Source organism: Tinamus guttatus, unplaced genomic scaffold (assembly GCF_059628265.1).
Source record: "Tinamus guttatus ecotype Peru unplaced genomic scaffold, ASM5962826v1 Tinamus_guttatus_pri_ptg001602l, whole genome shotgun sequence".
Taxonomy (NCBI): domain Eukaryota; kingdom Metazoa; phylum Chordata; class Aves; order Tinamiformes; family Tinamidae; genus Tinamus; species Tinamus guttatus.
Genome location: NW_028290136.1, coordinates 5,482,493 through 5,602,908, shown reverse-complemented (window position 1 = coordinate 5,602,908; position 120,416 = coordinate 5,482,493). Strand labels below are relative to the sequence as shown.

Here is a 120,416-nt window from a genome sequence, read left to right as displayed (position 1 = left end):
TTTTACTTTTTCCTAGTCATTTCTCCTGTTAATTTAATTAGGCTTTTCTTGTCCATTATAAATCATTATCATCATGATTATTCTTCATCATATAATTGTGGCTCTAGCCTCTGTATAAATCATCAACTAAAAATTAAACTGATTAAACTGATTAAACTGATTTCTTTTAGTAATATTTTGAAGAAAAAATGTTAAGTGTTCTTATGTCTCTTTTTGCTTGCATAGCCTTACTTAGACTGCTAGGCCTCAATCTTATTCAGTTCAGCTCCGCCAGGGGCTCAAATTACCCTCCTCTGGCAGGAGTTTATTTGTTTAAATCAAAATTACAGGGGTTTTACCTTTGATGAGGCAATACAGTTCGTGTGCCTTCTGTGCATGAAGGCTAAGCTATCTAAAAGTGTGAGGTGGTAGAAAATAGCAACAGGTAAAGGACGGGTTATCCCCCTACTTCAGAAGTCTGAGTTTGTCGTTTCTTTATTGTAAAATTTGTCTTGGACAGCCTGAAGACCAGACTGAGATCATGTACAGCAAAGCCCTCTGAAAAAGAGGGTAGGACTGTGGATTCAGTACAAGCAGGATCAAACTGATGATGGGAGATGAGGGTAGCTCATGCTAAGAATCGTACGTTCCCCAACCTGAGAATGCTACTGATAAAGCCTCAGCCTGCTACTGTGATTACTGTGCTAACTGGAATTTTGCGATCAAAATAAAGTTTTTCCTCCAGCCGATGTGTTTTTCGAGGTGTATTTTTGCTCAATCTAATACGTTATTGACGACAAACCTACTCTATGCTGGAGCGTGAGCTCAGGCACGGGGCTGCCTAAAGCCCAGGCAGGGCGCAGCTCCGCAGGGCTGCACTCTCCTCCTTTCACACTCTCCATTTCCTCAAGGGGAAAAGAAAACCACAGATCTTGCCCCAGGCAGCCCTTCTCAGCAGCAGGCCAGGGCCCCTCGCCCTGCTGGGCAGGCACAAAGCTCCCCACGCCCCAGGGCAGAACTCGCCCGAGGTGGCTGTGAGCAGGCAGCAGCAGCAGCCAGGAACTGCTGTCCCCAAAGATGGGTTGGGGACCAGCTGGGCCAATTTCTCCTCTGCCCACAGCCCAGCTAAGGCAAGGGAAAACCCAACGACTTGTTCAGGAACCTGGTCCTTTCTCCTCCCTAATCCCCCACGCGTGGAAGGATTTTAGTGATATTAACAGGTAATTCTTTTTACCTCTTTAGAGAAAAAGGCTTAGAATAGACAAAAAGCACAAGACAGTTGTCTTGAGTAACATGGCCAGATTTCTCAGGCTCTTTTTAACCCCACACGGAGGTGGCCACGGCGGGTTTATTACCCTCATTACCAGTTCTGGGCACCTTAACGAGGAGCCGTCACGTCCAAGGGCAGCTCGCGGGCCCTGGTGCGGCGGCAGGGCCGGCCTCGCTCCGCGGGCAGGCGGCAGAGCCCCGCGCTGAGGAGGCGGCGGCTCCGCGCTGCGCCGAGGGGGAGGCCCCGCGCTCGCTCTGAGCAGCAGGGGGCGCCCTGCGGCGGCTGGACCCACACGGCGGGATTGGCGCCCCCCGCAGGAGCCGTGGCCGCCCCGCTCTCCCTGGAGCTGCGGGAGCTCGGGCAGCCTGTTCGGGGTTGTACGGCCTCCAAGCAGGTGTGCGGGCACTTATTCCTCATACAGAACTTAACATGGGCTGGACCCTTCCACTACATAAAACTTCAAGAAAACTTCTTTTAGGAGTCCTTTGTCACCTTTTTACTCATATTTCATGTTATACTTCATATTCCACGAAGATGATTAAGGAACTGGGGCATCTATCTTATGAGAAAAGACTAAGGGAGCTGGGCCTGTTTAGTCTGGAGAAAAAAAGGCTGAGAGAGGATCTGATCAACATGTACAAGTACTCGAGGGGTGAGTGTAGCGGGGAGGGGGCCAGGCTTTTCTCTGTGGTGGTGACAGGATGGGGCAGGTAACAGCTTGTAAGCTGAAACACAGGAGTTCCACCTCCATGTGAGGAAGAACTTCTTTACCATGAGGGTGACAGAGCCCTGGAACAGGCTGCCCAGAGAGGTTGTGGAGTCTCCTTCTCTGGAGATCTTCAAAACCCGCCTGGATGCCACCCTGTGCCACGTGCTTTAGGTGTCCCTGCTGGAGCAGGGGGGTTGGACTAGATGACCCCTAGAGGTCCCTTCCAACCTCAACCATTCCATGATTCTTGGCCTGCCATCTTACCTACACAAAATTTTACTGAAAACTAGTATGTGGAAAGCTTGAGCTGTTACATTAACTTTATAAAAATCCAGACCCTGTTCCTTTTCAGGGAAATTATTTCTTGGGCAGCCTCTCTAGTTCTCAGCTTGCCTGCTCACATGAAGGTCTAAGCCCTACCCTTGCAAACATCTTCATGCGTTTCTAAAAGGGTTAAGTAGTGCGATTTCCTTCCCTAACTCCCTTTCTAGCATAGACATTATACTCAGAGCAGCATAGATGACACTATTAACCCATTTCATTAAGAAGAGCAGAGGACTAGTTGCCCTTGGACTGCCCAGTCATGCCCACAGTCAAACAGGGCCATAGCAAAGAGATCTTTCCTGCAGTTTTTCCTACCACGGAGCAGAGTCAGGGAGAAGAAACTGGTGGATGACACTGTGGTTAGTTTGTGCCGCTTGCCACCCCCAAGACAACAGTTTACAAAGCACCTTTTCACATCAAAACTGGGCCGTGGAAGTTTAAGAGGGAGATGTTTAGTGCAGAGAATACCTGAAATAGCATAGACTTTTACCTGATCCTGTTGCTGTTTGCTCAAAATAGTCCTAAAGAAACGTTAAAAGAGTGTAACGTCTCAGGCTAGGAAGGGCCAATGCAATGAAGGAGGAAATAACAAAACAGACACACACAAAACAAAGAACTTCAGCTGCAAGATCATTTGTTCCATAGATTTTATTCCCTATCTGACCAAAACAATCTTGGTTCCTTCATATTTCACATTCGCCTTGCCATACCCATGCAACTCCATCTCATATTTTCATAGCATCATTTATTATACCTTAGACCATTCTATTCAGCATTTTATCACACATCCAGTATCTCCCCATACATAATATACACAGTATATAACAGGACTTAAAGGCTTAAGAAGTCTAAAGAACATTGCGTATTTCAGAACATAGCACTTGTTCCAGAGAAACTTACTACATTGTGCAAGTTGTAGAAATGTCAGAAAACACAAACCCTTTGGGATTTGTCTGAGGAAGAGCCGGCAGACCCGGCTGTTGAATTCGGAAAGACGCCTGGCAAGGGCGGCCAGCGGGACGCATCGGCCTCGCGCACCGAGAGAAGAGGGGCAGCGTTCAGGAGGATTTACAGAGCGCTGAACACACAAACACTACCCGCGGAAAGGAAGAAGGAATGTGACTTTAGTTCAACTAACCCATGGACAGAATTCCACCCTGTCTCGGAAGCGTTCCCTCCTTTTGGGGTAACTCCTTAGGTAGTTCTCCTGTGGCTGTTCACATTCTGCAGAGCTTCAGGGGGAAATTCTCTGTGATGAGATGATCGTCATGCAGAAGGACAACAACGTTAACTTCGAACTCTGCAGGAAGAGGGAAAAAACAACAGGTTCCACACGCACGTGAATTCTGTCAGCAGGACCAGCAGCAGATCCCTCCTGCTCGAGGGCATCACTCGGCAGGACTCTTCCACGCTGTTGTAAGATTCATAATACAGTATTCTCAGGCCATTTACAGAAAATGAAACTCAACAGTAAATTAAAAAATAGGACCTGCGTTCCATGAAGAAGCTTTCAAAAGAAAATTTACCTAATTTTATTCTGTATTGTTCCAAAAAGAACAAGGATCAGATCTATGTCTCTAAATGGAGACAGAATACAAAAAATGCAAAGTTAACTGGAAGGAACTAGAAAGCAAGATATATATTTATATATATATATATATATATGAATAAATAACATATATATATATAAATATATATATAAAATTTTATATATATATAATAAGTAGTTATCCTTTTTTCAGCATCTTCATAACAAGATATAAAGGCTGTTCTTACATATTAAAGTCGCAATTTGTCACTACAAATTACTATGTAATAGCTAGAAGTGCTAAATGTAGAATAGAAACCTATTGATTATTTCAGTGAAAAAAAAAATCAGGTGCAAAGATGTTTTTGAGGAAACGGGCACTCAAAGCTGCAAAGTTTGCCTGCAATTGCCCAGAGATACGCAGCACAAAATGGGAGGCGCTCCAGCTGCGCACGGTCCTGGCAGGACAGGCTCAGAGCTCGAGCCCAGCCCAGTTGGAAACATCCAAAAAATCCATAAGAAGGAAGGGCAGAACAACAGGCTATCATGGGGGATCATAGAGAATTTCTGCACAAATGAGAACATCTGACTTGCAAAGTAGAAGAATAGAAGTCTGTATTTGGGACAGGAAAACAGGGACCTAGATTTTAAGTGCCTGTTAATGAAAATGCTGGATTTGGGCAAAAATAAGCAGGAAAACATGGCCTGTGAAGATCAAGAATTAAAGCTTTGTTAACAGTTGTACTTCCAAGTCTGTGCAGCAGGAGAATAGGAAACAGGAAGGAGGAGGAATAGAAAAAGGAGATCTCAGTGATAAAAAGGAGGAAGTGATCAGCTTGGCATTTTCTTCTTGGGCTACTAGGCAAATGCTTTCAGCTTGTAATTGCACTCTTCTTCCTTCCTTCCCCCCCCCCCCCAAAAAAAAAATATATATATATATATACACACACACACACACACACATATATAAATATATAAAACTTGCCCCTACACCACTAGTCTAGTCTACCTATCATATAATTCTATTATTCCTAACTAAACAGTTTCATAACTGTTTTAGTTAAGAGTATTAAATGCCATTTTCTCTATCTATCAGAAACACAGCACCACTATGATACCGTTCAAGGAAGCTCTACAGGAAAACCCATTTCCTCAGTTTTTCTTGCTCAGTTGACAGAGATTTTCTGCATTACCTATTCAGCCAGAAGCTCAAGGGACACTTGAGGCTTGTGTGGAGAGCAGGTGCCAGCCCAGCCCAGCCCCCTGCCACTCACCGACTTTGAAGTTGGTCGTTTCCAGCGTAGGGCAGGTGAAGAGCCTGGGAAACACCATGTATATGGGAATGGGAAGCCCCCTGCACACGTCCCCATCCGCAATCTGGATATTCTGAATCTCTGTGGCGTCCCTGGCATAACCCTCTGCACAGCCTGGGGAAAGACAGAGATTCAGAGGAAAAGCAGAGGGAAGCAAAGAGAAAAGGCAAAGCAGTAGCCAAAACTCAAACACACAAGCATTTACCTGGGAATAACCCCAAAACATTCTGCCCTTTGATGTACCTTTGCAGGTGAGTTTAGGCGTGTGGAGATTGTTTACATTAATGTGTGCTTTGCCTGTTCTCTGTGAGGTGCAAAGCTTTTATTTTCCCCCCAAAACAAGTCTTTGGAGTCGTGCGGACAGGCCAGCATGCTTCGGTGAGAGGGAGCCCGTGAAGCCCTGCAGCCTGTGCCGCTGCCCGGGCAGCAGAGCTCACCGCAGGTTTCCACGCGCACTAACTGCAGCTCCACGCTTTTGACGGCAGCTTCTGCGCTCTCCACCACCAGCTCTCCCGTCAGCGGCTGCGTGATGACACAGTTGGTAGAACTGAGGTGGCCCCTGATGAGGAATTTCGGGAGGGAGGCTCTCTGAAAGGACAGGGCGGCGGGGAGGGAGGGGGAACAAAGCCAAAACATAACTGTAACAGCAAGAAGTGCTAAAGGGAAATAACAGCCTGACAGAGAAGAAGATGAAAAGTTATCAAAATGTGCAGAGAAGTTATAAAATCAAGAATTTGATTTCTGATTGAAAAATCACAAATGCCTCAAGTGACTTTCCTAATTTTTAAACAGGCCTCCTTATGCAGATGCATTAGGATATTGTCTCTTACTGCCCTTCTGAAACACCCCCATGGCCCAGGGGTGACCTGTCCTGGGAGGGTCTAACAGCACTTGGATCCTACCGTGCATCCAGGAGCTGGAAGTGCCTGGTGAAGGATGCAGGCTGACAGGAATGGAAGGGATGGCCAGGTTGAGCAGTGCTCTCAGGCACTGCACTGTGTCTTGTTTTGTCAGTAAGGACCATCAGTTCAGTGATCTCCCCAGCATTTTAAACTTTAACTTATTGGGAAGGAAGAAAAGGACATTTAACGTGCTCATTTAATTCAAAATGCTGCATGCTGGCTAGACACCAGTTAAAGAGCTGGACAAAAGTGCTGATGGGAATGCAGGATTACACTTTTAACAGCAATCGCATTGCCTACATGATAAAAAAAAAAAAAAAAAAAAAGCAAACTGCAATGGTGCTGACACCCACTCAGAACAGCTGGATGCTACAGTCCTACCAACCAGCTACAGCCAGAGACAACCAAACAGCAGGACCCACTGCTTGAGGAGGGCAGTCCATGTTCTGCAAGTCTCTGATCAGCTCCTGAAAGAGGCTGCAGGGGGTTCCTGGGTCGGCCCCTGCTTTTAGGCCACCAGGCAGCCCAGATACACAGGAGTTTCTCTGTGTCAGGAGGCGAGGAGAGCACCGAAACAAGCAAGTTTTCTACCCACATCTTTAGCTCTTTTCTTCACCATGCAACTTTACATGAGTCACACAACCAGAAGACAACAGATAACTTTAATACTAAGAAAAAAAAAAAAATGGAAGGAAAAAGAACCAATTACCCACAGGGGTGCATTTAATCATTATTTTCTTTCTCTCATTTGGAATTACTTGAGCATTATATATAGATTAGAAACTTACCTCTTTAACATTCTGCAAGGTTTCAGGGGTAATTTTGAAGTCTACTGGGCTTGGCATCAGCTTCCCTTTCTGTGACTAGAGAGCAACGAAAAATTTAGACTCCAAACTACATCATTTACAAAACACACGTTGGCTACTAAAAAAAAAAAAAGCCAATGAAGTCAAGCAGTGTAGGCTGATTTTTAGGGCTCTTAATGCTGAAAGGATGCATCTATGTAATAAAGGATCTGACATTTCCTGCCTTCATTATTGATACTGTCTCAATTCAAGGCACAATTTTGAATGTGCAGATGGACTGCATCAAGTTTTGGATGTGTTTGCCATTGCACTAAACCACAGTTACATCTTCCTTTGTAAACCACTGGCGTAAACCCGTCCTACACTGCAGGTCAAAAAAAAAAAAAAAAAAAGTTGACGCCTGCAAACTCCCTGAAAACTCCTGGAAAATACACTGCTATCTTCTGAAGCATATCCTGGAAGACTGGGGAACAAAGTGCAATTTTGCATTTCAGTATTCACAAACAACTACAATTCATTTGCCACTTGTAATGTTTCCTTTCACTATTAGTATTTTGAAAATGTATTCGAGGTTTTGGGGGAGGGGTGGAGAGGGAGCCTGGTCCGTAACTCTGAATATGTTCTGTAAACTCTCCCTCTGCCTTTTGTTACCTGTGAGCGCTCTGAACATCCTCCTCGTCCCTATTACCTGCTGCCCTTTCAAAAAAAGGGTTTGTGTTTCTCAAGCCATCTTCAGATTATTAGGAGATCCTCGGTTGATGAAATCTAATATAGTGCTGATTTTAGTGTCACAGCTTAGCTTCTTAACTATATAAAGCAAAACTAGGCCTGGAAAATACTCCAGTTAGGATTTACTTTCACTACTTAAGAATTCAAAATAGCTCCATCTGCCCAGCTGCAAGATGGGAGATATTAGCAGAAAGATTGACTGTATTTTCCCGTAACTGACAAATTCTGGTCAAGAAGAAGGCTAAAGGAAATGGTACAGTGAGCACTGCCAGTGCTTAGTACGTGTTCAGCAAAACCTCGTTAATTCACCCTGCCTGGGAGATTTGGCATGATTTACTGACTCATGATCTAACAAGAGCTACACTGGGAACAAGAAATAAAACCAGGAACTGCATAGTACATAATTTGTTCACTCTATTTTGACAACTGTGGCTTACTTATTATAATGGACCTATATAAGCAGCATAATATATTTTAGAAAATAATGAAATCTTATCAGCAGGAGACCTCTACATAGCACCTAGACAAAACTTTGAAAGAGGTATCATAGAAGTAAAATTTTCATCATGGTGCATTTTCACCATTAGAAATTTTCACGTGGTGCAAGATAAAAATAACCTAATGCTTTAGGGTCCTGCTACAGAGTTCAAAGGAGCGATGCAAACAGTATGTTCTAGCAAGTTCTGGATAAAAGAAAAGTATTTAATTAGGCCTGCACAGTCTGTACTGATATCAGATGCTCTGAGCATGTGTTTAAGCCAATAAAAAACTCAAAATAACAAGCTGGGATAGGAACCTCCAGATAACAAATGACAAAGCATTTCTTGTGAGACAGACAAATTGCAGTCCCGCAATGATACGGCCACAGGAGGAAATTGTCCCTATGTTGCTATCTGCAGGATCTGAACATTAGTTACCCTGGATATATACGCTCAGTATATAGCCAACTATGGGCTTGCTTTAAGGTGCCAAACCTACTTCCAACTTGATGCACTTGGATATTCTGAGATAATGCTCTAAATCAGAGTCAATCACCTCAAGAACAGAAAATGGGTGTTTTTCTTCTTCACTGCTGCACTCCCCTTTCTACAATTGGCATTGAGGCTGCCTGGCATCTTTGGCTAAGAAATGCTCAGATTAGCTGAAGCAGTTTAGGAGAACACTGTAATATTTACCTTTTAAAGCTACCACTGTCTCAGAAGTGAAGAGAATGAGTAAGAAAATAAAATGAATACAAGCATCTTATTATCTAAATCACGTTTGTACCAGATCAGACCTCTCTAAATGAAGAAAGAAAAACAACAGAGGTGTAATTCTATGTAGAGAAAAACCCTAGTGGAGAAGACACCTCTGTTCTTCTGAACATTTTTGTTTCAAGGGTAGCTGCTTTGATTCATGCAAGTCAGATGTGCTCTTACTGTAAGTTACAGCACTGATACTTGTTTCTACAAACACCACTGCAGAAGTTCACTTCAAACGAGGACAGGAAAAAAAAAACAAAACAATCACTTCGTATATTTAACATGAATCATTCTTACCAGCGAGTGGACAATGAATTCACAAGTTTTAGTCAGGTCTTTTGCCAGCAGAGAACGTCGCATATCACACCGTAGAGTGTACTGGTAAGAACAAGATAGGGGAGGAAAGGAAGAGACTTTGTTAAGATCTCCTTAAGTCTATTTTTCTTGTTTTTGCTGCTTATGTGCATAAGTCTACTGGTTATTTATACCTAACATTTCATTTACAACAGATTAACAGGCAACATAGGTACCAGTGATGGGTAGAAGGGGGTGTAAGGGGAGATGAGATATACGCTGATTTTAGATGCTCCCAAATGAAAGTGTTTGTATTTTACAGTCCCATCATTGCTTGCAAATACTTTTAACTTTGGGTATTACAGTAACACACAACAACAGCCTATGAAATTGAGGGACTGATCCACTGACAGGGCAGAACTTTTGTGGGGCCGGGGCCCCCAAGGTGCATCCAGCCAAGACCAACCAGGGCACTGCTCATCACACGCTGCGCAAGTATCAGCAGGCAGGATATATTTGCAGCCCTTCTGCCTTTGGCTTTACAGTAAACGGTGGTGTCAGTTAAAAGCCTCTTTCATAGGAACCTGTCTTGAATCAGAGAAGCTGAACTTAACAGCAACAGTGTGCAAGGAAGTCACGGAACAAGTTAACTTCACTGGTAACTGCTCAGTACATGGGAGCGAAAAGCCCGTGGCTGAGAAACGGGGTGATGTTTGTTGGCACACGAACCATCCACCTCACCGTCTAGGTCTCCAAGGCTGCTCTTAAACTGCACCTTTAGTTACGCAAACATCACAAGCTAAGTAGGTGGTGCACTCTTGTACTGGTTTTGGTCTGTTTTTCCATTTCTTGGTTTGAGTAAATATAAACAAGCTGGAAGGAAAATGATCTATTTAAAACTTGAGAAAGTTTTTAAGCAATTCTAGCCTAACTTCAAAAACAAAACAAAATTTAAAAAAAGTCCGATGAATTCCACCAATTCATCTATGCATCTGTTTTATCAACCTTATCAAATAAATAGCCTTGAGAGAGACTATATTTTCATCTTTTGGGTATATGACAAAAAATATATATATTGGCTAAGACTAAATCATTGACCTTTTAATTACAGTTTATTCTCAGGCTGTAAAAAGAAGCTGAGTAAATGAGGAGAAAAAAAAATCAAAAACATTTACCGCTAAAGCATACCTTAAAGCAACAGGTATTTATCATAAGTTATCTGGATTATGGAAAGCAACTCAACCTGCTTGGCACCATTTTTGACATACCTACTCCAAACAACAAATGCTGCATTAGGCAGAAAGCCAAACGGTGGGAAGGGAAGAGCGCAAACGGTGGGAACGCAGGATAAACAAACGGCTTGGAGGGCCAGCTTTTAGAAATGTGTTTGCCTTGCTTGTGAACTAACCAAAACCCTGCACTGGAAATTGGGAAATTCTAATGGATGCTGAAGACTGGCAGACATAATAATGTGGAGTGCCAGAGAGCTGAAGGCAAAACTGGGTAGAGAGCAGTAAATTAGATTTTTGAAAGCTGAGTGCCAGATCTTCAGACAAGGTTTTCTTGCCATGGCTGAGAAAGTATCATCTACTTGACTATGCTGAAAAGCATGAAAAACAGGATCATTATTTTCTCTGCAACAATGAAAACAACAATAACAAAAGTCACAATGAAAGCACTACAACAGGCGACATGCATTCAGACAAGACTGGGAGTTCTATTATGTGGTAATGCCTATTGGTTCACCATGCAGAGTTCCCAGATGGGGAAATAACACAGCTCTTCCTCTGGCACATAAAAGCCTTCCCACTGCTGCAAAGTACTATCTAGATGCAGCTAATAATGCTGGACTGGAAGCCAACTGTACAAGTCTGTAATAATACTCAAAGTGTACATAAAATCCAAAATTTCAGTAACATCTTCAAACTAAGTAACTAAAAAGATGCCTGGTAAGCAGGTAAACCAAAAACATCACTTCACTAAAACACTGTTTTCAAAAACACATGGAAATCTGTGTCTAGACAGATTGAATATCTAAGAACAGAATAAAAGGGTTTCATCTGAGACTTTTCTACCACTGCCACCTCTTTGCACCCCATGAAAACAAGGTCATGTCTGAGCAGTTTAACAAGAAATGAATGCCTAGTTCTACAGGTCTACTGCCCTGCTGAATTTAACACTTTTATTCTTTTGGTTAATTCCAATAAGATAGTAGATTGTTTTTTTTTCTGTTAATCCAAGACTGTTCGCTATAAAACTGCAGTTCAGCTAAGCAACTAACATTTTTATATAATGTCAAAGCCAATTCTCTCAGTAAGCTCATACAAGGTTTCTGTTTGTTTTTTTAATAACCAGTGACTTTTTACTAGTATTGGTCTGAAAGTTTTTCATTTAGCGGCTGCCTCTCAACTTCTTGAGCGCGCAGAACATGTCTCAGTAAGACAGCTCAGCTAACGTAACGGGCACGTACAAGAGTTGGGAAGACTCTGTCCTCCATCCCCTCTGCCCAAAGCACACAAACAAGAAAAGCCAAACAAAAAAACCCCAAACAAATCATCCTTTGGTAAACTGATCTTTAACCAAGAAAAGTAAAATTTCAAAACTATTTCCACACACTGTGTTACAACCATGCTGTATACAGAGGTTCAGGCAGAAAATTCTACTCATTATCTCTACAAGGAGGAAATGATTCACGTTTCTGAAGACGTGATGAGCTCTCATCACTTTGATTTGAGTCCTCATTACCAAGTTACACAGCCATGTATTGTTTCTGTTCATGAGGGACAGATTTAGCTCAATAACGGATGCAATGCGACTACTGCATAGAAGTGGTTAGATATTAAAACAGTTGGGACTTGAGGTATTTCAGGCAAGACATCTTGTTACTGTTCTGTTTTTGCCATCTTTCCTAGGTTACTTGCTCAATAGGGACGGCCTGAAACAAAAAGCAATGGAAAGATTTCCTCTAGTGGGAAGATCCTTCTGACAATGGAACACATGAAGACAGACTCTGAACATGGGCAGCTTTGTTCCAGTAAGATTTGTGCCTGTGTCTAAAACCAGCCCACTTCATTTTTTAGTATTTTGAAATATTATTAGCAGAACCAAGTAATTTTTTATGCTGAAACTAGATTGCAGTACATTTCTTTTTGGCTATGCACTACATAGTGTTGACAACATGGGAAATGCAACTTCTTTCACCATAAAATCAGAACTAGATGAAACTATCATACTAAGCATGTTAAATTTTCAGTTTCATACCGTATCTGTAAAAAAAAAAAACAAAAAAAAAAACAAAAAAAAAACAAAAAAAAAAAAACAAAAGGTTGTAGGAGAGTACTTAACTACCTATAGACTGCTATCTGGAGGTAATGTTTACCATTGTTTATCAATGTTATTTCAGTTTTATATTGTTATACCTAGAAAATACAGTACATAGCAGAAGAATACTACATTACTAAAGAGCTGCTTAAAAGCTACTTTCTTCAAAGAATCTCCAGCTTTCTGGTCATTCTTCAAACTGACATAAGCAAAAAATATTTTAAGTCACACACTATGAAAAGAGAACTTCATCCACTGTAATTTCCTCTACTTCCACAGAGTAAGAGATGCTTTAGAATACATTCAGAATATAAGAAAAGTTCAGATTTTATGTACAGATCTGGCTGCCTTACCTGAATATTAACAAAGACGCCATGATATGTCTCATATAAAACTTTGTTGCCCTTCACTTGCAAGGGAAACTCAAAAGGAATTTCTGTTTTGCCACTGGGCAGTTTTCCTGGTTTGATCATTTCAATAGTGCTGTTAATAATTTGAATAGGCTGCAAAGATAAATATTAAGATCATTAAGTTGAAGCAGAGCGATAGTTCCATGATTTCAAAAAGAACCAAAAACATCCACTAAACTAACAGATTTCCCAAATTCCCCAAAATGCAACATTTCTCTGAAACACACTTCTCCAACCTTACAACGAAAAGAAATATTCAGAATGCTTTTCCTCTGGGGAAGTATTTGTGATCTGCTTTACAGTTGTGTCAAATTAACGGCTAAACATATTGGAGAGCTAAAGAGCAGAGTCGTGAGCACCCTGGGAAGCAGGGCTCCACTTTCCAAGCTACGGCTGTCAGCAGCAGCAGCAGGGACTGACAGGAGAGCAGGTCGGTGTCGCCTGGGCAGGTAGCTCTTTTGCTTCCTCTCCCTCTCCTGTCCTGAAGACCTGTATTTACCACTAGTCTCTCCCTGTAACAAGGGGTAACTATGATTTGGCTTTAGACTGGGGAAGTCTGTTAATCCTCATGACAGCTGCCTCCTAAACACAAAGGAATAGAGCAATCCCTGCTGTCAAATGGATCAACCAGAATAAGCAAAGTCAAAGCTGTAGAAGCAATGCTGATTGAGGGCAGTGGGTTAAATGATTTTAGCCCATTATAAAGCAAGTTTTCCTTCGCTCATAAGAATTTCTATTTCTTTCTTAACAGAAAGCTAAATCAACAAATCTAGACCTCATACTCGGAAGAAAAGGATGTGATGTTGTTACAAAGAGTATGCTCAGTGCAGCTTCACCTTAAGGGTCCAATTTGCCTGATCCCCAAGTCTTTTCCCTCTGCTAGACTAGAATAAATAAAACACCCACAGTTTTGCTTCTACTGTTTTTCAGTCACTCACGGGCTGATTATTCAGACTGCGAACAAAGTAACAAGGATACAAATGAAGACTGCTTCACAGAGCTCTGCACGGAGGTTGGGCCACCCGAGGCCAGCTCCTTTGCAAAGCCAGCTCTCCTGCCTCTAAACGTAGCCGGCCTTGCCTTTCACCAGCGCAGCCAGGAACACGGGGAGCCCGGCATCACTGGCGCTGCAGATTCCAAAATCCAAGCGCAGAGACAGGCCAAGAGGCTAGACCACACTTCCAAACCCAGAGAAGTAGCACAGAGGCCTTCGAGGACTCTGCATGCCAACTGTCACACCGCAAGGAGAACCAGTTCAGGTCCTGTACTATTCCCAGCAACACTTTCAAGGGCTCTGCAGAAACTAGAGGGATGAGAGAAGTTCCACTAAATTTGATTGCTTTAAATTCATGCCTCTCTCCCCTCCACACACACTTTTCTTTTTAAAGAAAATATCCTGCTCCTTAAGTATATCCTCCAGTAACACTATTTATGCTATTACATTTCAGCCCTGAAGAAGACTCTGCATCTAGCGTGTGCTCGTCCCTCTAAATCTCACAGTGTAGCCATAGATAATGCTGAGTTTCCTCTGCTTCCTATCAGGTGTTCTAACTACCTGAAAACTAGTAAGGAAAGATTTAAGAACCCAGACAAAAAAAACCTGCTAAAGACAGTAATCTGCACAGGTTCTTACCTTGACAGAATTATAGAAGGCTTCAAACACACCCACACTTTTGGCGCTAAGCTGCAGATTCACTGATCCTTCCATCGTTAATGAGATACCTTGGTGCTGGACTGTGTCTTTACTTGTTATGACCACAACTCCAGAAAGAATTTCCTAATAGGAGAGGAAAAAAAAAAGAAAAAAAAAAAAAGCACACACAAGAAAACATACATTTAAATCTATTTCTTCTACTGCTGTTACTCAAGCTGCAGTGGCATACGTAGCGTGCTGATTTTCAGAGAACTTGAGGAAACTGTTCCCAGAAAACACTCTAACCTTGTCAGAAAAGCCCAGTCTAGTTGTGTGCATCTCTGGCCAAGGCTCTTTGAGCTTTGCCAGCCTATTGCCTGCGCAAGAGGCACAGCAGGATGACAGAAAGTGGGCCTGGCTGAAGGAAGCCCTGCAAGGCAGCGGCAGAACAGGCAGCATTGGAGAAAGGGACACATCGTGAATTCGAGAAGAGGACCTGCAGCAACCCCAAGAGCAGCAGGCACCAACACAAAAGGACGGTGAAGAAGAGCTGACCTAAATTCTGTATTGCTTTGTTAACTGGCTTTAATTAGTAAAAGCAATTAGGTTATTGCATCAAAAAATGGGCACAGCTGAACTATAAGCAGCAAGGACAATCCTGAACATATGAACTCCTTTATTTAGGAAGGCCAATCTCTCAGCACTGAGCAACAACCCATTCCCAAGCTATTACCTACAGAGGGTCACACAGAAAAGATCCATGTATTTGGGCCACATGGGAGAAGAACAACTTGAAATTAACTATCCTTTGTTTCTACTAACATTTAACATTTCTTAAGAACTAAAGGGCAACTCGGAAACTCTTCCTAACACAAGCTCTTTAAAAATCATTATCTTTGAATAGAGAGAAGTCAAAAATATTTTGTACTTAAGCTGTTTATATTACATACTGCGAGATCAGGTTATAGTTCAAGTTAGTGTGTGCAGGGAAGCCTGCTATCTCTCCTGAAGAGGAGGAGCTCCCTTGTCCCTTCCTATATGAAAATTGAGTCCTCTCTAAATACAAAGTTGTCAGCATATCTGTACTTCCAAGAAGTACAAATCAAAGAACTAAAATAAGCTCACTAAGATGTTCAAATACTTATGAACATCACATCCAGCATGCAACCCATGACAAAGTTTTGTCTCGTTATTTGCAAACATTACATGACATCACTTGAATTACTTCACAACTTGAAGTAATTTGTTTAAACCGTGCTTTTTCAAATTAGGCCTGGACGAAATAAAGTTCTTCTGTTTGCCAAGTTGGCCTTTAGTTTCTTAATTTTGTAAACATTACAAATAATCAATACAGAAATTCTCTATTGATTACTAGCATTATTTTAATCTTTCTTTAAAAAGCATGATGTAATAACCACAGACTTGGGTAATGCCTAACTATTTTATAAAATGTATGCCCAACTCTTTCCATTAAAAATACAGAAGCAAATAGAAACTACTAAGAGTAAAGTTGTTACTCAATACAGAGTAGTTAAAAAAAAAAAAAAAAAACAGGAAGTGGAGAAACTTCAGCTTAGCAAAAGGAATGTTTCAAACAACAAACACACTTGAGTTTAGCTGGATTTAACATAACAGGTGGTTAACTGAAAACAACCGTTTTTGTAGGCACAAACAGCAGCTAATCATAAAATGCACTCTCTAAAGATACCTGTGTAACTCATTTCACTCCCTTCCGCCTTTTTATGAAGAAGCTTAATTGACTGTATCTTGTTTCTGCTCTTGCAACTTATATATATTTTTACTAAATGCTTGCCAACCACAAAAAATGTATGACAGTGGTAAAACTTTTACAATTATCATGCAATCTTTGCCAGAAATTATCTTCTGCAGAAAACTATTACTGCTCTAAAATAAAAATAAGTGCGGTAGAACTAATTCAGGACAATAACCAAACTTTTTTGCACAGAATATTTTTTGGAAAAAAAAAATCAAGCAAAAACACTTCTTATCTTACAAGTCAAATTTAGAGGGATGCAGTGAAGTGTGTGATGAAGCATCAAGCTCAAAATTAGGAACATTGGTTTCCAGTTGGTAATATAAAAAAGAATCTGCCTACTTAAGTTGTACCAACTCACTTCAAATTCTTTATATTTTTTACAGAATGTGATCAAACAGAAATATCCTTAAACTACTGATTAAACTTTTGCATAGGTTATGAAACATTATAGATGTTTAATCTTGTTTCACGCCAAACCAGTCCATGCAGCCAAATACTGTCCATCTCCCTGACCTGCCTTACTGCATAGCCACCAGTGTCAGCAAAAAGAGCCAGCTGAATGATGAGGAAACAGAGGGGCATTATGGTGCTATGCTGGATTAATCAGGGTTTCAGCGACATTAATCAAGGCATTCAATGTTTAAGTTATGACAGAGAAAGCTCATCATGTCTTAGCATTTTTTTGTGCTATTATACTAAGCTGTTATAGGCATAATGGAGACACTACTATATCAAGGCATAAATTTAGACATCACCTTCCTTCATCTCCAAATGCAACTTTAGATAAACTAGAAAAGCAAAAATAGCTCATGATAAGCAGACTTACTGCCTTCAGATGAATAGGCAGACAGACGCATTGGGGTGAACTATGATTTTTTTTAAGGAATCTCTTCATTTTCAAGCACTACTAATGAAAGTGATGTGAGCTGTCCTAATAATAGCTTCAGTACTGAAGTGTACAGCAATCACACAATTTCTACAGAAAGAAAAGCTGAATACTTTCCATGCTTAATTAAAAAGAAATTGGTAACTCCGTGTCTGTGCCTAGGGAATTTCTATCAATAATTCATGTTGCACTTCTTTCATCATTGTGTCTTCACATCACTCATACCTCCGAATTTCAGCCAATGAACTAAAAATGGAAGCCTTTTTCCCTTGGAGTTAAAATAGAAGCAAACAAACAATACTGACAGATATAGTTACTATAAAAGCCCATTTAATTTTGACTTGAAGACAGAAGACATATCCCTTCCTTGTATAAAAACAGATCTAGTTCACAGAGATTTAAAGCAAGTGGGAAAAAAATGAAGACAGACATAGACACAAACGAAGACAGAGCATGGTGTGTGACTGAAATAACCAAGTCCTTTAAAAACATGTCTTAATAAAGCAATGCCAGAGAAACACGGAAAACGACCTTTACCACTTTGACGTCACACCTAAGGGGATACGCTATTCAAAAAATGATAATTTAGCTTGAGAACCACTTGCAGATGAGCAGATGCTCAGTAAGTCCCGCTCAGATTCGCTTAAAGCAGTTTTACACCCTCAGAGGCGTTTAAGGAACCGAAACGCGCTTTACACCCTGCAACAGCCGAGCTGCAAGAGGTTCAGACGCGCCACAGCAGCAGCCCCCCTGCCGCCCAGCCCGGGACCGGGAGCCGCCGCCCCCCCGCGGCGGCGGTTGCGGCGGTTGCGGCCGTTGGCGGCCGCACTCACCCCGCACCGGTAGACCTTGTTGGCGCGCTTGATCTTGATGTCCAGCGCGGTGCCCATCGCGGCGGCAGCCCCGCGCGGCCCCGCCCCCGTCATGTGATAACGCCCCACCCGGGCCGGGGCGAAAGGGCGGGAATTGCGTCCCGCCGACATCCGGGTCCCCCCCGCGGCGCCATTTCCCCGTAGCCCTGCCGCTGGGGGTGGGGTTGGCGGCCGCTGATGGAGCCGCCCCGGCAGCAATGTCGGGGTTGAGGAGCCACTGACGACTGCCGAGCGGGCCCTGGGGACTACAGCTCCCAGCGTGCCTTGCGCGGTCGGCTGTGCCCGCCGCACAGGGAGCAGCCGCTGCGCCTGCTGGAATGTGTAGGAGGCGGCGGCGGGAAGGCAGTGGCCGCGAGCGCTGGGGAGCATGCGCGGGCCCGCTCCGTCGTAACGGCCGCGCTGGCTGCGCGGGGCTCGGCGCATGCGCAGTGGTTGGGGCGTGCGGCGGCCGTTGGCGGAGGGGGGCGAGGCCGCTCCCGGGCGGGCGGAGGGAAGGACAGGACAGGACAGGGCGGTCGCCGTGCGTTGCATCGGTGGGGGCACCCGCGCGAGCAGGCGGCGCTGAGCTTAAAAAGGCAATGCCTGTTAGAATATGCTTTGTAAAATGCGTTTTCCTAAAAGCTGGAGTGAAGAAATAGCTGCCTGGAAAACGTAACAGGTGAACAGCTAATGTGTGTGGTCACGTTTGGCACCGAGGAAGGTAGCTCAGTCTTACAGATATGGACTGTAAAGAAAAAAACTAAATTCCATGACTTGAGGATTGAATTTGTCCATCACTGGTACCTCAAGTCCCAGAGGAAATCTGCACAGAATAAATCTTGTTCCGAAGTTGAATACTGTGTGTAAACTGTAAAGCTGCTATTCTAACCATCTTTAAAAAGCAGGGACAGTCATTTAACTGCAAGGTTAAGAGCTCAAGATCTTACCAGTTTGAGTCCAACAGCAGCCTGCTCCCCCCATTTAGATGGTGGGAGTTGCTCCATTCGCTCCTGAAGTAACTGTAGTTTCCGGAGTGGGTTGTGGTGGCTTTCTGTCTTTCCAGTACTATCAGCCTAAATTACAGCCAAAGCCTGGACAAAAAGAATTAAGAGTCTGCAACTGAGGCTCCTGTCAGCTCACTCTGCTCTAACAAACGTGTGTAAAGACAACTGAGGGGTAAAGTCAAATTTGTCCCTGAAATTCTGCCTTCCAGTAGATCTTTAGGTGGTCCAAGACAGAGCTGTCAACTGATCCTTAAAGCAGTGACAGGTCCTTAAAGCCTCAATGCTAGAGCTGGTTTTCTTGACCTGGGCTTGTCATAGCATTTTTTTATTATGCTTCTCAGTGAAAACTGATTACACATATGAATCTCGAAGACTTAGAGAATGAATAAACTTTTTGAGAACTGTGAGGTTCATGTGTTCTAATTTAATTGCCTAGCATAAACAAATGCCCTTTTTTAGAGATTGGTATTTAGAAATAATAATTTGAAGTTACTTTTTTTTTTAAGCTTCACATAGTTAAAAAAAGACTATAAACACAGAGCCCCCAGCAATGCTGGGTTAACATGACCCGGGAACATCTTGTGGAGAGATCATTCTTAAGCAAGAACAAACTCCAGCAATGATAGGGAAGCACCTGCAAGTTATATGAAGTTCCATGCAACGCTCCACATCTGTGTCCTGTCCTCTCAACAAGATGAAGCCGAGAATATGGTGCTATCCTATTCCTCCTCCCCTATGGGCATGTTTTAATACTAAAGCTGATGCTGTAGGGAAAAAGACCACCTCATCGCTGTGCCCCCTTGCAGCTCAAGTGCTTGTAGAAAGCTTAGCGGAATAACACTTAGCGGCACACTTGGAATTAGCAGCATTTATTGTTCTGGGAAAAGAAGCTAGATAGCTAAGTCATTCCATATCCTGTAGAGAGTATTTGTTAAAGGTAGAACCAAAGTGCTAAGTGCAAAGCAAAAAGGGAATTTAACTTGGGTCACTAAATGCTCGTCTTTTTTTTTTTTTCTGCATTTTAGCTCAACAAAGAAGAATTAAAACAGGAAAAAAAAATGCTAGCCCATTTCGTTGTCTTCTGAGCATGCAGATTTTCTGCCCCCACTTTCACAATCAGGTGTTTATCACTGTTAGGAAACTTTTCTAAAGGTACTTCAGTTACTTATTTCTAGGAACTGGAGTCTCATGTCCAGAAAAAGCTCCTCGCTGGTACAAGCGGCAGCCGCCCGTCTGCCTAGCAACACGGATCACCACAAACAAACCCTCGTGGAGCACCCTGGCTCCCAGCGAATGCCGAGTCCAAATACGGGCTCCGCGTTGACAGCTCAGCCCCTCCGCGCAGTCCTTTTTGCCAGCGTTAGGTACCTCTTTCGCGACCGTGACCTCTGATCCAGCGTAGCCGCTGCCGGAATGACGAGGCTGTTGGCTCAAGCAGCGCGCCCTGCGCACGTGGTCGTCAGCGTTGCTAAATGTCTGCGCAGAGCTGGCACAAGTTGCAACCATGTGAGGTGCTTCAGGCGATTCGGAGCTAAGTGCCAGCCTCACCTCTGGAGCTCAGCTTTCCAAAATCTGGCGCTGTGATTCTGACCATGATTTTAGTGTGATTTTCCCATCTGCTTTTAACCACTTTTATCCCAAGATTAAAGAAGGGTTTTATCACAGTTAAGTACTCCTTGAGGGAAAGATTATGAACCAACAGGTGATCATCACATTTTTTTTGTTTGTTTTGGACACATTACTAGTTACAGGCATAACTATAACCCTTCATAGGACCTAATTTAACCCAACTGATGAAAGTCATACATTTTCCAGGCTGAATATCCGCCTCACACGGAATTTTTGAAGGATTTCAGCAAAACCATTCCACAGTTGAAGCTTTAGAGCAAAGGCTTGCAATTTGGCAGTGAGTCCTCTCATTGTCAGGGGCCTGCGGCTTCTGTCCACTTGAAAAATCCACCCCAAATTTGGACAAGTGGTGAGAGTAAAAAATTTTAGGCAGCATTTGTGCAATGGTAGGTCCTTCCTTTGCACCCGCTTAGGGCCCAGCCTGCCTCTGACCATTCCTCAGAAGTTGAAACTGTTGCAGATGGGAGAATTCAAGAATTGTTTCTGTTTGTTTGATTTTTCATTTTGAGCTTTCTTCAACTTCTGGGATTTTGTAGGTGTCATTAATATTACAGAGTTAAAAGTCACATAGGAAATTATGACATTAAGGTTTCTCTATAATCCTTAGATGCTCTCTCTGCATGTGCATTGTAATGAGAAAATCATACTGAGTATTTGTTTCCTTTAAAGGAGTTTTCTTCTTCCTCCTCTTTTTTTTTTCTGTTTTTTTGAACATAATTTTATTTAGAAGATACAAATTGATTTAGAAATATAGATGCTATTTGATGTGACAGCTCTTTGTTACTTAGTTATTTTATACAATTATTGTTGCTGGTTCATTCAGTGCTGCATTCAGCTACAAGAATAAAATTGAATAGATCCATTCTGCTTGTTCTTGACTTCATCACAAAGATGAAGACTGGAAGTGCACGTATGTTCTGAGCGAATGGGAGGCTTCAGTTCATCCTGGATGAAACTCTGTGTGTGGAACTGAAGCAAACCCAAACTTGACTGTGGACTTCAATCATTATTTTCAGGTTTTGCTAAGCCTGAATCAGCACTGAACTAGAACAACTGTTATCAACACAGCCGAACCTAAACCAAATGGAAAAATTCTGTTAACTTCAGTAGAATGTGACACGCATTTGTACTCTGGATTTAACTGATCTCCTTCAAGATACTGTTTTAACAAACTTGTTTATTGTTTAGAATGATCAGACTTTTATATTTACCTCAGTAGAAATTGTATGTATGTATTAATTGGAATATAATTATAGCATTTATTACTTGCAAGGTCTAGACTGTGCAAAATGGATAAATGTCCATAGGGGTGCCGAAACATATATCGTTTCCTGCTTTTTTAATAGGTTTGAAATATCTGCAATCTACGGAGCAGCAGTAACTTAAGAAATTCAGTGGGAAAACTTGTGCAGGTAGCACTTGTAGCCATAGGAATAGAAGGGTACTTGAAAGTACCGGCTTGTCTCATGGTGCGTATCCTACTGAGGGAAAGCAGAGAGATGATACAGTCAAAACAGTAATCTGAAGTATAACTCACGTATTGGACATTTTTTGAATAAAACGTGGTTTGTGTAAGCATATGCTTGATAAACTGAAATGACTGCTTTTTAAAATGATATTTTGAAAACTCATGATTGGAAAGGCTCTTCTTTACTCCTAAGTAACATGAAGGATTTAGCTGAAGAACTAACTGTAACAGATCCACTAAACAACAGGACCCATATTTAAATTCAGGGTCTTTGATGGAGACATCATACTAAATCCCACCATTGTAACACTTCAGTGTTCAGTAGTGTTTCTGAAGGCCTCAGTAATTCAGAAATTATAATTTCTGAATGTCTCAGAAAGGACGAATTTAATCAAAAGGTCAAAGATAAATTAAAATCTTTATACTGCATATAGGAGCTACAAACACATTAAAGCCTACAAATTAAAAAAAAATGTTTCCATTAGCATAGAAATTTCTTATTAAAGCTTTCTCTTTATGCATATATACAAACAAGAAAAGACTACAGAAAACTACAAACAGATACAAAAATGCATACACATTTGTTTTTCTAAATTTTAAGTTTGAAAAAAGCTAGTCAGGATGAAGCTCGGCTGAAGAAAAGCCCATATAGAAGGTTCTGACCAAAACCAGAAAGTATGTAAAGTTATAATTATTAGAACAAGAGAAAAGTAAATGCTCAAGGACTTGAAAACAAGAGATACAAACAAAATAAAAAGAATGTGCACGTACATTAATTGTATAGATTAGAGGACCAGATCCAATTACCAGGAGGCAAAAAGAATGAGGAGGAGATTCTGTGCTAAGATTTCTGTGCAAAATCTATAGAGTTTTCCAGTGTTCACTCACTGGGATGGTGGCTCTGAAACCCCTGCGAGCCCCAGGAGCCGGCGCGGAGGCCGTGGGAAACTTTTGCTCGGGAGACAGAGCTGCTCTGTGCGAGATCCTGCGGCACCGGGAGAGGAGGCACCGGCAACAGAAAGGCACACGCTGCGCGCGGTGAGTCCCACACATTAGATAACGTTTGCCTAGGAATTCTGAAGGCATTTAACAAGGGAGAGACTAATTTTCTAGCAGAAGTGCACACTTTTAAACCAAATTGCCTACGTCAGAAGAAAATAAATTTCATTAAGTATATTTCATATATCTTATTTAGACAGTCAAAAATTCTTGGAAGAATTTGGTAGGAGAAGAAATTAGTGACAGGCAAGGTCTTATCCTATAAGGAAGAACTTTAGAATCAGAATATAAACTGTAAAAATAAATATTATTTTTTCATAGTGACCAAAGGTTGATACTGGACGCTGTATGATTCTATTTGATGACATGGAAATTAATATCCTTAAAAATCATCTGGAAAAATAAATTCTTAACAAAACAGTTCACATTTGCAGACTGTTATGTGAGAATCGATCGAAACAGAGGAACTCTTTGGTAAGCTGCCAGATAGCATATGGCAAGATATGAGTATGTAGAATAAAAAAAAGAGTAGAAGGCAAATTGCATTCTCCTATTGAAAGTTTCATATTCCGTCAGCAAAAATAAATTTAAATAGACAAAGTTTTTTTTTTTAAATTTGTTTAATATCACTCCAAATTAATGTGTAAAACTGACTAATTGCGTGAGTGCTAATAGCACTTGAAAAAATATTTGGTGTTCTATGGATATTGAAAACATTCGTAGCCAGGTTAAGCAGAGGGAAAAAAAAGGACAGGGAAAAAAAAAAAAGGACAAAAATTTCTTCTATTTAGAATGAATTTCTCCAAGTATCATGTGGGCGCTTTTCAAAGACAGCAAAATCCTGGATCAGACAGCTCACTAGTTGGATCTAATTTGATCTTTGTTTTTTATTCCTTGGGTCATTAAACCCAGGTTAAAGCAGCAGAAATTAGCATGTTATCCAAGGATGCAAGGAAGCATGTGTACTTGCTAATAATACAATATAAACCTCATATTTTATATCAGCTGCTATAAGTAAAAGGTTTGCATAACTAAATTTGATAGCGGCCTCAAAAGAGACTTATAAGTAACATTTTTTTTATATTGATTTGGAACTAGAAAAAGAAAAAAAATGATATCAGTACACTCAGCTGTTCACATATTTAATGCGATATAAATAGGTTTTTGAACACCAAGTCTAAAATTAAATTTATGGATTACTTCTTATCCACTGATGTTTCTCTCCGCTAGTTGTAGGAAGTATGGAAATGGGCATGCAATTTAAGGTATGTGAATGACTGGATATTTACAGCCATACTCTTCTGATTGGTGGGCTGGAGAGCTAGCTGAGATAGATAGCGCATATATCTTTTTTAGTTTTCTGCTGGTACCATAAAAATAACTGCAACATGGTCCCTAAAATAGTTTTTTCCTTTCGCATACTGGAGTTACATTTGCAAGCTGGCAACGAGGTATCACCACAAAAGTCTGCGTGGCGCCACCCCTTCTTACTGACCTACTTTTGTTTGTGTTGGGATGGCAATACCTCGAAAGGGGATGAGGAACAATATGGAAATTATTCCTGGGGTTCATACAGACACGTACATGCACCCACAGAATCAAGTTACCTTCTCTTCTTCACAGAGAATTAGGCACGTACGTATGAAAGACCCGTATGAGAAGTTATGCTCGTGTTCAGCGTCGTAGAGACGGATCCTCAGCCGCTAACTGAGCAGGACTCGGCACGACTGAGAGTGTCAGTGGAGGAAGGATCCTTTAATGGCCAAGAAAACTTCTGTATTGCCAGAAAGATGCAAAGTAACTTCTCCTCAAAGGTAAATTCCTCCATTTCTTTAGGCCTGCTATTCTCTAGTAGTTAAGAGCAGCCTAGTTTTCATCCTTCCAGAACAGCGGGTATGGGTGGATAACGGGCCACTCAAGCCCGTTAGGAGATTAAGAAGGGCACAGAAGAACAGGAAGCCAGTATGACTAAACAGCAAGGTAAAGCAGGTTATTAGAAACAGGAAGGTATCATTTGGAAACTGTGCTGGAAATGAAGAAAACAGATGGGTTTACAAATTCCAGTACATTAATATAAAATACAACAAGGCAAATCAAAAATGGGTTTGAGGAACGATGTGCAAGTGCGTGAGAATACAGCATACAGCAATGAGCTGCAAGCTGGCCTTCCACTTACAAGTGAGATCCTTGGGTTCTGATGAACAGTTCTCTGAAAATATCAGCTCTCTATCCCCATTTATTCAGAAAAGCAAGCCAGGTATTTGGAATTATTGCGAGTGGAACAGGGAACAAAACACAGAACATTGTAATGCCTCCAGCCCAGCATCAACCCGTAGCTCCCTATACACCACGCATTTTGCGCAGTCCTTCTCTCCACACCTCAGAAAGCAGAGAAAGGAACTGGAAGTCGTTCAGAGAAGCCTGATGAGGATAGCTGAAGAAACAGGATGGCTCTGAGGTCTCAGGAATACCTAGTGACTCTCCAGTCTGAATAAACCCGAGGACTGGGGTGGAGTAAGATGCAGGTCTATCAAATTACAGGAGGCAGAGAGCACTTATGCACCAGCAGTGTTACTGACACTAACAGTAATTTACAGTCTTGTTCAAATACAAGTACTAAGGGGATGAGTGAGCCTGGCAAGAGGCATGTTAAAACAAAAAGAAGAGTTCTTAAATGATGGAGCTCTTTGCTGCAAGATACTTCTAAGATGCTAAAGCTTTAGAAGTTAAAGCTGGACAAATGAACAGAGGAAAAGCCTATGAAAACATCACACCCCTTCACACTGCAGCAGCCTCCAAACCAGAGATTGCTAAGCCTGGGAATGCTTGGGACAACGTGCTGGTTTTGTTCTCCTCCTCTTTGCAGGGCATCCTCTACTGGCTGCTGCTGGAAAGCAGACACCAAACGAGCTGGTTTTTGAATTCTCAGTATGATGATTCTTCATACACAGAGAGAAGATTCAGAGGCTGTGGAAGCAAAGTTCACGAATACTTGTAAGTTAATAAAATGTGGAAGGTTATGAAATGATTCGGAGCCATGAAAGGCTAGGAGAGATACCGATGTCTTCAGGAAGAAAATTCTTAATCCGTATAGCTGGAAAATAGCGTCAAAAGCAGTTAAGCAGTGAAGTAGGTCACCCGTGCGTACGCAGCTCGCGGTGGCCTCTGCAAGGAGGCAACGCCGCGAGCTGCAGGTTCTGCCGGGATCGCTGGGTCAGCTGCTACCTGCAGCGCCGGCGTGCGAGCGAGCGGAGCCAGAGCCTTGCGAGGCAGCACTGGGAAAGAAAGGGCCCAGGGAAGAGGAAAGACTATTGCAGGGACCGCCTCAAAACTCTTCTCCGAGGAGAGAGGGGAAATTTCCGTTAATTGTCCAAAACATTCTGGGTTTAGGTGGGTATTGTAATACACTGCCATTGTGAGAGGCAGGAGAATGCAGCCAGGGGCACTAAAAATGCAAGAGGGAGCATGACCGTCAGGAGACAAAAAGAAAGTGTAATTTCCTCCCTTTGTATGCTCAGAACTTCTCTCTCTCCTGGTCTTCAGGTATATGGGAAAACGTGGCATAATGCTACGATGCAGCCTGAATTCAACTTTTCCATTCAGTTGCATCAAGATAGCCTGAGAGCAGACTGTACGTAAGAAAATCTTACCTCAGGTGTTTGCACATTCACCCTATCACAAGGCTTGTTGCACTGAACTCTATTAGCGAGGGTTGTAGCTGGGTGTCTTTTCTAAACTCCCTTTTCGTTATTTTAAAAGAAATCCTTTTGCATAGGAACTTTTCCTGCTGTCTTCAGCTCAAGAATTATTGAGAACTTAAGCAAAATCAGTTATTTTTTACATATCTATCATGAAGGAAACTACATTTACCATTAATCTCAAATAGAAAAGTCACACAATCATAACACAAAAGATGAAGAGTGGATTGTGGGCCATTATGGAAGAGAAAACAAGTCTGAAAAAAATCAAATCAATGGTACAAGCATTTAAAGCTGAAATATCTACACTGATGCAGTACAGAACAAAAGAAACTTCCCTATTCCTAACTCAGAAGTAACTTTTAAGCTTAAGAAGTAACTTTTTTTTTCCTTTTATGGAACACATACAGAGACACTTGTCTGTCCACTTAAGGTCATCTGGGGTTTCAGTAAAAATTAATAACATATGTAGAATTGGGATATTTACAATAACTTGCTATATACTCTTCCCACTCCCCTGAAAAACAACATGAACAAGACAATTAAAAAAAAAATGTTTCCTGAGAAAATCACAGATTTTTGCTGTTGTTTTCAGTCTTTTGAATTTGCTTTTTTTCGCAGTTGCAATTTTAAATTCCCCAAACTAAAATGTTACTCTTTCCAAACTAACCCCAACCTCCCCATTCTCCTTCCCTCTCAGAAAAATAAATAAATAAATAAATAAAAAGCCAGCCTGAGGCAACAGCCAGGATAGGGAGCTTCTTCCAAGTAGTTAAAGTTTGGCAAACCCATAAACAATGGAAAAGAAGCAAACAAGGCTTCAGCCTGAATATTCCGGTCAGAAAACAAAACAAAACACACGCACACAAACAAGACCAGAAATGTTTCAGCTTTTTCTCAGAACGAAGTTAGGGGGAATTACAGTATTTAAAATTTCTATAAAACCCTTAGTTTTTTAACTGAAAACCCAGCCCCCTGGAACCGGGTGTTCATAGTCAGTACAGGAGGTGCCTGGGTGTGAGGGAGCGTTTCTTCTAGAAGTTCCTTTGAGATCTATCCCAAATCTCACGCTGAGAGTGCTCGAGACGCTGAACCTGGTGCATGAGGGTGCAGCAGGTCTACGACATGTGACATATTCCGCATGTGTAGTGTAGAGTATGGCTCTGCTCCCCTGTACGCTGAGTCTGCTCTCAGTGACCACGTAACATGAACCTCACTGCCTTTCATATTATCTTCCCCAGAGAAAATTACAAACCTTTGAAGAATCAAAGCTTGCCCGTGCTTAGGGAAAACCTGTAAACTCTGTTAAATTCCCCCAACAGTCCTGTTTCTGACATGAACACAGGCGAAATGGCTGGGATAGGAATGGCTCATTCTGGCATGGGGTGGTATCAGAGCTCTGGGCACCGGCACAGAGAACAGCAGGATTTCAGCTACTGAGGCCTGAGAGGGAGAAGTATCTCACTGAATGTGAAAGGACAAGGAACAGGGCTCCTGAGGGTGGGGGATAGAGAGGAATAGAGGAAATAAGCTCTCTGGGTGGAGGAGATGATGGAATTGGATGGTGCAGGCAGCAGCTTCAACCTCCGCAAAGGGCGTAACCGCATGATCAGTCCTGGACCATGGGCTTCTTTAGGTAAGTTCTGCTCTTGCTGTTCTTTCTTGGATTGCCCCTTTCAAACCTTGCTTTACATCATAGTTACAGTTTCTAAGCCACTGCAATATTGGGACTCTTGTTATAAAATCTAGCCTGCCTTGGCATCTGCACGGGAACTCCCATGAGAGAAGGCAGTGGAGCCTTGGGACATTTCCCACTGTCAGTCTCCCATTTTATACAAGCCTATCTTGTCGGTTTGGGCAAAGCATATTTCTGGGTCTGGCTCACTGAATTTCACATAGGAAAGGAACTGAGTCTCTCTATTCCAGGTATAAGACACCTGTCTAAAATTGTTTTTATTTGTCTGACATGTATGTAATTGGCACCATGTAATTAGCATTTTACAAAATGAATACGAATATCAATTGGTTATTTGGAATATGAGGTAATCCGTACTTCTAGGTGTCAAACACGGGATTTATATTTGATACCAATACACTTAGAATAAGCTTAAAAATCAGAGTAGGGATGTTACATCAATTTTTTTTATACAGTTGCAGAACTGCAGATGCATCTTGGCTACATCCAGGATGAGATAGTTTTAAAGAAAACAGCTTCAAAAAGGGATATATCTGTGTTTTCCCTGAAGTTTGTGAGATCTTGATATGAATGTCATTTTTCAGGCAGTTTGAGTTTTCTGAGTGCTCTTCATTTAGCTTTGTTATAACTTTATAATTTTAAGTCTTTAGAAATTTGTTCTGCCTATAATTCGGTTATAGTAGTACAATCTTACGTAACTGAGGTGACGTCTTTAGAAGAAACTATGTCAATACACACAAAAGTTGGTTGAGACTTAACTGTGGAAAGACCCACTATGTTACGTAGGTTGGAAAGGTGAAAAAGTTGGATTTGAAGTATTTTTTTCTGCTTTTTTTTCGTAACTGCATTTTATACACCCAGAGATAAACTTTATGTGCTGTGAACATAACTGTTATGTGCTAAGCTTTAAACTTGATGATGTGTGTATTCTTAAGCATCATATATGGTCTGTGCATTCGTAAACATGATGGGCCTGCACATAAAAATATTAGCTATCAGGAGTTATGTTAATTTTATTCTTCAGAAGGGAAAAGATTTATGGGCAACGCGCTTAGGAGAGAACAGAGAAGCAGCTTTGTGCAACCACTGGCATGGCAAGTTTCATGTGCAGCTGCTGATAGATAAAATCTTTTGTGGATACACTTTCACATCTCTACAGGCTTTTTACGCACTCTGCACTACAATTTAAAAATGGAATTTTTCTATGAAAAGAAGAGTTGTGAAGCAGTTTAAAATGCTACTCATAAAACGCAACCAATGCAAACGCATGAAAGGCAACAGCAAATTGCCCAGAATGAGCAGAATCGCGTCTTACCCTGCACTCGCAATCAGCTACCACAGCAGTTAGGCAAAACCAAACCTCAGCTTTATGTTACCAACATTTGCTAGTCTTCTGTCATCCCCCATATAAAAATACTTTTTCTCATGCATCGCATAGCAATATACGTCTTCCACAGCTAGTACTGGTGAATGGTGTATCAGTAGATAGAGGTGAGTTCAAGAAGATGGTAGTGTGCGAGCTGCAGTGCTTGGCCAGTAATATAAGGTAACTGTGCCTAATACCAAAAGATACACCAGCAGGAAAAAAAAAAAAAAAAGAAGAAGGTTGCTTTTATAATGCGCATATTTTGCATTTGCAGGGATTCAAAATGCTCTATTTTATCTCATTGGCAAAAAAACCCACTTTTATTAAATTAACATATATGTAATCCTTGCATACTGTTTACTTTACACATCCTTAAGGGAAAACAATATTTTTAATGGAAAAGTTGGTTCTTCTGGGTTTTTATATGTATTCATTGTACTGTACAGAGTTTTCATCTGTAAGAAAAAAAAAAGAAACTTTGGTGGTAGGGAATTTCAGAGGAACATTACTTTTTCAGAAGAACGTTACTATTGTGAGTTTAAAGCATTTGACTTCATTTGCCACAGAGGCAATCTTTACCTCAGTGATTTGAAAAAAAATGTTTTTAGACTACAAAATGCACCTGTAGTGCAGTATTTTCTTCCCTCTGGGATAGAATCTGTCTTAAAATCCAGCTCAACACTTGCTTACGGAAAAAGTCATGAACACTGATGTGTTTACAAAACAGTGACAAAATACAGGAATTAATGACTTTGCCAAATTGATCCTTATGATCCTTAAAACCTTTTTTTTTTTTTTTTTTTTTCTTTTAAGAGAGGGGCAAGGGCTGCTGCCAGGACCCCAAGGGCACCGATGTGCCCAGCTGCCCAGGGGCCTGGGCGCGCGGGCCTTGCGTGGGCTGTGCTGCAAGCAGGGCTGCGCCTAGCGTAGTACCCCGCGTCCTGGCGCATTCCCAGCATTTCCCACGCTGACCTTGTGCCTGGCTTGTCACCTTGCTTCTCTCCGATGGTCACTAGGCTGTTGCCGATGCCTCATTCTGTCACCGGCACCCAACTCTTTGAGTTGGGCAGAGAGGAACCTCATGAGGTTCAACAAGGACAAGTGCGGGGTCCTGCACATGGGGAGGAATAACCCCAGGCACCAGTACAGATTGGGGGTTGACCTGCTGGAAAGCAGCTCTGTGGAGAGGGGTCTGGGAGTCCTGGTTGACAAAAGGTTAACCATGAGTCAGCAATGTGCCCTTGTGGCCAAGAAGGCCAATGGGATCCTGGCCTGCATCAGGAGGAGCGTTGCCAGCAGGTCGAGGGAGGGGATCCTGCCCCTCTGCTCAGCTCTGGTGAGGCCGCACCTGGAGTACTGGGTGCAGTTCTGGGCTCCCCAGTATGAGGGGGATGTGGAGCTTCTAGACCGGGCCCAGAGTAGAGCCGTGAAGATGATTAAGGGACTGGAGCATCTATCTTATAAGGAAAGACTAAGCGAGCTGGGCCTGTTTAGTCTGGAGAAGACTGAGAGGGGATCTGATCAACATGTACAAGTACCTTAGGGGTAAATGTAGGGAGGATGGGGCCAAACTCTTCTCTGTGGTGGCCGGTGACAGCACGAGGAGTAATGGGTGTAAGTTGAAACACAGTAAGTTCCACCTCCATGTCAGGAAGCACTTCTTTACTGTGAGGGTGACAGAGCCCTGGAACAGGCTGCCCAGAGAGGCTGTGGAGTCTCCTTCTCTGGAGATCTTCCAAAACTGCCTGGATGCCACCCTGTGCCACGTGCTCTAGGTGTCCCTGCTGGAGCAGGGGGGTTGGACTAGATGATCTCTAGAGGTCCCTTCCAACCTCAACCTTTCTGTGATTCTGTCCCCAGCCCTGTTCACACTGCTTACAGACTGTGTCCTCATGGGGGAGGTCGCTATCCCTGCTGTGTCATGGTCATCTTTGGCTCCCAGCTTGTCTTCCCTCCTGGAGTAGCCCTGACAACTGCATGAAGCGACACAGCCGTGCTGGTCTGGAGCAGCCAGGAGCGATGCCAGGTCTGAGTCAGTTCGCTGATGGGCTCCTGGAAAGTCAGAGTCCAGCCACGACTGCGAGCCCTGCGGTAACTGGCAGGCGTTCAGTCAATATGTGAGGCTTTGAGGCCATCGCCTCTTCACTGTGCCTGTGCCTTCCACAACACACACACACAAGGTCTTTTTTTCCATCTATCCCAATAGTCTAGGGACAAATATAACTTGATATTCTTCCCATTTGGTAAGTGTGGAGGTTGGCTAGCACAGTTAAGATGAGTACATACAGGCTACCATTTACCAATGTCACTTTGTAGCCAGGGCAGCCATGAAAGCCAGTCCCAGAACAGTGCAGAACCTGCGGTGCTTCAGCTGGGAGGTGCAATGAATGAGAAGTCTCCATCCTTGGAGGTTTTGAAAAACAGATGGGATAAATCCATGAACAATTTAGTGCAACCTCAGATCTGACCCTGCTTTGAGCAGGAGTTGGACAAGAGACCTCCTTAGGCCCCTTCCAACTTGAATTATTCTATGATCCTATTCCATACAACTGAATCACTTTATACAAAAAGTATTTCATTATTATTCTAATTTATAGAAATATATTCAATTACAATATAAATTCTATTTATATTCTATTTACAGCAATAAACTAAGCATAAGCTAGCTCTCTGAACTCTGCCCATGAAATACCTTAGCTCATTTCTGACTTGTAAATTTTGCAGCTCCAGTGAATTCTGACCTAGATTCTGACCATCTTATCTTCTTCTTGCCTAAGTAAAACTAAGTTTCTCATTTGCTGCTTAGCATTATTACTTAAAGCATCACCATATTCTACCACTTCAGTCTAACAGTACATTATTTCTTCCATTCTCTTATACAGGGTAATATTCTTTACCGTATTAAAAGAGTTAAGAGTAAATTACAGGTCTATACCTATTTACATAGGCACAAGAGAGGTAATGTGAATGTCAGTGGTGGTGGATAAGGTCAAAGGTAGTTCAAAATGCTTGGCATCGTGAAAGCCAGGCCACCATGATTTTAAGTGTCTAAATATAGGTTTAGACATTTATATTTAATCTGAATCTATGGCTTTATTCACAAATGTGCTCCAAACATACTGATACTCGTAACACTTGACTGCATATTTAGGCAACCTGCAGCCATGAACGTCAGTGTTTAAATACTCAAGATTATTTGAAATAGATCAAGGTCACCACACTAGTTTCAGGCAGCTCTAGTCCTAGCCATGCTTGTTGTGTTAGAGGTCTAATGATGAGCAAAGGCAGGAGCTGACCTTAGTGAAAGGACACAGGGCAACACGCTATCCTGCAGAGGATAACCACTGAAAAACAACAGCCCAACTATCTATTCACTAAAGCCTCTGGGCCAGTTCTTGCCTTCATCCTTGCCCAGAAAGTGTTGCCAAAATGCGGGCACCTGGTCCAGCTCAGTATTTCCTGAGCTGGTTTGGAGAGGGTTCCAGGGTTCCAGTCATTTTTGCTAAGTTTCTTTCTTTTTTTTTAAATAGTAAGCATATCTGTAGCGATTAAATGAGCAATCAGACTTTCAGACCTCAGTGGAGGAAGAAGGATGCATTACCTCAGATTCGTTTTGCAGGGAACACAAACAACTTGCAAGGTGTTCAGGCTTTATCATTTTCTAATGCCTGAAAGCCTTGATTTGTTTAACCTTTTATTTTTTTTCCCCTCTCATCCTGGCAGCTCAACTAGTAGCTAGTTTAATGGGTTCCAGCACAAGGGAATTTGAGGTGACAGCAGTGACACTGGGAGACAGAAAATCCTATAGCCTACTTTGAGAGCTGGCACGGAAAACCATAAGGTCTGACAAAGCGCCAGGTCAGCTGGGCTCCCTGCAGACCACTCGGTGGATTCCTGCTCTGCACATGCCTCTCTCGGGAGCGGGCACTGAGCACGTGAGGAGCAGACTGGCCGACACGCCAGCGCCGAACCATCCGCGTGACGTGATCCTTCCCCAAGCGGTGCCGGAGCTGCAGCCGCACGTGGGATTCCGCCACCGGTGCTCGCCTGGAGCGGAGCGGAGCGGGCGGCCTGGCGAGGCCGCAGCGCGGGTGCCTGCGGGACGGCCTCACTCGCTGGCATGGCAGCCTGCCCGGCAGGGCACGCGCTGTTTCCGTAGCTCCGCTGCGGCACGGCTGTCCCCACTGCGGCGGGGCTGGCACCACTGGCACGCGGTGGCGATCGTGCAGTGCCAGCGCCGGGTCAGCGCCGGCCTTGCCTCTCCCTGCCCCTGTCCCCAGGGCTGCGCGGCGGGGAGGCCGCTCTCATTAGCCGGTCCTGGCCTCTGCTCAGCCTGCCAAGCGGCACACGCGTGACCCCGGGTGAACCCCGAGTGACACAGTCCCCTTTGCTCAGGGAGCGTGGGGTCACGTGCCGGACCCCTGTGCACTTTGGTGTCTGGGGAATAGAGGGAATCTGGAAATGTGAAATTAAATACTGGGCCGGGAGGGGACCGGAGAAGGGGGCAGAGAGCCAGGCACGACTGTGTCTACTGCTTGAAGAACAATTTCTTAGTGCGGTAAGTTCAGCTCTGTGGCCACTTTCAGAGAAACGTAACTTTAAACCTGTCACGATTATTTTTTGTCCTAAGTAGCAGGAGGTTTTAAGGCCATGTAGGTACACTGGCAGAACATACTTCTAAGAACTTTCTTGAACGGGTTTGTGAAGTTGGGACACTGCAAATATCATGTGTCAGAGTTTCAGCCCTCCAGAGGGAACACGAGAAGCTTCCCCTTGACATCAAGAACAAAGTTTGTGTTTTAGCCAGCGAAGACACACATTCTGCTGCACAACTGCAGGGCGAGGAAATGACGTTTTGTATCACTGGATAAGCCTCAAAAGGAGCTGCCAAGGAAGAACCTAATTTTAACAGGATTGAAGACATTTTTTGACTCTTCCAGGAATTTCCCACAGAGAAGCAAAAGGTTTACATTGAATAACTGTAGGTAGATGCAACCTAACTATGTTAAAATCAGCAGAACCAAATACATCTTTTTTTTAAAAAAAAGAAAGAAATGCACTATGTTGTACCCTCCTTCTGGATGTGAGTGAAACTTCAGGATTACATTACTTTATGCCTTTTTCATCTTTCCGAATAAAGGGAAAACAGATCTTCCTATAAGTTGGAAATTTAGAACCTAAAGAGGTTCCCAGAAGGGAAAGAGACAAGACATTCTTTATTCAAAACATCCGTAAAGAATGTTTCTCCAGGATGGCTGATCTTAAGAGAAGACTGTTCTGCACTCCTACAACCACGTATTTATTTATCGTAGACATAGGTTTCAAAAGGACTTGCATGACAGAACCTTAAAGGAGACCTCTCACCTCAAATAAATGCCGCAGCCTCTTTCCCAGAGGTTTTCCCCAAGGACTCCCTTGTCCTGGGGAAGGACTTCAATGCAACTTGTCATACTTGGACCTAGAATTTTCAACCTGCCCCTCTCTAAGGTGAATAAATCGCAACCATTCAAGAGAATGCGAGGGAAAAGCCAGGGAGCAGCTCATTTCCTCTCGCAGCCCCAGCGATCCCAGGCCCTTCTGCTCCAGAGCGGGCCAACCCACGCAGCGCGCGGGGCCGGCTGCCAGCCGTGTGGGGAAGCCGGGCTATGGGGGTGACTCAAAGGCATCTCCAGCTACGTGCAAACCGGTTACCATGGCAACCCCACCGGCCTACAGAGAGACGGACCCCACGAGTTACTTAGCAGCACCTTTCTGACAGGCGAAACACAAGCTGCTCCCTCCAGACGATGGGTTGGTTTAGAGTCAAGTCTGCCTGAGCTCTGCCGCGGCTCGCGCTGAAGCGCTGATGACGTAACCCAGAGAGAAGAAGAACTCCTGGGGCTTCACTTTCCAGTACCAAAGGGATGGAGCTGTGTGGTGGCTTTGCCTGAGAGCCACGACTTCAGACAGCAGCTGACATGGCCTTTCGCTACAGTATGAAGAGGCCTTCTCCAAAGGTCTTCTGAGCTGGGTCTACTGGCATAAGGTGGTCTCTGAACAGCAGATGTGCAAGATACCGAAGACTATTTGTAGTATTGATACTTGCACAATGCATCTTCTAGACTGAAGCATCCACTCAAGGTGCAAATATTGACCCCTGGAAAGGTCAAAGAGTCCCATGACTGGTGTGAAAGAAGTTCGGAGAGGAACACACAGGCTCCAAAGGAAAAACTGCATAGCTACCAGTGCTTCTTAGGATTTGGATCACAGAAAAGTCACATGTGGTTTCAGCACGTATGGCTAAGAGGCAAGTGGACACCTCCTATTCAATATGGCAAGGAAAAACTGCCAAATATTACCCATAATCATACTCTACTGTAACGCAATAATGTGGTTGAAACAACACAATGATTATCTATGGTTTGAAGCAGGAGGAGATGGAAGCTGGTAAGACACTTAACTTTGGTAGACTTGGGAAGTACTGAACCCCTTGATTAGGAAAATGTCTTCACCACAGAAAGTGTAAATAGAGACTTACTGATGCAATTTGTGTTCATAAGACATTCCTAACTCAAAATTAATGACATGCTGGTAATCTTTGCCAGGGAATGAGAAGCTTCTGAAATTGTCTGTTGTTTCCAACATCTGGAAGCCAAGATAGATAGAACAGGCATCACATGCCAACTTGTACACTGTGCCCCAGTCAGAGGCAAGCAAATTAGCTGAGAAATAAATGAGAACTGGCCACTGCAGATGCAGAAGGGCCATGTTTATCACACCAGGAGTCCATCCACTCCAGCACTGTCTCTTGTACAGTAGCTTCCACTACCAAAAAATTTAAAGAAAACAAGCATACATCACAAGTAATTCCACTCTAATTATTATCAACTGAAGCTTCAAAGCATGAAAATTCATGTAATTTTCTCCTTTCCCCTACGATTTATTGATTTCTTTATTCTCTTTCTTTCATAAAAGAGCAACTAAATAGGAATACAAATATTTATTTTATTCATCACCAGATTCATCTGTCATGCCTTATCCTTTTCTTCTTTTAGATGACAAAATCTGTGTTTTCCCAATACCAATAATAATAACCACCAATTTTGCAAACCCTTTGTTTCGGCTATATGCTTTTTGTGCTAGTCCTGGACTTTTGGAAGCTCTTGGATTCTCCAAGTTCAGCGAATCACAAATATTTACATACTGGTCTCAAGTCTACTTTGTTGACAACATAGGTACAAATGTAAACCAAAAGCAGAGAAAAACAGGAAGGATTATATTTTTCACTATAATCTTACTGAAAGACAGACAGATGGAAAGACAGAGCAGTCAACAAAGGTTGACTGCAAATTTCTGATGAGGTACTTCGAATGTTACAGATTGCTTTACTTTGCCCTTACTGAACCAAGAGGAACATACAGTTTGGTTGTTTCTTTTCCATTTCCTCTATTTTTCTAATATATTGTGTGTTTTTCTTCTATATTTAATTGCTCTCAAGTCTAATTTTCCATGCTGTACTTTCCTCTTCATTTTTCTTTCTATGTTTTTTTTTCTTATTTTTCCCTCAATTTTCTGGTTATCGTTACTTTTTTTGTTCCCAAATACACTGAGTTTTCTATGGGGTTTGTCTGTTAGGCAGAGAAAGCCAAGTATTTCTTAGGAGCCAGTCTACTTATTTAAAAAGAAAATATGCAAAATCCCATTTTAAAATGTGTCACTGAAATTCCATCTAAATCATCCCTAAGGTTTTGCCTGAGTGTAAAAAATATTGTGAATTTAGGAGGAAAAGGATTCTCAGCCTTTCCTCTCTCACAGAGTCTCCTCAACAGTTTTTCTCTAAAGAAAAAGTTGTGGGATGTGGAAACTCCTCATTATGTAGAAGTAGAAGCTGGCAAGCGTTTGGTTCCTCTTCCTCTGGATCAGTCTCTCTCATTCACACATACCGCGTTTCAGCTGCATATTTCCAAAGCTGATCTCTTAAGAGCTCTAGGTCTCTTGCTGCCTATGTTTATTTTTGGCTTATTGCATGGAGTTCATGAGAAAAACCAGTAATATACACCCTTGTCCTCTACCTCTTATTCCCCCTCACGTCTGCCTGTGGAGAACCAATGTCTTCGTTATTCCAGTAAAACCGTTTGTGGGATCTATTACACAACAGAGCAGGGAGCTGATGATCTGGTTTAAAAAAAAAAAAAAATGAAAATGAAAATAAAACAAAGCACTTATCTGCATGGAAGCTGAGCATCCCTGACTGGAAGACCTTCACTTTCCCTACCTGCAGGACGTAGGACTTCCAGCTCCTAGAGATAAGCTAAAGCTTTGTTCAGCTACCAGCCTATGTGTCAGTTTTCCAGGCGGGCAAGATTTTGGCAGGGTGCAAGCCTGGAAGACCCTCAGATCCCTAGGCCCAGCCCTCAAACTGCCTGCAGTAGAAGACACAAGACCTCCCCTCAATGCAAACAGATAGACAAGCTCATCCTGATACCAGCTCTCATCCTAGACCTGTGGCCAGAGCAGGATTCTGCTGGAATTCTAGTTCACAAGGTTCTTGTTCCTTAGTTTTAACTGTTAGCAGCTTCAGTACTTTTTAGATGTTGACTTACTGAACAAAAACAAAAATGTGGACGGTGTGTGTGTTCACACGTATGTGCTTCTAATGTAATGGACATGTAAGGAAAGACTTGTACAAGAAAAGAACAAGTTATTCATTATCAAGAATATATGAGCAAGACAACACTACATGAACAAGACGCTACAAGAACGCTACATGAACAATGGTGTTATATGCAGGAGGATAATAATAATTAAAAAAAAACCCACCACTTTAGGACATTTTAACTTTCTCCTTCCTACAGGCTCTATGTGTTCTCAACCCCAGTTGTCACATATCCATCTCTGCAAGCTTGGCTATAACCAGCAAAATAAAAGCAGAGGATTATTGAGCAAGTGTGTAAACACATAAGAAGTCTGTAATCGGTACAAGTGCTAGACCCCCAAAATTGTAACTTGTTGCATACACTATAACATACCATAATACAATAAATACCACGATACATTTGTAAGAGTTTTGCATTGAACAACAGAGCTAATCTTCCCGTACTCCACTCCACTGCTGCACATCACCAACCAAGCAGAGCAGCAAGGAGTTTTTAGCAAGGTGTACAAAATCCTGATGAGGACAAATCCCACTGTCACCACGGTATGAGCTGCCATTCCTTACAGGTCAGCGGGACTGAGCATATGCATGACCTTTGATGCTTACTATATACTTTTCATTTCTTGTGCAAGAGATACTATTCATACAGATATCTTACAGAAAAGTATGACTTTTCTTTTTGGTCAGGGTCAGTGTGTCCATTACTCAAGGTTAGCACTCCTCTTGCTGTAGGAAACAGACAGATGGATTAAATGGTGAAAGTGGAAAAGATGTGGACTGCTATTCTCAACTGCAACAAAATCTCAGCTTAGTTGAACTCATAAAATCGCTTTTGTACAGCCATGGTTAGGTAATTGGGGAACATACTACTTGGACTGTTAATGCACCTACCTTTAGTTGCTTATTTCTAGCTCTGAAATCCAAAAAGAAGGGAATAGAGAAAGAAGAAATAATAGCACAAGTGCTTGTAACATGTCCTAATTTCTTCAAGGATCAAAGCTGACTGTGAGCTAAAACAACTAGGTTAAGGAAAATCAGGTATCAGAATTAAAATATTAGATGAAGGCCACATTCTACTTTGTGGATCTCTATGGCTATTCCTGGATTAAAAAAAAAAAAAAAAAAAAAAAAAAAAACTAAATCATGTACGTCCATAATATAAGGTGGAATCAAGTCTTCCCCTAGGAACCCAAGATCCCTTCCCCACTCCCCACCTACCCACAGTGTGAATGCCACACGAGGAAACACATCGGCGTTTTTATTTAACATTTTTATTAAGACAGCACATACATTTTTAAATACATCTTTCAGTGTGGAAGCGGGAGAAACCCCACGCGCACCAAGCACCTCAGGACACCCCACTCCTCTCCCAGCTCCGGGTGAGGACATCAACTGCAGCGCTCCCCTCCCCTCCCGCGCACCTCGGCGGCCCCCGCCTTACCTTGGGCTCGGGGCTGCCGCAGCGGCGCCCTTCCCTAGAGAGCCCTGCTTCCCCCAGGGCCGCCCGCTCTGCCACTGCCGCTGCATGAGGGCGTGACCCCTCCGCACCGGCGCGAGGACCAGGGAAGGCAGCGAAGGAGCGCGGAGCAGCGTGAGGAGGCGGCAGCAGCGACTCGCCCTCCCCACAGCCCGTTAAACCGTTAAACCGCCACCGGCCTCGCGCCGCGGCGCGAAAGCGGCCGCCCCTCCCCCACGCGCCGCGGCGCGGGCGGTGTCACACGCCGGCGGGGGCGGGGCACCCGCGGTTGCCGCGGCGACCGAGGCCCCGCCCTCCGCTCTCGCCCTCCCCACGTCAGCGCCCGCCCGGGGTGTGGCGTCTGGGGGACGTGATTGACAGTTGCCATAGCAACGGGCTCGCCCCGTCGCCATTTTGTCAGTTGGCTTTTTTTTTTTTTTTTTCAAATAAAAACCTCCTTCCCGCCCGAATTGGGAAAGGTCTTTTTTTTTCTTTCTTTTTTTTTTCTTTTTTCCCCCACGTCCCACTCCCCCCACTCCTTAAAAAAATCCGTCAAGAAAACGGCACAAAAAGAAATAATCATTAAAAAGAACCTCCAAAAGAAGGAAGAGAAAAAAAAAAAGAAAACCACCTCCAAAACCGGCCTCGGGGGGCTCGGCCCGCGAGACGTTGTCGCCGCACGGGCGGGCGAGGAGCGGCTCGGGGCGGCGGCGGCAGCCGCGCTGCGGTGAGCGGGGCCGGCGCAGAGCGAAGCCGGTTCTGGAGAGCGGCAGAGGGAGGAGCGCGGCCAGGGAGGAGGCGGCGGCAGCTGCCGGGCGGGGGAGGGAGGGAGCGAGGAGTTCCCGGGGGCTCGGAGCGGCGCTGCGCTTCCCCCCATCCCCTCCTCCTCCTCCTCCTACCACCACCCCCCCGCTCGCGCCCGCCCGCCCGCCCGCCGCTGTCCCCGCGCTGCCGGGCCGGGGCTCAGGCCGCCGCCGCCGCCGAGCCGAGAGCGGGCCCTGCCGCTGCCGCCGCCGCTGCCGGGCGCTGCGCAGGTTTGGAACGCGCGCCATTTTGTGAGCGATAGAAAATCCAGCCCGGCCAGGAAGCGCCGCGGATCCGCCCGCCGGGCCGGGCCAGGCCGGGCCGCCGCTTCCCTTCGCCGGCGCCCGGAGAGCGAGCAAGCGAGCGGAAGGTGCGACGCGGGCAGCCCCCGCCGCCGCTGCCCTCCGAGCGGCACCGGCAGCGCGGGCCCGAGCGCGGCGGGGCGGCCGGACTGCGGAGCGGCGCAAGAGGGAGGCGCCGTCGCGCCGGGGCCGCCGGCCGAGGCCGGGGGGAGCGCTCGCCGCCCGCGAGAGGAGGCCGCAGCCGGGCCGGAGCGCGGGGCCCGCCGCCCCCGACGCGGGTAAGTGAGAGCCGCCGCAGCCGGCGGCGGGGAAGCCGCGCAGCGGGACGAGCTGGTGCCACCTCCCGGCCCGGCGCGGCCGAGGGGGGCGCAGCGCAGGGGGCAGCTCCGCTGCCATCTTAGAGAGAGGAGGAGGAGGTGGGGAAAGCGCCGGGGCCCGCCGAGCCCCCGGCCCGGGCCCGGAGCGGCCGTTGGGGCGGCCGTTGGAGCCGGCCGCCCTCCATGGCGCTGCCCCCTCCTGGGGCCGGCCGCGCATGGCCGGGGGCAGCGGCGGCCGCTGCGCAGCGCGGAGGCGGCGGCCTCTGCGGCCCGGGAGCCGCTGCGGGAGCGGCGCGGAGGGCGGCGGGCCCGCGCAGGGAGCTCCCCTGGCTCCGCTCGCTCCTGTGCGCAACGCCCTGCGGCGGGCGGGCGGCAGCCGCGGGCCGGGCAGAGCCGGCGGCGGCCGCGGGATGGAGGAGTCAGCTGGGCCGAGGCACCTGTTGTGCGGCTGGTGCCCCCCGTGCGGGCCCGCGGCGGAGGCACCTGTGTAGGCGCTGTCAGCTGGGCCGGGCCGCCTGCGGGGCCGCGCGGGCACGGGGGCGGCCGGCCGTGGCCTGCGACCTTCCAGGCATCCCGCTTTGTGTGGCGGGGGGGATTGGGAGGGCATCTGACGCGTATGCGGCTCCCCCTGCGGAGTGGCCTTTTCCCCCTTGCCCACCCCCGAAATCTCGAAACACCGCTAGAAGTGCCGCGATTTGAAATGCCGAGGTGGGTGAATCTCGGTCAGCTTTGAAGTTTTCAGTTTAGCCTGTCCAAGGAGTAGGTAGGGGCTCTTTGGTCCTGTGTCTGGATTGCTGCTGTTACTCAGCTCCTGTTACTCCCCAGTCATTGGTGGAAATAAACATTCATTGGTCTTTAAAATTAACAAAGAGGGAATATCTGCCTACAAAATAAACCAATGAGCATGTTTTTGACAATATACCATCTTCATCCCGATGGGAGTGTGCTGGTAACTTTTGCCAGTAGTCACTTTTACATGGATATTATATCCCAGGGATCTAGATAAGTAGGAGTTAACTTTATATGATTGTAGATCAGTTTCCTTAAGAAAAGAAGGGTAAAGCTGAAGAATACATTGAGAATACCTGGTGATAAATTATAAACTTCTTGTTTGTAGTAGTATTTAATTATCTGCCTGTAACTGGGCATAGTTTGATTTATGTCAATGGAATAGTCTGTAGCCTTAAGAAGTTTTGGAAAAACGTGTTTTTCCTTTTCTTCTTCTTCCTTCCTGGCGTCTTTAGTTTGGATATTTTTGGAAAATTACACTTAATAAATTTGGAATAATAATAATCCTGAGATTAGTTTTTGAGTATGAGCTGGTATTTGTCTGTTAACTATTAACCGGATATATTTAGCGAAACTTGGGGGGAGGTGTATAGATATATAGAGACTACTTATATAGAATATGCTGAATATTTTGGATCATTTGAAGTATTTAGAATTAGAACTTACTTTTTATTTGCAGTGTGAAGTAGGCTGTGTTGTGTTGAATTTACATTTTCTTCTGTGAGTTACAGATTCTCCCGAAGTCTCTGAAACTTAGCAAGTTTAATTCATGGATTTTAAATATTGTTTGAATAAAGTAAATCTATCTTGTTCAAAATTGATCATAGTCTTAAATCAAGAGGACCATTCACCTTCTTAAATTATAGTGCATGTATTATAATTGTTTTGAGGCTAATAAATATGAAAGACAATTTGTTACATCAGTAACAATGTTATAGTTACTGAATCAATACTTAGGAGGATTTTGAACTTGTCATTGGGATCTCCCTTCTCCCATGTTGGACAGTTACAGAGAAACAGAAGAAAGGATAATTTTACCAAATAGTAGCCAAGAATTTCAATGCCACTTTATGAATAGAATTCTATTAGTTGTGCAAAATAATGATGTAGTAATCAGAAACTTATCAATTTATCAATATGTAGGTTTTGCCCAGGCTAGCAGTTTGCACATGATGGTCATAAATGACTTCTAACACAACGTTAATAGGTTACATAGAATAGCATGACCACTGTCAGGTGAAAACTGTGTGCCTTGTCTAAGTTTTTAAAGCTAAATTTAACTTAGGCATGGTTGCTGGCATATATATATCACATTTTGGGATTTTAATTTTGATAGGGCCTTGCAAAGAAACTTCTCTGGGTTAACTGTATTATTATACTGTGCCTTAAGGGACTCATGGTGAGATTCCCCCTGCCCCTCCCAATCTTATCTCAAAAGAGTTAAGGGACAGTTTAACACGGAACGTGAAAAACCCCCTTTTCGGTTATGCTGTCAAGTGTGGAAACTATACCAGCTGGTCACGTGGTGGTATGCAAGATAACCAATTAAAAGACCTCATAAAAAGTCTGGACTGAAATACATGGCAACTTAGAAGACTGAAACGCACTCTGACCAGAGAAGCAGTGGGGTTATAATTACATACCGTCTTCAGTGTTTCTCTGAAAAAGCTTTCAGGTGTTTTTAACTCTGACTACAGGATTGTAGGTTGAAACTTTTTGTTTTAATTTACATTCTCAAGTAAGAATTGAAAACTGGTATATGCTTTGTTTTCTGTATCATTTTTAATAGTATTTGAAAAGGTATTCTCTGAAAGATACTAAAATATTTCTCATAACTTTGTTTTGTTGAATCATGGGAGATTAGTATAACTTCTGAAATACTTTTGCATATGGATAATGTTGTAGAATAGGATTGAGAGAACTATCATTTTTGTGTTTATAACTGACTACAATGGATTATTTGTTAAGTTTTTTTTTTATAATTTCCTTTTCGGTAAGTTCTTTTTCTTATATGTCAGAATTTTACTGTTAACCAGACTTTTAAAAGTCAAAGGACTTGATATGTGTATGTAGTGAGACTTCTTCTTTTTCCTACAAAACTATTTGAAATAATACAAAAACTTTTCCAAGGTAACATACCTTTCTTGTAAACTTATGAGTGTGTGTGTGTGTGTGTGTGTGTATGGGAGGAAAAGCAAAAAAAGCCACCGTGAGAGGGGGAATTCTCTTTTCCTTCCCCGTGCTCTGTGAGTTCTTCCAGAGGAGAATTCAGAGAACTGTAGAAGTCTACTGATGATTTAGAAATCCCAAAAAAAAACTTCTGATAATTAGAAACAACCGTTCCTTCCAGGAAGGCATGTTTGACATGTGCAGTTATGTTATACTCTCTTTTGAAGGTGACACAAGTACCCATAGACTAATCAGCTGCATGTAACAATTAAGGTAGCAGTTTGTAATTGATGGCCACAGGTTATCTCCTCCCCTTGTTGGGAGGAAGATAAAACTCTGTTTTGATTGTTTTCTCCAAGCATGACTGAGGAAAAGTTAACTGCTAGTTCAGACCTATTTCATTGCTTTAGGATAGATCTTTGGTACATATTTAGCTCTGGCCTTACTGAGGTTTTAGCTCCATATTCAAAATACAAACTTGGTCCTGCATCTGTGGGTGCATAAACATGGCTTTCTTGGGTGAGATGCCAGATGAGAGAAGGAGCTTGGCTTTAACTTTGTCTGTAAGGCAGGTAGTCTGAGTCATTCACCAGAGCGTCCCGTTACTTCCATACGGTTTCTTTTCCCCTCTCTCCTTTCCTTCTTTCCCCTTCCCTCTCAATTGCCAAGAAAAAGGTATTTTTTTTTCACTGTTGGTAAGGAAAGTGACAATTCACTGCAAAAGATAACTGACATTATCATATCCTCAGGAATTGCTGACTGGTGTGTCCATATGATTTATGGGGAGAATAGCCACTGAAAGGCTAGGCAGGTGAAGGAGACAGGCCCCAATAACCCTGCTAAAGTCGGTGTAGTGTGAATACTTTGGAACCTTTATTAGAAGTCTAGAAGGCAGCTGTTTCACTTACATTGTATGACAGACTTAATTAGTTTAATTTCAGCTTAAAATCATTTCTGAAAATCAAGAACACTAAGTTTTTCTGCAGTTCAGGTAACCTAAGCAAGCTGTTTTTGTAAACAGTCCTTTGCAAGTTTTCAGGCTCCCAATATTGTAGTAGCCTTAAATATCTGAAAGTGAAAGTGAATAAATGGCAGTGAAACTCCTTAAGTGACACTGTTTTGTTGGAGCTGTGAGAAACCAAGCTTTCAGTTTCCATAATACATAAAGTTCCAAAGCTTTTTGTTTTCTTTCTTTTCCTCAAAATGCAAATTGAGAGTAGGCTGAGTTTTGGGTCAGTTAAGGGAAAGGTTAATAATGTATTAATGTATGTTGAAAAGTTTCCTCTTGCTTTTTAATAGCAGTGTGAATGTTGAAATAAGAAAGGAATGGAAATGCATAAGTTGATATCCAGTGATAGGATTACTGTTGCAAATGCAATTGAAAAGATTAAGGGTGAATTTTGGTGAGGTGCTGAAAAAGATCAAACTAGTAGAATACTACCTGCCACAACTATGATTAACCAAGTACATTTTAGCGATTAAAAGCAACTAGCCAGTGAAACTTCCAAGTCCTATTGACCTAACCTATTGCTTATCCCATTCTTGACTTCTTGGCTGCAAACACAGGTAGCTATCAACTTGTTCAAGAGAAACTGCGTTTACTTATAAATGCAGAAATCTTCACTTGTGTTTACACAGTTAACAGTAACTTCTCATTTACTTTGCTAGTGGATATGTTGCTGAGGAGTCAATCAGAGTGCAGCACATTCACTGCCTCTGAAGGGGAAATAGTTTTGTAAGGAAGGAGTAAAAAGAAAAAATATATATATTATCAGGTAGGGAAGTGCAATGCCCAGTCCTTTATTTTTCAGAACACAATAAATTTCCTTACATTGACCTCTATTTGGTCTCTCCACTAGTCACTACAGCTTTTGTTTCTATGAATAAATACATAACCATATGTATTCTTGTTATTCTCTCTCTCTCTCTTTTTTTTTTTTTTTTTTTTAAATGCAGGTTTTACTGAAATTAAAAACAAAATACACAGGTACGTGTTTGATTCCAGCCAAATCAGTTTTTAATACACTTTCTTTGAAAATCCAATTGACAGTAGAAGCTCAGTGACTGTTCTGGATCATTTCTAATTCTAGCTGTTTTGTTGCTCTTCCTTAAAATGGGTAAGCAAGAATTAATATAAGGGTATGCAAAAATTGTGAGTTTGTGTTTGAAATAAATTGTTTTCTGCCTTAATGCCACAAGAAATGCATATAAATCTTGGGGGTTTCCGGTTTTTCTAAAAGTTACTTGTTAGAACTATGAGAGTCTAGTTTCAGAATAGCATAGGCATGGCACGATGTTCACGAGCTGAGAAGCCTGTGTTTCTGTTGTTAGGGTGACTTTGCTGTCAAAGTCTTTGTGCATCTTCAGAAGTTCAGATTTTTATGGTAGGCCCTATGCAATGAAGTAAGTATTGCTGCAAATGATAGATATGTACATTATTGCTCATAGCTGTGTTCTTTTTTCCACTGAAATCAGTGGCATTTTTGCCAAGTAAAGTTTTTGTATGTACAAACAAGAACCTTTAGGCTACAACCTTGTGTTACACCTTCTTTTCCCCCGAAATATCAGAATCACTAATAGATGCAATCTGGGGAAGAGGTCCGTTGACTATGGACACACATTCTTATACCCCCTCGAACTTGCCCTGAAGGTTTATTGTTTTTAATATACAGTGTGATTTGCAGACTTAAATTCTAAATGAATTAATGTCCTGTGTGAAATATGTCTGCTAGAGAAAGCATCATAAATGATTCAGCTATGTTGAGGGCTGAGTGGAAAATATATATGGTTCTGTATCAGAATTATGGTTGAAAGCTGTATCATAAGGGCATATTTAGAACTGTTTGGTTTTGTATTGTTGGTCTGCTTAGAGACCCTAGCTGGAATCTGATTTCCAATTTGTTTTGTGCTGAACAACATGAAGTAAATAATTTTTTTATCCATTTAATCAGAATTTCATGACTTCGACATGCTTTTCCATTCATTTGTAATGTTCTTCTGGATAGAATTTCTGTTACGGCATTATGTAAATGCATACATGTTTGTGGATTGCTTGGCTTCTGGTCAGGTAAATAGAAAGAGTTTTGGGTTATTGTAAGTTGATAGCCTCCTGTAGTGCCACAATTTAATGATACAAGGTCTAAAATTTAATAATTTAGAGGTGTAAGTAGAGTCATTAATGGTATCTCATGTGGTCCTTAGAAGAGGATGTCTCTCTTGTCTTCACAGGATTTATACAGGGTTATTCCCACCTGTGTATTTTACACATTGTGCAGTCAAGATTTGCAGTTCACGATGTCTGCAAGACTCGGTGTTCAGTCTTTTTACCCATCAGAACGCTGGTTTATGCATCTCTGTGGAGTTACATTAGCCACAGACGTGCTTACAGCGTGGACGTTTCTGAAGTTTATGAGCTTAGTTTTAAAAGCTTTAGAAACACAGTTGCACACGCAGAAGCAGACTGTTGGAGTAGGAGTACTTAGCTGCCTTAGTTTAGTGGTTGGTGATAATGTTAACCGCTTTTGTTGTCAGTTTAAAATTGATGCTGATTTTGCTGTGGTGGAGATTTATAAACTTCCCTAATGCTTTTATTAGATATAAGGAACCACTAGAATTGGAAACAATTCCTAAATGTGAATGTAAAGCTAATACTTGTTACTTCATTGCTTAATTTGCATGCTGCCAGGCAATTGCAGCAAACTAAAGCACTATTTTTGAGAGAATATTTCTGTTAAAAAAAAAGTTAAGAAAACAAGAGGAACATACTGTCCCCTGAATATAGACCCATGTTATATGCATTACCCCTAGTCTTCTGCTCCTGACCAAGAAGCATTATATATATATATATATTAAAAAAAAAAAAAAAAAAAAAAAAAAAAAAAGGGCTAAATAGTTTAGATGCCTCTGGTATGATAAAAGAACTGCTAAATGGAGAACTGGAGTATTCCCCATATCATGAAACTTCTTAGCACTGAGAAGTTAATAGTAAACTTACATGCTTCAGTGCAGGAGATTTTTTTTTCTAATTTTGCCCAGTTTTCTGATTGAATTCAGAATTTTTTGTATGTGTGTGGAAATTATTTCATTGGTTTTAGCTTATATTTGTTGCCTTTCAGTATATGTTTCCAAGCTCTGTTATGGAACAGGGGGACTAGATGTTTTTAATTGGCATTCTTTTTGTCATTAATCATTTTATATAGCTTTACCATATCTCCCTCTTACTTTTTTGTCTTTTTCTTCAAAAGTATCATCTTAGGCTTGTATGTCTAAATCAGTATTTTGCTGCATTATTGGTCTTCACTCTTTTCCTTTAAGATTTTGGAAGTCTTGTGGTTCCTACTTTATTGAGATGTGAAAATATGCAGTTACTTTAATCACATTGTACAAAAAGTTCAAATTTAAGACTTGAATATTTGAAAATTTTACCTTTAATATTTCCTGATAGAGGATTCTCTCTATTATTTGGGCTGTTACTTTTCTTGCTTTGCCCTGCCCCATCCACCCCTTTTTTTATTCTTTATATGTTATCGCAAAGTGTTTTTTGCATAAAATAAAACTTGATATCTGTGGATTGAGGTAAGATGGAAGTTTAAGATACATTTTTATCAAGCATACAGTGGGCCCAGAATAAAATTGTTATCTGTTAGTCATTTACACACATAAGATATATATTGAAACCTTTAAGCTTCCAGATGCAAATTTATTTAGTTATTTGAGGAAACCTTGTATACTGTACGTTATAAGCATGGGCTTTCTTATTGTGTTCTAGTCATGTGTATATCTGTGGAATTGCCTTTGACTCAGTTGTTTCTATAAAAATTTCCAAATTAAGCTAAGCACTCGGAAGTATGACAGAAATGGGGAAATTATCTCTTGCTTTTGCTGCCTGTGCTGCCTGTGGCCCAATGCAGGTCTGAAATTTCTTTAACTGGCTTAAAAAGTAGTTTTATTTTCTAATGGATCTTTGCTTCACTCATTGTATGGAATGGATAGTACTTGAGAAAGATGCAGCTCTTCAGTTATAAACAATTTATATATATTTGTGTGTGTGTGTGTATATATATATATATATGTAAGGTACAAATTGTTAGCAACTGCACACTATTCAGACTTTGTGCTTTGTGACTTTTCACTAGATTTGCCCATGGATATGATGTTTTAATATATGAATCTAGTAAATGCCAACAGAGTATTTCAGCATCTTGTGGAAGAGAAATATTTTTCTGTGATTAGATTCTAATGCCCAATAAGACCAAAAAAAAAAAAAATTTAATGTTATGTATCTTGCTTGTTGATAGATAACCTGAAGGACAGAGTAATCACCTCCTCCTGCCCTCCTTCCCCCCAACAACTTAGGTATTTCATATAACGCTTAATTTCTTCATGTTGCTTTCCATATGCAAGAGCAATTTTGGGCTTGCTAACAGGAGATGAACGCATATTAGTAGCTGGGTTTTTAGTAGGGGAGATGAAAACAAAAAAGGGTAAAGTGACTTGCCCATAGCTACACAGTGAAGCAGAGGGCAGAGCTGAAGGTAGAGGCTTAGGTCCTTTTTGTATTAACAGCAGCATGCTGAGCATTTACAGTTACATTTGAATTGAGTTTATATTCCGAGCGCTTTGTAATTTAGAGCAGTAGTCTGTCTGTCTTAAGGTTGGAGAGTGACTCAGCATCTGCAGATAGCAGTTTGCTCACAGAATTTAGGATTTGTTTAGAATTTTGGAGGAATTAGAGTTACAACTCACCTTTCCCAAAAGGAATTCACTTGCCTTAGGTATGTATTTGCTTGCAGTCTTTTGCCCTGTTTGATACACATCCCTCAATTTCTGGAAGAATTAATGGAGTAATTCAGGAAATAGTGTAATTCACTGCGTAACTCTGGGTTTGTTTCTACGTGTCATCCTAATATACTTGATGTGCACCTGTTCAGTGAATAAACAGTGTTGGACTCTGTCGGTAAAAGTTGTGTTGTAAAATATGTAGAAGAGGTAGAACTGATTGTTAGGCCCACCTTAATTTAAACATTTCTTAACTTAGTCTTTGTTTTGATAGCAGTTACGAAACTTTCTTCATGGAAGGAGAGAGAGGCATACATTCTGTTCTCCCAGTTTGTATGATGGAAACATCTCCATCTTGCTAGTATAAAAGATCACACCGCTCCTACCTGACCTAGTAGGTTAACTACAGCATCTAACACTGATTTCTCAATTTTGAGTCAGTCATGTGACAGTGACCAATCTGGAGAACGATAAGCTCCATACTCAAGAGTAGAGCAGTTGTATTAAACACACTTTAATATACCTTGGCTTGGCTGGCTTTTGTGAGGCAACAGTGGTGAAGGGTCTTAAATTTGACTTTTCTACAGTAATAATGTTTTCTGTGTTTTAATTTCAGACGATGAAACCTGTCATTGAGTTATGAGTTGCTGCTCAGTAGCATGGCCAGTGAAGGGAAGCAAGTTGACAAAACTGATGCATAGAGACACAAGCTATCGGTCTTTTGCAGCTCAGTCTTTGCAGTGGTCAAAATGTTTTGAATGTGGGGAAATTTGGAAAGACTTTGTAATCTATTCTTTCATCCAAGGCAACTTTATCTTGCAGCATGAGATAAAGATGGTAAGATGATAATGTATATTCAGTGTGAGAGAACACTGAGGGGTTTTGGCAGCGCAGCAAGGAACAGCGATGTGGAAGAAAACACAAGCAACATTGACTCTCTCCTCTCTTCCCTCCTACGCCAGCCCATTCTCTCCTTCCACCCACCCAAGTCTGTGCAGGCTTTCCTGAGGCTAGAGAAAGTTGCTCTGTTCTCCCCCAAACTATATCTATGCCAGACGTGAAATAGTAGATAACAAAGAAGCAAAACATTGAAACGCACAACTTTGTTTTCATGCATCATTTGCAAAAGGACGTGAGACATTAACAGTGATTAATTTGGTGACGTTATGTGTGTTTGTTTTACAATGTTAGTTATCTAAATTGAAGTTCTTGCTGCAAGATGTAGAGACACTGGAGTGCTTTGAGGGGAATAGCTGAAAAAGCAGTTAACAAGGCAAAGCGTACAACAGGCAGGCCTCTGAAGGCAGCTACAGCTTAACCAGTTCCCCTTCCCTCTGGATTCTGGCTGCTCGTTGCCACCTGCTTTGTGTTGGCACAGCTGTTTGTAAGGCCAGCCAGTGAATCAGACTCTGAAACTGAGTTGGCTGAAATATATAATTTTATATATATAACATTTGGGTGTGTGGGGGCGGAGAATCAGGTTACTTTTCAGGCAGATCAGTTCCCAGACCCGGTACACTGTGCTGCTGCTCAGACATCTGACAAGATAATGGAGCGGGTTGTGTGGGTGGACAGGCACAGGGTGCTTAGAAGAGGCAGGGCTTGGGTAACTGGCTCTGGTAGCACTGTTACTTGATGGAGAACATCCCTCTGAGGGGATTTTTGCCACCTTTCGTGTAGTAAGAGAAGTACACAGAGTCCCTCTCCTCTCCTTCACTCTCCAGCTGCCTCAGACTCTTGTTCACTATCTCTAACTTCTGTGCCTACTCTCTAACGCTCCCTCCCTAAAGCTGTCTGCTTCTGTGCACCCTGACACGTGCTAAGTCTCTCCTGACAGCCTCTCTCACTTGATGCAGCACATTCTTTCTCTCCAGCTCCTAAATCTTGCTTGCGCACAGTCTCTTAACACTCCTGCTTACTCTCTTCATCCGTCTCTCATTTGGCTTTGAGCTCTTTTGCTGGTGTTCTCTCTCTTGTCTTTCTTCACTCTCACTTGTGCATTTTTTTCTCTTGTTCTGAGGTGTGCCTGTGCCTTAAACGTCTCTTTTACTTTCTCTTTTGGCTCAGTCCATTGCTCAGTCTTTTGCTCCCTTTTTTTTTTTTGTCTCACTGGTTCTTGTGCTCTCTCCCCTCTTCTAAGAACTACACTCCTAGTAGGAAAAATACTTCAGGTTTCAAATAGAAAAATCCAAACTTTGAAACTCAAAAGTTTTAATTTTCTGTTTTTGTGAATGCTGTCACAAAGCAGTATGATATATAGATTTCTTCTAAAATCTATATCTCGTGCTTCTGTCATTTTTACGTGAGCTCTGTCCTACTGTAAGAAACATACATGCATGCAAAATATGGATTGTTTCTGTTTGAAAAAACTGAAAGGTTATTTGAAGTATAGGATGTGAACACAACTGATGGATAGCAGAAGCTAAATCACAGAGCAAAAAAGTATATTTCCCCTGTACAGAAAGGCACAAAAAAAAAAATCTTTCTTTTCATGGTATCAACCTGATTACTTAAAGAACAAACTATCTCCCTTATCCTGCTCCCAATTCCAATACCCTTTTGGAAATGCCATGTTTGCCTGTCCTCTTAAGTAAGGGATCAGAGCTGCTGCAATTACTTTTGTTTCACTTCCATGTATTCGGATTCAAAATATTCTTCTTACTTTCTTACATTTTACTGATAACTGTTCACCTGTTTGGGAAAGTAGCTCTGTTTAGTTGAGAAGATGGGAATCCTGATTCCTTAATATCTCAGTTGTGACTTGATCCACATTTTAATGATCTAAAGTTACCCCAAACAAAAACATGGAAGACAGGACAATATACTTAGGCTTTGCAACAGGAGGAAGCAGGAGGCTTGCTTTACGCACAAATGACACCTTAAATTTTGTATTCCTGCGTGAGAAAGCGCATGTACGCAGCACTCTCCAGACTTGCAGATTTTTGTTGCATTAGGTCAGGAAGTGAAGCAGCGGTATCAGAATGTGCATGGTGATCGGCAGATGCTCTGCTGAACTACAAGAATCGCTTTTGGAAATGTTTGCTGGTCTCTTTCTGCTTAGCAAGTAAAAGCATTACTTAAAAATGCTGCATCTTTAGTGACTTTAACTACTATTTATTTATTTATTTATTTCGTTCATGGCTTTTGGCGTGTGCTAAGCAACGTGGCATTGCTCAGTTAGTGAGGGTAGTTGAGGCTCCTTGGTCAAACAAGATTTTAGGTACTTTGATGTTTAGTGCTTGTCCTCTCCCCTGTTTTTCAGCAATCCATTGCACTTTTCCTAAAGCCTTGTTTCTCCTTTTTTTTTTTTTTTTCTCCTCCGACTTCCTGTGGGTTCACTATTCTTTATTTCAAAACTTCCCACTTTGTCTATCTCTGCCTTTCAGGATGTCATCCGTTTCCTTGACCTTTTCAGGAAAGGGAGGAAAGCTGCCCAGTGTTTTCAGGCAGTGGCTGTGGGACAGACATGCTGTACAGGTTAGCGTGTCTCTTGCTTCTTCCTGAACACAGAGGCGCCATGAAGAAGGTCTCCAGGCTAGTAATTCCTGTAAATCCAGTATGAAGCTAACCTAAAATATTTTTGAATAAAAATCTCTGAGCAAAACAGGGAGAGTAGGCCTTGACTACTCTGCAGTGACTGCCACATGATGAGGGTCTATCTTCCCTCAGCCAGATTCAGTGTAGCTTCACCAAAATCCACCAAGGTGTCTTTTTCTTAAGCTATGACGTTTAGGACATTTAGGTCCTTTAAAGGACCTTAAGATCCTTTAAGGTCAATTCAGACTGTCTCAAATTAGCTGTACTGAATTCTGACTAATTTCCAGAGGTGGCACTATTTTAGTTTAAAAAAAAAAAAAAAGTTGGGAAGAGGAAGTTCTGGTTCTGTGGCTGTCACAGGTGTCTTTCTGTCTCCTCAGGTTGGAAAGGAAGATGTTGGTGGTGTGCATCTTGTTAGAAATTGGGCAAGAGCTCTGTTATGACCAGCTTGACAGCTGGATTGTCATGTTTAGTGTTTGCTTTTTGTCTATGCTGGAGGCAGGGAGTATTGAAGGGATATAGCGATAGTTTCCTTTAAGCTGCAATCAGTCCAGTTCATGTATGTCATATGAACTCTGTAATTGCTGTTTTCCTCATCTCTTTTGTTGTGTCCCTACAATTTTGCTCTGCTGTTTCAAATGTGACTAGGAAATTTGTGTCCGTGTATTGCCATGTGCCAAAGAGGTGGATGCTCAGTGTCAAGGATCAGTCCATTTCAGCTTGCTAAACATCCAGATCTTCCCTTCCCAGTGCATGTTCAAAACCTAGTAAGCAAACCTGAAGTGTGTGTGGTGTGTGTGTGTGTGGGTTTTTTTTTTTTTTTTTCCTTCTTTCCCCTAGCAGTGAATGCTAGAGCCAAAGTAAGGCAGGCAGCAGACTCATCCTTCAGGAGTGAGGAATGGGAAAGGGAGGCATTGCTGGCAGGAGAGGCACTCCCAGTTTTCTTTCTGGTAGCAGCAGACTATGGGGATTGACTTGACCATCATGTGCAACTTTGTCCTTAGCTTTAGCCTCCCTTTACAGCTGTTGGGGTGAAAGTGAAGTGCTTCACGTTTACTGTGGTCTGAAGGTGTGTGCAGTTCATTACTGAGGATCATCTGACAAAGGGCAACTTCTTACAAACTTGATTTTTGAATTTTGAAGCAATAGCTGTCCTGTTCAGATGGAGTTACCTTATAGATTGGTTGCTGCGACCTTTTGTTGGATTCTTGAAACTTCTTCTGCATTAAAAAAATTCTTGTTTTGGATATTGATAAGCAGGAAATAGAATACACATAATTTAATGGTGATGGCAATTGGGGATTTATCTTGAAGGTTTTTAAATGGTTAGCTCTTTTATGGGATAATCTGTACCTTGCTTGGAAGATGAAGGCTTTGTCAGGAATTGCTCAGTGAAATTGTGTGCTACTTTTGTGGAAGGTCATATTAGATCATGCTAAGCAGCCTCTGGGCGCAGTGGTGCGCTTTTGTCCGGTTTCATTTCTATTTGTAACGCAAGTGGCACTAATTCCAACTGGCAGAAGAAGTGTTCTGGAGTCGGTGATGAGTTACCTGTAACCGTGTTTTTTAGGGTTACTGGGCTACCATGTGTGTCAAGTGAAATTCCTGTTCAGTGTGATAATAAATATACCAGGGAAGCTTTTCCTGGCTGCTCTGTATCTATACTGTATCACTGTTTAGTACTGGTGCTTCTTGTGTGTGCCTGTTCCTGTAGGAGTTGAATAGGGTGTTTGAGTTGTTCTTAATAGATTGCAATATTGTTAAATATTCACCGAAACTTTGCAACCTGTGCAGTTTGGGATGCAGTATCTTGCGATGTTTACTTTAGGATTGTGCTTCATGTCATAGATGGAAGCTAACAAAATAATGAAGAAAACAAGATCTAAACATTTTAAATCTGCAAATGAAGGCATTTTGACTTCATCACTATCTTATATAAAAAAGACTGAGCTGGTTAATTCGTCTGCTGCTTCCTTTATGAGAGTTTTCTGGGTCAGTGGTTCCCAAACTGGTGAATGGGACTATCAGCATAAACCAGCTGCAGATGCAACTTAAAACCATTTCATATTAAGTTAAAAATTATGATAAATTGCTTGGTACTTTGTTCAGAATTTTCAGAGATGAGAGTGGTCTATTCTCAAAAGTATTAGGACTGAAGTTCCGGAGTGAATGATATAGTTATTTACAATGTAGAATTGAAGAAAGAGAAAAACCTTAAGGCATGTTTTCTGTGGATCTACTTGGGAGGTTACTCATTACCCTAGTTTGCGTTGTGGAGTTCTGTGCATTAGAGGTTGCCTCGTCAACATGATATGAGTGTTATAGTAACTTTCTGCTTCAGAGGTGACTTAGGAGTTGTCTTGGTTGATACTTCCTTGTCTTTCCCCACTGAGCCAGCTTAAAAAGCTAAACGTAAAAAACTATCAATGTAAGTAAGCATAAAACTTCCCTGCCAGTGTAGCTGCACGGAGAAATCCTAGGAAGAAGAGTGTAGCCTGTGTTTAGGGTGTTTCTTCTAACTGCTAGTGCTGAGTTGGATCAGCTTGTGTAACCATCCAGAATAAAGTTACATAATGTGGTATAGACTGAGCTGGCAACCGTTGGCACTGAAAGGCCCTGTTCCTCTAACCTTGTGCTGAGCCAGGTCAGTTTGCCAAGCCAGGAGGAGATGAACCTGGCAAAGAGGTGGAAGGTTTTGGGTAGAGTTAATGAGTTGGTGTGTTTTGCTGTTTGCTCTACATTGGAGCCCTCACAAGAAGGGGCAGGAGTTGGTGTCTGGAGGCTTGGGATGGAGGGAGAGGGCAGCGGCAACCTGACCAATTGTGCCTTACAACCAGGACTGTTTCCCTCTGAGAAACAAAATTGCACTCAGTGCTCTGAACACTTTGCAGAATGGGTTTCTAACAGGTTTTGCACTCAACAGGGGAAGCACCCAGCTTATTCCCAGGTGATTTCTGATTTACAAGTTATTTTGTAAATTCCATTCCTACTTTTCTGTAAGGTGCTGGTGACAGATTTAGAGTTCTGGCTCATAACCTTATTCTGTAAGTAGGCATCTGAACTATTTTTAGAAATCTGTGGAAATTATTTAAAACGTAGGTAGAGAAGGAGTTGGTAGTTTCATCATTTATGATTTACAAGTCATTAGAGCACCTGCATTGTCTAGAAATGGATCTTGGTTTAATGTGTTTCTCGGCCTGAGAGTATCTGAAGTCACATTTTTCACTTCCAGGGAGAACATCTGGCTTTTCGGATGTTTTTGGTGATCATCCTTGATTCCCATTTAATCTGTGGCATTGTATAAAAAAGGAAAGAGTCATGGAACAGAAGGGGAGAAGAGGAAGCCTGAATCTCCAATCCAGTGCTCAGTGTGCTTGCCTTAAGGGAAGAAGAACAGGAAATTTCTGGGATTTAGTCAGTGTTTATGCCTCTTGGAGGAAGTGGCTCCAAGCAAATGCTTTATTTTCTCAGTGCAAGGATATTAAGTGAATTGGGTAAATGCAGCACAACTACCCACTTAGGATTGGTGCATGATGTGAGAAATATATGTAGAGAGTGTGGGACCATACAGATGGAACACAGAATACTTTATGCCAGTAGAATTATTTTCAACTCATTCTTCAGTTATTTGTAAAGGGCCTTTAACACAAAACAATTTATATGGTGCAATTAAGTTAATTATTTGAAGGATATAATCTGGTAAATTGTGTGTCCTTGCATTTTCAAATCTGTGTAATGAAATACAAGTACTCTGCAATAATTTTGGAAAAGTTTGTGAGTGTATGTATGAAGTGCAACATGATAAATCTGTTGTATTGTGCTTTTGTTAGGCGGTGTCTTGAATTTTGAGAACTGTGTTTTTCCTTAGCTCCTCGTAAAAAGATATAAACGTTCCCTATGTGACCAGTGCAGGGCACTGGAGTAGATAGTCTTCTGCTTTAGACTTCATGTTCTCTCTTATAGTTGCATTGGTCAAACTGAGCCTGAGTTAGGACATCCGGCGTATCCTGAAAGCTGAGATGTGCCTAGATGGGGAGAAGGAGAGGTGAACGGTAAGGATGCTACTGGCTTTTGCTCTGGGGAAAAGTCTCTTTGTGTTTGATGTGAAGTTTGGTTGTCAGAGCAACTTGTAAAAACTTGCTAGTGTTCTTGAAGAAGAGGTGGTGTCTATTAGGAGTGCTGCTGGGCCCGCTGTTTCAGCATGGTTTTGTGAGGAGCTTTGTGGCAGTTTGGTAAGAACTATCAAAGTGTTCTGCATAGGTGGCTCTTTGCTTCTCTTGTGTATGTAGCCTACGCAGCGAGCCTTAGTGTGTGTGTATACGTAGGGAGAGGTAAAGCTTGTGCACTCTCTCCGCTTGTTTTTCCATGGGCAAATTTGCTCTGTTTAGCCACTGAGCTTCTTAGGCAAGGGTGGTCGCTGTGTTGTGCATCATGCAGCAGCTCATGCAGTGAGGTCCTCTTGGCACTAGTAAAGTGCACTGTTTGCTCTTCCACTTGTGAAGTGTGACGGCCTCCCTTCCAGCATTACTGACTGCGGGCTTCTGACCCTGGGCACTGTCGGTTTCAAAAGTCCAGAACATCAAGAGGCTGCATGGAAATGCAAATAGAGGTCGTGGTGATTGAGTGGTCTGGTGCTGAATGCGAATGTGCTGGCTGCTTTTGCGTGCTGGAGAGCAGTTGGCTCCTTATTTACTGCATAGTTTGTCAAGCTTAAAGCCACACTCAGGCTGTGGTGCTCTGCAAGATCAGCAGAAAACCCATCAAAAAATGTGGCTATTTCACATTGCACTGGACTGCAGAACTGACTCACGGAAAGCTGGGGCAGGTGCCAGGAGTGCTGCTGGGGAGAGGGGACCATGGGGGAGAGCTGAGGGCGAGGAGGGCTCTGCGTGGGCCCTGAGCAGCGTGAGGACACTGCTTTTAGTGAAGTAGCCTCAGTGTTTTTAAATTCAGCTGCTGTCCACAGAGCCGAAGCTTGACCACGCTCTGTTAATTTATTTTCAAAGCCGCTAAACTTTGTAGGGACTGCTGCTTGAAAGCATGTTGAACAAGACTTAAACACAGTGTTTCTGTACGGACAAGCCTGGGGAAAGCCAAAGCCTGGTTTCTCATTTCCAAGTGGGAAGCAGCTGGAAGAGGCTTGTGGTATTTGAAGTTTTGAAAGTAAAAGGCTCTTCCTCTTCTTTTTTCAACACTTCAACTTTTCCATCTGTGAATTTAGCATCCCAGTTACTTTGTTAGTACCATTAAATCCTAAGAGTAATTCTAAAATGCCATTCAAGGAACTTTTACCATCAGTAGATCTAATTAAAGGGCAAGTGCGAGTTCTGTAAGCAAATCTAAGTTGTGGTTGTGTTCAAGTTCAGTACCCTACATGAGTTCAAGAGAGGGAGCAGCAAAACGCCCATTCCATTAGTTGTACATTGGGCTATGTAAAAAGGACTAGAACATTCAGGTATCTTTATATTGGAAATAAACATACTGTGTCAGAAGATTTGGGGATTTGGGGGGTAAAATCTTGTGTAACTTGCAGGCATACGGTTACCATATGGCCAGAGACTATGTAGCTGCATGTGAACCTCCCAGACGGTAAAAGGCTGAGGTAAGTTGTGCTGCTGCAGCCACCCATGGAGCTTAGCTTGTGTAGCTCAGTTAAGCAGCAATTATCCCATGATGTCTTTGAAAAGATCAAAAGAAGTATTAAAAAATGCTTTATCCAAGTCCTTGTAAGTGGTCACTGTATATTATAGATTAAAGAGCAGTTTGTGATACTTCATACAAAAGGCTCCATAGGTGGGTGTATCTCCATCAGGTGAAGTACTTTGGAATCATAGAATGGGTAAGGTTGGAAGGGACCTCCAGAGGTCATCTAGTCCAACCCCCCTGCACACGCAGGGTCACCTAGAGCACCTGGCACAGGACTGCGTCCAAGTGGGTTTGGAAGATCTGCAGAGAAGGAGACTCCACAATCCCTCTTGGCAACCTGTTCCAGTGCTACTGGAAGCCTTCAAAGTGATAGGTGCTACTCTTTCAGGGCTGCTACCATCTAGGTTGTCAATGTTCTTGAAATAACTGACGGTACATTGTCTTTTGAAACTAAGGTCACAAGGTATCTGCTGCCAAAGCTGAAGTAAAGAAATAGTTTTACTTTCTTTTAGATATATAATAGCAACTCTGTAGATTACTTTCTAGGGTTCTATGCAAATATCTAAAATATTTTTGTAATAGCTGAGTATGGTCTCAGTAGGATTTTATGTGAGTTGTTGCAAAGGTTATTTTGTCTGTCTCTGTTTTGACCAGCTCTTTTAGGATAATGGTTATTAAAACATAAGAATAAACTATGACTTCATTAATTTCCAGTTCCTGATACATGTTCATTGCATCATGATCTGGAATCTGTCACGTTCTAGGACAGATTTAAAAAAAAAATAAAAGCAGGGGTAAAAGGGGAGTAAAATTGAACAGTTTTAAAAAAAAAGAAAAAGAGAACAGTGATTGTGTGAAGGTCCAGTAACACCTGATTTTTGATAGTGGTGGTTTTTTTGGAAAACTGGGCCCTCTTGATTGTATCATAATTATTTGTTTTAAACCTTGTCAGCTGTCAAAATACTATACCATTCAGATAGCTGTTTTGTTTTCTTCCATGTGTTGATACCCACATTTGCTTTTTTTTATAGTTGTTTGTGCAAACATTTGGATAGAAACTGTTGTTTCTACATGTTGGAAAAATACAAATTTATCTTTAATATAATGGTGTTTCACTTTAAAATATGCAGTCTGTGTTTGCAGGGAGGAACACCTGCTGTTCCCTTACACATATTCATAGCACATGTGCATGTACATGTGTATGTGTGTGCCTGTGTTTTTATATATAAAAGGGTCCTATCTCTTGCAGTTTTTGAGAGGCAGAAGAATGTCAGTAGGCATTACTTGTCTGCAAAGCATCACAAATGCTCTCCCAACTCTGGTCTCAGATAAGCAAGTTGAAGTAGCTGCATCTGAGTACTTTAGCCAAGTCTCTGAAGGGTGAGTAGTCATTCCTAGCTGTAGGGATACAACAAAGAATGGAAATAGTAGCTAATGATCACTACATAGGAAGGCTAGTAAGATTTACATGATTACACAAATTTAGTAAAGACCCGTAGCTTAAGTGATAATTGGCCACTTTCTGTTGGAATTTAAGTGTTCTTTAAATTGGTTACTGCTTTATGGCTGAGAAGGATAAAGGAAAAATAAGAAGTTTAAACTGCAGATTTTTTAGGTTTGAAATATGGACAGATGCAAATATATATAGATGTGTGTTTTGTTTTGAATTTTTAAAGTTTTTTTTCCCAACCAGAAGGAAAAGAAACAGTTTCTGGAAAATAAATAAATAATAATAATTATTATTATTTAGAACATCTATAGAAAAACCTCTGCTCTGAAAAGCATTTCACAGCAGTGGGACTGAACTACATTGGATAAATTAGTTCATGACCCTCCTAGTTACTGTGCTTTTTAACATAACTTTACTTTTATGCTACTGTGCTTTTTACTTAGTGTTTAACATAGGCTAAAATGGCTCTATTTCATAAAAAATAATGAAATCCTTGCATATGAGATGTCACCTGTTAAATCATAGCTGTGAAGCGCATGTTAAACATGGAAAGGAATGAGATTGTTACCTATGCCTGTTTTTGTCAGCTGACAGAGAAACCACTCCTGCAGCAAGTTATCTGGAATTCATAAATACCTTCCCTTTTCCTGGGATTGCGTCCAGTGTTGTCATATCTTGATGTTTAGGCAAATAGGAGTTGGGATTATTGTCAAGGATTGTGTAAATGTGACTCCCTAGAAACACACTTAAATTCAAGGTGACAAATGAGACCTTAAAAAAGGACGAGTTCCGTTCTGTAGCCGTGTGCCACCAAGAGTTGTAAATGTTCTGGCTGATCCTGCAGGGCAGGGGCAGCTCCTGCCCTAGCATCTCTTTGCTCCTCCTGAGTGAAGGAGGGGAATGTAAACAGAGTAGCATGACTTTGCTCTTCTAAAACAGTGCAAGGCCACGCTTAAAGCGGAACCACATCCGTTTTGCTGGGCAGTATTAAATGGGTGGAAAAAATAACACGTAATCCCTCCCATTTATGGTTCATTATAGGGTCAGTGGACTGAAAAAATACTGTAAGCTTGTGTTTCTGAAAGTAACATATATTTAGTCAGTGAGTAAGTATAGAAGCATATTATCCACATAAATTATCCAGAAATTTATAAATATTTGACCTTTCATAAGCACATGAGCTTTAGCGTAAGTGTTTTTAGATTATGTTTTAGTTGTATCAATTTAATGTTCCTGAAAACCGTAAACTTTATTCCATGTTTCACATGAACAAGTATTTAAAAAGTAAGTCCAGAGTTTCTGGCTGTGTGAATCGAGGATAAGTTTTACTCTGTTCTTTCTACTGAACTACAAGGAAGATAATTATCTCTTAAAAAGCAAGTATTACATGTTCCTTATCGTTGGTAATCAAGTAGAGGAATACATATAAACATTTTTTTCTATAATCAGGCATTTTGGAGATCTATATTGCACTCTCTTGAAGACTTACATGAATTAATACTGGTATGACACCATTCTACAATAAAATAACATGCACTTTGATGTTTAGTATTTTGGTAACAATATTGACTTAAGAAACACCTTTTCTCTCAACTGCTTAGTCCAGCCAGACTTCTCCTTCAGCTGTGCTGTGCATCTGTAGTGAAGCATCAGAAAACTGATACGGGTTAAAAAATGATGGTCTCTCCAGTTCTCTGTTTTTCCACCTGGCTCAGTTTGCCAGGTGACCCTGTAATAAAGTAGCGTTGTCTCAGCCAAGCAGGCATGGCAAAAAGGATACGGGCAGTTTGAGCAGTGCTGCTTGAGAGGAAATTCTTACTGAACTGCAGCTGTAGTTCTGCCTTTGCCAGGTTTGAACTCCGTCGAGAAAGTTGCTTTGTGATTTCAGTAAAGCTGCTTCCAACCGAGCTTTTGGGCTTAAAATTGATCCTCGCATCATACACATTTACAGCTCTTCAGGAGGAGTGTGATACAAGCTCGTAGGGTATTTTCTGGATGAGGGGTATGTCAGTGAAGTTTAGTATAAACTTGGGGAATGCTGATTGTTGTCTCCTCACCCTAACTTGAAAGCTAGCTAGGTACAGGAATTCTCTCTTCTCGTAATTTTAAGATTCCCTTTCTTAAGTATGGAGTAAAATACATATGAAGGTCATTGTGTTCACAGTTCTGTTGAAAACACAAGAGTAAACTGAGGAGAGGTATATTATTTTATCTTCATGGATTATTAACTTGGAAGCCTAAAGATAGCCTTCTGATAGTTGCTGATTATTTCAGTGGAAATATTCAGCTAACAGCTTTCCCATAGTACTAAAGCACTTAAGCCCAAAGACAGGCATCTTTTGACTGACTCGAGAGCATGTTAAGTGTGCGCCAGATCATCCTGTCTTCTCTCTTTTTTGCCACTCATTGCACTAGCATCTGGTATAGGTGCATCAGGTATAGATCAGGTAGAGGTTACTATGAAAGTGGAGGGGGATATTAGGTTTTCATGCTAAAACTACACATATACTCTTATGTATGTGACTTTTCTGTGAACCTGAGATAGTGTACTGAGTTATGCTTTGTTCATGAGATAAAGGAAATAGTTTGATTTTTTTTTCTTCAATTATTTATTTTCTCTAATACTTGGGTCTTTTGGTCCCAAGTGGAACAGAAACAATAAACACTATTTTTGTTGTTTGTTTTTTAAGCATTTTAAAGGTAACAGTTTAGCCTCTTAACAGAGGACCTTTCTTATCCATTTCTTCATTTTATATATATTAAAAACTTAGGCTTATATTGCTGTTTGGAGTCACTAGTGAAAATTCAGACTGCACTATACTTTAAAAAGGTACAACTGAAATCTACTATCATAGCTTTCCTTCTGCTACTATAATTTCACAGATTTCATTTTTTGGCCTGATGCATGTTAACTTGAATATCTAAAGACATAGGATTTTACATGGTAACAAAATATAATGTACGTGCTAAGTGCCATGACAGTGATCCTGGAATTCCTCGGTTGTGTCTCTGGAAATCAGTGCTAGAAGTTGACAACACAGCTACTACCCTGTTGAACTCATTTTTATTTTACGTTAGAAATTCCTGGAATATTGTCTGTACTTCAAATTTACTTATGCCTTCTTTGCCTTCTTTTTTTTAAAAAAAAACAAACAAAAAACAATACACTTGTTTCTTCTGTCAAGCAATGTCATTTGTTGTCCACATGTAGTTTCGAGAGTAGACTGTTGAGATGCGGAATAGCAAAAGCATAAGAAATGGTTATTGTAAAGTTGTATATATGTCTTGTTCCATTATAATCCAGTATGTGAAGCATCCTAATTTAATAGAGAACAGGATAATTTTCCTAATAAATATTTTTGCTTCCAAGTAAGCATTTCTGTATTCTGTTGTTAGCAACAGGCCTACATTTACCAAAGGCCAGTGACCTGAATTATGTTCATCTCTGACAACAGCGTGTGTAGTCATGAGACCGCCAGGGATTTTTCTGTTCTTTCATGAGTAGTGCTATAGAAGTTTACAAAATAACTTTTCCACAAAGGAAAAAGGAACTTCCAGAAGCTGCCTGTTGTTAGTTTACACAGTCTTTCAGGTTTTATTAATGAAGCCATATCGATTCCTGTAACATAATGATATTGAATAAAGAAAATTGATCTATACGAAGTATGTTAAGTAGCAAAATGTAAAAAATTTAAAAAAATTCTTCCCACTAGACTTTTTTTTAAAAAAACTCTTGGACATGCTACAGTTGATACTCTGAAAACTCTTAATTAAATTTATCATGGACCAAATGTTTGATGCATAAACAAAAGCAATAATTGTCAGGAAAACATGGCTTTTCTTTAAAGCTATTGGTGGCAGTTACCCTCACTTTGCATACTTTCCTTGGATGCAGCAAGCAGCATCAGAAACAATCTTCATGCTAGATGCTTTACATTTATATTTATTATATTATCTAAATATTCAATGTGTTATATGGCTTACTTACATTTTTAGGTTTATGAAATTACTGTTACAAGTTACTGTTAGAGTTTTACTGTTTCAAGTTCCAGCTGAACTGGCTTTCTGTTGCATTCATATATAATAAAATTGTCCCTGTTTGCCAAAACTCATGGTCTAATTTGACATCTAAGCATGCACCAAAAAGAGAATAGAAGAAGTTATTGAAACCTCTTCAGAGAGATCTCAGTAGTTGTGTGTTTTTCGGTACTTGAATTTTTAAGTTTTAATATGTGTAACTGCCCTGAAACCAACTGTTGGTTTGCAGCAAAACCCAATGACAAATAGATACAAGTTGGGTATTGAATGTTTTGAAGGAAGGAGGGGATACTGTTGAGGAACAATGTGCAATAAAACATTGGTACTCGGAGAGGCTAGCAAGCTATCGTTTTTTTCATAGGTAGCTAATCCCATCATCTGTGTTCTAAATAAATCATAGGAGCCTTGTGTGAATAGGAAAAGGAAGAGTAAAAAGCAGAAGTAATTAAAATAGGAAATGAGAGCTTGAAATAAAGCTTTAGCATGGTAGCTTCATACACAACTGTTTTGTAAGGAGTGCTTTATTTTAAATGAAAGACCTTTTATCCTTTAGTTTGTTATACCACTTTCAGTAATTTGCTCTTAAGCACTTTTCTTGTCATCTCTTCCTCCCTGAACTTATTTCCAATTCCCTTCTGTTTCAGTGAGTAGATCTGACTGGGTTCCTGAAGCCTAATAAATGTAACTGCTGGGGAGATGCATTTGGTGCAATAATGATCCTGCAAGTTGTGTGGCAAGAGAGATTTATTCTTGACTCCTGTGGTCATGGCTTTATTATCTGAAGCAGGAAGCCCTTGCGTGGGCTCTGAGAGGGACTCTTGGCTCTCAGAACTTGGCAGTGCCCAGGCACAGTAGAAGACACTCAGCTATCAAGTTTCATGTGTTGCTCTTGCAGCAATCACATGGGATTCGCTTGTGTCTATTAAAAAAAATAGAAAAAAGTTTAAACTGTTAGCATTTTTTCTTAATCCATCCCAGTATTTTTATGCTGACGGTTTGTGATATTGATGTCATTCCAAGGACTCATCGCCTTTGTTCTCTATTCTTGTTGTAGATGACTTTCTGTGTGGTGGATTGTTTAGGATACAGTCCTGCCTTGGACACCTGCCTCCTGACCTTAATTCCACACTTCTTAGTAGTCCGCTAGGTTTTCAGAAACGGGAAGGGGGTCAGAAAGTCTTAAGAGGCTTCAAGAAATACATGGACATGTGATCGTATTGGATCGCTATGAAGTGTGTATTGATTCCTTGCTTTTTGCATTATATCAGGGCCTCTTCCCTGACTTCATGTTGCTAAGTGAGTCTTTTCAGTTCTAAAATAATTCAGGTCTATGTGTTATACCCTTCTGGTTTGCTTTCTCCCATATATTTGTTTTCTTTGTGAATCCTTTGCAAGATGGGTATCTCTGTGGAGTTCATGTTTAAATAGTCTTTTAAGATATTCTAGACTCATTTACTGTCAGCAGAAAGCATAGCTTCCCATGTGTCTGAAGTTGCTTTACTACTATGATATAATCAGCAAATGTGACTTGAAGCTATTCTGTAGCTACAGTCTGGAATTCTCTGTTTCTTGGACAGTACCCTTTTGTCAAGAGGTTTTTGTTTCCTTTCCCACCTGGAGGAGAATAAAGGGAATTTGCACTCTGTTGCCCACAACGCTTGACTATATTTTGCTAGAGTTGTGCTCAGTTTGACACAGCAGTGGGCTGGAAAGTTCTCTAAATCTTTCAGCCCATAATTGTTTTGATATTTTTGATATTTTGTCAAATACCAATGGTATTTCATTAGAAAACATGTGAGAAGCAAATCACTGAAAAAACTTTGTTCAGTGTTTGGTTAGTTTTGTTACTTTTTTCCCGAAATATTGCAGTTCTTTATAGCTTCTGTTCAAGATTTCTGTGTGAAGTACTCACCTTTTTCAATCTGTTCATCTGTAGGAAGTTATAAATTTACTGTTTTGAGCATATGTGATCCAGTGCATCATGAACCTAAATTGAGTTTTATGTGAGATACAGGAAAAAATGGACTCATACATTATGGACTTGGGAGCATTAATGTTTCTGTACTTGGTTTGCAGATTCAAAAAATTGACAGAAGTTTATTCTTGTTTTATAAATACTACTTTCTGTTTCTGAAAAAATACAGAGATATTTAAGGGCTTTACAAAGATGGTAACTATTAAAGTCAATTTTGCGGGACTAAGGAAGGCATTTTCAGATGACCTGAATTTTCAGAAATGTTGAATGACAGGTAGAAAGTGAAATTAATTCCGGAAATTTTGACACTCCATCTCTGCTTTTACTGTTGGAAAACTTGATTTTGTGTTGAAACATCTTCATTCCTTTAGAGAGGATTGAGTTTTGTGGGTGTGCCTGGTGGATAGGTTGTGTTACATGCTATGTAAACCCTGAAGAGTGGAAGTTTACAATCTTATATGTATCTTATTAATTTGTATTTATACTAATACTTCTTTTTTCTTCTTTTTAAAGTGTGGTTTCCTGTTGGACTCTCCTTGCCCCCACACCCCCACAGGATGATATGAGACTTGAAAGAAGACGATGCATACAGGTAATGCTGTTTTCTACTGTTCTTAGAAGGATCTCTGGTGATTCCGATCTATTTTATCCCATTCTACTTTTCTTTTAAACTCTTTCTGTATCCCCAATATTGTATAATTCCAATCTTAGTTGAATATTTTAAAACCTACGGAATTATGAAGTATTCCTTTGCCCTTGAAAGAGTTTCACAGTTTGCCAGGAAGAAAATGGCTTTTCAAAATGGAAATGTTTTATTTCCAAAGTTTTTTTGCAAAAGAAATGTGTTATTTTAAAGATGTGAAGTGCACTAGTTTTACTCTTTTTTTTGGTTTATTATTACCCCCTTTTAATTTCAGTCCACTTAAAAGGAAGTGTATGTCATCTGTTTCATAATATACTATTTCAATCTTTCTTTTAACTTTCTTTTAAAAGAACTGGTACAGATCTGCCTGAAAAAGTGTGTACCAAAAAATGGCTAAGAGTTCATTATACCTACTCGCATCCTTGTGCCCAGCTATAGCAGAGGTTTCACAAGAGCTGTCAAGGTCTGTCAGCTTCACACATGCTAGCCGTTCTTAAAATTGATACTTTGGAAAGTTCTGCCATTTTCGCTGAAGAAAATTCTGTAAGCATGAAGCGTACTTGCCAAGTAATTTATTTTGAGTGATACTGTTGTATTTGAAATATGTTTAGTAATTTGACCCGAAAACCATCAGCAGCAGAAGTAGACGAGATGTTAGTTTGTACATAGAAATGAGGTGGTTCTTAAAAGTCATGTGCCATTATTTCAGTCACAGCACTATCCATTGCTTATTTTTTATGACATGTAACGGTGAAATACAGGTAATAACACAGTCTTTCATTTTATTGTTCTGCTTTAAAACTCATGAATACTTGGGGCTGAAAAAAAAAAAGCGCTAGATAGATTTACATAGGCATGCAGATCATCTCCTGATTGACAGTCTTCAGTTGCATCAGCTGTTCATGCATAAACAGCTTTACAGGGTGTATTTACATGGAGCAGGTTGGATTAAGGCCAAGATGCTGTAAATGGATATTTAATTCTGTAAAAGTAAGCATTTGTTCATGTGCTTAAATGTTTGGAAAGTTACACATTGATAACTCAGAGCTGGACCTAACTGATTATAAAATGAAGGAGGGGGAAGGAGAAGAGAAAGGAAAAGAAGTTTACACTTTTAAAAAATAGATATCTGGAGGAATAGCATTTAAAGCCTTAAAATCAAATCTGTTATGTCCCATAATTTGTGGAGCTCTGTCTAGCAGGCATTCATAGCAATTGATTGGATTGTAGGTCATTTGTTAATTGTAGTGTTGATTAAAATATAACTTACATTAAATACTGAGAAAATAGTTTAAAAGTATTCACCCGGAAATAGAAAAGAGAGAGAACTTTATTAAATACTACCTTATGTGCCTTATATTCTTTGAGAGAATTAGGGTTAATATTTCTATGCGTTAAATTATTTTAAAGAAAAACTTCAGCACTTTCAGTTTTGCTCCGTTCCTGATGATGATGAGCAGCTTACAGAATTTTGACTTTAAATTATAAAAATGTATACAAGATTTTGGAACGTAGGATTTTAAAATACTATCTTTTAAAGCTGAAAGTCTTATTTAGAAGTGTCATATTAAAAACACAATAAAAACAGTGGTACCTCAACAGAGATTTTTAGACTGTTGACATGTCATGTAAGTTGTACATTAGACATTCGTATTAGTTTTGTGTTTTTTAGAAAAGCCAGTATTAGTATGTGAAGCTTGTGAGAATAAACATGATTTGCAGGCCTTAAAATGAAAAAAATATGGCATCTTTCTTTAAAAAATAAATATTCTCTTGATTATTCTTGAATGCAGTAATAGTTCAGCAAGGGTAAAATGACTTTGATGCTTGTCTCAAGTAACTGGTTAGAGCTCAGTACAGAAATTGAAAGGCTCTGGGTTGTTGAGAATGATCCTTTTGCACTTGCAATAAGGACAGGTTTCTGTCTTGGCTTCCTAGGATGATCTAGGGTTTCAGAGGTGCATGACTATGTCTAGGCTACCTTGGTTAAAGACCATGAGCTTGTATGGTGTAAATAAATGGTATGTTATAACGGGCACTGGTTAATCTCTGAAGCCCTAAAATTAACCAGGGCATACCTAGGGAGATCACTCCTCTGCAGGAAGGACCTTTTTCGCATTCTCTGTCGTGGAATACTTGAATTTTAGATCAGTGCCTAAGCCGAAAATACAGAAATGTATTAAGACATGCTGTTTTAAAGAAAAAACAAAGTGAAAATACAAAGAAATGATGGTACTGAATCTTGCTTTCTGATTGAACTGAATAGGAAGGTACATTTGGAGAATGTCTGACCTTTCTGTTTTGGAGTGGTGCAAGATAAAATTTCTAGTTTTTTCAGCAGGTTTTTATGCATGGATGTGGATGGTCCAGTAATCATGACTCCCTTCTCAACCACCACTCTGAGTTTCTTGAGTCATTTCTTTTAAAGGTGATGGTGTGCTTATGGCCACAGAAGAGAGAAAGATTGCTCTGTTCTGAGCACCTGCGATATATGAAGCACATAGAGAGAAGCACTCTAATTTATTGTTGAAGTATTGAAAGACTTTCAAGAGTTTTTTTGTTTGGTTCGTTTGTCATTCTGCTTAACTTGTGGATTTTATAAGTTAAAAGACTTAGTTGTGAAATAGCCTGCAGAAACAAGACTGGGGTTTAGATTGCTATAGGAAAAGCTGAACTGATATTTCGGAGACGCTTTTGCATTACAAATGCTTGTTACGATAACAACATTCATCCCTTAGAACATGATTTGTGATAAAAAGAAGTCACATTCAGGGTGTTTTTTTTTTTTTAATTTTTTTTTAAATTTCCTTATACTTTGAAAATCTGTCTCTCCAGAACATTTCCTGGAAGGAAGGAACTGTTAAGTGCCTATGCTATTACCGCTACAGTGGTGGTTATTATTAATATGTTGATAATCCTAATAACTACTGTTCACTTTGTGGTGCCACAACATCAAATTTGTGATTATGTTGTGTATTTACAAGGACTGGGCTTGTGGCTGAAGGTTCAGTTCATCTTTTAAAAGCAAATACATCTTGTCATCTTGTTAGGCAGAGTCGAACTGTGGGGTTTTTTTTTTCCTTTTTGTATTTTTTTTTCCTTTTTATGCAGCCTACACTATAAAAAAAAAAAAAAAGGATTTGTTTTTAGAATGAAAAGCTTTCTGGTTTTGACTTTGATTTTTCTAGTTGACTTTGGCTTTTTTTAACCTTTCCTTGACCTTTGTAAGAAAGGGGCTTGCATCTCATTTGAGTATTCAGAAGGGACCATTGTTGATCTAAGAGTACAAGTCGCAAAGGAATCTGTTTCTTCACACCACATGCAGATCCTCTCAGATTATCTAGTAACAGTAGTTGTTGGAGAAATGTTGTTTTTAAAAGTAGAAAAGAAGGGGGGGGGATGGAGAAAGGCTACATGTTGTGAAGTATTTAATTATGATACACTTAGCATTAAAACACAGCAAATATGTTTTCCTAATTTAGATCTCCCACAAGACTACTGAACAACATTGTTTGGGGTATGTCGTTAATACTAAATGTTTTGAATGTACCAGAGATGGGGACTGATCAATGCTTAAATGTTAAGGATCAAGCAAGTGGAAAAACATTTTCAAGTTTGAAGAATATTTGAAGTGATTATACTGCTCTTAACTTTTAGAAAACACGTTCATATTTGGGAGAGGGGAGGAAAAAAAAAAAGTAATTCCAGTGCTACTTAAAAGCATTTTTACAGGTGCAATAATACAATAAATATTTCCATAGATACTTGCTATTTCTTTTGTCAACTGCATTGCTTATTAAGATTTAAGAAATGCAGGCAGAGACTTTGGGGAAGTTCTTAGATTGGTCTGGATTTATATTGTCTTGCAAATATTTAGATGTCAGTTTTTACATACGAGTGGAAAAAAATGAATTGGACCATGCTTCAAATAATCACAATATTTTCATCTCTCATCATTTTGGACCTATAGTGTTTTTAGGTATGACACTGGTTGTAAAACGATTCCTGTTCTGTAGCCTGAAAACGAATGTGTCCAATATTGCTGCTCTGTGTTTCGAAATAGGTTCGTTCTATGTTTTACCAGTTCTGCCTCCATGGTAGTCTGTTTAGAGCTACATCAACTTTTAACAGGAAATTCCAAAAACTTGCTTGGGAATCCCCTTTATATCACTCACCTGTAATTTTATCATGTTGAAATGGTGAATATAGATACGGTATCTATAGTTCCACTTAAGTAACTGCATACCTAGAGTCTCTTGGGAAATATATGTGCTGTTGGCATAACATCAGAACTAGTTAAAAAGGAGCAGACATATGGCCCATGATTCTGTACTGAGGCTGGTAGGAGCTGATTCTGCTTTTCTCTTTGGTGGCTTTTGTTCCAATTGGATCGATTCTGTCTGTCAGTTCCCCCCCCCCCCCCCCCCCCCATCTTTGGTCATGCAACTAAAACAGTTTTTGTTTGGTATGCAGGTCTTAATGGGGCAGATGCTTTCATTTCATCCCCCTAAAAGGGAGATGCCAAGAAAATAACTTGCCTCAAGTAGAAGAGGAGCTCATTAGCAGTATTAGTTTTAAAAATAGATGGCAGGTGAGCACTTTGGGTGAATAAGAGTGCTTTGGGGGTTAACTGCTCTTCCGTAGATCACTTCCTTGCAGGAGGTGTTGCTATCATCCTCCTGACTGTTAGTTCTTGTCAGCTGTGGCCAGCAAGCAGTCAGAAATGAGTTGCACACAGTTGCTTGTTGAAGGGCAATAGTTATCATAGGGAAAGTGGGAGGAAGTTCTGCTTTTCAGAGATGGAGTCATTGACCTCAATGAATGATAACCTTGAAGTCAAGAGACTAGATTAATGCTCTACTTTCTGTGTCTAAGATCAGAAATGTGAAAACCTGGGCAGCTAAAGTTAGATTTCTGCATCCATATTTAAAAAGAAGTTGCCTATTTAAAAAGAGGTGTTTTTTGTGTGGTGGGTTTTTTTTTCCCTCCTCCAAATTTGCTTGGTATCTGTGGTACTGAGGATTTAGTTTTTCAGCCTCAGTCCTCATGTAAGGCTGAGGGGAAAAAAGTGATCAAAAAAAAATTCTATGTGTGGGTTTTGGCATGGACTGATAGAAACTAGTTTTCTTACTTGGAAACAAACTGTAGCATCTGAGGCTTCTATTTTCCCTTAATTTACTTCCTCCTAGGGAGAGCAACTTGGAGAGGTTTGGATTCCCATAGAAAGTCATGTTAGCAGTTGCCTAGCATTTCTTCCTCTCTGCAAGACTTCATTTCTGTTAGACAACAAACATGAAATACTGTTTCTGAGGCTGTGTGTTAGGAGCAGGGGTCCTAGGATAGCTCCGTGGAGCTCACAGGGGTGTCAGAGGGAGTATCAAGAGCAATTGGTTTCCTCAAGAGGAACAGCAGACGGATGGAAAAGAGCAGAGCTCCTGCCCTGGTGAACAAGTGTCCCTCTGCGCTGTTAGTGGGAGTGCAATGTGGCCGGTGCAGCACAGGGCAGAGTTAGCAGAAGTTTGCTCTTCTGAAAGTTGCTTCACTGAGTGATGCTTCACATGAAGGGATCACAAAGCTACACGTAGATATATGTTCTTAAATACCTTTTTTGAGATAACTTTCAACAAAGTACTAAGGGCACCTTTCTCTGCTGCCTCAGCAGCAGTACTGTGAGGGTAGAATTGATTTCCCTTTCCTCTTTCTGAGTATGGTGACTCATTTAGACTTGCGCAAATTCACTTCTGAACAAAAATCAAATTCAGATTGCGATTATTATAAGCACTTTTTAAATCTCTAATAATATGTTTTTTTTCTGCAGAATTACTAGTTGGGCCATTGGGAAAGTCTGAGGTCTCTAATGAACCCATGATGCTACAGATAAAAAGTCTGTCTATTGTCCTTAAAGTCAGGTGAAGAGCATTAATGAGAAAGTACTTCTGGTGTCAGGGTATGGGGTGTGCAAGTGAAAAGTAAAGATTCTCCTGGGTGGCACTGCAGTGGGGTGGCCAGACTGCATTTAGAGCAGTTAATGTTGGTGTGGCTTTGTGCTGTGTGTGTTGGCCTTTCTGGCTGAGCGTTTGCCACTGCGAGCATATGTGTCTCACACGTGACCCTGTGCAGCAGTAGAACCAGGCTTCTTCTTCTCAGTCATCCTGGGTGGGAGCTTTGGGGGTCAGGTTGGGAGCAGGGACGCGCTCCAAAGTGACTCTTAGCCACATGCATTTGTTTATACCCAGGGGGGCTTCTTTCCCAGGACTCAGCCCTGGGCAACACTGATAGAGGCGCTTGCCCTTTGCAGCTTTCAAAGAATCTCATTTGAAGGTCCTGCATTCCCTAACTCCATCCTAGGCGGCAAGTATTTTCTTGATACCTGCACACGGCAATAGTGCTGTGTGGATTTGCTGCCTGCAGAGACAGTGTGTCCTCAATTCGTCTGCTTCACCTGCTTCACTTAGCCCTAAAACTAGATAAACCTAATAGCGACTTAATTTGACCATGCAGTTAAGTAATTCCATATCTCATTCCACATAGAACCCATAATTATGGGGAATAAAAGATTGCAGGGGACATCCTATTTATAAATTATGCAGTCAGCTAAACAGTTACAGTCTTCGGAAATTTTTAAGACACACAGAGAAGTCTTAGGATGGATCTCTGAAGAAGCAGTCCTTAGTACCTCTTAGTAGTTAATAGAGATGGCTCTGATAATATTTTATTGGGTGAGCTGCAAGAACACGTTCATAAACCTTGCTGCAATTGACATTTTGCCACCTTAAAAACTGGTATTTGTGCGTAGTTAGCCTGCTGTTTCCAGTTCAGTTCAGTTTATCCCTTGGTATACGGAGCTATTAAGGCCTTTATATTCAGTGTTGTTCCAGACAGTGGCGAAATGCTCACTGGTGCCTAACTGGTATGCCAAGCTGGTATAGGTTATTAGCTTGTCCAAACAGCATGGGATGTGCTAGAACTTGATTGTTTTCGTTAGGTATGTCTGAAGGAGTAAGTGTGCCTCTCACCAGGTTTTAGTATGATTTCTGTGTCCTAATACACAGTCAACTCTCCATGTCTATTAGCTTGGATATTTCCATGAAAAACCTTAAGGAAGCACTTGGCAGGCCTTCTATGTCATTAGATAGAACTCAGTCATAATCTAAGTGAGTCTACTTAAAATTTTCTGTACTAAAAAACAGAGTTACAGTTTGAAAAATACCTTGAAAATGAGAAAGCTCTAGTTCTCAGGTTTTTTTATCTTAGCATTCTCTTCTCAAAAATATGTATTTGATAATAAACTGTCATGGACAACCATTAGATTAATGACTGGAAAAATCACAGCATCTTTGTTACATTAAGCAATCATTTGCTTTAATAAAGATGGTAGGCCTTAAATTTTCACTTTTGATCTTTCATTTATCCTGCCAGTGACATTAGTGAGTAATTTATATCAAAAATTATATTGATCAACCTGAACAATATTTTGCCGTAATCTTTCGGTGCCTGTGTTTCTTTAACAAATTAGTTACTAAGGGTCCTTTAATGCCATACTTGTATCCTCCGTTTTTTAAGATATACTTGTGCTAGTTAGTTCTAGTTCTTCCAGCTGCATAACTTTTTTCATGTATTCCTGATTTCCTGATCTTCTGGATTTGAGCATTTTATTTAAGCCCAGCTGTTCTTATCTTGGTTTCTTATGATGTGACACTTTTCTGTTTTTATCTTGATTTTTTTTTTAATTGAACTTACACCTATTTCTCTTGTGTGTGAAGAGATAATCTAACCTAGAGTTTGGTGTGCTTTGCAGCGGTGTTACATTGTCTCAAAACACTTCATTAGCTTCTCAGGGAATTTTAGTATTATACATTTTGCCTATTTGGGATAAGTATCTTGCAATGAACTTGTTTCCACTGCCTCTGAAGTATTCTGAGGAAGGACCCATACCTGTACTGTGCCAGGATTCACGACAAAGGATCGTGTTTGAAGAAGTAGCTCATTCAACAAGGTGATACCATTCTTACCTGGTTTGTGAGTGCAAGTGATGCTTTAAGTTTAAGGTTAAGCAGACAATAAGGCGCTGGATGAAAAAGGAAGCGTTATAATAGTGTGATTATTGTCTGCAGCTTTGGGGCTTTCTCACTGTTCCTGAGGAATGAATGTTTCTGCCAATACTTGAAGCTCCCTGTACAGACATCAGCAATTACAGAAGGCTGAGAAGTGGGGTGAATGAAACTACTTTATTTTTTTAATGCTAGCTTGTCTGCATTAGGACTTTCAATCTATTTTCTGTGGCCATCCATGTTCTAGATGGACTGAACTGAGACTGCAAGATTTTCTGTATTAGTAAAAGTATGTATGATTTCACCTGTAATGGCTCTCCATGGTTGGTCAGATCCTTCTCCTTGAGATGGATCACAGGGAAGAATATTGTTATCTTATGTATTTATGGCATACTGACCTACATGTATTAGATCAGCATTATTAAAAAAAAAAAAGGCAAAACTTTGTAAAAATATTTGTTTACCTTCCATTAAATGTTCAATTTTGCTTTGTGCTAGCTTGGAATGAAAGGATGATTTCACCCTCCAGAACACTGCACTTGCTAAAGTCTATCAAAATATCTGTGAAAAACAATGGCTCTCTATTACATTTTCATTTACAACTTTATTTTGGATAGATTCCTACATTTTTATGTTGAATGCTTTAAGCAGGCTTTTTATTAATTCTTTAATTTTTTTAAAAACTATTATTCAGCTTATTCCTGCTTCTTAATTTACACATTTGTCTTCTACAGTCAAAAGAGTAGATGGTTTATAATGGTGAGTTGGAGTTGATTTATAATTGGAGACTTGTTTGAATGAAGTGATGTATACACTCAAACCACCATATGGAATGTATTTCTATTGATAAATCTCAGAGGACATTGTACAAATGCCAGTATTTTTTTTAAGCTGAATGTACATGTCATTTTCTTCAAAATTCAGAAATTGGATGGAATGCTGAAATGTTGGAGGCAAACTCTGATCATAGTACTGATATAGATGATATATGCATTATATATATATATGCATTATACATTATTTGATATATACATTACGGATGATTTTTGTAAAATAAATAATTGAAAATTTTAAGGTGATCTTCTGATTCAGACTGGCCTGTGAAGATCTCTGCATGTGTATCTTCGCTCCTGGATCCTCATCACAACTACTTGCTCTGTCCTTTGATCTTTGTGCAGTTCCTTGGTCATAGTACTTGCTGCTCTCGAATCAAGCACCTTGAAGAAGAATAAAAAAAAAAACAACAAAAAGATTAATCTTTTTTGTAGCAAAAAGATTAAGCTTTTAAACCCTGCCCCCCCCCCCCAAAAAAAAAAAAAGTGCAGTTTAGTTTTTGGATGCTCAGATTTGTCCTGTCTACCTTTCTTCCTTTGTCTTAGCTTGCACAAGCTGGTGCTTGGGAAGGATTCCTGGATGTTCTTGGGGTTACTGGAGAAGTGCTGGTTGGAGCAGATGCGCTAACTGTTGTGGATTCTCTTGTGCTAGGGAAGCTCCACAAGCACAGATGCCTCTACCAGTACCAACACACAGATGCTTCAGATCCATGTTTACCAAGGTGCTCAATCCATGGTTCTCTGCTAAGTCTTTAAAGGAGGGCTTTTTTTTTTTTTTTCTTTTTTCCTTGATCAAAACAAAATCCTGTGATTTTAAATCTGTTACATATAGATGTTACATAGATATTTCCTTTTGTCTGACATGGAGCTATTCAAATATTCCCTCCTTTTTTTCTCACTTAAAATGCCTGAGAGAATTTTGCATTGCTTTCCTTTAGGATTTCTCTCTAAGTTCTCTTTCCCTCCATCCTCTGAAAACTTTTTATTTTTTTTTCTCCTGTAAAATTTTTCTCCTCCTGTGTCTTGGGCTGAACTAGTGGACCTTATGACTCTTCATGACTTTTCGTCTGAAGAAAAGAGATGTTTCTCAGAAAAAAAGAAGCTGTTTCACACCCAAATTAATCCGTCAATTTTCAAGCGAGGTTTCTGCAACTTTAGCTTAGAATGCTGTGTTCAGCTTTGTGTTCCTACAAAGATATTGGTAGCAAAAGGCCTGAGGCAACAACTGGTTGAATCTTAAGAAAGGCAAAAATTAGTTGTTGTGTTTTCTGTTTGTTTGTTTTTCCTCTGTATGTCTGGAGGCATGTGGAGCTCCAGGCGAAGAGACAAGAAGCAAAACTTCAGTCTTTCTTGGGAGAGATCCAGACTTCATAGGCTGCCATCCAACTGCAAAATTTCTGACACACTGTGTTTAGAAAAAAGTACCACCAAAATGTAGTTCGCTGAATATTCCACTTTTTCGATAGAAGGCAGTTTCTTTAAATAGCATTTGGGAGCAACTTCATATGGAGCGATGATTTGGGTTAAAAATATTGCAAGCTCTATAGCGACATCTTTTTACTTGAAGTCTTATTCTGGCTGCAGGTGTTCAACTTGGACACATGTAAACACTCAATGTATATACTAAGGCAACTTGGGAACAATTTGATGTTTATGCCTTGCAACTCTGATCTATAGTCAGTATGACGTTTTTTTCATGGGGGATTGGTAAGGAAGAGAATGGAATTCCTGCTTTGCAGAAATGTACTTATGATTTAAAGCTTGGTTATATTTTAAGGATATTTTATTAAAATATTATTGTTTTATTTTGTCTCACTCTTCTTTCCAAAGATCTGAATTTAGCGGCGGTATCTTATTGCCATCCAAAATCCATATTTTCCTTGATAACAGACAGCAGTAGCTTCATCTTTCCAAGAGCTGCAGTAAACCCTTTGGAACATGGTTAATCTTATCTAAGTTTTTTGATCAATTTCAAAGTGAATTGGTTTCTTCTAGCTATGCAAGTCTATGTAGCAGGCTACTTAGTGATTTGTTTTCCCCTTTCAAGATTGAACTTCACAGTTACTTATCTAATGAATTGGCTGAATTGAATCAAAGACCAAGTAATTAGGCAGATATTGCACCTCCTTGGACCTCCCATAGATCTTTTCTTTCATTTTCCTTATCAAAGTCCATTCAAAAATACAAACTCTCTGCAAGAATAGATCAATTTCTGACAAGAGGAGTTGTCTTAGAAAATTATTTGAAACACCTGTGCAAGATCCTTCACAGGGAAGCATCTGTAGGTTAATTTTGAAGAGCTGGAGAGCCTTTCTACTCCAGCCCATTCTGGGGTCCTTAGTGAAGTTACAGGGGAAAGGACAGGCATGTTAACCTCCAAGTATTAATCTGTATGCCTGACATGCTTCTGGCCTTTAGTAATTAAATCCTGTGTGTCTCGTTTCTTATTGAAGTAGGCAGAATGACTGTAATCTGAACAACAGGAGAGGTTTGTGTGCTTGTGTTGTGGACTGGTGATCTTTCTTCAAGTTACAGTTATTGATTATCAACTTTGGGATTCTCATGATTCCTTCAGAATTTAGGAATAAATTAGACCTCCTCCAAAGAAAAGTTTCTTCCAGATAGTGCCCATCTGATGATCAATATAGAGTTAGAATAGAGAAGATGCTTTCTTTGTCCACAGTGGGTCATCTGACCGCAGATATCAATCTTTTGGGATACACAGAAGCTGAAGAATGATGGAGAGTCTTAGTGTCCCTTAAAAAACTACTCCTCTTCCTCATTTGGTATGAACAGAACAGAACATGAAGCAGCTGTATTAAGGAACTTGAGTTTCTTTTATCAAAGCAGTCAACAGCTAGCTGAATGGTAATGCCATTTTTTTGTTTGTTTGTTTCCTACATCTTACTGAGTAAACTCAAGCTGATATATAGAATGAGAGAAGGTGGGGCTGTTCTTGGTTTGATTTTAGTTTTGGAATTGAATCTAGTTTTTAGAATAGCTCCTCAAACTATATCCATCTTTCTAGATATTAAAAATACTTAATAGCTGTAAATAAATTAATGCTTGGCAGCATTTTTAGTCAACTTAAAGGCAAGTAGAAACAGACTGGGGCATACATACAAGTTAGTAGTCTCTTCAAGAGATTTCAAAAGCTTTTCTGGCACAGCTATATATCCATTCATGATAACCAAATGACAAAACTCCGTAATATCACGGTAGGAGTTTGGGCCGTGTTGTGAAGTTCTGAAAGCTCTATGCCATATGTGTAGAAACATGTTTACTTGGCTTTCCCTAAAAATGATAGTAGCTCTATTGTTCCTGATGGAAGGAACGTAAGAGAGAAGAATGTCCAAGGAGAGGTAAGAGTGGATGGAGAAAAGCGGGAGAGCAGCATTTTATTAGTGGGTCTTTAGTTGGTCTGAAGTTGTGTGCATGTGTGATCTTTTTTTTTTCTTTTCCTCTTCCTATAATAGAATTTCATAGGAAGATGACATTCTTGCTTGGCACACATTAGCTTAGACAAATTTATTACTTCTTTTATACACTAGGGTTATGCATTTGAGCATTTTTTCCTTTATGCTCTCACTGAAATGCTTAGACCATGGATTTGTGTATATAAAAGAATTGTAGCTTCCCACATTTTTCCTTTTTTGTCATTTCTTCTTTAGATAGAAGAAGAGATTTCTTCTTTAGGTTTTAGAAACTTTGCAATTTGAGGAAGAAGACTAGAAAAGGGGTTAGAAGCCTAGCAAGACACATTCCTGTGTGGAATGGTGCCCCCTCACAACATGATGAGCGCAGTCCAGTCAAATACTCTGTTGGAACCTTAAACTTGAGGCAAGACAAAGTAGCAGTGGTGGTTTCAAGAAGCTTTTCTCAGCCTCAGGACCAAGCAGACAGACTGCTCTCTCAAACCCTGTCCAGTTTGTGAAGAAGGGGTAGTTGGCTCCTGGAAGTCAGCCTGCAGTGAGTCCCATGAACAGATCTGGCCACACTTGCTTCATCTGAAGAGTAATCTTTCTCTTGCAAGCTGTCTCCCAACTTTTTCAGGCCTACAGAGAGTGCAAGAGATAATTACTTCAACATCATACCCATAATAGTAAAGAGGGACCATTAGGAAAAGTTCTAGGGAAAAGAGATCATTTGCAAGAGAAACCTCTAAGTTTCTACAGTGAAGCTCTAGGCCAGTCTAGATGGTGGTTCTCGAGTTTGCAGAACAACACTGTTCTCTGGTCAAATACCTGTAGTGGGTAACCTTTACCTTCAGTGGTCTTCAGTGGGTAACTCCTGAGGTTGTCATTAGTGAAACCATAAAGGTCAAGGTGACTATAGGTGTCAAAGTGGAGCTGATAGGGGACTTCCTTGCTAGTACAAACAAGTACTAACTTGTTTGGACAGTGGCTGTTGGAGAAGTCCCTCTATGGCCTTGGGGACATGCTTGTGTCCAAAGATAGATTAGGTTACATTTTTCTTCATCTCCTCTACAGTGTGAAGCTTGCAGTGAACTAACTGTCAGCATGTGAAGAAAGTTACCTCAGTAGATGCTTGAGTTCTTTTAACGTTCTTTCATCAGTGCTTTGTGCACAACCAGCTTTCCATGGTTCTCATTTTACAGTATAAAGCTTAAATGTTGCTGGCATTTTGAAATACCAGATTATTGGCTAAAGTCATCTCAACCAGTACCACCCCTGTCTCAAGAGAATACCATGTTTCCTTCTCACAAACAAGCGCAGAGGCAGTTGTGCCATTTCTGTCCATCCCCTAGAGTTTCTAGGCATGTTTTGAATAGAAAAGTTTCCACTTACTTTTTTGGACGGAGAGGAAGAAAAAAGAGGGGAAAGTCTTCCATGTTGTCTTCTGCTTGAAGGTGCAGATAGAGCTTTCTTAAATTACTAAGACTTGTGGCATTTCTACAGATTCCTACAGAAGCCCTCAAGACTGAGACTGACATTTTGAAAGAGTTTTGTGCTAGCTTGTACAGCAGTGCCAGTGAATAACACCGTATTGCTTTCAACACAGATGCTTTGGCAATACCACCTTCATGTGTTGCCACTGCTTGGCATAATGACTGATGCTACAGAGCAGTAGCAGGTGGTTTGGATTTTTCTGCTCATTCTGCACCAACTCCCAATTTTCTGCAGTGGTTTGGAGCACAATAAGTAGTCTTGCTCTGTGGGTTTTATTTTCCTGGTAAGGATTTTAAACACTTAGGTGCACTTGATAAAAAGTTGTGCTCAGTGGAAGCCTACTGGATGAGGACAGTAAGATACCTGGCTCTTCTTTACAAGCATAAGTGAGTGTGCTCTGATTATATGTGCTCCTCCCCAGTTTATCACTGGTGACAGAAGGCCTTGTTTGAGGACTGCCTTATAATTACCCTGGACATTGGAGAGCCAGGTAGTATTGGCCAATGACTTTTTAGAAGGCGAGAGGGTCCTTCCTTAAATTTGATGAATTGTTTTTGTCTTTCAAAGATGGAAAGAACGCTCTAAAGCTTATCTACAGTCTTTTGAATCAGATCTTCAATACTGATCGCATCCATAAGTGAGACTTCTGTCCAATGTATGGATACTTGGGGAAGGCAGAGAGGCATTGCTTGGGCAGACCTTTTGTCTGTTTTTTTTTTTTTTTTTGGCTGAGATTTAACTTCAATTTTTCCTTCCTTTGTTATTCATATGTTCCCCATTTTCTGGTTAGAAACTGGACTTTGAAGCCAGAAATTGTGTGAACTTAGTCACAGGTTTCCTGCTGTATCCCTTGTCAAGCACCTTTTCCTACAGAGGTTGGAAGTGCCTGCTTTTCAGGTTACAGAGAGGAAGGTGCCCCCAACTGGTTCGCTCTTGCCTCAGTAGTTCCCTTCTAGTGCAGACTCATACTGTTGAAACACGTCGCGTCTCCAGGAGCACTTTTGCCCAGGTCCCTGCTGTGGTAGCTGCCAGCCACGCACGAAGCAGTGAGTCTTCTGCCCCTGGCTTGGGAAGGACCCATCTCCTGAACAGCTACCAAATTGCTTGTTGTGATTCAGCCCATTTGGACTGAGGTTGAATATCCAGCTGTCTTATCCCTTATTCAGAGACCAGAAATCCCCGTTTCTGCTCTGAGTTGCCTGCTCAGCTTTCCTTTGCTGGGCCTGGCTCTTTGTGCTGTAGGAGCTCCTCCAAGATGTGGCAAATGGCCCTGTTCTGCCACTGAAACCTGTGCGGGAGTGCTAGGCTGCATCTGCCAATGTGGTTGCTTCCACTAGACCGTGGGATATTTTAATAAGTGAGAAGGATTTTGTCGTGTGATACAACGCTCATGTAGCTGTGCAGTGTTACTTTTAGAGTTATGTCATGTATCTATAGCTGAAAGTTAGTTCATAACCTGCACACTAGAGCGTGCTTTTATCTTCTTGTAAGAGCTCGCTTTGAGTCAGGAGTGTGGTTTTGGAACAAGTCTCTCGACAATCCCCACTTGCCGTGTTTAGGCTTGTGGTGCAGAGCAATCTTGGAGAGGCACAAACTGTTGCTCCCTCGGATGTGACTAAGCTGAAAGGTGCGTTTCAGGAGTAATGGCAAGCTAACCAACCCTTAATGTGCATTTATTGAACGTAATGGGACCCAAGTGAAATAACTGCCTAACTCCCTGAAATAACTCTCCTCCCCTTCCGCCACAATACATGGGGGTACCAGGTGCTCAGCGTCAGTGCGTTTCCCTGTACAAATCTGCTCATACTCTGTTATTCTACTTGCTAATGGTAGATATAGGCAGGGAATGTCTCTTGTGTGATAGTGCTTGTGGGGAGGAGCAGGGTGCAGCCCCCTCTCTTTTCCTGCAACTGCAGCACTGTATGGATGGGGGCTCATTCCTCACTATGTGGTATGCACAGCTGAAGAGATAACGGGCCTTACTGCAATGCTGCTAGGATGAGAAAGTGTCCTGGTCTGTAGGTCTGTATGTACACACTGTTTTACTTTCTGCCCTGTAGGAAAAAAAAAAAAAAAAAAAAAAAAGTGAGGGGGCCTTGCTTCTGCATCTGTTAAAATTATATTTCATTATCACTGAGAACACATTGAAATTTTCCGTAGTGTTGACACTTCAAGATGCATTGGTACATAACCTCTCAGATAAAGAAATTCTGTGATAACTATTTCACCTTCTTCCAGTTCCAGTGCGTAGGCCCTAGATAAAATGACGTAGTAGGAGATTAGGGCTCCTTTACGTTATATGAGGATTGGGTCCAGTGCCTATAAATGTCACGTTCAGCAAGTACTCATGAACTGGAAGTATATCCTGACTACAGCAGGGCACGGTTGTGCTGGGAACTCGTTAGAACTAATGCCTGCAGGGCTCCCTCAGCTTCCTTACTCTTGAACCTGTGGCAAGAGAGCTGCTGCTCGCTCAGTACCTTGTTGTGAGAGTGGGTGCGTAACACCAGCCCGCGACTGGAGAGGAGAGGCTGCGTGTTGCAATATAGGCAGGACGATAAGGGCACGTTGTCTTTCACTTATTTCTTCCATAATGCAGCGAGAGGAGAAAGGTGGAGCTTTCTGAGAAGGAGGGGCCCTATCATGACAAACATGAACTTCAGTCTCTGCTTGCAGAGATTTTGTAACCACAGAATAAGATTTGCAGATGTGTTCAGCTTAAAAATGTAGCCAGAATTTAAACTTCAGTCAATTTGCACAACTCTGATAGTTAAATGGAGGTGTTCTCATGATCATAGGTTTGAAAAGAGGGTTTGTTTGTTTTTTAGTAAAGAATGCTTAGCTTATACTGGAAGTACTAAAGTGTATGAAAAAGGAAATATATTAATTATACTTCAGAATATTTTTCCTAGATCACAACATTATCCTAAAGGAACAGTGATACAGGATTTTCTTTTAATTTCTCTTTTTTTTTTTCTAATTTGTTCTACGTGAGACAAGTGAACAATTTACAGGGAACTCTGCTTTGGGGATGTATCGTTTCGATTAATGAATGTTGGCATCACTGTCTTTTGGTGGTTGCTAGTTGCAAGTATGTATTAAAACATACTTAAGTTTTTTTCTCACTAAAATCTAATACTTTAAAATGAGACAAATCAAAAGATATAATTACTTAAAGATGTGTCTGCTAATACAGAAATTATTACAGAGGCAGGAAATGAGTCTTTGAAATAAGTGTTCTGGGATTGTGAGGTTTCACTCTTCTTGTAAAAGCTGAGTATCATTTCTGATTTTGCGTGGAGTTCTCTAATCAGCGGTAAGCAAATCTGGAGACGTTACAGCTTGTTGGTAGGGAATGATATTTTGTTTAGTGATTTCATGAAACCCAAATGCTGTTTCTTGGGAAGTAAGGAGTGGCTTGAGAAACCTATTGTTAAATATGGATCAGAATAGCAGTTATTAAATGATTGCTAAGAGCAGATAAATAATTTAGTTTCAACTGGAAACTTGTGAATATTTTAGAAAAGAAAATAGTGCTGGTGCTTTCAGTCTTTTGGAGTGAGAGAAACAAGCTTTTTGAATTTTATTATTTTTACGAAGTACAATATGGATTAAGTATGGCTGTATGCCTAGGAGTTTGTAACTATTCTCTTTTTAGAAAATCCGTCCCAAATTCTATTATTAATGCAGTATGTAAATATAGCATACAGTCTCCAAATACAAAGTAACTGCTCTATTAATTGCCAAAGCGATGGGCTATAAACTTCTGCTTGAGTGAAATGAACTATTTTAAGATTGTCTTATGAAGTCAACCACTGAAGGTACTCCCTGCAGTACTCACACCAGCAGATTCCCCATGATGGAGGTGTAGTTTATAAGGTTATTTATTTTATTCAGCTTGTTATAAGAGACTTTGATCTGTGTATCTGTCTATAAAAGGCTTTTCTTTTACATCATCAATTAAATCTGTGTATATTAATTTTTGACCAACATAGCAATCCCAAATAAAAAGTTGGATAGCCAATTTGAAAGCAGTAAAGTGAGAAGACTTGAAATATCCATAAGGCTTTAGAATATCCAAATTCTGTGAGAAGGAGGAAGGGACATTGTATGAATTCCCTAAAAAATACAGTTGGTTTTATTTTGAATTGTTTTCAAGCCCAGATAAGGTGAAATTGAGGTAACATAGTGAAGTAGTTTGAAAACAAATGTGATTATTTAACTCTGATGTAGAGTTGGGAATATTTTTTCATTTTGGAAAAAAAAGTAAAAACACAGTATTCTGCATCAATGCATAGTATTGCATTTATTCAAACTGCAGAAGTACTGTCAGATCCTCCCCCTCTCTTCTGAAAGCTATTTTCTTTGGTCAGGTATTGAATAATTTATATCATGTGAGACTATTGCACATGATGTATTCATCCCTTGTTTAGCTCTTACATTAATGGTTTGGCATGCTGGCTGTACATTGATATGGTAGATGCTTGCCATTTTTTCTGTACCAACTGTTTAAATATATCTTGCGCTTCAGCAACTACAAATGGGAAATGACTTGAATTATTCTATTTCCCTTGATGGCTTTTTATGAGTGGGAAAGATTCCTTTTTAATATATTTGTATTTATATTGTGGATTAAAGGAGAACTTTAAAAACGATTCAGACAGTTATGCTAACCTGACGGTATGTTCAGCTGGAAATTCATGTTGTATCTAGAAAGTGAAGCCTAGGCATTACTCACTCTGTTGGCTATAGACACTCTTTAGGCACCAAATTTTTTGTCACTTTTCACCTGTTGTGTGGCTTATGTGGGTTGACGTGCTGCCATGTAGCAGGTAGAGAGAAGACACTGCAATACCAGAAACATTCACTTAACTGTTGATAAAAGTATTACTAGCAGTCTAGCAGAAGGATTACTGCAGCAAAGTGCTGGCCCAGGAAGGATTGCTTGGGAAATCTTGTAAGCCAGGCATCAGGTAATGCTCCTCTTCAGTTCACTGCTGCTCTTGTGCCGTTGCGGCATAAGCCAGAGGAGTGTAAATCAAAGGGCACTAACGTAGTTTGAATGGCTAAAATGAGCTAAATACATCAGCATGATTTTTGTATGTGTCAGAGAGGTGGGCACATGTACTAGGACAATTTTATGTATTTTAGGACACATGCACTCACGTGCCACGGCGTAGTGTGAAGCTGCACGGCTCTACAAAGAGGGGGCATGGTGGCTTCCAGGAGGAGTCTGCTGCTCCTTGTATGTAGGCGCTTCATTATAAGCAGTCTGACTGGGGACAGACTGTACCGTGCACACGGGCGGGTGTCTGTGAAGGCTGGTGGGAGCGCCGATGGTCAGTAGCTAGGGTATTCCTGTATATATATATGTTCATGCTGCAGTGCACTGAAATACTGGGAAATATTTTAAGGTGAGTTTAGTTTTTTAATTGACGGGAGAAATTGGCTGAGTTGTTTTTTTACGTTCAGTGTGGTCAAAGGTACTGAAACTCATTTATGTGAATGCTGTCAGTGGACTATATAATAAAATAGCTTCTTCCTGTCAGTGAAGTAGATAATAAAAGAGCTTCTTTCTTTCATCTTTTTCCCCTTAGACAAAAAGAAAAAAAACACAGGAAATTTGTACGTGTGTGGGGGGGGGAAAAGGTGTGTGTGGGGGGGGTTTCGTGCATTAAAAGTAGCATGTGGTTATGCAGTATTGCAGACCACCTAATTTTGTAAGGTGAGCTAAGTAAACCACTGAAGGGGAAGTTTCTTCCTTTTGAGCACTCTGAGGAATTTTAGTGGACAGTCTCCTGCTTGGGAGTGTGCGAACACTGGCTTGTTTGTCTGTTTTAACACCCCAGAAGTTCAGGCCATATTCTGCAAACCTTCCCGGAGCAGAGCTATTTTGTGGAGAGAGAAGTTTAAATCCTAATGCACTACTTAGCCATAATCCCCGTGTATCATGACTGCATTGCCCTGCCCTTTCTTTGGGGGCGAAATGTAGAACATGATTCTAATCCTTTGTAGATGGAGCTAATTTCGCTTTAAACTGCAAAGCGTTAACGGCGGCTCCAGAATGTGACAAAGCTCAATTTCATTTCTTGTTTATTGCTTGTTTCCCTATTGGACAATGGGAAGCGGCTCTCCCCTGGTAACTGAAGCATGCTATTTGCATAGCCGCTGCCGATTGGCCGCCCGCCTGCCGGGCCCCTCCAATCGCGTGGCGCCCTTCCGGTGGTAGGCTATGCTAATGAGCCGCTGTTGCTGGGCTCCGGGGCGGCTTCTGCGCGCGCCTCTGCTGCATTGTGTCGCCCGCTGAGGGGCGGGGAGCAGCGAGCGCGCAACGGTCTGCGGCGGCCGCCATCGGAGCTAACGGCCCCGAAAGCCCCGTGTGTCAATATGTATCCGTATAGATCTGTGTATGTGCGCTTATGTTCGTGGGGATATACATCTTTGCACATATACACACATATACGTCTATATATGAGAGAACCATATATATACACATAGACATTAGAGAAGCAAGTTAAGAGAAACTTCATTGGTGTACACGATGATTTTTTTAAAAAAATATTTTTTAACTAAAGTGCTGTGCACACAGCACCCAAGATTCAGGCAGTAAGCCTGGCATCGAGAGCAGCAGTGGAGTTGGCATCTAATACCAGTACTTCCCCAAATGCAGCAGCTTCTGTTTCTGACATAACTATCTGTAGACTGTGTGGCTATATAATAATCTATTTCTAGAGCCCACTTGCCTTTAAAAATGGTGCATTCATATGTCTCTTTTCTTAGCTGTAACTGTTGAGTCTGGATTTTTTTTCTGTCATATATATTATTTCTGCCTAAGAATACTGGGAAATCTAGTCTTAAAATACTTTTGTTACTTAAATCTGCATCTATTCAATTTTTGCTGCTTTCCAAACAAACTCGTTCAATCATAGATGAGTTTGCCTCTTCAAACCTGCTCTTCCCCCATCCTTCCTTCCCTCTGCCATCATTAGTTGTCCAAACTGAAGGCTTAGCTCGCATAAATACTCACGTTCCTTCTGTCCCACTCAGGAGAACTGACTGTAGGGTTAATGAATTATTTAATGGACTAAATCCATCTACCTTTTATTTTCGCCCCCTTCTCCACCACCTTCCCTTTCCCACAGGTATTGACACACATCAGAGGTTTGATACCACCCAGCCTTCACTGATAATGGTGGAAATTACTTCTAGGAGCATGATTTTGGCCGAGTGTAACCCTGGTGTCAGAAGGTTTGCAATCCTTTGAAACCTTGAAAATTTTTCACTGTGGGTGAAAATACGTTCAGAAAATATAACACAAGCAACAACCAGATGCTGGTATTCCTAGGGCTAAACCAGTTGTGAGAGCACTGGGTCAGATGAGCGATAGTTGACAACAGTTCACCAATTGGACTCACCATAAAGTGTAAAGCATGCTGTTAAGGGTAGCTTATGATTGTATCAGATTTTTACTTTGATGGTGCTTTGTTTTATTTTTTCAGCTGTTTTGTAAATCCTTACATCAAAAAACTGATAGCAGAGATAAATCTGATTGCTTTTGAGTAAAGCAAACATTTTCTTTTAATGGAGAAACTCAGTGATTTCCAGTGCTCTTCAGACAGTAAAATACTGAGATAAAATAAAACTTGCGTGTACTTGAAGAGGAGTTTGCATGAAGTCTTCTGAAATCTTAAGTGCAGTGTTTCTTTTATAGCACATTTAATGAAATGAGTTCATAAAATCATGTCATCTTAAATTCTATGTCACTATGTTTCTGTTGTCTATGTTACAAGGTTATCATGACTTACAGGATGAAAAATATAGTTCTCATTTTCACTATTGTACGTCGTGAGTTTGACAGAACTTCTTGCAGAAGCAGTGTTTCTATTTCATATTTTTTTTCTGCAGGTTGCAGTGGGAACTGAAGGGCAGATGTGGGCATTAGATTAAACATGCTTTTCTAGTTGGACTTAAGCACTTGATTTTAAACTTTTGTTTGATGTAATGGTCACACTTAATTCTTTGCTTCCATTTTAAGAGCTGTTCTGAACTTCCACCTTATTCGTAAAATAGCAGGTGCCCATTTTCCCCTTTCTTCATGTTTGTAAGTGGCAAGATTTAAATTAGGAAATGTATAAACTGCATAATCTTAGGAATGATTAAATAAAATAGTAAAATAAACACTAGCTTTAGGGGGAGGGAAAAAAAATACAATATTCATCTTAGTACATTTTCACCAGCATTGATTTCCTCTGAAAAATGAGTAGCTTTGTTATGGTCTTTAATCTTCAGTTTATATTCTTTTAGTCCAGCAGATACTATTAATCTTTATACAATGGTCTTTTGAAGTTTTTAATAAATGCTTCAGATGTTTTCAGTTTGTAAGCAAATGTTAGTACTCCTCTTTAAATAATGTTTATTAAATATTTAACAATTAACTATTGATTGCTCAGCTATTCAGTTTTACTTCATTTGCATAATATAAATATCATGTTAGACTGAATCATCAACTAAAGTACTTAAATAAAACCAGTGTCTCAAGCTGGAGGTTTATGACTAAGATTTGGACAGTGTTACAAAATGTCAGGATAACTTCTGAAGAATATTAAGTGTATATTATAAAAATATAAAGCTTAAATACAAAGTACATTGATGCATAAGCAGTTAAGCAGGTAGGAATGTTTCATCTCTAAATATTAGAATATCATCTGTTGGAAGATAACATGAAGTCAGCGTGTCAAAAGGGAGCTTATAAAAACAACCCTCCCCTCCCAACAGCAGCATAAACAAAATCGTTGATGTGAAGCCTCTTATTGATTTCATCGCATCAGTGTGATTGTCCCTTTGCAGGAAGGCAGTCTCAGTTTTTATTGCTATTCAGCAGAGATCACCTAATAAAAATGGCAGGTTTGTAACGAAGGAGGTGGTGCTTAATGCAGCCCGTGAGTAAGCTGCAGAGCCCTCTGCCATGGGATGTTCTGGATGCTGAAAACTGACATGCAAGAAGTGATTCAGCAAATCCTTAGAAGAGGAAGATGCATCAAATAGATTGCATTAATCACAGAGACTCTGCTGCTTGTAATTCCTGCGCTGGAGAGTAGAATATGTCCAGCCTGTACTGCTCTATGAGTGCCCTGCTGTTTTCTTCCCAAGGTGGCTGCTGTCGACCACCTTCAGGGAAAGGGTACTGGTTTGAGCACATCTTCCTGTTAATTTACGAAGTAATTGCTATGTGAGTGCCCAGTTGCTTGAAAGAAACTTGATAGTTTCTAATCCTTAGTCCAACAAAAATTGAGTGCCTTTTCTTGTTCGATTCTGCTTGTATGCAGGAGTGAACATCTCTTTCAGACCTCTCTCATTTGGTTTAATTCTCATAGATATTTGAAATTTGGTATCCTTTAAAGCATTTCCTCTGTAGAGCTCTGCAAACCAGATATTTACCTACTAGTCTTTCGAATGCTTTTTGTACAAACTCAGGAATTTAAAATTACTGCACCCTTTGTCTGTAATCCATGTCTCCTGGTTTTTCGGCAGAATGGAAATAAAAACCCATCTCCTAAGAATATTGCACAAAGAAATCATTGTTTGTAAGAAATTCGGAAGAAATTACGTGGTTACAACGACGACTGCCATATAGAATGTACATGCCGCCATTAATAATTTTATTTGGAACACACTCTGAGGAAGTATCAAGGGATATTACATTATGCAAATTATACATTACATTATAGTACAAATAATAAGATTTATTTTATAACTACCAATTTAGTGAATACTACTTTCATTCCGTGTTTTAAAATAAATAGGGTATTTGTATGACTAGAATGCATTGTTATTTATTTACATGTAGGAACTAAATGAAAACTGTGTAATCATTCTGATATTTCATAACTTCTGTGCACTGTGTTCTTCAATTTTGATGCTGTTTCAGCCCTGTGTATACCTACGTGAAAGTTTCTGGTCTATATGAAGGCCCGTTCTTGCCTTCAGTCCTCAGAATTTTTGTAGAGTTGTAGGTCTCTGTAAACTTGCTCTTTAAGACCTTCTCATAAATAGAAGTTTGAAAGCACTGTTTTACTGGATTTTCATTTTGAAAGTTAGAGTGGGTTTCTTGTAAATATTAGCTATATACCTGAGAGCTTTGGTATCTTGGCCTTTGTTATTTATAAAAAAGTAATTTCACAAAATTTTCTTAATTCCAAGATTCTCAAGAGTACTGCTCACAGGTTAATGAAAACGGGATTTGTATAGTTTTGCCAGTGCATTAAATCATAGTCTACTCTGTTACTTTCCATTTGAAGAGATTCCATACATGTTTCCCAGATGTCCTTCTCCGCACGTGTTGTGGGAGGCTCATAGTCAACACGGGTACTCAGTCTTTCTAGGCAACTCCTTTGAGGTGCCTGAGATGGGGTGTGCACGTGCTCTTTCCCTGTCACGTGATGGATCCGCTGCATTTCCACGGTGACATGAACTGGTGTTCCCCAGAAGTTCAGGCCTCGCTGCACAAAAGTTACGGAGTGCGCGCACGTAATTTCTGTCCCAAGTCCACTTCATACCACATACTGTCCACGAGAGAAGGTAGGCATGACAGGCATGGTGCTGTTGGAACAACTAATGGTGCCTGCTCTTAGCCAGCCTGTCTCAAGGCTTGTGGCTCCTTCTGACCAGCTATGTGACACGCATGTCACGTGCCACAACACGAAGGTCTGCAAACTGTTGGGAAAGATGGCACCCAGAGGCAATCATTTTGTTACCTGAGCATTTCATCTTCTTTTAGCTTACTACAAGAGGAAGGGGCACAAGTGGTACTCTGTGAGCTAGATGAGTTTGTCTGCTGAACAGGTCAGCTTGACAACGTGGTTGTTTTTAAGGTTAGGATTTACTTCTGCTTTGAGAGAAATTAGTATTTGACATTTGTGTAGAGGGAAGTTGACTGAATAGTTTTTGTAGAATAACTTGTGAAGTAGCTATTCTTGATAATATGCTATGTCCCCAGGAGGAACTAGTGGGGTATTTATAGTGAAGCTGTTTGTTCTGCAGCAGGTGCTGCAGGTGATTTCCCTTTGTTCCCTGGTTCTCTTGCAGCTTTCTTCATTCCGGAGCAAGTGGAGTGAAGCCTGTGCACCTCCAAATTGTAGTACCGTCCTCCTAAACACAGCACACAAGCACAATAGCCAAAACAGGATTTCAGTAGAGCCGTAGTTCACTTAGAGTTCAGGTTGGCATTTGCTTGTTGCTTAAAAGATGGTTGTTCTGAACTCTAAAATCTAGGGGCTTAACATTTATTATACATTGGAATACTTCAGAGTTGATCAAACTTCTCTTAAATGTGAGTTCATTTGGACGGAGGGTTCCCAAGGCTCACCTGCTTGCCTGTGTTGCTCAGTGCCTGTTTTAAGATGCATTGAAGCAATACAGAGGTGGTTGGATATTAAAACAATGCAAAGCTGAGTTCCTTCAGCCTTTCTCCAGACTTGCTTCTTGGAGCTGTTCTCAGCATAGTAGTCCAGGTGCCAGGTGCCAGGTGAGAGTACTGAGAACTTTTCCAAACACGGATTTTGGAAATGAAGGCTGACTAGAACTCTGAGGAAGGAACAACTTCGGCAGGCGGGCGGAAGATCTTATGTAAGGGAAGAGGGCCGTACAGTTCCTCAACTAATGCAGGAGGTTCTTTGGCACCTCATTCATGAGGTTCACAGTGCAACATCAGGTAGCCTGAGAGGCCAGGAAAAGCCCTAATTAGTGTCGCCACTAATTCTGACGTAGGCCTGCGTTATCTGTGTCAGTTAAATGGTATTGTACCATACTTGCCCCAGCCCTTCAAGCTATGGAGCTAATAGGAAATTCTGCCTCTCTTCCAAGGTGAGTCAAACACATTGTTAGGAAATTGGGGATTTCCACCATTTTCTCTGCTTCATCTTGCAGAACTGTCAGTAGACAGAGTTCTTGTTTGTAAGGGTGTTGCAAATATTTTGTTAGAATTCTCCATCTCTTGGAGTCCTGAAATCACAAACAGCTGCTTAAGAAGATTTTTTAACCAAACATGAAGGATTACGCTTAATGTGGTAGTAAGCCTGTATAACTCAGGTGGTCAGAAAAAAGGTCCCAGTTGCCCTTTTTGTCTCTAATTGTTAAATGTGGAGTAAGTTGCTGTGAAGAAATATTAAGGAAATGTAATTTCTTTTTATATTCCGGTGATTTCAATATCTGAATTTGTCTCCTTTTTCATCTTTCAAGATAGATGTACCTAAATAGAATACTTTGGCAGAACTATGACAGTGGCACAAAGACAGTCACATACACATCTTGAGAAGTAGATTGTATGTGTAATAAGCTGGATGAACAGAAATGCAAAGAAAGTATCTTATTGCCATGGGAATCTTCCGGTGCAGTCCCATAAGACAGGAGCTGATCTAACAGTTCTCTGATTCAAAGAGAGAAATCCTGTCACTTACTTAATGCTGAAATTTGTGATCTTATTCATCTTGCTAATCTCGAAGGATAAAAATGAAAAAAAAAAAAACTTAGGAGTAGGGTGCCGGTTATTGTTTTTTTTTCCCCCTTCGTGTGGTGGGTTGAATTGGTTCATGGATGGCAGAAATCAGTATTGGAATTGGTGCAGGAGAGATACAGAACTGCGCATGTGGATAAGGCTATCAAGGCACTGCTTTTTTGGAGCAAGCTGTTTCCTCGCTTCAGCCATTTGTGCAGCCTCTCTCTAGCCAGTGGTCAGGGAAGACTCCAGGTTTTACTGAAGATGTGGGAAAGTGATTTTGATAAAGATGAAATAACGGTACATGGCAAGTCTAGCTATGTGTGTGGAGTGGTCTCACTGTGTAAGTACAGAAGAGAAGAAATTAGTTTTTGATTGCCTTTCTTGACCTTTCTGATGGTGCTTATTTGCTGTTCAGCATCTGTGGGACAGCATCTGTTTAACATGTTCGTTGTGTTTGGAGTTCAGAGTTGTGTGTAGTTTGTATTTATTTGTATGCGACATTGAATGTAGTACCTCTTCAGGTTTATGATTTGTCACGCTGTCTATTAGGAAAAGGAAAACGCACCACTTAATGGAAAGTTACACTTGCGTGCATTTCATATGGAATGTGGGAACCTTTTTACTATGCATGAATTGTGTGTCATATGCCAGGTGGGTAGCCAAGAAGCAACAGCGGTGGGAAGGGCAATAGCGTGGCCAGCGAGCAGTCAGCCTGGAGAGTGCTTCAGCTGTAGGGAATCCAAAAGCAAAAAGACCACAATACAAAAAGTTTAGAGAATGATTAAATCACAGTGCTTACTGAACTACACTGTGTGCTGTTTTGGAGGCAATGGTCCATTCTTGGGGTGGTGCACACTGTCACCCGAACTCTTCACAGACTGTCACTGAATCCTTGTGCCTCGTTTTGGTTTGGAGGGTGAAAACCAGCAATGCAGGGCTCTGCTTGATTAACTTTGGGTGCTTTTGGAGAAGGAGCTCCTGTTTAGTTGAGTCGTGCACACTGAGGTCAAGAGGGAGAGAACTAAATTTAAAATGGCACTGGCGTAAAAAGTCAAATTTTGAAACTGTATTGAGTTTTTTAAAAAGATGCAAAATTATATCAATATTTTTCTTACATTAAAATAACTGTACTTCATGTTTACACTATTTGATAACTACCATCTCCAGTATTTTTTTCCACTTTGAGTTACTAATTTCTCTGATACTTGAAACAAATAATTTAGAACAAATCTGTGCGTAAGAAATATACTCCATTCTCTTTGAATAAATAATGTGTTCTTGGACTTACCCTCCTCACTACGTTCAAGTACTTCTTTGAAGAATTAAGCCACACCTCCTTTCTTTAATCAATTTTCACAATATCAATATTTTCAGATAGTTTGGGGTTGTAAGTCTCTTTTGAGGTTATAGTTTTAAGTTTTCTTAGTTATCATATTTATGGTATTAGTTCCCTTTAAATGTTTTTTCTGGTTATAGCTACAGTGGTTCCTTTATACCACTGCTTAACATTTTATTAAGGTCTTTTTTTACTTGCTGTTATTTTCTGGAGATAATTACTTTGACGATTTTTAAATAAATGTTCTATTTTTATAATTTATATTTTGCTGTACTGTGATGAATTCTAATGGATTGTAATGAAATCTATGAGTATGCTCAACAGCTTCCCTTCAAATGACCTGTAATATTCATGACTATAGGAGAAAAGGCTACATCCCTCAAGCCTAAAATGTGGCAAACGTAGAATGCCTGCTGCAGCTCCTGTAGGACAAGCTCTGCTTTAGTCTTGTCACAAGCAAAACTCATTCTCGTCTCTTCAGCTGTTCATTGTTACGCCATTCCCTTGAACTAACAGATCAAGTAAGCCCCATTTCTTAAGATAGTTCTTCCCATTCCCAATATGTGATCTCTTAATTTACTTCATGCATAGCAATTTTGGCATACTTTTTTCTATTGGTCTTGGGTGGACATTTGAACTACTTTTCACATAGTTGCACTGAATTTGAGAAAACGGGTCAAAAATGTTAACCAAGGATACAGTCTCTGGAAAATCAGTGTCCAAGTAATTTCCATCTTTATTGCTTCTTACTGTCACTGAAATGGAAACACAAGAGTTCATAGGCTTCCCTATGCAGTCATAGCTACCAACAAAAATAATGTCCATGATGTGATCCTTGAGGAAATATCTGACCTTGCCCACACTTCAGACTTTGTCCCATGGCACTTGCAACCCTACCCTGGTACAGTTAATCGCAACGGAACACTCATAATTTACTGTTACGAGCCAAGAAACATCTAGTAACCTGTTAGAAAAAGCAGGGAGAGAAGAACAGGATAGAAGAGCACTCCTTCCCTCTTAGGAGCCAGTCAGCTATGGTAATAGGAGCACTTGCATACATCCCTAAATTGCAGAAAATGAGAAAGTTCCTAAAAACCCTGATGGCTAGAGAATTCGTTTGGAGAGCTCCAACATTGGGAAAACTAACTGACAGAAGCTGACATCCTTACTAGTGTATGACTCCTCCTACGTGCATGACTCTGAACTGTTTATTAATCACAAGCATTGACGCTCCAAAAAAAGGTTGACTCGAATATTGTAAGTTATTTGTCTCTCTGTAGTCCTAGAAGAAGTTTTCTTAGAGATTCCACAATCCAATCTCCTTATCTTAAGTCTTGCAGTTCTCTTCTGCGGGACTATGCTGCTGAAATTGAATGAGCTGGTCCAAGTGACCAAGAAAGCTGCATCCGCAGCATCTTGCTGGTGGACTCTTCTCAAGAGAGAAGAGGTTCTAAACTGAAAAGCAAAGATGACCTTCTGTTGCTCATAGCATGGGCGGACACAAGATGTTACTTGGAGTGAAAACAGAAGAAGATGCAAATATTTTTAAAAGTTTACACTCAAATAGTTAAATAATACGAAAGTCATCTGATACGAACTGTATTGTTGACTTAGAAGGGCAGTTTCACTTTCAGAGCTTGCTATGGCCGAGTTTGGTTTAAAAATTACGAAGTATTTTTCGTGAACATCTTACAGAACAGTTAAGAGTAATTTTCTATGCATTTTCAAATCCACTTAGCATATAATGTTTTTGAATTAGGGAATTCTTCATTTCATTTGTATTTGTAAGGTCATCTTAATTCCTCGTTGAGCTACCAGGGCCCTACAATGCGCACAGAGAAGGTTATGTGTATCATAGTGCTATTGAGGACTTGGGGTTTTCTTTTTTCTTTTTTAAGAGTAAAATGTTGAATACAACAGGTAGTTGCTCTGTTTGGCACCTTGTTGGAAATTCTGATTGAGGATTTAATGAATCCTTGAGAAGTGTGTATATTTTTAATTATCTGAATTTGTAATTGTTCGTGGTTTCACCCTGTGCAGTTCCTTTTCATTTACTGTTGTAATAAGGGAGTGTGGTTTTTAGTATCATTTCACTTTTGCTTTTTTCATAAAATAGGTAGAGAACTGATCAGTTAATTGTTTTTACGAAAGTTGAATTGATGCATGGTGTTCATCTCAAAAACAAAAACTTTTCGGTTTTCTACTCATGACAATTTTTTGGAGGGAAATATAAAGGAAATGGAGATTGTCATTTCTGGTTAAGATGTTTGATTATTTCATATCTCTTAAATTTAATCTTAACGCAATAATTGTGCCTCCAGATTTCAGCTTGCAATTCCACGCGTGTTTTTCATTGGCAGCGTTGGCTCCAGTACTTCTGGCTGCTTGTCCCTTCCTGTTCTGTCTGTTACGTTGAGCCAGCACTGCATCCCCCCTCTGCCATAATCAGCAAAAAGCAGAAGGCAAGAGGATGGATGTTGTGTGGAACATCCTAAACTTTCATTAGCAAACAAAGGAAACCAGTTTCCTTTATAATTCTGTCCTCCACTGTTAAAAGGGTGCGAAGGTACAGGCAGACTGTGTACCAAGTGAATGCTGTCTGCCAGAGGACTCAACAGCTCCGAAAGGTGTGGGAATTGGCCCATTTGGAGGCAGATTCTCTGCCTGTGGAGTTTGGCATTTCTCAGGAAGTTCTGGAATCTATGACTTTGGCCATATAATTTGCCATTCTCCTGCAATTTGACACAAAGCATTTTGTTTGTCTCTTGCCTTGCAGTTGCTTCTTGCAGTTTGATTTTTTCATGCCAAAGAGGAATCAATTCAAGTTACAGTGATTGCTATCTATACCTTGAATGAAACTCAACAGTAGGAGTCAGGAAGCTGAGCTGAAGTACAACTGAGTTGTGTCAGAAAGGAGGATGAAAGTTTAAAATGTAGGCTGATCAGTTTCTAGGAAAACTGTTGAGTCTAGGAAAGATGAACTTTTTTTTAAGCATAAATTGGTCCTTAAAGTGGCTGTGAACAGCCTTGTGAGATTGTGAGTTGAAGGTAAATATGAATACAAACACGTAATGAGTAGCTTGCCACAAATCAAATTGGAAGGGTTAATTCATCTAGGTAGCCTTATCCTTATATGAGTATGATTTTTGTTTTGAGCTATATGGAAACTGTTGCATATGTTAAAACAATGAATCTTAGTGCTTATCTGCTCTGTAAGCTAGGAGATGGAGACTAGCTGAAATAAATACTTTTAAAAACACTAACTTCACATTAAAATCTTGTCTTTCTAGGAGGAGAGACTTCAGCATGCAAACCTTCATCTGTTCGGCTTGCACCATCGTTTTCATTCCATGCTGCTGGCCTTCAGATGGCTGGACAGATGTCCCATTCGCATCAGCAGTACAGTGATCGTCGGCAGCAGAACATAAATGACCAACAGGTTTCTGCCTTATCATACACTGACCAGATTCAGCAACCTCTAACAAACCAGGTATGTGATATCAAAAAAGTTATTTTAGCTTTTAGATGTTATTCTCTCTGCAAATATGTTTGTAAGCCATAACGACTTTTTTATGTTATATATATAACCAAAAGATTTACAAACTGATTATAGGAACAAGATGTGTATGTTATTTTTAACTAATTAGCTCCTGACTCTTGAAGGATGGGTGGAAGAATAAGTTTTTGGAAGCTGTTTTTAAACATCTGGTAAATATTTATTGTGATTACTCTCCTTCTAACATTTTTTGAAATGAGAGGGAAGAAGGATTATCCAATTGGTGAGCTGGAAAGAAGGTTTGATAATAGCTGATTTTTCAGTGCTGTTTGATGCTAAAGCATGATTGCTTCATTATTTGTTTTAATGGGGTGTGTTTTAATCAAGAGTCTGGTTAGCATATTTGGAATGCAGAAGTTTGCACAAAACGCAATTTTTATTAATCAAGATACATGTGTTAAAGAAGATAAAATGCAAACCTATGGTATCGATAGGATTCTATTTTATCCTGTCAAAATCAGCATTCTCTGATGAATACAGTAAACGTGGTTAGGCATAAGGATGCTTTTTGGTTGTTGAAATGAGTAGTTCTTCCTTATGGTCTTTGACAGCTGAACTACCTTCCTAAATAGTAGCCTGTCATTTTACTAGCCACAAAAGCATCCTCCTGTGTAAAAGATGTGCTTTCTTGTAATAGGGGCACAGCCTACTATTGGAAATATAAGCACAGATAAGTTTCAGAACTTAAAATCCAGAAGTGAGTAAGTTAAAGCCTAAAAATCTGATGCAGCCTAATGAGGTGTGTTCCATTTAGGGAGACTGGAGAGTAAAATCTTTAGCTGCTCCCAGATTCGGATGTCCTCCTGTATTCAAGATGGTTTCAGCAGAGTAATCTGCAGTACCTTCAAGAGATGCTCTACTGATACTGCACTGGCAAAACATTGTAGAGTTCCTGCAGAAAGATGGAAAGATTGGAGAGAATGTTCAAAGGGAAGTGCCAGGATACTTGATACTAAAATCTGGAGATGCATTATGTCTAGGACACAGTGAAGAATAGCAAGCTGAATGAATGGAGCTGACAAAGGTCAAGCCACTCAAGAGGAAGAACGAATCTGTTTATATAATAGTATTTAGCTCAGGAAATCTACAAAGCTATTTTGTGTGACCTTTTTAGGTTAAAAGTCCCCTAGAAAATCCACAATAAAGTTAGTGAATCAATTCCTCAATTCAGAAAAGTTGCTTAAAACCTTTCAAGGTACTTAAATAAGCCTTACATATTTGTGGGCTTAGTGCACATGAGTGCTTAGTCATTCGTGTTTCAAGCCAAAAAGCGGGATCAGGGAACTTGAGGATGTGTCACCAACACTTGCTGCTTGTGGTCACAATGGCTTTAAAATGGCAGCTAAATGACAGAGAGACAAAAAATGGCATTTGGAGAATAGCCAAGAATTGCTGACCAAAGAAAGAATGTAGCCCACTGGGATGAGGATATAAATGTAGGGGAACGGTTGTGGTTGGCCCAGTGAAGTTTTCTGTATGAAGAAATGATCAGCTGGCCATAAACTAGCATCTGCCTTGCTATTTTACCATAACTGCATGTCGAGGTCTATACAGTCCTCTTCATATCCAGCTCAGAACTGGTGCCCTTCCGTCCTCTTTGTCTGCTGCTTTAAGCCCCATTAACTGGGAATTTGGGCATCTTCTTGAAATCTTCTGCGTTCTTGTCCTTCATAACTCCTTTTCTTTGGAACTTGGGTGCTTCTCCCATCAGCATGTCACATAAGGAGTTCCTCATCTGAGTCCAGGCTTAGGTAGAGGTTCCGTGTGGGTCTGTAAGGGAGTTGCAGTGTCTTTTGCCTCTGGTTTTGCCTCTTTGGTTAATCTAATCTGCAAAACCAAGTCCAGGCGACATCGCTAGGCTAGTGACTCCCATCAGTGACTCTGCACCTTGCCTTTGTACAAGCAGAACTCTCAGTCTTTCTTTTGTGGATATCTAGCTGTCAGTCCAAGTTTATCTTGGTTAAAACACAGCCCTTACTCTTTTCCTCTCATAAAAGCATTACCATCCACTGTTGAAGGCTTGCTGCTGGCTTACTTTTCTTCATTGGTGTGGGCAACACCACTGTCTTGCTTTTCACTGAGAATATGGTTGCATAGGGTCTAGATTTTCATGTTTACATCTTACAAATTATGTCTTTAATAAATTTCCAGTGGAACTCATTTTATCCCAGGAATTGCCATGATTGTGCTACAGTTTGTTTCTCTCATCCCTCAATAAAAGCAATTCTGTCCTGTATATGTCAATTCAGAAAAACTCCTACCAAGATGATTCCCGAAGCAGTGTTGTGTGGCCGTAGCACATACTGGGTTCCTCTGTCTTGGAGTCTACCATTAGTTCTCGGTGGTGCAGTTTGCTTGCCTGCTATTGAAGCTTGTTTGGCAGCAGGCTAACCTTGTAGGGATGGCAGACTGTAAAGTCAAAGTGACCTTGCACTTACATCTTTTCAGATAGATAGGTTCATGTGGAATCGGGCTTATCAGTGAGCATCCTGTACAGGAAGGACCCAATTTCTGTTACGGAAGGTTCAGTATGTTGATCATAAAAAACAGCAGGACGAAACGTGTGACTTTTGGCAGATACAGAGAGCGTATCTGTGAAAGAGTGAGCACTTTGTTCTTTTAGCATGCTCTCTCGCATCCGTTCAGTGAGACAAGACGCGAGGCGCCGGAGCTCCCGCTTCCCGGAATCGCCCGCTGCCGACAGCGGCCGGCAGCAGCAGCCAGACGATTGGATCAGCTCCCGGTGCCGCCAGGCCCCCCGGCCTAAAGATAGACCGCGGGCCGTGATGTCAGCGCCGCGCCATGTGCCGCCGCCGCGGGCCACGTCCCGTGGCCATATTTGTCCGGGAGCGGGACGCGCCGCCTGCGCCCCGGGACGGGCCCGGGCCTTGCGCGAGCCGCCGCCGCCCTCTGCCGGCCGCGCGGGCGCGCTGCACCGCGGCCCTCCTCCGAGGAGCGGCTTCCCCCGCGCCCCGGCGGCTCCGGCCCTTCGCTTGTTTGTTTTTAAGTTGTCTTTCTTAGTGAGGACTAGCTCCTTCTTTAGGGGAGTTTTATCTTATTCCAGTTTCGGTAAGGATTCTTGTTCATGATAGAACGATGAGGAGGTTAGGCTTTCAATGTTAATCAATTACTGCTCTTATTTCCACTCCATCCTCCTCGGGTTTTGATTTGTAGCTTCTTGCAGACTGTATTTAGATGTTTTCGCGGTCACAGATTACAGGTTAGGAAACAATAATGCTAACTCATGTTAAAGTTGTGTAAGCTATATATGTAGTTACATTTTACGTTGCCCTTAAAATGGTCTTTATATGCTTGCTTTATGGTTATGGTGGCCGAAGGTTACTTATCTCATCACTTGCAAGAACCAACTTCAGGAAGATACTCCAAAGCCAACAAGTTTGGCTTTGTTTTCAGTTAGGAGGCTTTAAATTATACTTAAAAACGCTCAGCTTTGTTTTTCTTGTTTGTTCGTTTGTTTGTGTTTTTTGTTTGTTTTTGTTAAGTAGTTAGGCTTCAGGCTCTTGTGTTTGGGAACGGCTGAATTCTAAAGGTTTGCTCTTAAGCTGTGGTTCTCCACATGCCTGACCTGCTGGCCCAATGGGGTCCTGCCCTTGATTGTTGGTCTAATCCCACTGACAAGTGCCAGAGCCAGCACGAAGAAATCAGTCAGATGGTTTAGAAGTGAATAGAAGCGTGAGATCTGCAGGACCTTCCTCCTTTAGCAGTAACAAGCAATAATATTTCTTCGTCTTGTCTCAACTGGTTGTGTCCTGTGAATTTGGCTTAGCCTGATCTTAATGCAAGATAAAGGCACAAAAGTTTTCACAACTTCAAACGCGTGTTTCTTCTGTGCTGTGTTAGTGTACCTTATCTTCATCATGGATACTCAGATTGCCTGCAACCTCTGTCACTGAAGTACAAAAGAATATAAGATTGGTTTACTGATAAGAAAATTAAGATGAAATTATTGGATAGATTTAGATAAGACATTCAAGACATTCCAACAGTTCAGGTTTCGTGAGGCACCTCTAATTCAAAGGCCAGGCTTCACACTGTAGGACTGCTAAGCATCTCTCTGTCTCTATGTGTTGAAGTTCAGTTATCACCTGCAAAATCCGAGGTTTTACTGAGCCGATGTTGGCCAGAGACGTTATTAATTGCAGCCAGATTACTGAAATATAATGTGTTCTAGCAGGCAGTAGCAAATCCTTTGTCCAGTTAGCTACCTCATAATGATTAACATTATAATAATAGCAATTATAATTAATGGCTAGGTCTTACTAGCCATGAATATGAACTCTTTTTTTTTTTTTTGAGTAAAAAGCTTTTCTCTGGTTTTCCTTCTATCTCAGACCTTAAAAAATGTTTTTACTCTGGCAGCAACTATGTAAAGAATTGGATTTTTTCATTCCCTTTCTATTACTCTCCACTCTTACCTCTCACTTTTCCTTTTCTGAAAATGGTTGAGCTGGATTAGGCAGGATAAATTCTTGGAAGATTCACTTGTTGATCCGAGCTGGATTTTTTGTTTCTCTCTCTTTTTTTTTTTCCCCCGTAAAGATTGTGTGGTCCTCACTATTACTTTTATTCAGGAACTGCATGTACTTTAGGAAGGAGGCCAAGAGAAGAGGTAAATAACTTGCAGAACATGACTCAGTGGTTAAAGTAATTGGACTGAAATTCTGTCCCTACCTACATGTAGTTTTGGCTCTAAGTACAGTCAGTCTGAAAAAGATTGCTGGATTTCTCAAGTCCTATTTTCTGGCACATATATATTTCTTTCCTGTTGGTGCTAAAAGGCTAGAGGTTGCTGCAGGTTATGAAGAAGAGTTACTGTGGTTTGTGACTTTATCAGTTAAACAGCTGTTTTGTTGACCTTCTGGAAGCACCATCTATGTAGCCTCCTGCCACTGCAAGGGAGTAGGGTTGACTTCCTATCCCATATTATTGTGATGCAGGAAGGGTTTTAAATAGCAAGTGGCATAGGAGATGAGACTAGTCCACTCGGGTGGGTCTTTTAAATAGGTTGTTACAAGTGGAATTCTTCCTAAAAGATATTCTTAAAAGACAAGATATTCATTATTTCTTAGGTTTTCTAGGTTCTAAAATGAAATTTGAACTATATGTAGACAGTTTTCTTGATGAGTTTAGATGGTGATGGATTTTTAAAATATATATCTAGATTAGAGCATTCCATTAGCTGAGCATGTATATTTGCTCATAAAATTTCCCTTAATCAAAATAAAATACAGTCAGTGTGCAACAGTGCCATCTGTTTTCTAGAGACCAAAGCATATGGCCAAAGAAAGAGAGATTATGTATGTAGATGGAGAGAGGGAGGGAGGGAAAGTGCAAGTTATGTGTTCCTTCATTCACTAAACCTCATAACATACCTGAATAAAAACATTCCTGAATAACATACCTGATGAATTAAAAATCACCATTTTTTTAACTGATATGACCCAAATGAATTCAGCACACGTAACTGGGCTTTTTTTTTTTCATTGATTCCATGAAGGCGTTAGTGCAGTCCAGTCAGAATGTAGTGGGTATTTAGTGACATAGGTAATTGTAATGGTGGTAGGCTATTGTCTCTCTGCACTGAAATTTAATGTATCTTTTGATTCATGTTCTGTCTTTGGGAAAATCAGGGGTTGCAGTATTACTGTCTGGCCACCAGATAGAGACTGGAGCTTTCAAAGTAGATTTTTTTTTTTTTTGGTAGATCCTCTTTTGAAGTTAAGTGGGAAGTCAGTATGACAGCAATGATAAAGATTTTAAAAGTGCTGTTGCCTAAAACGTATAATGACGACTTTGTTCCGTAATCTTTTATCACCATAGGACGAAGGGAGCAACCTCCTTGTCCAAAAGGGGCTCGGAAGAAGAAGGGAATGTTAACGTTTTTTGAAGTAAAATGAGGGGACGAAAAAGAGAAGTAGAATCCTTCTCCTCTCCCACCTAAAACTTTCATATGGGCCTGGTATAATTACTACCTGTTAAAAAGTTCATACTGGTTAAACTGTCCTCAGAAGTGCATGGTCTTGTAAAAGCTTGATTAAAAGTACTGTGTTCAGGTATGTGACTATCTGCAAATAGCTCAGAGATGGCCTTCGGAATTTTAAGTATTTATGATTAGGAGACAACAACAAATTAAATTCTTCAAGGTTGCTTTTCAAACATTTTTATTTACCGTAAGAATTTTGATCTGCAAATTAGAAAATAAACAGGAATACTTTGTGCTACAAATTCCTTTTTCAAATGAGAGCAATCTTATGTCTGAGGAGTTGGTGTGAGCTATGGCATTCTTCTGTAAGAGGTGTGTATTTGTTCCCCCCAAATTCTATCTTTCAGCAACATCAAATAGTTCATTTTCATTTAGAAAATTTTGAAACACACTTCTCTGATAAAACATTCATGGTCATGTGCTTGTGATAAGAAAACAATCAAAGGATTAATTTGATGAAACTACTTGAAGATGAACTGATGGTCGAGGAGCTGTCCAAAACTGAGTCCATTAAAACGATCCCCCTAGGACATGACCTGTGCTAAAGTTTCTTGGGGCAAGCTTCACCTGTATCACATTAGCTCTGAGAAACATTCTGGAATCTAAAAGGCCACTTGTCAGCAGTCCTGCGTCGTGGGTATGAAAGTGTTCTGGGTGCTTATGTTGAATGATGGCCATTGAAACTTTGGATTGCAGTTTCTTAGGAGCCTTCAGCTTCACAGAGCTTCATAAATTAGCCTTACAGAGATGCAGTAAGGTTGGCACAGTTCCCTGGTGTGGGTTATTTTCCCTCCTCTCTCTCTTTCTCTCCTTCTGCAACTTTAGCAGCATGTTTAAACTCTAGGACAGGAGGGAAAAGTTCAGCGTTTCATGTGGTGTTCTCTTGCTGTGGCTTTCATAGTAGGGTGATGTGGGTACACGAACCCGGGTCCAGTTGCAGAGATCTGCCTTTCTCTCCAAACTACTTTTTATCAGTTTTGCTCGTGAGAAGTTTTAGGGATTGAATGCCAGTTTACCTGTGGTTGGAGGCAGCAGATCAGACTGAATACTTCAGAGTCGTGAGTCGTGAGACGTAGCCTCTCTGATGGCGTGAGAGAAGATCTTGACATGAGAGTTGTGAGGCCAAGCATGTTGGTGCCCTGTCACCTAACCATCTAACTCATGAGCAAGGAAGTACAAGAAGATTTAACACGCATGAAACAAACTTTTCATCAAGGGAATTGCTTAAAATGACCTTGGCTCTATGTCACTGGGAAGAAAGGGATTAGAGAAAGGCAGGTTGGGGACCAGCCACCCTAATCTCATCACACCTTGGTCTCTCCTAACTCCCCCTTGACTCCTTTGCTGTGTGAGAAGGAGGAGGAGGAGCTGGAGCTTCTCTGGTGGCTCTGGTGGTGCTTTTGTGCTGTTAAGTAAGTGTATGCTGGATAACTAGTCCGCTTTTGCCACATGAAATGGATGAGGGCTTTATTTTTTTCTGCCTTCACTGGTATTACTAATTTGAAGCTTTTAACTTTTTTTTTTTTTTTTTTTTTTTTTTTTTTTTTTTTTGAGAAAAACTTATAAGAACATTGTCTTTGAGATTTCAACTCAATTTTAAGGAGGAGTAGGTCAACAGATCCAGAAGTCTTGTTTCTTTAGGGAAAATTACAGAAATACTTGCCAGCTGTTGAAGACTTGCTCTAAAAGCTGTCAATTTTAGGAAATACAAGTGACGAAACAGTAGTTTTAAGACTTAAAGGTAGATATGGTATTCTCGAGCATGCTTCTGATGTCTTCTTAGGCCTAGATTTTGTAACGCACAGTACCCCGACTTTCCTGATTTCTGAATTTAATGCAGTTTGATGCAGCAAGCTGCTGTTCCATACTCATGCTTGACCAAGCTTGCTTTTCCAGTAGTTGTTACTGTTAACTGTTTGTGGGTTGAATGCAGCTGGGCACTATGTATAATTCCAGTTCATGTGTGAGTCCTAAGGCAAAGGAATGAAGTCGGCAAGAACGTGTGTTGTCAGAGGAGCTGTATTTGTACCAGGGGCACAGACTGGCTGTAGGAATTAAGCCTCCTAGGTATATTGGGAGAGTCTGAAATTTGGGGATTTGGATTTTGTTTGATGGATTAAATTATTGCTTTCTTTGATTCCTATTTTGTTTTTCTGTTTGTTTTTTTTTTTTTTAATGTCATCTTAAAGGTGTCAGAGTTAACTAGCTCATCTCCGTGAGAGAGATGGCAGTGTGTGGCTTTTTGTTTCTGTCTAAGTTGTGATGTTGTCGTATTACAGAGGCGAATGCCCCAAACTTTCCGTGATCCAGCTACTGCTCCTTTGAGGAAACTCTCCGTAGATTTGATCAAAACATACAAACATATTAATGAGGTAATGGCTCCAATTATCTTTTGAATGTGTATTGCTGTGATGCCTTTGTTTAGAAGATGTTATTAAGTGTGTTCTTACTGCATCGAAATGTATTTCTTTTGCTGGCATTAATTGCGGAGTTTGTCTTATTCAGGGAAGTCCTTTGACCATGGATAAAAAGTTGTGTGACCACAGATAGAGAAATTGTGCATTATTTTTATCAGAGACACAGTGTATGGAGGCAGAAGTGTTTTTGTCCACCTTTGAATCTTGTCTGAAGAAAACAGGGTGTTTTCTCTGCATGAAGATGGTTAAAAGAAAAGTTTTGGATTTCTTCTAGTTGTTGAAAATTTTTGGAGGGGAAAAAATCCATGATGAAAATAGATAAAATATTTGCAGTGGATGCGGCCGAATGCTAAAACTATAACTTCAAATTTTCAAATGTAACTTAAGTTCTTGGGTGTCGTAATTTATAGGCCCAATTCTTCATTTGTAAGTTCTGCAAGTCTGTACTCCATATATTTAAATATTTTCCCAAAATCTTAGGACTCCTCTTCAATTACTCGTCAGCAAGGAAATGCTTTTTTTTTTTCTTATGCTTATTCGTTGAGCATTCAAGTTTTCCAGTCCTTGTGAAGATCTAAGACAAACAAAGCCACTGTGTCATTTACATCTGATTTGAGATCCCTGTTGTCAGAGTCCTGCTTGCCGACTAGTATGTGCAGAATTTTTAATGCTGGTGTTATTTTCTGTAGTTTTATAAACAAATTTTGAGCTTTTTTTTGTTGTATAATACAGAAATAGGAGTGGCACAAAAATTCTTTAAGTTCGTCCTGTAAACCGTTATGAATGTGCTTAAGTTCTTCTTATTTGTCTAATTAATCATTAGTAGCCAATGGAAAATTCAAAACTAGTGTATTTAACACAGGAAAGCATCAGGAAGTTTCTAATGCTTAGGTAGTTGTAGATAATTTGAAGTAATTCCTTCAGTGATTACAGACTGGGTTGGAAATATTTAATTTTTTTTTTTAATATTGTGAAAAGAGTGACTGGTAACTGCTCTTTCCAGTCTACGTAAAATCATTGTCACTGTAGTGCTCTGTATCTAGGACTAGAGGCTGGGGACCTTTTTGTCACTGGCTTGTTGGGTGGTCAGACTAAGATGCTGAACTTCTTGTGTTTTTGGTTTTGTGAATGTGAGTTCAATATTGTAAATAACTATTGTTTTCTTTCCAGCAGCACTTTTATAAACCACTAGATAGATTATATCCATGCCTAGTGTAGTGATTATGCATGTATGCAGAGTGCAACATTTACATGAATCTTTTACTAAATAATTAGTGACAGTTTTCTTTTGTTTTGTTTTAGAATTTCTGTTTTCTGGTTGTTTTTTAGCCTTTCAAACTAGAATATTTACAAGTTTTGATTGTAATTTTACAATTATATAGTTTACTTCAATGTAGCTTTTCTTTTTACATCTATGAGCTTAAAGGATTAGTGTTATTAGCACATTTATTTAGGTCTGCTTACAAAATTGTTTTTAATTATTCATCAAGATCTTGTTTGTGGTATAATTACTCTAAATAGAGTGATAACAAGTGAGGATTTGTTTTTTTCGGTGGAAAAAACATAGTAGAAGTCATATTTTAAAATCACAGAAGTAGATACATGGACACTGGATGATAATAAAAGCTTTACTAAACTGATGCTCTAAAAAGTGCTCTTTTAAGCAATGTATTCTTCACCTGCAGGTTTACTATGCAAAAAAAAAACGGCGGCATCAGCAGGGCCAAGGAGATGATTCCAGTCATAAGAAGGAGCGAAAAGTTTACAATGATGGCTATGATGACGACAACTATGACTACATTGTAAAAAATGGGGAGAAGTGGATGGATCGTTATGAAATCGACTCTTTAATAGGCAAAGGATCGTTTGGACAGGTAATGCAAGCTGAGAAGCCTGTAATTGATGTGAGCTGTGAGGCAGGTTTCATAGGAGTTACTATTCCTCTTTCATTTTAAAATTGCACCCTTTGTTTTTAAGTCTATCAAAATGTATGTGTGTTCAGAACTCTTAAATCTGGGGTCTTTCTTCGGATTGCAGATAGCATCTGGACATCCTTCAGTACATCCATCTGGTAATACATTTTGCAGGTCCTTAAACTTTTGCTATCAATCCGCATTTTTAACTTTTTGTATTTTTAAATTAAAACATAATAGTCTTGGTACTAGAGGTTATATATTCTCTGCATTAATGTTTGCATTGGCTATTGGTAACTTGAGAAAAATACTGCAAGGTTTCTTTTGTCATTTTATTAGTTTTTTCTCTTGTTCTGGCAGCCATTTTCAATATCATGCTGTTGATTTACTTTTTGCACGTGAATGCAATACTTGCCTTAGTGCAGTTCCATGAAGCCTCAGTTCTATTTTGGGATATTGCTGCAATAAACTCTGTGCGATCAGTTGTAACTTCATTGTAGTAACAAGAAGAAAAGAAATTTAATTAGAAAGAATGGCAGCTCTAAAAATATTTTCTTCTCTAAATTTGGATACATTGAGAAAATTTCTTTTACTGTGTTTTGAAAACCTGAATTGAGAGATTTTACTTAAATATGTGTCTTTTTCTCTTTTAGGTTGTAAAGGCTTATGACAGAGTGGAACAGGAGTGGGTGGCTATTAAAATTATAAAAAACAAGAAGGCTTTCTTAAACCAAGCCCAGATTGAAGTGCGACTGCTTGAGCTTATGAACAAACATGACACCGAGATGAAATACTACATAGGTATTCAAATAAGCTATTTTTACTTTTTATGTAATCATTAGGAATACTTTAGATCTTGCTGTAACGCTTAGGATGCTGCAACTGATTCTTTTGGTGTTGAGGAACTGAAAGGAAAATATGTAACTTTTGCATTTTTAATATTACTTAATTTAGATAATTGGACATAAAAGCAACAACTTATGTATAGGTTCAGATCAGCTGCAGTAAGTGATGGTTCTGGCCAGACTGACAAGGTCAGCAAACCTGGATGATGTGGGAGGAAATTGCAGTCGGCTGGAGAGAAAGCACAGGGGCATGAAGGTTGCTGGTGCTTTTGTGGGGGGGGAATATTGGAAATAACGCGACAGTGAGAAAGGGCAGGCGATCTAGAGGCATTGGCAAAAGTCTAGAAGTGTCAGGGAGGAAGCAAGTGTCCTTGTTACAGGTAAGCTGCAAGGGATACATGAAGAACCGGCTTAAAATGGAGAAAATAAAATTGCATGGTACACCAAGTTAATTGCCTTAATGGAAAGTTTGAATTGTCCTCAAAGACTTCAGTATGAACAAGAATGGGCCGTGTTGCTTTTTATCTGAGAATTTCGACTATTTCAATTTTCTTCTACTTGTGGCAACTAACCTGAATGCTTAAGAGTCTGGTAAACCCCACTCACCTCTTACAGATTATTGTGGCAAAATTTTCACCCGTTTTATAGTCACATTAATTGGATTTGGGCTGGCTTGGTTACTTCCATAAATTGAAATTATGTCTCATTAATATAATGCCTTTGGAATTTTATTAATTGAGGTCATTGAGAACTGTGACCTATAAAGAGCAGTTATATCTTGGTATGTTTTAAATAAAGCTGGCATCAGTAGTTTAAATTGTTCCAAGATTAAATTGTCCACTGTCATTTGGAAGAGCACCTTGATGGCTCTTCTGAAACACAAGGAAAGTAGAACCCTGCTTAGGAGGATATTTCTAAATTGTCTTACTACAGTCTGTAGATACACTGTCAGGAAGAATTTTAGAAACTTCCCTCAATCCTGAAATAAAAGGAGTATGTATTTTTGGCTGAAAAGTTCTGGTTAATTTGTATAGTTCAGTTTGTTTTAACCGATAGGGAAGACTATTTGTTTTTTAAGTCTTGTACAGAAGTGTGTCATCTCCAAGTGAGTTCATGCTTTGATTCTCCTTCCTGTTTTCGCTTCATTCTCCTCTTCAGTTTCTGAACCACTTTCCTTTGTTTTTCTCTTTTCTCCCTTAGTTATCTGAATATTTTATGAGGAGTGGAAAGGTGTTAATTCAGGGCTGTTGTATACTTCAGTACACGCATGGGTTTTCAGATACTTTTCTGTGTTTATATAATGGAAATTCCTAATGTATAATTTAAAGTGTGATACATGTTTTTATTGTTACGAATGCTGGTGCTCGTGAACTTACGACCAGTCTGCTTGGACCTGAATACAATTTATGTGGGTGAAGATATAAACTCTCCCCTAGAAAATGTGGGGGGCATTGAGGGAAAGGTTGCATTAGATTCAGTTAGTACTTCTGCTCTTTTTTGCTGATATTTTTACTTAGCTAGGGCTATTGGTAGTTTATTGAGGACAAAGATTAGTGGTGAATGTTGCTGTATTTCTCCTTTAGTAAGCAAAAGTTGACTTATTTTGGAATGCTGGACTGCCCTTCTTATTTACCTAGATATTATTGCCCTCATTTGCTAGTGGAATGATAAATGTATTTTGAAAATACAATTAAAAAGGCAGAAAAGTTTCTCTACCGTTAATATAACTTCACTGAGGTATGTCTGAGGATACTTCAGATACACAAAATATCCTCTCATCCCCTACACATGGCAACAAAGTTTTGTAAATCACCATACGTGTAGGAGAAACACTAACTATGTATTATCTTATTCATAGACTGATTCAAGTAGTTAAGCACTGTGTTGTAATCCGCATTTGACTGTCACCTCACAGCGTCTGTTTAATTACTCTCTTCTCTTTTTCAAAGTGCATTTGAAGCGCCACTTCATGTTCCGAAACCACCTCTGCTTAGTCTTTGAAATGCTCTCCTACAACCTCTACGATCTGCTGCGCAACACCAACTTCCGCGGGGTCTCGCTCAACCTGACACGAAAATTTGCACAGCAGATGTGCACTGCACTGCTTTTCCTGGCGACTCCTGAACTTAGTATCATTCACTGTGACCTAAAACCTGAGAATATCCTGCTCTGTAACCCCAAACGAAGCGCCATCAAGATTGTTGATTTTGGCAGTTCTTGTCAACTTGGACAGAGGGTGAGTGTGAGCAAAAATGCTAATTACACTGTTATTGAATACATAGGAGAAACTTACTATTTTTAAATCATAGTAGCTGAAAAGGTAAGCAAAGCTTCACAGGTGATGATTCAAGTGAAATAGTAGTTTTTTTTTAAATATGGTATTAGGTAGGGATCAGCCATCTGTAGGAGATGTGAATAAACTCACAGTCTTCTCTTTTTTATTTTCTCCTTCTTTTCTCCTCCTTTTGGTTATGTTTTTATGGCTATGTAATGTAAAATACGTGAGCACTTAAGTCTGCTGCAGTGCAGTGCTATTAGATAAAATATTTATTCCTTTATTATTTTTCTATTCTATAATGTATTTCCTCCTGCTACTTTTAGATGTTACCTGTTACTTAGTATTCCTTGAAGATAAGAAGGTATTTGGGCACCAAAACATGGCAATGATTGGCTCTTAAGGATACTACTTATAATTAAGTCCATTTTTACAAATACTTTAGCAGCGGTAGATTGGTTGGATTTGGTTAGGTGGCATTATTACTCTGAATAAAGCTAGATCTGTGCAAAGTATTACGAGGGTGAAGGGCTGAATTGCTTTCTGTCCTTGATTCTTCACATTAAGATAGAGCCACGCAGATAAGTCAGTGTCAGAAGAATTCATTATTCTGTCCTGCTGCTCATTTGCTTGGAGGGCAAGCATTGCATTTTGATTTGAGAAATGTTAGATTAATACTTAAGAACCTAAATAATATTGCTTGGATGCCAAGGCCTGTTTTCATTAGGGAAAAGAATCATTTTTCTCAGTAGTTCAATCTGGATTTATAATTTGTTCACTGAAGATCTCATCAGGGCAAGCTGTTTAGTGTGTGCCTTGTGTTCTAATGTTGAGGGGTTCTTTTCTGGCTGAATTACATGTGACTTTGAATATGAAATTACAGGTCTGTTTGGGGTTTTCCGTTTTATTGGTTTGTTTGATTTTCAGTATTCGTATGTTTAAATCCAGTCTCCAGATGAAGAATCAAGGTAGAATTTTCTTCCATGTGCTAAGAGCAGGACAGTTTAGGAGATTTTGTTGGGTTTTTCTGCATGAGCTGTTTCCCAGTTTCTGGAATCAACTGGTAATTGATCTCACAGACTTGCTGTTTCTGAAGGGGTTGGGGATATTGGCAAGGACAACAACGTCCTTATTCTGTCCTGTTCACTTCCTAGGTTATGTCACAGTAGTGTCTTTTCATCTTTTACTATAGTTTTTGTCTGAAGTATTGTGTAATTCTGGAGTGGTTTGTGGCGTAGGTACTCTTTGGCCAATGCAACACTAAAAAGTTGCATGATTCCCTGTAATTGCCTAGGATTACACAAATCACTCAAACAATGTAAAATACCATCATCAGGAGTGAATATGTACTATTTTTGAGTGTGTTAGTATTTTGTTAAGAGTTAACATTTAAATATTTTAATAAATTTAATGTACAGGTACATTTTAGCATCATGGATGCTTTATTTTAGCTTGCCTATGTACAGAATATACTTCATGGTAATTCTGCTTTGTGATGCAAAATCATAATAGTGCATTTGGATGATGTGCATTATTTTTAAATGCTTTTGTTTCAGATATATCAATATATCCAGAGTCGTTTTTATCGATCACCAGAGGTGCTACTGGGAATGCCTTATGATCTTGCAATTGACATGTGGTCCCTTGGGTGTATTTTGGTGGAGATGCACACTGGTGAGCCTCTTTTCAGTGGGGCAAATGAGGTATGCAGTTATTTAGTGGTAAATTTGATTCTTTGTTCATTCTCCTGGCTTTGGTCTGCTCTGTTGCTCTGTTTTAATCATAACGCTTAAGTTAGGGAAGTCTAGTAATTCTAAAACAAACAAGCATCGACATTATGGTGGCGATGTCTTTTGCCAGGAATCAATATAGCCTGGTTGTAGTTTTCTGTCTTTGAGTCCCCTCCTTGCTCCTTACTCATTAGCTTCTTTTTTGCATATTAGATTTTTGTTAAGCTCACAGTTAAATGACAGTTTAAGTGTGTGGGTAGTTAACGTTTCCTTTCCATGTGCCTATATAGAATATTGGACCCCATCACTCTGCTCACGTATCTGACACATGTTGTTTACAAATACTCTTTGTTTGGAACAGGTGGATCAAATGAATAAAATAGTGGAAGTTTTGGGGATACCACCTCCTCACATTCTTGACCAAGCACCAAAAGCAAGAAAGTTCTTTGAGAAGCTGCCAGATGGCACTTGGAACTTGAAGAAGACCAAAGATGGAAAAAGGGTAGGCTACTTAACTAGGCTGAGAATATGATTGTTGCTTAAAAAATAAAGTGAAATGTTACTTCAACTGCTTTATATTTTGCATTGCTGAAAGTACAATATTGTGGTTGTCTATTACTGTTCGGTGTGATAAGATAGGTTGATTAAATAACATTTTCAGTAGTGTCAAATAGTTTATTTCTTTGATTTATGTGACATTTTTATAGCACATTTAATCTGTGCAAATACAACACTTAATGCTTAATTTGATATGAAGCATGTCTAACTTCTCAACAGGAATACAAACCGCCCGGAACTCGTAAGCTTCACAATATCCTAGGAGTTGAAACAGGAGGACCGGGTGGACGTCGTGCTGGGGAATCGGGTCATACTGTAGCTGACTACTTGAAGTTCAAAGACCTCATCTTAAGGATGCTTGATTATGACCCTAAGACCCGAATTCAACCTTACTATGCCCTACAGCATAGTTTCTTCAAGAAAACAGCAGACGAAGGTACAAATACAAGTAACAGTGTGTCTACGAGTCCTGCTATGGAGCAGTCACAGTCTTCAGGAACCACCTCTAGTACATCCTCAAGCTCAGGCAAGTTTCTCGCTAAGAGATAATAAATTTGTGTTTCCTAATTTTATGAAATGAATCTTTACCAGATAAATATCATCTTATTTTTGTTAAAGAGCAAATGAGTCAGTTATATACATTGAAACCGTTTTTTCAGCTGCTATTAAGAGATAAATACTTCAATAAAAAAGCTAAAGTAGATTTTAAAAAATGTGATTATGAGAAGTCTTGTATTTTGACCTCAAAGCAATTTTGAAACCTTTATGCTGCATCATTTTACAGGTTACTGTAAATTTTATTGTCCAACTCTATTGTTATTGTGCATATTGTGATTTTTTAGGTGGATCTTCTGGTACAAGTAACAGTGGAAGGGCACGGTCAGACCCCACACACCAGCATCGACATAGTGGTGGACACTTCACTGCTGCTGTTCAAGCTATGGACTGTGAAACACATAGCCCACAGGTGGAGTAGAGTTTTTGTCTGCTTAGTTTATACGATTTTAAATATTAATTTTCTGAGGATATTAAATTCCTGAAACTAACACTTTAGTGTAAGGAATAGACTGGATCTAGCCATCCAGTTTGATTTCTTTTTTTCCCATTTTTTTTTCCACATCATTCTTTGTATGTTAGGTCAGACACGTAGGCAAAAACAGTTTCCCAAAATTTTGCAGAGATGAAGGTTTTATGTGTCAGTAACAAGTTATAGGGAGCTCTCAGTGCTTCACCTCACAAAGGGTGATAATCTCTGTAATAATTTTGCAGCTGCGTTGTTTGGTTAACTTTTGAAAGCTTAGAGGAAGCATTGTTAGCTTAATCTCTCTCACCTATTGTAAAAGGATAGATTTGTAAGAATTTGTAAGAATTCTTTGTAAGTACTTCTCACCTTGCCTGTTACCATAGGTTCGACAACAATTTCCTCCACCACTTGGTTGGACAGCCACTGAAGCTCCCACACAGGTCACTGTGGAAAACCATCCAGTTCAAGAAACCACCTTCCACGTACCCCCGCAACAACAGAACGCATTACATCATCATCACGGAAATAGCTCTCACCACCACCACCATCACCACCACCACCACCACCATCATGGACAGCAAGCCTTGGGTAGCCGGACCAGGCCAAGGGTCTACAATTCTCCAACAAACAGCTCCTCCACCCAGGATTCTATGGAGGTGGGCCACAGTCACCACTCCATGACATCCCTGTCTTCCTCAACTACTTCTTCCTCTACATCTTCCTCCTCTACTGGTAACCAAGGCAATCAGGCCTATCAGAACCGCCCAGTGGCTGCTAATACCTTGGACTTTGGACAAAATGGAGCTATGGACGTGAATTTAACAGTCTACTCTAATCCGCGCCAAGAGACTGGCATAGCTGGACATCCGACGTACCAGTTTTCTGCTAATACAGGTCCTGCTCATTACATGACTGAAGGACACCTTGCAAGGAGGCAAGGAATCGATAGAGAAGAGTCTCCCATGACAGGAGTTTGTGTTCAGCAAAGTCCTGTGGCTAGCTCGTGACTAAACTGAAACTAAGTTTGTTTCTTGTGTGTTTTTATAGAAGTGGTGTTTTTCCAAAAACAAAGTGCAAAGCTGCTTGAATCAGAAGGAGATAAACTCACTGAACCGCTACAGGAGGGCAAAGCTGACTATTTTTTTAAACTTGAAAAGATTGCAAAGGGACAATGAAGTTTTTTTTTGTTTTGGTTTGGTTTTTTGTTTTTGTTTTTTAAGAGCCATGTCCGGACCCACCTTAACGGATAGCTTAGTGGTGTTCACCTTTTGCTTTCCCCATTTTAACTTGCCACAACCTAGTCATAGGGTTTTTTTGGGAGGGATTTTTTCTTTGGTCTCATTCAACAGGGGTTCTTGTTCAAGTGTTAGCTGTAGTTGCAGACTAGTTCCTTTTTAAAAGCATTGCACATGACTTTTATGGAAAAGGCCCTTTGAAGTTTTTGGGTGGGAGGGGAGTGATATATTTTTTTTAAGTTCCCCAAACAAACATGGGCACAGAAATGCAGTACTGTAAGAAAGAGGGACCTTCAGATTACACAAATATATATTCTTCAGCTGTAAAAAGGGACGGTTGTAATGGAGTTTGTAAGGCACATTAAGCATGCTAAGTGGCGGTGATCAGAACTCTCCTTATCTGAATCTACTGAGGATCAAAGCAGCAATTGTAATGGGATTCCGTGGGTCTCGTATTTTGGAGACCGCAGTCAGTTAGTATTGAAATATGACTGGTTTCATAACTAAGGTGCACTGAGAAGCAATCAACGGGTCGGTCCTGGCCAGTCCTGGGGAGGTCTGAGTGGTGGTCTTTGGGATAACCTTTGGCCTTATGGATTTGGACTCTTAAGTTAGAAGAGCCTACCATTTCAGATGCAATCACTTTTGGACATGCTTTTGCAGACAGTCCTTAATGCTGAAAACACAGAGAATGGGTAATTCAAGAGGCCTTTCTTTTAAAATAGACTTTCGTGACCCACTTATTGTAAGGTATTGCAAGGTCACTTTGCGTGTGTCATAAAGTTGACTTCCTTATTGGTTGAAGGTCACAGGAGTAGTGGTTTGCGTTTGATGGAAATAGCTACAACTGTGTCCCTTCCTGCTTTTTACTTTTTTCTTTTGCTTTTTCTCGGCACGTGGTTTCTCCACCATTACTTCTGCACAAAGACGTCTTCTGTTCATCCTGAACATTTTTAAAAATGCAGAATTTTATGTGACTGCTTTTTTGCCTCACAATTATGCTGTGAATTTTACAAAAATTTATTTTCTTTTTTGATAATTTATTGTACCAAAGCTGTTTTTATAGCACATAGATGTCTGTAACCAATAATGTAGCAGTTCTGCACTTTGACACAAGGTGTAACTAGACCATTTTTAAATGTCAGTTGAAAATTATGGCTGTACTATTGCTTAAACAAAACTGGAACTGTTGTTGAATTCATAGCCAATACATTTACAGCAATCTGTGTACTGAACATACTAGATTGACATCTACTTCGAGACTATAACATCTGTTACATTATAAATGTGTTCAGGCTTCTGAAGGTAAAAGGGACACTAGATCCAGAAGCTATGAAACCAGCAGTTGATTCTTGTATTCCTTATTAACATAATTGTAAACTTGAAGGCAAGACCTTGATTGCATGAACAGGTCCAAAGTAATAGTCTGAGTAAAGCGAAACACTCATGTGAGACCTGAGGTTAGCAGGCTGTATTTAACAGGTGCCTAATTTTGGGGTAATGCTGCCTTAATGTAACACAGTCAGCTTGGCAGTTGCAAAATTTATGGGCCCATTCGAACATTAGTTTCTACTAAGGGAAAAACTCAGTAAAAACTCATTTGAAGAAAGAAGGGTAAATTCCCTCGTCGCCCATCCCAGATTAGCGTTGTTTGCCCGCTGTGTATTACAGAAGCAGTGATCTACCTCTGCCAGGAAGCTCTCTTCAAAATCGGTTCAGCAGAAAAATGCCCAAGTTCCTACTGGTCAATTCCGTGGGGGCTAAATCAGTTTTTTTCTGATTAAAAAACTGGATTTTTTTTAATATACCTACAGTGGTAACACAGCAGCTGACTACCATGTCAATGCAAATGAATTCTTGGGATTACCATTTTTTTTTAAATCACAACTTTACAACTTTTTTTTATCAAGTCATCCATATTCCTTTTGTATTGACACATCAACCCTGTGGATGAAAAAGGATTTTTTTTTTTTCTTTTTTTTGTTTTGTTTTTAATCAGTAATTCAGAAAAGTTTACAGCAGTTGGAAGGCTGTCACCTTAGAAACAGGATGCTGAGTTTAGCAATATAAAAAGGAATCCAGTACTTAACTGCTGTCTAGGACTATAAGGGTAATATGAAATCTGGGTTATTCTTGTGTGCACTGGTTGCCACATCTTAGCAAGCCTCAAAAAAAAAAAAAAGCAGATTTAAAATACTTACATAAAGAAGAAATCATAAAATCCAGTGCTTCTGCATACTGTGTTATGTTACAGTCCAGTTTTGTGTGCTTTACTACACAGTTTGGTTACAGGACTTCTGTGCATTGTAAACATAAACAGCATGGAAAAGGTTAAATACCTGTGTTCAGATTGTAAGACCTAGTCCGGACTTGCTGTGTATATTGTAACGTTAAATGAAAAAGACAAGCCCTTTGTATTATAGTCATGCAGTCTTATGTATGATAAACAGTTGAATAATTTGTCCTCAGACTCTTTACTGTGCTTTTTAAAAAAAAAAAAAAGAATAATTTAAGGAAAAAATGTAAACATAGTAAATCTTCCTATGCAATTAACCTACTCCAAGCCATGGTATGGTAGGTATAATTATACTATAGTATGTAAATATCAGATACATTGAAGCAGACATAAAAATATGAAAGTAAAAGTTGGAGGCGTAACAGATAATTTTGAGTTTTTAATTGAAACAGCAAGGTATACAGATCATTGATGTATGAACACAGCTCTGCTTGATTTTGATTGACTGTATTTTTAGTTTTGAGTTGTTTATATTATTATTTGTTAATTTGAATGTTCTTATATACAATCCAGCTTTCTGCCTGTTACAGACTCTCTGATGCTGAGGCCAGGAGTGACCGTGATAATGAAATAATCCGACTGACATGCCATTATCCCTAGAATTCAGCCCAAGTATTTCTGCATCATGAAGTCTGCATCTTCTGGGTGCACTAGAACATACTTTTTAAAAACAAGTCCAGTTTTGGTATAGATTCTTCAAATTTAAGAATTTCACCATGTCTCTGGAGTGATTCAGCTAGCTTATATTTCCGTACTTCTCCGTTTTAGAACTGTTTAGCTACAGCTGCTGGCCATCGGATAACTAGCTGCCTTTTAGAACAACTAATAACTACTTAGTTTTAACTCTTTCACTTTATTCACATTAAAAATATGTTAACGTTACCTTTAGTAACCTATGCAGGTGGAGTCCCTTTATTCCCTCACTGTAGGGCTTTTGCGACTCTTCTGAAGTTTCAGGTGTTTTAAGATACACTCTAAAGCGTGGGCATAAGAACTGCATACAGCGCTCCAGTGGTCGCTGCAGACTTGCTGTGTGCATATGATGTGTGCAGGTACATTCTCGAATGGTTCAGTTTATATCTTCGCTTGTTTGTTTATACCTCCAAGAATGGCATTTTTAAATCTTTCAGTCTCAGTATTTGCATTAAAAGATTGTAAATTTAGATGATTATCCATCATGATTCCTTAGTCCTTCTCAGAATTGCTGCTCTCCGGGATGTAGGCTTCCATCCTGTAAGTATAATGACGTCTGAATGAGGCTGGGTTACAGTACGATTTAGATGAACCTATAGATGTGACCTGTCTTCATTATTTATCACTCTGCCATCATTATTATTTTGATAAACCATCAATAAGATTATATTTTGGCAACCGAAAGTTCTTAAAATATCTTTGAAGATAATCCCTGTGGGAACCCATCAGAAGCATCTTGTATAACAAGGGAGTAATCTATAATTATTTTGTGCTGAGATTGAGTGGTTAATATGTTCGATGTTGATTTATAGAGCAGATAGATTTCAGTAAGGTTGTTACACAGAACTTCTAAATAGCATGGAAGTATCTTT

At 40.4% G+C, this 120,416-nt stretch overlaps 2 protein-coding genes across 2 annotated transcripts; one reads left to right on the top strand and one right to left on the bottom strand.

Annotated features, from left to right (window-relative positions):
• Positions 1-3,328: 3,328 nt before the first annotated feature.
• On the bottom strand, positions 3,329-18,038 carry VPS26C (VPS26 endosomal protein sorting factor C). Its single transcript, XM_088539349.1, has 8 exons — positions 17,956-18,038; positions 14,460-14,603; positions 12,770-12,919; positions 9,099-9,179; positions 6,814-6,888; positions 5,561-5,711; positions 5,085-5,237; positions 3,329-3,582 (listed from the first exon to the last, which is right to left on the bottom strand). Exons 1-8 carry the CDS (start codon positions 18,010-18,012, stop codon positions 3,500-3,502), a joined length of 894 nt encoding a protein of 297 aa, XP_088395475.1. The 5' UTR covers positions 18,013-18,038; the 3' UTR covers positions 3,329-3,499.
• A 22,845-nt stretch (positions 18,039-40,883) lies between these two features.
• On the top strand, positions 40,884-117,896 carry DYRK1A (dual specificity tyrosine phosphorylation regulated kinase 1A). Its single transcript, XM_088539357.1, has 12 exons — positions 40,884-41,308; positions 67,243-67,321; positions 98,289-98,488; positions 106,838-106,930; positions 108,661-108,849; positions 109,542-109,689; positions 111,683-111,969; positions 113,565-113,711; positions 114,100-114,240; positions 114,516-114,822; positions 115,139-115,263; positions 115,704-117,896. Exons 2-12 carry the CDS (start codon positions 67,312-67,314, stop codon positions 116,325-116,327), a joined length of 2,271 nt encoding a protein of 756 aa, XP_088395483.1. The 5' UTR covers positions 40,884-41,308; positions 67,243-67,311; the 3' UTR covers positions 116,328-117,896.
• Positions 117,897-120,416: the final 2,520 nt, after the last annotated feature.

Bases quoted from the DNA above. Each gene is read 5' to 3' on its own strand.
- VPS26C (XM_088539349.1), bottom strand. From the start codon at position 18,012: ATGGGCACCGCGCTGGACATCAAGATCAAGCGCGCCAACAAGGTCTAC. The intron at 6,889-9,098 runs GTAAGAATGATT...GTTGCTCTCTAG, and splicing joins AATTCATTGTCCACTCGCTG to TCACAGAAAGGGAAGCTGAT. The intron at 5,238-5,560 runs GTGAGCTCTGCT...GTCTTTCCCCAG, and splicing joins AGTGCGCGTGGAAACCTGCG to GCTGTGCAGAGGGTTATGCC.
- DYRK1A (XM_088539357.1), top strand. The intron at 108,850-109,541 runs GTAATGCAAGCT...TTTCTCTTTTAG, and splicing joins GCAAAGGATCGTTTGGACAG to GTTGTAAAGGCTTATGACAG. The intron at 109,690-111,682 runs GTATTCAAATAA...TCTTTTTCAAAG, and splicing joins CGAGATGAAATACTACATAG to TGCATTTGAAGCGCCACTTC.